Below are 142,859 nucleotides of genomic sequence, written 5' to 3'. Positions count from 1 at the left end.
GGATTCCAATGTCCCCTCAGTATGGAGGGACAACTGTATACACTAGGAAGTAGAACCTGCCACAGCCTCCCCACTCTTCCTTGATGGCAGAGGGTCCCTCTCGTGTTAGGGTACCCCCGAGAAACAGCATCAATAAGATATATATAGAGAGAAACATTGTAAGGAACGGGCTCACACAGCTGTGGAGGCTGAGAGGCCCGTGACGATCTGTCTACACACTGGAGACCCAGGAGGGCCAGAGGTGCAGTTCCAGTCCGAGTCCAGAGGCCTGAGGACAGGGTTGCTGATTCTGTGTGTCCCAGTCTGGGCACAGGAGAAACCCCTGTCCCAACTCAAAAACAGGCAGAGGGAGTAAATCCCCCTGATCCGGCCTTGGGTTCCAGGCGGGCCTCCAACCGGCGGGACGGCGTCCGCCCGGGCTGGGGAGGCCAGTGCGCTTTGCTCTGTCTACTGATTCAGGTGTAACCTCGTCCAGAAACACCTTCACAGACACACCCAGAATAAGATTTGACCAAATATCTGAGCACCCCTGTGGCCCAGGCAAGTTGACACATATAATTAACCATCACACCTCCCGTTCTAGGGACCAAAATTCCAGACACTGGCTTTCCTGGTCTCTATTGCAATGCATCAAAACGCCAGCCACTGGGACCTGAGGGAGCATCTACTAGGGGACTTGTGGTAGTTTCCCTCTGTAATGAAAGGTGCAGGGGAACTTATAACCTTTCTCCTCCTTCTCCTTTCCCTTCTCCTTCATGGCTGTGATCATGTCTGCAGGTGATGCCCAGAGCTGCTGCAAACACCTGTGGCCCTGGGGAAAGAACACTGACTAACGGCGGATGGCAGAGCAGAGGAATGGAACCCACCTGGGTCCCTGATTGCATTACCAGGCTGCCAGTGTGTCCTGTAGAGCTCTTGTTATATGAGACAACTTAAGTTCTTACTAGTTAAGCCACATTAAAGTAAGGATATGAAAAGCGTCCTTAATTATCCATGAATTGACCCACTCATCTGAACTCCCCTTAAACAGGCCCAAGCAGAAGACAACAGTGCGGTGAAGCCCATGGTGACATCGGTCTGTGGGACTGAGTACCCGGAGGCCACCGAGGTGTCTGCCACTTAGAGATGGATGAGCAAGATGCCTGCCGTAACATGTTTTGCAACAACCAGAAGTCATGAGCTATCCCCAAGTAATAAATTTGAATCAACCCCAAAAACAGAGTGAAGAAATAAAAGTGGAAACTGGGATAAGATATTTAACACAATGCCATTTATACACATATCAAACAATTATACATTTTCCTATAACTCGCATATATTCAAGGGAAAATGCTGAAAGCACCACCACGCATGCCTAAGAGCAGGTGATCGACTTTCGAGCTCACGCACGTGGGGACGAGCGAGGTCAGGTCCTTGTGGGATGTTGGACTGAAGGTCTCGGTTCTTCACTGGCTGTTGGCCACAAACACCCCTCTCAGCTCCTTACCATCTTGGTCTCTCTCTAGGAGGCTCACAGCCTGGCACCTGCATTCCCTCAGAGTGAGTGGGAGAGAGGGTCTCCACGTGAGGAGCCACTGTCCCGTTTCTGCCGTATTTTGTTTACTAGGAACTAGTCACCAGGTCCAGCCCACATTCCTGGGGGAGGCATTACCCAAGGGGGTGAGGACCCAGGGGTGGGGATCATGGGCCCATGTTAGACGCTCCCTGCCACAGGGCCCTCCATACCATGACCAGAGGTGCTCACACACCAGCAGGTGAAGAGTGTGATCAATCCAGCCTTGAATCCCTGAGGTCCAAAAAGAAAAACAAAACCAAAAAGCAAGAAGTGTCCAAGTGACTTCGACTTTCACACATCTGTAGGTCAAGGGGTGGCTGCTTGACAGGAAATAATGCTGACAGGCTGAGAAGTTGTTTAGGCCAACTTTTTGTCTTTAAATATGTAAATATTAAGAAACAGAAAAAAAAAATCATGGCTTTCTTACGTAAGATCAAGAGACAGAAAGAAAAAACTGAATATTAATAAACTTTCTATAAAAACAGCAGCTCCAATCCAGATTTAGAGTAAAAAATGCTCTTCTGTGTGCTAAACTTCTCTGACGTAGGTTCAGGTTATTTAAAACAGGAGAAAACCTTTAGCATTTCCTCATTTAATGGGATCATGGGAGGTCCAGATGGCCAGTGACTACCTGGGGCCATGGCGGGCACCTCTGCCTTTGGTCAGGCGACTCTGTGAGGCCGACTCTACTGCCAGGGTAGAAATGTGGCCATTACAACCTCCAGGTACCTTCCTGTCTGGCTCTAAATGGGCTAGACGTGGCCCATCCTGCCTGCCTTCCCCCGGAAATTCACACCAAAGAGTTAATTGCATTAAAATGCTCCAGATTTAACTTCTGCCTCTGCTATCGAGCCAGCGTTCAACAGTCTCCATGTTCTTTCTTGGACCACAGGAAAGCTTCTTTTATTCTGTTTCAGTGCTCTTTTTCGAAAGCTCTCTCATCCTTTTCAAGCTCTTCATCACAGTGTAAGTCCATGAAAAATTAACACCCCTGTTCAGCAGGGAGGCTGCCTCCTTTTAAAAGAATGTTCTAGCAAACCCAACACCAGGACATGCATCTCCAAGCAGACCTGCCTTAGGAAGTTATACCATGTTCCGGAAGCTTCTCCCCAGAGTGCGGGTCCCCAGGGCTGTGGCGATGCTGTCAGATTTCCCTGTGTTTCCTCTCCTGTCTTTCAGTTCTTTCATTTGACAGCACAGCTTGGATCTACCAAGGTGCACAATCAAGGTAAACCACTCTAACAGTGGAGACACCGTTACACATTTTTGAACTCCATGGCCAGCAAAGGAACACTGAGGTCTCAAAGTCCAGATTCTACAAACAAAATGGCATTTGCAGTTGCTAAAGAACAACTGAGTTTTACGGCAAAGACACTGTGTCCATACCAAAAAGTTTAAAATATTAGTTAGTGTCCACTAGAAACCATGCAGTGGAACAAGCGGACCCAGAGCTCACGCTGTGAGAGTTCGAGCCAAAGAATGTGGTTGGGGGAGCATTCAGCGAAAATTAATATTGTGTTTCTTAAAAGCTAAAATTATTTTTTAAAATTTTAGTTCAATGAACCGGGGTATTTTTATTCACAGTTACAAATAACCATTTGGGTTAGGATTTTTTGCTGAGGAACTGATTGGAGCTTTCAACACATAAAGTCATAATTATATCTTGTTATGAAAATAATTTCTGTGCATAGAATATGTAAGAGCAAGCCCACGAGACTCCACTTGGTGAGTCTGGGTCTATGACTAAACTAGACCGTAATTCTCCGTTACGAAGCCCAGCCCTCTTCCCTCCCCACCCTAGACTTTCGACCTAGCTCAGTCCAGGTTTGCACTGTCAGACATCAGTCATCTCATGGAATCACAAAGCCACCAGGTGGCTCGACAGCTGAAGACAGAAGAGGGAGTGGTCATGGGAGAGGGACAGTGGTTGACCACCAGGGGAAAACCTCATTCAAGTGAATTTGTTTTTTGATGCCTTCATGTGTCTCTTTCATCCCACACTCCTAGAGCCCCCTGGCCTCAGCAAGCTACCTGTCTTCTTCATTTGTGCTCCGTCTCCAATTGCACAGTCTTGGCAGCCCTTAAAAAGCTTCATTTGCAGAATCAAGTCAGGTACCCAACTCAGCAAACAGCCTTCACTCCACATGCAGTTCCTACCTTCCCACCACCACCCCTGGCCTGAGAGTCTGTGCGTCTCATCCCCAGCTCCAACAAGAACATCCAGATGTAACAGTCGTTCCTCGGTTCTGAAGGATTCGTTCACTCTCTAAAGCTTCCTCAAAGGTCGAACTCACCCCCAGACCTTAGAACGAATGGAATAAAACACACGGAGTTTGTAAATCACCTTCACACATAAACCTGCCATGTTACCTTCTCTCAGAATATTTCGGCAGGCCCACCAACGTCCTCCTGCAGTCTTGCAGGTAATGAAATGAATGGGCATAGGACGCCAGCTTCCACGGGGTGTATGCATTTTGAAAGACAGAATGGTACGATACACCAGATGTAATGGCTTTTCTTTGATAAGCCAGAAGAGCATTCAGAGAAACTCCAGAAAGTCCTCTCTCCCCCTTCCCAAGGCTGTTCACTGGCAGCTGAACTAAATCTCTCGGAATCAGATCCAGCTACTACCTCTCCTCCTCTTTTAAGAGCCTCCATCCTTCCACATAGAGAGAATCCATTAACTATCAGCTCTCTGGGATGCAAACTATAAGACGGTAGCGAATCCAGAGCCCCAGAGGTAACAGTTCCTCTATGTGGTCTCAGAGCAGCATGACACAGGCAGGAGAGAAAAAGTCATTTAAAACACAGTTTAAAAAAAAAATCCTTTAGCCAAAAACTACTCTGGTCTAAATTCACTCAGAGTCACGGCAAGATTTAGTAGACACTCAAAGGGAACTGCACGCTAATGGGTTCTCAAAAGAAAAACACGTTATGATTGAACCCTCTTATTCCTTGGCCACTGAACAGCTGGTCTGACCACACGTGGAGTCTTCCGTTTGACTCTGCTGCCATATTTTAAGAGGGGCGATGACAAACTGGACTACGTTCAGAACAGGGCAACCTGTTCTGGAAACTATTTCATGTGATAAATGGTTGGAAAAACTGGCGATCTGTATCCACCAGTGAGATGCCTGAAATAAGAGGGGTGGCTGAGCACGTGGGACCAGAATTACAGACGAGGGGGTTAGAACATTCGTCAAGGCAAGAGCCCGAATCAAATGAATGCAAACAAAAACAACAGTGAAATACTATTTCGGCATTCCCTCAGCAAACCTCAGCAAACTGTGATACACACACATTTATTTTCCAATGGACATGCCTCATGCTTCACTGGCAGGACAGGTGGGGAAAGCGCTTCTGGGAGTCGGCTTGGAAATAAGACTCAAAAGCCTTAAAGTGGCATATACCTTCTCACCAAACGTTTTCACATCTAAGAACGTATCTTGAAGAAATGACCAGAAATGTTCCCAAAGACTTTTGTAAATAAATGTTCATCAGAGCATTAATTATGCTTATAGGAAAAAATCTACCCAATAAAACTCTTTGGATTTTCCACACTAATAATTATGGTATTACAATGTGTCAGTCACGGCGCAATATTTTTTCATAACTTCTGTAATCCCCTCAACAACCCTAGGAAGGGGCTATTATTATCCACATTTTGTAGATGAGGAAGTTGAAGTGCAAAGATGTTGCATTACTGAAGGGCTGGCAGGTGACACGTGGCAGAGCTGAAATTTCCAAACAATCACCCTGGCCCCAGACTCTCCACTCAGGGCCACCATATAACGTTGGTTAAGAAGTCATGGCATGTGAGAATATGGAATCTGTTTTTTAAAATGAAATAAAAAGGGAACATGATGGGGTCACTGGGACGGGTTAGCAAAAATCTACCTCAACCCTCTTTTGGAGAACTGAGGGCCCCTTGCTCAGTCTTTCAGCCCCCTCTTCACTCCGATGCCCTCCCAGCTCCTGGAGACGGGACCCTCCCAGGCCGGAGGCTCGGCCACCAGAGCAGCTAAAAGCCTGCTGACACCCTGGCCACCTCCCCTTCTCCTCCTTCAACTGCTCTTGCTCTGCAGCTCAGTGGACAGAAGGTGTTCTTGTTTTCACATCCCTCACAAAAAGTTTTCAGGCAAATTCAAAAGTAAACAGTTAATCATGAGATTTTTTTTTTTTTTGCCTTTTCATTTTAGAGTAATGAGGGGAAAACTGGATGGCGGATGTAACTGCTAAGAGGAAATTTTCAGATAACTTAGGTCCATCTCAAGCCCTTTCGAAGGAGATCAGAGTTTTGCATTTTCCCGTTTCTGCTGAATAGCACCTTGTTATGCTGCCAAGGCAAACAGTGAGCACCATGGACGACAAACACCACTAACGCAACTGCTGCTCATTCTGCAGGGAAAGGATCTGGTTTTAACCTTTGACTCACTTGTAATTACAAACACGTGTCTGAAACTCAGGCGGTTTCCCTCCACAAACACCCATAAAGAACCAGGTAAAAACATATGTGACCAAATGAAGGGTCTGATACATCTCTGTACTGATACCAACTAGAAGTCGAGAAAAATGCACGTGCGGAATTGCTCCAAATAACGCCAAGCGGCTTGTCACAGCAAAATAAATACTATATAAACAACTGTTCCAAGTTCTCAGTAGCCCGCTAAGTCTACGGCTCTGATGGACAGAGAGGCTGTGAGGGTTGGCGAGAGCTGGAGGCCACCCTGATCTTTTCATTCCTTTGGCCTGAACAGTCTCATGATTTGTGGACGGCGATGTCCTGCCAAAGGTTTACGTGACCTCCCGCGGGGGCCTTATATCCCCGTGCCTCCCCTTGGCCGTGAGCCCCTTGTTCCTACTGAATGAGCTGTATGCGTGAGTCACATCCAAGCCCCCGCACGCTGTCTCTGCTCTGTACCAAACCAATCCACACATGGAAATGGTGTTTTCCCTCATTTTCACACAAAACAAAACTCCACGAGCAAGTGGTCAAGTACGACGTCTGCTCACACCAGTGTCCACATGGCGGGCTTTCCCAGAGGCTGGGGGAGATCAAAGTCACTGGTACCACAGCCACGCAGACTCCAGAAGCCGGGCAGGAACTGGACAGAGCAGCAACGCTGCTCCCACCCCACTGGTGGCCGCCTGGTTATGGGCTGTTTGCTGGTTACACCAACACCAATGAAGCTCCGTCCCTCGGCGTCCCGCCAGCGTCCCTCCCTCTTCCTCCCACCCCCACCCCCCTCTGCCCGCAACACCAGCATTATACCAAGGTCAGTTTCTTCCCAGCACACAGCAGTTAGCTCTCTTTCCCTTTCTCCTTCTAACTGCGTGTGATTTATTACATTATTGTTTAAAACAAAGGCACTTCCCCCTCACAGGAATGCTGTCGCTGTTACTGAATGCTTCCATGCAACTTCCACTGTAACCACTGAATCTCAGGGATCAGTTGGGCTGAGACCCTTGTTGTGAGAAACCCCTCAAAATAAAGACTAAATGACTTTACTCCCAAAGCCTTACATCTTAGCAGCTGTCAGAAAACCCCGTTCTTTCGATTCTGTCTGGCGCTTTCCATTACTAAAGGCAGACACTGACACATCTCAACATCCGCTGGTATTAACCAGTGGGGAAGACACAAAATTCTGTTTACTTATTTAACACGTTATCAGGAGGCAGACCGTCAGCTGGCTGGCAGGGGAGGGCAGGGGAGCAGCTGGGCAGCCAGTGTCTCTTACCCTCCAGATTCCTCGGCTGGCTGAATGCAAAATACCCTGTGGCACTGCACAGGTTATCTTCCTCCAGAAGGCTTCAATTTGCTCGCGGCGGAAGAGAGAACACACGAAGGCAGTCGGCCTGCACCCCAGCAGGAACTGAGGCCTTGTGAGCTCGTGCTGGACGTCATGTGAGGGCTGCCCTCTTGCTTTTTGCCCTGATTCCCGTGGCTGTCTTCAGAGCCTCAACTGACGTGTGAGTTGTGTACAGGACTCTTTCTCCTCCTCCTCCTTGACAGTCTGAACTGAGAGTTGTGTCCGCCCAGCACCGTGAGCCAAGAGCTCCTCACGGCATTTCCTGCGCCAGGGACTGGATGTCTCATGAGCAACTCCTGGACCAGGAACCCGGATGTCTCACGAGCATCACCTGCACTGAGGCACGGACATCTCGCGAGCATCCCCTGAACCAGGAACCCGGATGTCTCACAAGCATCGCCTGCACTGGGGCACGGACATCTCGCGAGCATCCCCTGGACCAGGAACCCGGATGTCTCACGAGCATCACCTGCACTGGGGCACAGGCATCTCCTGAGCATCCTAGCAGCAGGAGTGTGCCAGCATCTTTACTCAGCTTTCAAGTCTCTGAGCAGGTGCTTTTGTTTAGCTTCTTGGCCTTTCCCCCTTCACAGGCACAGCTGAGGGATCAGGGAATGTCTTGAAGGGAAATTGCCCACAGAACCAATTCTCTCTGGTTCTGTTTTCTCTAGGTGAGCGTCCCATCATGCCCTAGCAACCTTGCACCCTCACTCCAATCGTTTTGACTGTGGCAAGCTTTGAGCCGTCACTTTCCATCTGGGGTCCACACCCCGTGACAGAGGCTGAACCAGCAAATGCTCCAGAGGGGAGAGGGGCAGCTGGAAATGAAGGCCTCACTTCAGCGCATCTCGCTCCTGTCTAACACCTTGGCCCTCCGAATCCTGGCTACCTTCACTGTCTCTGATGCTCTCAGACTACTTTTCATTTTCTTTTGTTCCGCTTCCCAGTTCCTCAGCACGAAGGTGATTCTGATACAAACTGCTCCTTCACAGCCAGAAATGGAAATCCTCTTCCAGTCTTTTTTCCCCCAAGCAATGTACCAGGTGGCATATTTTCTTACTTAATGGAAAATGTCTTTCTGTTGGCTTGAAATAGGAAAGATAATTTGATGCAGAACAAAATTCTTGGTTCACAAACACCTTTTCCTAAAAATTCTGTAGATGCTGCTCCACCTCCTTTTTGCATTTAATGTGTTGGAGGAAAACTCTTAGGTGAGCCTGATTCGTGTTCCTTTGTCACGGATGTCCCAATGAATTACATTTCTATTGTGAGCAAGATACCAAAAAGAATGAGGTCAGCTCCAAAGCAGTGTCCGCATGGATTTCCTGAGCTGGTGATTGACAGGAGATTTCAGAACTCGAGCCCTCCCACAGACAGACGGCAAGCAGCAGGAAAATGGGATTCTCTGTGAAGGGGACTTCCACGGATGCTTTTGGAGTGTTGTGAGTCCCACCCGCGGGCTTTCGCATCTCAGGTGTTTTGGGGAAGTGGGTTGGGGCAGCTCAAAGGAGCACTCAGAACTCCTGAGATGCTGTCCGCCTGGAGATCAGGCAACCCTTTTCACACAGCCTTCTGTTGTCTGCACGCTGACCGCGTCCGAAAGTTGGTATCACATGGTCCCCACTAAACTAAACAGGCACAGAAAAAAACATTTGAAGGAAACACACCAAAAGGGTTATAATGTGCTTGGAATCTGGGGGAATATTTATTTTTGTCTTCATTTATTCCCTTATTTTCCAAACATGTACAAAGATGTATACTTTTTATCATTAGAAATCATGTTTTTAAATACTTACATGTAAAAATTTTGCCATACACCATGCAGTTATGTATGTATTTTTAACAATTATGTGAAAAAAAGTTCACATGGCAAAAAACACCAGAACCACCCCCAACCCTGAAAAAAAAAAGAATTTTTCTCTGGATAGTGATTTCCCCCTGTATGTCTATATTTTTATATAACGGGAGGCAGGGGAGGACTTTAAGAAAATCCGGGTTCCAGACATCTGGTGGGTCTACCGGTGGCTGGGTGGTCTGAGGAGCACCTGCCGTGTTCCCTCCCATCCCCACTCCAGGTGAGGCCCTCCCCATCCCGCCTCTGTATGTCTGCCTTGCCCTTCCCCTCGCTGCTTCCTCCACGCAGCCCACCTCCCCTCCCCTGGACCTAAGAGCTGCTCACAGTCCCGCTTAGCAGGCCCTCCACACAGAGCCTCGCACATTTTCGTTCAACTGTTGGGCCCTTACTTTGTGAGTCGGTTTCGCAGGTGGCCGGCAGCTCCTGCAGGGCTGGGATGTGACTCCGGAGGGGGCTTCCCGCAAACGCCCCGCCCCTCCCCCGGCCCGGCTCCACGGAAGCCCCGGCCTGCAGCTTTCCTCGGAAGATCAAAACGGGAAAGGGACCAGAAGGTGCACTGGTGTGAGAGACGGCCCCGCTCCCGGGTCAGCAATAGCGCGGTCGGGGGAAGGGCGGTCCCACAGGACCCCTGCGCCGGAGGCCGCCTTCTGATCCACAGCCAAGTGAACTGCGATGAAAAATTCAACAGCCTGCCCTGGCCCACGGCCCGGGATCCTCGGATCCTCGCGGAGCACAGGCCCCGGCAGGAGCAGGAGGGCGTTAAAGCGGCCGCGCGACCCCGGATGCGCGGTGGGCTCGGCCCGCCTGAGAACCCTGGTTATTCTCCAAACTGCCAGTGGGAAGCTCGCCCTGGGCCCCCAGGACCCTCGAGTGTGTAGACGGGTTGGCCCTGGCTACTGCCCCGCTCCCCACCACCGACCAGGACCTATTCCCCGGCCACCAGATCCCCGACCAGCCAGAGCGCACCGCCCCTCCGGGCGCGGGGGTGACCAGAGCCCGCAGACGCTGCAGCCCCCGAGCCTGGGGGCGACGGAGGGCGGGGGCCAGAGTCGGTGAAATGCGGCAGAGCCGCAGGTTTCTGGAGGCCTCTGCAGCCCCGGCCATCTGGGCCCCGCGCGCACAGACGCTGCGTGGGCCCCCGGAGCGCGCCACCCCCGCGCGCGCCGCCAGCCGCGGCGGCGGGAAGGCTCCACGTCGGGGCTGCGGGGAGGAGCGCCCGCCCGCGCTCGCCTGCTGCCCGGGCTCTGCATTTCGAAGTCATTTTCCTAAAATCAGGCTTTGAATAGCCACTGCTGCTCGGCTGTGGGCCTCGCAGTACCGTGAGATGCTATGCTCTGACCTCCCTGGGACGCGCAGCGTTTTCCTGCTGTTTTGCTTTTGAATTAAATGCGGTGAAGTTTTAGATTCAGGTCAGGTTTTCCCGGGACCTCCCGGCGCGAAGGCGCCGGCTCCTGGGCCGACAGCGCCATCTGGCGGTTGTGGTCGGCACGTGCGGGCCTGTGCGGGAGAACCGCGGAGTGATGTAATGGTCCACGTCCGCTCCCCGAGCCGGCTCTGCAGCCGGCCCCGCGTTGCCCCGAGTTTCATACTGCAATTTTCCGTGTAAACGTCTCGTCGTGCAAGGGGCTTCTCCATAGGGCCCTGTTCTATATTGCAACTGAAAAGCCCCTCTTTGCAGTCTGTTCTAGGGCTGCTGGATTTGAAGGTGAAAGAGACAAGATCAAAAGCCAGCCTCCTTGATTCACAGCTATGCAGCCGACTGGGTACGTGACCTTTCCCAAGTCCAGCCACGCGGGGACAGGAATGGTGCCTCCTGATTCCCAGCTGCAGCATTGTTTTACATCCCTGTGATCTCTTGACCCCAACCAGCTCTTTCATTCCCTCACGACTGCACAACAGACGCTGGCTGCCTGAAAAGCTGGGAGCAGGGTCTCCCTCAGTGCCCCATCTCTCCAGGGCTCCCTCTGGCACACTCTCACCCCGCTGCCGCCCCTCTCCTCTTTGCCCGTTACCTCAGTCCAGGCTGACATCCTCGGTGACTTTCTCGTGTGGCGCCTTACCCGGCCCAGACTCACGGAGGTCACCGCACTGGGGGCTGACTGGACCAGCGGCAAACTTTAATGTTTGGACTTTGGATGAGCCCTCCCTGCAACTTAATGCTTTCAACATGTGTTGCCTCCTGCATTGCAGATACTGCAAATGTCTCCTTCTGATCTTCAGCTCCTGCCCTTACAATACCTCACAGTCTGGAAAACAAATTCTCCTACTTCCCAGAGATGAAGTTCGCCTCCTGGGAGCTTCCTCCGTGCTGCCTCTTTTGCCCTTAAAAATATTTATATTATCTCCCATCTTCTCTTTGTCTCTTACCTCAAAGGGAAAAACTCTTTGGTCTTTTCCAAACCAAATGCAGCTCCTCTTACCTCTAACATAAAAATATTTAGCCTAAACAAAACAGGAAGAAAGAAAAAGAACTCAGAACAGAAAATATGAGGCACTACAGGAAACTTTAAGAAACTATCAATAATTCTCAGATGCCAGGAAAAAAAGATATTGCATACCTGAAAAAAAGATGCCACAAGGAAAGGACTATTCGGAGGATAGACCAAAAAAAACCCTTGGAGGCTAAAACAGTATGACAGCTACGGTGCAAGGTCAAAGGAAGGGTTCAGATAAAATTTTAGGGAAGCCCCCAGGAAGTCGAACAAAAAAGCAAAAAGACAGACAATTAGCAATAAAACAAGATTCGTCACAGGCAGAATCAGCTACATAATTTGAAAGGCTCAGTACAAAATGATAATGTGAGGTCCTCTGTTTAAAAATCACTAAGATTTTCAAGAGCATTAAATCAAGCATGGGGCTGGTGCAATGGGCACAGCTTTCTGGTCCCTCCCTCATTCCCCCTAGTTCAGGGATCTCAGCATCCCACGGCATGAGGAATCCTCCTGACCAGAGCTTTGGACCCCAAGAGCACTGCCTTGTAGACTATTTTGGGGTTGGGGAGGCTCATATCAACCCTGTGGGCTGAAAGCTGAGCTGGCAGCACAGCAGCCTAAAAGACTGTGAGACCACCACTCAGAGACGTGGGTGATGAGACTCAGATGTGGCCAGTCTGACGGAGACGGGTTGTAAGTGTGAAACACACCCCAGGTATTAAGGATATAGTATGAAAAATAGAATGTCAACTATCTCATTAATGATTGTCTCACAGTGATTACATGTTGAAGTGACACTGGGATATAGTGAGTTAAATATATTATCAAAATTAATTTTACCTGTTTTTACTTTTTTAAAATGTGGCTGCTAGAAAAAATTTTTAATGTGGCTTATTGTATTTTTATTGGGCGACACTGATCTAAAGAGACTTATCACTGAGCCATAGTCACTGACCTAGTTACTTTTGTGTTTTATTTCTTGCTTTCTTACCACAAGGTTGCAGGGTAGCAGGCCTGGCCAGGTTGTATCCATCAATTTCCAAAGAAGAAAACAGAAACTACTCTAGGTATTTCAAAAGGATGGAGATTTCATATGGGGAATGAGGTTACTGCTGTAGACTAGAAGAGCAGGAAAACAGTATGGAGGTTCCTCAGAAAACTAAAAATAGACTTACCATATGAACCAGCAATCCCACTTCTGGGCACATATCCAGAGGGAACTCTAATTCGAAAAGACACGTGCACCCCAATGTTCATAGCAGCACTATGTACAACAGCCAAGACATTGGAGCAAGCTAAACGTCCATTGACAGATGACTGGATAAAGAAGCTGTGGTATATTTGTACACTGGAATACTACTCAGCCAAAAAAAGAATAAAATAATGCCATTTGCAATAATATGGATGGACCTAGAGATCGTCATTCTAAGTGAAGTAACTCAGAGAGAGAAAGAAAAATACCATATTATATCACTCATATGTGGAATCTAAAGAGAAAAAGAGGACACTAATGAACTCATCTCCAAAACAGAAACAGACTCACAGACATAGTAAACAATCTTATGGTTACTGGGGGGAAAGGGGATGGGAAGGGATACATTTGGGAGTTTGAGATTTGCAAATGTTAGCCACTATATATAAAAATGGATTTTAAGAAAACAAATTTCTTTTGTATACAGGAACTATATTCAATATCTTGTAATAACCTTCAATGAAAAAGAATATGAAAATGAATATATTTGTGTATATGCATGACTGGGACATTGTGCTGTACACCAGCAGTTGACACATTGTAACTGAATATACCTCAGTTTAAAAAAAAAAAAAGGACTGGACAAGCCAAACAGGAAGGTGTGCTGTTTCCCGACATCCAGAGCTGCAGAAAGCTGCTGCCACGCTCTGCAGGAGCCAGTGCACACGTCAGCCCACTCCACTCAGCCTGCACTGTTGTCCAGCTGCTCGGAGAGCTCATGGTCAACTGTGGGCTACCCCAGGCAGGAGCCTGCTCACCTGTAGCTGCTGGTGGTGTTGGAGCTGTTGGCACGATTGTGGGAGCCGACAATCACCCTCTGCTACCACTGAGCTGGAGTGCATGGCATTGGCGCTGATAAAGGGCCTGCCAGAAACAGAACAGCTTCTGTCTTTTCACTCTTGCTGGTTTCTGTGAATGCCTCCAGTTGGCAGACTTAAGTGGAATTCAGCTGGCAGCGAAGGCTGAAAATGCAGTTTGCAAGCTTGCAGTCCTGGAGGTGAGAAGGAAGGGCAGGATGAGGCACAGAGGCCTTCTATGGACTCGCTTCTAGAAGATGAAACTGGCAAATGGAATTGAATGTACTTGTAGGAAAGTCCTTGGCTGACTGGGAATGAAATATTGCTAGTGACAGAGAAGACTAAGAGAGCAATAAAAATTAAAAAATAAGTCAATTATAAACTCCAGGAAAAACAAAAAGTTGTACAATACAGGAAATATAATCACAGTGTAACACTGGGTTCAGCTGTGAACAATGTTTCTGTGGTCATGATAATATAAATTCTGAATATTAATTTACCAAAAATGATATGTAACTTTATTGGGATGATGGGGCATGTGAAAAAAGTAGGTGAATTTGAGCTCTAAATCTTTATCCCCCAAGGTCATCACTCAACATATGAGTTCATACCTGGGGGGGAAAAATCAAGAAACAGCAGTAACAGGTGGTCATTTATATGTTCAAAGGGGGATCCTCAAAGAAACTATTGAATAGTTAAAACAAGGAGTGGGAATCTGAATGAGGAGTGGCGCAATGACACTGCTGTTGGGGGTGATAAGCCCCCGGGAATTTATATAATTTGTTTTAATGATGTACAGATATCCCTTTGAAAAATATAAAATTTAATAAGAAATTTTAAATTTCAGAAATAAGGAACCCCCCCTCCGTAAAAAAGCCTTCACTTCTCATAGAGCATTCACTGTACACACAAATTCATGGTCATGGTGAAAAGAAAGTGCAATTACTGTCAATAAAGCAATGCCTGACGGCACGGAGTGGCATGATTTATTTGCAGAAGGAAAAGTTGGCTAAGCAAGAACTAATTGTCGTCTTTAGCCAGGATTCTTTACCATAAAATCCGTATAAGTCTAGTTACACGTTGGATGAGCAACTGAGCGTACAAGTGCCACTTTGGAAGTGTGTGTGCAGCACGTTGTTTCAGACGGCCAGCCATAACAAGATGGTTTGTCAGGTGACTTTGAAATCTATGTTAATTCTTTGAAGCTAAATTGCATCTGGACAAAGATATTCACTGCTCACTAAACATCCACCCGCTTGGAGTTAGGTAGGGCCATGTGACACTCTAGACAGTAGGCTGTAAGCGGAAGTGATTTGCGTCCCTCCCAAGCCAGCTCTTGGGAGCCCCCCTCCCCAGCCTTGGCAATTGTTGAGAAGAGCATTACAGGATGGCAGAAGCATCCTGGGTTGCCAAGTCACCGCATGGAGGGCAGTTACCCTCAGAGTCGCCCATCATTCACTGGACCTTAAGTGGTTGAGAAATAAACTTTTATTGTTTTAACCCCTTGAGATTTCGGCATGTTTATGGAAATCACTTTCTAATCCATCATCATAAATCCATCATCAAGTGTATTCAAGCCATGATTCTAAGGAGAGCAGTGGGCTGGGGCTGAGTTCCACATACTCCCTCCCGCAAGGCTCCCAGGGTGACTCGTTAAGCTGGTGGTTGGGAGGGAGGAGGGCAGCAGGTGATCACGTGACAGGTCTTTTCTCTCTGTGACCTTAACCCACCACTGAGGGAACTAGACCCACAACCGAACAGCCATCTTGTTCTCGCTAACTGACAGCTCACCAGGGAAACAGAATGAGGGGGGCTAGGCTGTTAAGGCTGAGTCAGACACCTCAATCAGTCAGTCGTCAGTAACATGAATTCAAAACCTACTGAGCTCAGTGTGTTGAGCCAAGCACGACGTGAGATGGAAGATGAACGGGAGCTCCATCTGTTTCCCCAACGCAGGAGAGAAGGACCTCCAAGGGGAAGGGGTGTCGAATGTGTCTGTGAAGCAGCATCTCAACAAATACACAACCATATACTTCCAATTTCACGCTATCCTGAGACCAAGGAGCAAAGGAGACTGGAGAAGTCACTCAGCGGAGGATTCGCAGGGACCGTGTCTCAAGCTGGGCTTTGTAGGAGGCAAAGACAAGTGTTGGCAGAAAGGCGAAAGGAATACAGACCGGATGACAGTGCTGCGCACGGGAAGCGCAGGGACGGGCAGGTCACGTGCAGGAGACCAGAAGGCCAGCGCGGGCGGAGTGGACGCCCATGGACACTGGGGCGGGGGCAGCTAGTGAGGGACCTTGAAGGTCGGCGACGTAAGCTGCTGACAGGAGAACTGCTGGACGAATCTGACGTAAAATGATCTGGAGAAGAGGGAGATGGTGGAGGGGGAGAGCGGAGAGAAGGCCAAGAAGGACACAGTGTGATGATTTCACTATGACATTACGAACTGGAGTCACAGCTTGGGGTGCAGAAGGGAAGGCGGAAGTCCACGAGAATAACTCAGGAGGGCGTGAACGTGCATCTCACGTGAGGGTCAGGAGAAGACCGAGAGGTGTCCTGAGTGAGCCCGTGTTCAAGCCTGAGGAAGTGGAAGGATGCCTTTTTTGGAGTAAATGAGGAACGCTAGTAGTTTCCTTTCATCCTGGGGGAAGAACAAATCAGACCTAAAGAAGAAATAGAGCAGAGCGGGTGGGGGCGGGGGAGGGACAATGATCCCAATCTGACAGCTTTTTGAGGCCACTCATCACAGGTTTACTTATTTCAGCCGCCTCTCCACGCATCTAATACAAGGACCGGCACCTGGATCCAGCTGAAGACGAGCCGTGAAGTGAGAGAACAGATGGATTCAAACGGATTCGGCTTCTGCTCCCAGAGACCAGAGATGTCAGCGTGATCGGCACCATTCACTACCCAGCGCGAAGGTGGAGCCAGGTCTACGAAGACTGAGCTCCTAGCAAAACCCGAGGCAGCAGAGGGAGGCTGTGACTCGGGGTAGACGGTTAAGTTGTCTCCCGTACAGTTACCTGGCACAGGTCCGCGTCCTGGGCACGGGGCCACGAGCCGGAAAGGGCTGCCCCCGCCACCAGAGAGGGGGCGGTGACGGCCTGTAACGGCCTCACAGTCCTGGGTCAGCCATCGCGGCAGCGAGAGAGGCGACATTACTCAGAAGGGCGAAGACGGGGGACGACGGGCTGGCTGCTCGGAACAGCAGCGTGGGCTGCAGCCCTGCCGCGGGGGCGCGGAGACCACCAGGATACAGCTCGTTCTGAGTTCATCTAAGGCTTTTCACCTCGTTGAAGAGGTGGGAGGGACTCCACGGAGCTGAGGTCTGAGCATCGATAAACCGAGGTCGCGTCTGACTCATCAGACAGGATCGAGTCAGAGCCTTCGCCCCGAGGTCCTGACACTGCGCAGCGCAGCACGCGGGCTGGTGTCCATTGCAAACATCTGAAGGTTCCTTCGAGACAAGAGGGGCCACTGCTGACCTAGGCAACGGGTCGGTAGGACGTAGCCCGTCAGTCGTGGGCCAATTTCTTGCCAACGTGAAAAGAAATGTGCGAGGAACTGGTTAACGGCGCCGCACAGAGACCTGGGCAGACGCGGGGCCCGCTCCGACCTTGCCCTCCCTCCCCGCCGGGCCCTCCCCGCCGGGCCGCCGGCCGCGCGGCCCCTGCATCCCGCTTCCCGCGCGGCCCTGCGCGCAGCCGGGCTTCCCGTCCCGTGGGCGGCGCCGAAGGCCACGTCACCCAGCTCTGGGGGCACAGACGCCTCCGGGTGATGCTTCCTAAAAGGGGGCAGACCGCACCGGCAGGAGTCGGCCTGCCCCTCCCTGCGCGGAATGCAGGCCCCCGGCTGAGCCGGGGTGACCCGCGGTCTTGGGAACACGAGGCTGAAACCATGAAGACCAGAGCCGTGTGCCCACGAGCTCTGAGCAGAGAGAGATGGAGGGCAGGGACCAATGGCATCAGGGAGCCACCAAACCAACCCTGTGTAGTCTACCTCGACTGCCGGGTTCCCTCACAACCCCCTGCGAACCCACCGCTCCCCGCACCGCCTTCCTGCAGGAACCACCCCGTCCCCTCGCTCTGCGCTGCTGGCTGATGCATCACGTGGGAACATTTCCGCGCCTGTTTCCAGCTGACGTTTCTTCTGTGCTGGAGGCTCCTAGCCACACTCGAACACTCTGACAGCAAAGTCCACGGCTTCCTCGTTATTTATTTTGGACTTTTTTTTTTAACTTCCCGCATGGAGTGCCGGGTGCGAAAGGCGATTTCACCCTTGCGTCGGCGGCGTGGACGGCGAGGGCAAAAGCAGGAAGCTTGTTGTCTAAATGTTTTAAGAAATGTAATTTCAGGAGATGGGATGTGGGTGAAATGAGTGAAGGGGGCCCAAGGGTACAAATTTCCAAGTTATAAAATAAACAGATCATGGGGATGTAATGTACGGCAGGGAGACTGAGGACTTCTGCATGAAAGTTAATGGACTATTTGCTCTGGACATCAGATTTATAGTACACCAACTACGATTCACTCAGCATCGCAACGGCAGGCTCTGGCCCACACTCATAGCACCAGACATGGCCAGTGACGCCCAAAGCTGTCAGAAAAACTCCAGTCCGGGGTGCGGGGGGCGTCCCTTGATGGGAGCACTCCCCACTGTTCCTGAAGAAACGCTGAGTGACTCGTCACCCCCCTCCAACACCTCCACTTCTCCATCTGGCTTCTTCCGGCCAAAATAGCCTTCTGGGATGCCTGTCCCCGAAGGCGCCGGACGGACAGACAGAATGGCGAAGCCCCTTTAGAGGCACTGGGGTGACCTTCTGGAGCAGAAAACGCCAGCAGTTCTTTTCCGAACTGGAGCCCTTTGGCCCTGTGCACCAAAGTTCCCCCACTCCCCTCGTCTCCCCGGCCAGGTCCTTGCCAGTAAGTTGTTCTTCGGGAACACTGAACTCTCCGTCTGTCCGGCAGGTGGAGTACTGATGAGGAGCTCCAGCCCGTCTCTGCAGGCGCCTCTCTCCAAGGCTGAATGGGTTGCCGCAGCGCAGCCTGGAGCAGAGGTACCTGCCCTCATCCCTGCAGGGGCACAGCTAACTGAGGAAAATTATACCGGGGCCCCAGGGGGTGTACGTGCCCAGCCAGCCCAGCCAGGAGCTGCAGCGGCTCACACAGACCAGGTGCAGAGCAGAGCAGGCTCCTGCCTCGCCTCCCGATGTCTGATGTCCGCTGTGTGCAGACTGAGCCCAGGAAACCTGCCTCTTGACTTACATTCCAGGAGTATGGTGAGAAGGTGCAGAGCAGCCAGACAGCCACTAGAGGGCTCCCTACCAGCATGTGCCCGAGCCAGAGAGGGCTCAGTCCCCGAAGATTTCTGGTATATTCCACAGGATTCCTAAAACTGTTTTATTTCCTCCTTCCGTAAAGATTCAGAAAGCAATAATAATGTGACAGTGCCGGGTGAGGAGGACTATTCATTGTTTTGCTTTCATTTGCTTTTGGAAAGAAACTGGAACAACTTTTCTTCTGAAATTTTTTTTGAAATATTTGCAGAGTCACGTGCAGCTGTGAAAAATACTACTAAGAGATTTTATGTTTGCTTTACTCAGTTTCCCCACCGGTAACATTTTTCTACACTCCGGTATAACAACCAGGATACTGACGTTGACATGACTCACTGATCCTATTTAGATGTCCCCAGTTTTACTGGTACTAGTGTGTGGGGGGGGCCTTCTGGGCAATTTTATCGTCTGTAGATTCAGACGCCCACCACCACAGTCAAGACACTGAACAGTTCCACCACCACCGGGAACCTTCATGTTGTCCTTTACAACCACACCCAGCTCTCCTCCAAGCTTCTGGCAATCACTGATCTGTCCTCCATTTCTAAAACGTTGTCATTTCAAAAATTTACATGAATGTGGAATAATACAGTTTATTACTTTTCAGGATTGGACATACTTGTTACTCAGCATAATTCCCTGCAGACTTGTCCAAGTCACAGTTTGCACGCACTCACTGGCTTCACCATTCACCTGGCAAAGAACATCTGAGCTTATTCAAGACTGGGCTGTTAAATTAAACTTCTTTGAACCTTAGTGTGGTGTTTTCAGTATCAGGCTCCTGATGGGGAACATCTCACATGCTCGCTGTCTAACTGTAATTCCTCTTCGGTGAACTAACACTTCACGTCCTACTCCCATTTTCTAATTGGACTGTTCCTTTTCTGACTGTTGGGTTTTAAGAGTTCTTTCTATGTTCCTTTTATACATTGTTGAATTTGGTTTGCTAATTTTTTGTTGAGGATATTTGCATCTCATTCATTGTGAGATATTGGGCTGTGGTTCTTTTTTTGGACTGTCTCTCTGATTTTGGTATCACGATAATACTGGCCTCCAAAAATGAATTAGGACACGTTCCCTTCTCGTGTCTTCTAGAAGAGACCGTGCAAGCCTGGCTGTAATTCCTCTTTGGCTAGTGTTACAGAATTCTCCAGTGTGCAGGAAAGAGTTAACACTGCAGACCCGACACTGTGATTCTAGCAAAGACCTGCTTGCGAGATTGCCCCTTAGCTGGTGTCTGGGAACTCGGGTGGTAAACAGAGCCTCCGGCGATAGACCACCTTCCCTAAATGCGCGGAGTGGCTGCAGTGGCCACGCCGGCAGGGTAGCGTGGTGATGTTGACACTGCTTTCCTTCTGGGCGGCTGGGACTTCATGCCTGTGGTCAGTCACACAGGCCCGGAGTTCCTGTGTGAGTAACCCTGATTAGAAAAGAAACAGTGAGATTCTGAGGCTCGGGCGAGAGTCCCAGGTGGAGCCCACATCACATGGGTTGTCGCAGCTCTTCACTGGAAGATTTAAGACCTGTGTGACTCCACGGGGAAAGGACTCTCAGAAGCTTGCACCTGGTATCCTCCGGGCTTTGTCCCAGGTGCCTGTCCCTTTGCGGAGTTCACTCTCTTTTTCCCTGGATTTTGCTGATTTTGCTGTAATCAGTCTTTGCCATGAGAACAGCAATACGCTGAGTCCTGTGGGGCCCTCTAGTGACCGTCCTGGGAACCCCCAGCACACACAGGGCAACCATCTGGGCCTAAAGATTTGTTTTTCATGGTAGTTTTTATGGCAAATTCAATTTCTTTAATCGTTATAAGTATGTTCAGGTTACCTGTTCTTGTTTGAGTGTTGGTGGCTTGCTTTCAAGGAAATTGTGCATTTCTTCCTAGTTTTCAAATTTATGAAATAAATTTCAAATATATTCATTTTCATATTCTTTTTCATTATAGGTTACTTTAAGATATTGAACAAAGTTCCTTGATCCATATAGTAGAAATTTGTTGTTTATCTGTTTTAGTAGTTAGTATCTGCAAATCTCGAACTCCTAATTTATCCCTCCCCCACCAGTATCTACAAGTTCGTTTTCCATGTCTTTGACTTTGCCTCTGGTTTGTAAATAAGTTCATTTGTCTTTTTTTTTTTTTTTTTTTGAGATTCCACATGTAAGTGATATCATATGGCATTTTTATTTTTCTGTCTGGCTTACTTCACTTAGCATGACAATCTCCAGGTCCATCCATGTTGCTGCAAATGGCATCATTTTACTCTTTTTTATGGCTGAGCACTATTCCATTGTGTATATATACCACAGCTTCTTTACCCAGTCATCTGTCGATGGACATTTAGGTTGCGTCCATGTGTTGGCTACCGTAAGCAGTGCTGCTAAAAACATTGGGGTGCATGTGTCTTTCCAAATTAGAGTTCCCTCCAAATATATATGCCCGGGAGTGGGATTGCTGGATAAGTCTATTTTCAGTTTTTTAAGGAACCTCCATACTGTTTTCCAGAACGGCTGCACCAAACCGCATTTCCACCAGCAGCGCCCTTTCGGTCAGGAGGACGTACTCCCTAGTAACGGAGCTGAACTGGCCTTGGTTCTCACTGTAAGGATTCTCCCCCTTGTTCAGGCTTGGCAGCCATGACGTATCTGGGGTACAGCCAGGGGAGGTGTTGACCAAAAGCTCCAAGTATGAGAAGACTCCAAATAGTCTTTCAAAGAACAGGGATGAGGCTGCCTACCTGCGCAGAATTGGCCAGGGGCCCGACATAGACGCGTCCCTTTGGAGTCACACCTGGGACCCAGTCTGGGCACAGCCTGGGCTTCTCCTCTCTCCTTCCCCTCCCTTAAGGAGGAATCCTCACCTTTGGTGCGGATAAATACAAGTAAGTGAATGCGGTTGGGGTTGGGAGCAAGCTGGCTGGTGTGGGTGAAGATGGCACTAGAGAGACGTGCCACAGCCCGGTGGGGGGAAGGAGGCGGCGGATCCCACACGATCCTTTGTTTCGTTCCTTACAGTTAAACACTGAAAAAGGCTGAAATGCCCGGAGACAAATTCTCCGTTCTCATCTCCACTAAGCCCAAATTGAGACATTTATTGAGGCTGAATTTAAATTTTTTTTAAATCTCTTTCATCCTAGAGGGAAAAAGCCCTGTGTAGCTGGTGTGCCCTGTAATAATGGCTATAATTAATCTGCTGAAGTTCTGTGCAGCCAGAAACGCAGCAGACGGGGCCAGTGGCTGGGCCTCAAAGCTGCAGCCTGTGGCTTCAGAACAAAGGCTGCCGGGTGGAGAGGCCATGACACTACGTGAGACCCAAGGGCCACCTTTTGTCAGCTCCTCTGTTACATCCTCATCTGCAATGCCCCATGGGAGACAACTTTGGGGGGAAATGTTACATTTTAAAAATCAACTCTCCCATATTTGGCTATAAATCTCGTATGGAAATTAAAGATGAAAATCACATTTCTTTTCCATTGGTCTCATTTGTCTAATAAATGCCTCAGGGACTCACAGCTCAATCAAGGCTTCCAATCTCCTGAAATTAAATTAACTTCCTTTCATGAGCTAGATAAAAATGATTTAAGGAGGTGGAATAATTTGGCTCTTATCTTAGTGTTGTTGATTGAACGGCACTGCCATCAGGGTTTCTCCTCTCCTGTGTTACTTATTTCAAAAGCAACCTGAGGGCACTGAATACATATACGTACACATGTGTATACACACGCATACATATACATGTACATGTATATTATTTCATTAAAGAGCATGTTTCCAAAATAATCATACTCAGCAAATAGAGGGCACCCCATTTACCCTTTGGAGTGAAAGTGTAAACTTGAGGCCAGTGACCTTCCTTAAGTGAATGTGGATTTGGTCTCCCCCACATCAGGGCACTCGTGATAAGTATAGAGCGTTCTTATGAAAGGGAAGAGGAAGACACAATCAGAATTACAGAAGAAACACAGGAAAACCCTCCGTCCTTTTATAAGAATAGTTTGTCTTGGTGTATTTTAGTTCTTTGTTTATTATACCGACATACCATATGCTACCATATTGGATAACATGATTCTAAAGCCATCCTTCTCAGCCTTCAGTCTGCATCAGAACACCCAGACCCTCTCAGTTCTGATCCAGGTGGTCTGGGTGAGGCCCCAGGGACTGATGCTACTGAGAAGCAGTACTCAGCACTGAGCACTGAGAAGAGGGACTCAGGTCCTAGGAGGTCAGCATGGGGCTGGCACTGTCATATCTGTCTGCTGCACCACCCACAGCGCCACACGAGCCAAGGCAGTTGAGTCAAGAACAGCTTCCAAGTTTACCCCGTGGAAGCCAAGAGCCTCTCTGGGCACAGGAAGGAGGGGTGGGCCGGTTAGAGGGGAACCTTCTGGAGACGTGATTTCTACTTGAACAGCTGGAGGCCAGCATCTCTGTCCCTGGTCTCCCCGCCTGACAAGCACGTGGGGCCCTGGGACTTGTAGAGAACCACTCCGCAGCTGTCCCTGACATTATAAAATCTGTTCCCAGTCTGAACGAGGTGGGTCACTAGTCTCGGATTTGAAAGCTGTTGCCAAAAAAGGTTGTAGAAAGCAGTTTATTACAGCTTGTGCTCCTGGTTGCAACTGACCTTCTCAGTAAAAATGGGCGAGACCAACAGGCTTCCCTGTCACTGCTGAGATCAGACCCCAAGCCCTCCCAGGGCTGGTGGCCTGCTGTCTGCCTCCCAGAGGGGGGCTCTGCCTCTCTCCCCAGGCTGGGCCCGGTCATACTGAGGTCTGTTCGAGTTTTTGTTTGTTTGTTTTAGGGGAGAGGTAATTAGGTCCATTGAGTTATTTGTTATATTAATGGAGGTGCTGGGGAGCGAGCCAGGACCCCGTGCATGCCAAGCACGTGCTCTACTGAGCTGTGCCCTCCCTGACCGCATCCTGGAGGTTAAGCTGATGAAATGTGAGTGCTTCTTCCCCGTGTGTGCTTTCCATTTTCTCCAACTGTCTGAAGCTCCGTCCTCGGGGAAAATTCAAACGCTGGGGTGTGCTCCGAGAGCTGTTCTTCTCCCACTCAATAAAGGAGGAACTATTTATGTGTTTCCACGATTTCCATTTTCACAAAGACATGTCAATTTATTTAAATATTTCCTGACAGGCCTTCAACATCTTATATTAATCTTCCCAAGACAGCTCATTACAGCTGGAAAAAAAAAATCCCCCTCTTGCAAAAATCAAAAATGCTGATCACTTTAAAACTTCCTCCTGCTCTGGAAAGTGTGACAATTAGAGAAACGCAAAGATGGTGGCCCTCTAACGGGAAGCGGGCTGGGGCCCCTGTGTAGACATCCTTCACGGTCTGAGGAAGTGATACTAGAAATGAAAGTAACCATCTCTGCTTGCAGCAACCAGTTGAACACTAGCTTTAAATTTGGTTTTAAGTTGCCCAAGTGCCAGGTGTCATTGTAAAGGAAAGGTACGGCAGAGTAATCCAGCGCCTCCGGCGGGAGCGGCTACAGCGGCTACAGCAGGGAGGCTCAAGGGACGCAAACGGCGCTCTGTAATCCCAGACTCACCGATAACAACCTTTGTGAAGTTAGGCGAGAGCTGGAACCCTTCTGCCCCTGCCTTCACTCCTTGATAACACAGTTCCTCTGTTTATTGGAGCAACAGAGTGCTGTGGTTCGGGAAATGGATTTGAGTATCAGCCCCAGATTGGAGTCTTGGCTCTGCCCTTACGTGACCTTGGACAAATCGCTTAATTGCTCCAAACTTCAGTTTCTTCATCTGTAGAGTCAGAAGTATACAACACCTGCCTTCAATCCTGTCAAACACACACCTGTCCTCTTGGAAGCCCTCAAGAATATTAGTTGTATTACTATTATTATATTATTATTATTATTGTCAACTAACACTAAGGACCATGAATAGTGGGTTAGACACCATTCAAGGCAGCAACGATGCTCAAGGATAAATGGCCAAGTCCCTTCTTCAGTGGAGAAGCCGGGCACTGATCTGACTGCCCATTTAAACGAGTGTCACGAAGCTCAAGTAAGAAACCAGAGAAATCCCAGGGCAGAAGTGTGTGCTGCCATGTCAGTGTCCATATTGCGTACAATCTTTTTTGTTGGCAAAACACAGTAACCAAGGAGCCTGGAAAAACCATGAATGGAGTTCTGGTCCAGTCATTCCCTCCTGAAATCGGCAGGCTTCACTCTGAGGTGAGTGGGAGTAACTCACTCTCCTTTAACTGAAGAGTGGTTTCTGCCAGTTTCCCAAGAAGCTCAAATCTTCCGAATCCCACTGTTAGGAGCCAGGGCTGTGCTGATGTTTTTCTTCATTGCATCCTTTGGGCAGAATTACTGCGCTCATTCACACAGAGAACCTGGCCCCCAGTGTGTAGTGGGAGTTATTCCACAAAGGGGTTTACCAGGTTTTCGGGGCCAAATATATAAAAAGCACTTTCCATACCTACTCGATCCAGTTTCGTTTTCAAACCTGAAACGAGGGTTTGGCAAGCTTCCTTTTATAGATGAGAATCTGTGACTTGCCAAGGTCACACCGTGGTCAGTGGTGGGGCCAGACTGAGGACGAAGGTCAGTGTGACTCCACCCACCGCCTTACAAAGCTTCCTCTCCTGGTGGGGGCTTAGGCAAGAGCATTTGCTGAGCAATAGTGCTTCCTGTTTGTTCAGGGTACACGGAACTGGTCACACATCTTTAGTTGCTCTTCCCAAATATCCAGGGGGTCTCCAAGGAGACCATCCACTCGAAGTTGCACCAGCAACTGTCTGGAATCGTGTTCACTGTCAAGAGCAATCTGCAAGCAGTCTCACGGAAAGCCAATGGTGACGGACAGACTATTTTTAAGCGACTTCATCTTTGACTCCCTGATGGGGAGTCTCCAGTCTTCAGGTTCAAAAGCTCGAACAAAGGAAAGACCAGCTTTTTGAGCAAAAAAGTGACAACTCAGGGCCGTGAGTCTAACACAATTAAATGCCAAGTGAGCAGAGGTCACAGCCACAGAAAGCACTGTTTTGCCTGAAAAGTACAAAGTACTTTTTCCCACTTTTTTCATCAATAACCTTACGATTGGAGCTGACACATCCAAGCTTCAAAGCAAAAGCAAAGCACTCGGTTTGTGAATATTAAGCGTCTTGCCGTGAAGAGGTCTGACCCTTTGTTTCAGCGGCGTCCAGGGGAGACAGGAAAGGTACCATTGACTAGCCCCCTTCAGGGCTGGTCACCGCTGGCCACCTTCCATGGCCTCTCACTTCTGAGATTTCAACATCCTGTTTTTCATCGTCACTTCATATTTCTAGTGGGAAGATACTGCTTCTTTTCTCATTGTTGCTTTTGTTTTTTGTTTCTTTGGCGGGGGGGGCGGTAATTAGGGTTATTTATTTATTTTTAGAGGTGGCGCTGGGGACTGACCCCAGGACCTCATGCATGCTAAGCACACGCTCTGCCACTGAGCTTGACCCTCGCCCCTCCCGGAAGATATTTCTTCTAATGAGAAGATGTTTATGACCCACCTAGCTCCACCCATTTAATCATTGCCTTGGGGTGTAGGGCCAGGCTTTGGCTGAACAGAAAAGTCTGCAGGCGAGATACCTGAGAAACTCTTGAATCTGGCGCTGAGGGCATCCCCCAGTGTCTGGTTTCCTCGAAAAATAAAAATACTCGTGGAAAAGTCTACCATTTATTGTTATCGACGGTTTCAAAGGTGAAGAAACTTACATTCAGAGAGGTTATGCAACTTGCCGAAAACACACAGGAGAGGCTAGATTTCAGCCCAGGCCCCCCTGACCACAAACTCGTTCCCTTTGCACGACTCTAACTGGCCCTCCTCCCCTCCTGCTGCAGTTCTGCTCGGACAGAGGGAAGCCAGGGTCCAGCCACTCCTTGCAGCTGCACGGGCCGAGCCCATCAGCCTCCACGTGGTGGGGATAATTCGCTTCGGTATCACTTAGAGGGGAAGGTAAGCAAGCAGAAAGGCACGGTGCGAAAGAGACCATGTCCCCAGGGTCCCAGACCTTGAGTTCCAGGCTCTAACTGTCTGACTTGCAACTTGTGTTGATCAACGTGTGTGATCTTGGACTTGCTACTAACGACGTCTCAGTTTCCTCACCTGGAGAACAAGGATTGTCATAAAACAAGTCTAGAATCCCTTGCCTGAAATCTCTGGGTATAGACATATTTTAAGGTTCAGAATTTCTTGATTTTAGAAAAGTAATAGGGTTTATAGTTCGTAACAGCCCCAGTGGGGTCGGGGGCAGGACCCATCACCCACTAGTCAGTCACATGAATACTTCTGCCGTGAGACAAATTAGTATTCGCCTAGGTGAGATGAGTTAAGATGATAAATTAAGACTATTAGACGCATGAGACCTTAAAGTCTTATCAATGTAGATCAGAGTTTCTACCAAAAGAGTTTCAAAAAAAATTTTTCTTTTTTCGAGACTTTGGGATTTCAAAGTTGTACATGGAAGAATCATGGGGCCTCACCTACTTTGTATATGTGTGTGTGTGTGTGTGTGTGTGTGTGTGTGTATATGTTGAAGTGCTTAGAAGAGGCTCCAGTGCACAACGGGGGTCCAGCCCACTTGGCTTTCCTTATCGATTCCAGAGGAGAAAAAACACAGGCTACTTCAAAGATTATTATTTATATGTCAAAATTACTACTGAGATGGCTTTGCTATTTCAGAGAAGAGCTAGCTCTCCAAGATGTCTCTTCAGAAAAATTCTAGGTCGATCCAGCAGCCACTGCCAACAGAGAGGAATCAAGAAAACCTCCAGGGGTCGGAGGCAGAGAACGGGGAAGTTATTTTATTCCAACTACCACCTGCCAGCCCAGCGAAATGTGCTCTCAACTTGGCTTCCACGTGGCAAGAACAAACGCTGTAATGACCAGCTGGAAGCGATGGAACCAACTGGAGCTGGAGGCAGCTGAAGCCTGGTCCGCGGACGCCAGCGGCAACAGCAAACGGCGAATCCTCTCTACACCAGGGAAAGAGAGCTCTCCGCCCTTTACCACACTTCCGGTTTCCTCCCTAATGCTTTTCCTCCCGTTTATTAAAATCATTTCAGTCTCATTAGAATGAAATCTTGAGAGCATTCTCAACCTGAGCAGGGATTTAGCTACAAGTTGCTAATTTGTCCCATTCTGTAGAGAATTTCTAGGCAACATGCAACAGTCCTTTCAGACGAGACCAGCCCTCCCCAAGTCTCAGAGCAGTTTCTTCTGCCTTAATCAAACACCACAATTTCTTCTTTTCCTCATTGGGGGATGGATCAGATTGAGCTACAGAGCCCACCTCGTCCTTGGCCCAGGAACACGGTCCTTAATCAAGCCAACATCACTTCTATTTGTGGTTTCTCATAGAACTTACAGGTTCATTTAGCAACCAAGTGCTTTGCATATTGTGGCCCCAGAATAATTAAACATTAATAAACTTTAATTCAACATTAAATAGTAAATGCGGCAATAATGAAGAAACTGGGGAAACTGCTACAGTGTATCTGTTGGAGTGAACAGTTATTGGAAAACCCTGATGAGCTACCAGGCTGGGGCAAATTAAAAAAAAAAAAAGGTTAAGTGCGTATGTGCAATAAGCTGAAAATATTTCAGAAAGTTCGATCCAATTGTCTGTGTGAAACCCAAGCAATTTTTCTAGGAAGCAAAGTCTTTTACTAAAAATAGTACTAGATAAATTTGTTGATTGCTGTCTCCTCCCACTCGAAAGTAGGGGACTCGATGGTGAAAAGGACCTTGTATTCCTGGTTGTTGGAATTGTGTGTTTCTGGCTCACTGACGTGCTTAATGAATACTTGCTGAATAAATGAGTGAGTGAATCTGAAGCAAGAAGGCAAATCAATGATTTTGCCCTGCCTTCCATAGAAAGCAGGTTGTTTCTACATGTTTCTATCTGATACGTGCATGGACTCCGTGATACCAAGGCTCCAAGGGGTTTTAATGAGATCTCACGCTTTCCTGGGGAGGAGGCTTCCAGAAGTCTGGGAGACCCTGGAAAGACTCTGCTGTAAAGCTCAGCCGGCTGGCACCAGCTCTACAAGATACCCGTGCAGCCCTCGGAGCAGTAGGTGTGAACACAGCCAAAGAGTAAGACACCAGCCATCAGCCCAGGGGGCGGCTCCGTGGCGGTCCCAGCAAGGAGCCGGGTGCCTGCCGTCTGCACGCTGGGGAGCCGCGTGTAGGCCGCACTCAGTCCAGCCCGGAAGACAATAGCGAGAAGCGATCACACCTGTCTCGCCCCACCGCATGGGGCAGAAACATAGGGACAGGCCACAGAGCAAAGGGACCACGTGCGAGGGCCGGAAGGAGGGCAGAAGTCACCTCACAGCGTGAACGCTGGAGGAGCACAAGAGGAGAGCGGCCGCAGCTGAATGCAAACGACGACGAAGACACGTTTGCCCTTGGAGACAAGGGGGCTCTACCAGCCGTGCTGGGCGGTCAGGGCTGCCTGCCCGCCGCTGGCACGCGGGACGTCAGTCAAACCGCCCCGAAGCCCCTTCCATGCACTGGAAATGCGGTGCCCGCCGCAAGCTGGAACCTGTAGTCCCCTGGGAAACACAAGCTGATGCAAATGTGAAACCCCGCCCTTTTCTCAGTCCGCGCGCGCACACACACACGTTCCTGGGGCGTATGTCGCCACAGACCTGTGCGGGTCACAGAGGGCAGAGAGCTGGCGCAGAGCACGCCCCACAGCAAACCACCCAGAATCCATCCTTAGAAGACCCTGGGCTCGTCCCACTGCAGGCAGCTGCTTCCTCCCCCAGCGGCAGCCTTTCCCCAGCTCCTTCCCTCTCCTTCCCTCCCGCCTTTCTCTCTTTCCGAGCTGTGCTCTCTGCGGCAAAATCCAGGCATCAGATGTCATCTTATTTCCTCCTGTGTTTCAGCGTCACCCTGACTTACTTAAGTCACTGCACTCTTGCCCTCCGTCTCCCTTTTGTTAAGTCTCTCCTGAAACAGAAGAGCTTTCTTAAGAGCACTTTCAGTGACAGCCATCGTGATGAGCACATCTCCACCTGGCGAGAAAAATAAGGCACCACCCCCAGCAGACCTCTACGGAAAGAAAGCTTGAGACACAGACAACGAGGATTATTTAAAAGAGTAGAGGAGGAGGGAAGGCACAGTTCAGTGGTAGAGCTCATGCTTAGCATGCATGAGGTCCTGGCCTCAATCCCCCAAAAATAAAATACAAGAGGAGAGGAGAGACCTGAACAGGGCAGAACAGCACAGCTTCTGTAACGCGATGTGCTAAGGCGCAGGAAGTCAGCGTCAGAGCCTGCTGGGGTGTTTGATTACCACCTACGTACAGGTAGCCATATTTTAAAAAACGATCATCAACTGATTCTAATTGTATCTTGGAGCTAGAGAACAGGACATTCTCAACAAACTCTTTTGCTGCCTTTATAAAGCTCCAGGCACCAGGCACCGACTGGACCAGGTGAGCCCCCACTGATGGCTTCCGGCAAATCCCGGCTCTCAGTAGCAGGGCTCCTGAGAGAGAAAGGCTCACTCCTCACTCCCATGTGGGTGTGCTACGTGTTACACGGGATGTTGCCTGTCATTTAGTACAAGAACATTTTATTAGGAGCTTAGATGATTTTTTAAAAATTGTGCACTCTGCAACAGACCAAACCCCACCATCTAGAGTGGAGGGTCTCAGACTGTGGCCCCCAGACCAGCAGCAACGGGAATGCGTTAGAAATGCAGGTTCTCGGGCCCCACCCCAGGCTGGTGTGGGGCCGGGGATCTGTGTGAAGGAGCCCTCCAGCTAATGCTGCCGCCCTTTCAAGTTCTAGCACCACCGTGCCTCCAGAGCCCCCGGGGAGCCCATTTCGAGTACTTCCAGACGCCAGTGCAGGCCCTGAGTTACGATTACTTTCATCCCTTAGGTTCTTTGACTCACAGCAATCTGCAGCCCGGGCCTCAGACGACACGGCTTCCGCGTCGGGGCAGCTCGTGGTCTCTGCCCCGGCTCTGCCCTGCAGGGTCCTCGACTGGTGGGCGGGTCCCGCTGTTCCGCAGGGGCCGCGGGGCGTGGCCTCAGCGCTCCTCACTCGTGGCTGGCGCTGTCCCAGCAGCTCCTGGGGCCCCACGATCCTGCGCTGGAATCGCCTGGTCCCGGGCTGCCTCCAGGGCCCGCCGCTCTCCCGGGAAGCTCGCCCCGCCTGAGCGCTGCCCTTCCGCCCTCACAGACCAGGTGGGGCTACTTTGTCTCTTCTAGAGCAACTTACCCACCTCTCCTCTGGGCCTGACTTCCCCAAGGGTCTCACAAAAGCCGGGTGTCCGAGCGAGTGTCAGACCCGCCCGGTGGGCTTATGACCGCAGAGGGCTGGGCGCAGCCCGGAGCTGCTGGTTCGGCTGCTTTGCACGCAGCCCGGAGCTGGCATCTCTAACCGGCTCTCGGCTGAAGCTGATGCCGTCGGCCGGGAACCGCACTGGGAGGATCACTGCTGAAAGCCAGCATCACTGAACCTGTTTGCAGAAGAGTGCCTGAAACACACGTCCCAAATGACCACACCCTGCTGTCTCCCCAGAAATCCAAAGTATCCATCAATTAAGTCGACGTATTTGTCTTTCCTGGTAATTAAATTCCACTTACTTCGAAAAAAGCACTGAAGTGACTTTAATTATGATTTAAGTCATGGACAGAAATAGTCAATTGACCCAGCGCACCCAGAGAAATGGTCTTCCTCCCAGGGAAAGTGTTCTCTGCTGCGTGTCAAACCTGCAGGCCTTGGCCCTGACCCCGGCTCTCTCACGCTAAGCCGGACTTGGGAGTGGGGTGGGACTCGGGGCTGGGACACTTGGCTGTCACGGGGCAGGACCCCAGAGGCAGCAGAACAGGGAGAGAGAGTCTTGGCTTTGAAAAGAAAGTGGGACTTGTCATTAATAACCCCCCCAATGACCCAGGCAGTTACACCCCCATCTTCAAGGGGAGGTGCTCACTTCCCCATCCTTCCCCGCCCTTCCCTGCCCTGCCCTTCAAGCTGAGCCCAGAAATAGAACCCAGCTCACTTCTGGGGACCGTCCCCTCCCCCGGTCTCCAGAGACCACAGCGGCCGCCCCGGAACCTGACCCTGTTCTCACAGCTGCACACACTTTGCTGCTGAAATTCCAATCCTGAGGGCGGAGCTGAAGCCAGAGGCGGGAAAAGTGCTAACCAGGCAAAAGCTTCCTTCCAGACCCCACAGGTCCCTCGGCAGCGCCCCCAAATGCCAGACACTGCCCACCGTCCCCGGGCCAGGACTTGGGTCCACAACCCACATCAGAGGCCTGCGGAGACGGGCGCCAGGTGGTGGGAAGCACGTGGAGGCCGGTGGGCTGGCTTTCCTGAGCTCACTGCCCCACTGAGCCCTCCAAGGAGGGCTGTCTGGGGGCCCAGCTGGAAGGTCACACGGCACTTGCTGTCTCCTCCTTTGACAAAGTCAAACATCCACCACCCCGGACCCAGACTGGCCTCACCCCGCAGATTTAAGCGCCGGAGGTTCTGGGAGCTGCACTCAGAGGCCTCTCTGCTAACTGCCTTTTGCATCTCAGCCCCCAGGAGCGTGAAATATGAGAAGTGAAAGTGAACAAGTCACCCCTCTCTGAGGGGAGAGGAAGCACCCTAGGGCCCTTTCTGTTGGGCCGGTTTTCCTTCCCTTGGTCACACACGGGCCCTCGCCATGAAGGGCTTCGCGGCCGCCTTCCTCGTCTGGGCCCTGGTTTCTCCCCAGGGCGGCGGGGAGGCCTGGCCCGCACACACGGCCTGCAGGGACGGGAACTTGGAAGTGCTCTACCAGAGCTGCGGTAAGGGCTGTCTCAACATCCTTTTCCGTGGATGGGAAATTAAGGCTCCAGATGTGCGTGAGTGGCTTGAGCGCTTTGTGGGGCTGGGGGAGCGGGGAGGGGACGGCAGCGACACCCGGTCTCCACTTGCAGCCTGTCTGCAACAGCACAGTGAGGCGTGTGACAGGGACGGAAGGCCCACAGAGTCGAAAATATTAACTATTTGGCCCTTTATCGAAAAAGTTTGCTGCTCCCTAGTAAAGATCAGGAAGAATCCCCCAGGCGCTTCACCAGGCTCTGGTCTGGGCAATTCCAGCCAGAGAGACCACATTGCCAAGGGAACCTGACGCAAAACCCCCCAAGACTGCAAAGCATCTGTAGGCTACTTTGGACAGAATCACCATCGTCATAACAACCTCCTGCTTTTGCAGAACGCTGTAGTGTATAAAATCCTTCCGCTTAGAAGGTCTCATTCAGTTCAAACAGCCCTACGAGGGGTGTAGGATGTGAATCTCCACTTCCCAGATACAGAAACTGAAGCACATGCATTTTAAGTATCTTAACAAAGTAACACATCTGAAGTCATCATGTGCCCGTGACTTAAAGCCGATCGCAGAATTCTGGTCCCGAGCAAGCCATGCCAGCTGATCCCAGAATCAAAGGTGGGGACGTGGAGAAGGCACAACTCAAACACTGACCCTTTGGGTGAAGAGGTGAAAACCTTAAGTACTAGCAAAAAAAAAGAGGAGGAGAAAGAGGGGAAGCAGGGAGAAGGCAGGAAGGAGCAGGAAGAAAGGAGGAGAGGGAGAAGAGAGGCTTGTCTCCTGGTTCAAGGGTTGTTTCCTCATCTCCCTCCCTCCCCTGCAGCCTCCCCTCTCTGCACACATCAGGCCAGTCTGGCTCTTCCCAGGCCTCCTCCAGGGACCTCCAGCAGCCACAGAGGAGGAGGAGCACACGTGCCGACATTTCTCAGCCTCGGGTACCAGGTTCTCTTTTGTGCCAAGGTGTCTGGAAATGACATCTCTCAAATTAAAAGAAGCAAATGAAAGGCCATTCTCCTGCGAGTAAGGACAGCATATTTTATAGCAAAGCCCTCCTGGGCAGACATCATGATTCCTCCAGAGAGAAATCCTATTTCCCCCACACCTGAAAGCATCTTCCTCCAGGGGGAAGTTGATGAGTGGAGTGGGGTGGAGGGGATGGGCAGCCCTATCTCCAGCAGTAATTTGAGGGTTGTAAGTGGTCCCCATGGAACCAGGATGGGCCACCCGGGAGGTTCTAGGATCAGGGGACCATGGCATCTGATCGCCGTGCTTCAAAATCAACACCTGCTCTCTCTCTCCTTGAAGGGATCAGCCTTGTTCACTTCCCCCCCAGATAGGTTCCACTTTATCTGACCTCCAAGGAGTCCTCAATGACAAAGTCAAAGTCAGGTCAGGCGCACCTGAATAATCCATCAAGATAGTCACACAGGACATTGAATGGCTCTAAGGATGCAAAGCGATGCTGGCAGCATCTTCCAAACAGGGTGAACTGCAAAGGCCCGGCGGCAGAGCAGAAGGTACAGCACATTGATAAAATGTCACACAAAAAAAGAAAATTTCAAACAGCCTGGAAGGAAAGGTCGGGGGTGGGGGAAACCCGCTTTTCTCAAAAACTAATAATTCCGAAGTAAACAGAGCATAAGATGCCCAAAAGAAGCAATGACATCAAAAAATAACAATACAAATGGAAAACATCACAGGCCAGTTATTTGGTCATTTAACAATATTTTAAAAACGACCCACAGAAAGCAATTGCTCTGTTTATTTTCCTAGACGCGGAGGGATGTAACTGCTGGGCGAGGGAAGGAAAGTAAACAAACAGCCAGAGAAACAAAGATGCAGTTTCAGAGGGACGACCTGGGGCAGCAGGATTAAACAGCCAGCAGCCTTGAGCAGAAAGTGCAGCCTTTCTGCCCACACTTAAAGACAGGAAGTTGATTTAAAGAAAAGAAAAGAAAAGAAAAGAAAAAGAAGAATGTCAACACTGAGATGCAGATTTTTCAAAAAAGGGAAACAGGAAAACAGGAGTTTTTGGAAACACAGCCCCGCCCTCAGGTGTGTGTCTGCAAGCCCTCCAGGGTTCCGCCCTGCTTCCCGATGGCTGTCATCACCTACGGCCGAGCCTCCAAGGCAACGTTACTTCTCCTAAGTGCTTTGCTTTGTTTTGTTTTGTTTCTGATTTTTTAATTGAAGTATAGTCGATTTACAATGTTGTGTTAGTTTCTGGTGTACGGCATCGTGATTCAGTTTCATGTATATGTTCCTTTTCATATCCTTTTCCAATATAGGTTATTACAAGATATTGAATATAGTTCCCTGTGCTGTACAGTAGGACCTTGTTGTTTATTTCATATGTAGTAGTTTGCATTTGCAAATCCCAAACTCCCAATTTATCCCTCCCCATCCCTCCTTTCCTCCTGGTAACCATAAGTTTGTTTTCCATATCTGCGAATCTGTTTCTGTTTTATAAATATGTTCATTTGTGTCTTCTTTTTTAGATTCCACTTAAGCGATATCAGATGGTATTTTTCTTTCTCTTTCTGGCTTACTTCACTTAGTATGATCATTTCTAGGTCCAACCATGTTGCTGCAAATGGCATTATTTCATTCTCTTTGTGGCTGAGTGCTTTCTAAGAGATGCTAACTTAACTGAACAGGGACTTCTGGACAGAAAAAAGTCGAATCTGTGAGTGGAAGAGGCTCTTTCCATCCTCAGGCAAAATCAGAGGGGCATCTTAGCTCACGTTTGGGGAGAAGCCTCTTTGGGAAGGTAGAGATGGGGGAGGGTTGTTCCCCGCTGCAGCTGTTTCTACAGAGAGGACAGCACAGAGGATATATTCCCAAAGCAGCCGCCAGCGTGAGGTCCTGGATGGACCAGGGTGCAGACTCAGGCCTGCAGAAGGGGGAGTGCGGGACCAAAGGCAAGGAGCCCCGCTCACATGGCTGGAGCACCTGGCAAAGCCCGGCGGGCACCAGGCTCCCGAGACCCAGGCAACTCCAGCTGGCAGCGCCCTCTTTGGTCAGAGCACTTGGAAGGCACAGAGGGGCGTGCCCACCAAGCACGAGGTTAGAGGGGTGGGAGGCCGGGAAGTCACTCCCCTCCAAACCCCAACCCCAAACAACAGGCTGGGGGAGAATGTTAATTAAAAGGAAAAGGCGACCCACCCAGAAACTGCGTGTTCTCTGGGCTGGCGTTCCTTCCTTGTCTGGGATGCCTTGTGAAGTGACAGCCCAGGCTCCTGACCCAGCATTTTGTTCTGGGGTCCCAGAGCAGACAAGTGAGCCCCCCCGGAAGTACGCCGGGGTCTCCCAGTGAAACCAGCATCCCAGTATCCCCGCCCCCACCTGGACCGCGCTGCAGTGATTGCTGCGCGGCGGCAGGCAACTTGCACACCAGCATCTGCCAGTCTCCTTGTGAGGGGTCCAAGGAGGCCTCACTGTGCCTCCGTGCCTTCTTGGAATTCTGCGCCAGTTCCCCCTGCAGTGCCTCTCCGCCTTCAGAACAGAAGTGAGCGGTAACCAAGCCAATGGCTGGGAGGAAAAAGAAAAGGATGCTCAGCCCAGAAAGAGCCACTTCCAAGCACAGACTACGGTGAGATTCACACAGGCTGCCGGCCGAGCCAAAGTGACGTCCACGGGCTCCCTCAGCTGAGGCCTGACATCTCCGCCCTGGCCAGGAGGAGCTGCGCCAGCCCCAGTGAGAACCCCAGACTAGAACGACCCGGTTCCCTCTGCCCATCGGCTGTCAGACGCCCTCCCCACAGCTGAGCTCTTTCTTCCTGGGAGGGAGGGCTTCTCTGTCTGTTTCAGTGCTCAGTTCAGTGCTTCCCGTAAGTATTACAAATATCCCTTTAAACAATTAAACTTCTACTTGCATAATTAATAAATCAAAATTTTGTAAATTTAGCAAGTTAATTGTATCGCAGGCATATATATACATGGGTCACAAATGTATTCACAGAATTGTCTTTAGCATCTAAACAAATTCCTTAAAAGCTTTAAAAATCGTTAAAAGCAGGCAAAGCCAGCGCAAGTCATCACAGTAGTTGGTCCACCTACTAGTAACCTTTTCCTAAACTGGTGTCAAAATATTGGTACTGTGGGTTTAACTTTATTAATCATCTTTACATTGATATTTATTCTTCCCTGGATTCTTGTATTTTCCTGGGGGTATGGCAACGTACTCAGTGTTTTCGGTGTTTGTTCAGTACGTTCAGTAGATACTCAGTACACTCAGTATTTTCCTAGGTGTCGAGTATGTTCCAGACCAAAGGTGAAGTCTACCACTCAGACCAGCCAAGGCCTTGAGTTACCAGCCAGTTGACCCTGGGCCTGGTGGCTGGTCAGAAAGTCAAGCTCTCGGCCCTCAAACTTGACCTATTACGTCCTGAGGGCCCTTTAAGCCCCTTCCTTGCACAGAACTCCCTGTACCCTGCTGCGCTCTCATGCTCAGTCGGTGTGGGTTCCCCTGGGTCACTGCGATGTCGCTCATTGTCCTAGCGCTGCTCTGCGTTAAGCGGGCCTGTCAGCGTTGCCGGAAAGGCCTACCTGCCAGCTCAGTGCCAAAGATGTGATCAGAGGGGTCATTCCGAGGAGGTGGTGCGTTCCGTCTGCACAGAGGAGGCTTGTCTTTACAACATTTTGCCAGTCATCCTCTTACAACGTGGCTGTGGACTGTCTCGCGACCTGCACGTTCTCTGTGGCTGCTGGTGCTGGTGTGACTCTGGTCCAGCTTTCAGCCCAATTTTTATATGAGACCACTTGAGCGGGTTGGCCCTTTTGTTCTAATTTCTTCTGAGTCCTTTTGTTATATATATATTTGTTATATATAACATATATATTTCTTTTTCCCCTAGCTTATTCACAATTCTTCGTCCTTACTCCTACCTACTTACAAAGATAGAAAAAATGGTGTTGCTCTCTCTGGTCTATCCAATCGGGTGAAAACACTCTGAGTCTCCAAATAACTAAGAACGAGGCTTCGTGCTCATCCAGTGCTTAGGATGCGACTCAGCTTCCTCCTCATCTTTGTTCAGGCTGCGTCACCCGGACAGGTCTGCTAAGCGGTTCTTAGACAGGATGAGGAGAGATGAGGTCTTCAAAGCCACAGGCACTGCCTTTCTTCCTGGCCCCAGAAGCTGGCGCTGGCCCTCCCCGCTGCAGTCTGCAGTTGCTGTCTGGCTGCAAACAGCGGGGAGGGACGCACGTTCCAGCCCCGGGCCAGGTTCCTACAGCAGCTCCCAGGTGCAGCCTTATGCTGGGAGGCTGAAGGCTCCGTTTCTGACAGTGCACTTTGTGGCCACCTGTTGTGGTCCTGGATGTGAACTGACTTTGAAAGGAGCCAGGGAGGCCAGGGGCTGTCACATGACCCCTTATTTCTCCACAAGCCTGGTGTTCGCAGGCACGTGGGGAGAGGTCGGCATCCTTCCAGCCCCCGCCCACAGGCTCAGAGTACACTGGGGACCTCTTACAGAGCTGGGAAGTGTTCTGGCTGGACAGAACCTCAGGGCTTCAGTCCAAGCACCTCCGTGTTCAAAGGAGGAAACTCAGAGCCCGGGAAGCAACGTGTCCCGACCACAGCCGCAAAGCAGGACCCTCCCAGGCCAGCCCCCCGTCCTCTCTCCGGCCTAAGAGCCGTGATGTGAGCTCACTCAATTTCAGGTCACAGAGACCACCTGCTCCAAGACCAGACCCTCCCCTTCATACCCTCTGCCCCGAAGTGCAAAGGATCCCCTTTCTAGGCAGCCCTTCTCTTAAGGCGGTTTACCCACATCCCTTGTAGCCAGGCCCCTATGAAACAAGACCTTTCTACATACGAGAGACCTACGGGGGCTCATTTATAATACTGAGAGGACCATTTTGTTCCATAAATGCGTATCATTGCAGACTCCATAGAAATGACATCATTTCATGGAGCAGACAAGGCAAGAACTTATTTGGAATAAAAGCTGCCTTCTTCGGTGGTACAAGCCTCACTAAGGATTCCAACACCACTGAGAAAACAAGTAACCATAACAGAGGACCCCTGATGAAAAGACAGCAGGCGACTCAGGCCCCTGAAACCCCAAAGCTTGATGCCAGCAGCCTGCTTCCTTTGCTCCTTCCTCCACATGTAGAAAATCTTGCCAAGTACAACCAGCTCCAGCCACCAAGGCAGATGCCCCAGTCCTCACACCCCACCTCCACTGGGGTTGGCAGGCTCAGCTCTGGGTCTTGGATGATGGCTATTCCAGAAGGGAAATCCTAGGAGCCTCAGTTCTCAGAGGCTAAATTCTAGCCTGACCTACACGGGGCTGCTCGGAACCCAAGCAGGATGGAGAGTGGGCAGAGAGATTGTTTTCCAGGGTGAATGGCTCCTCTGCCTCACATTTGGCTTTGGCTTTAACTAAATGAAAGAGCAATTTTCGTGTGAGTGAGGGTGTACATTTCTCCCCTCTCCCAAAAAATGCATGAGGAGAACATTGTCCATGGCTCTTGGTTGATTTGAACCAGAGGTTGAAAGGAGCGCAGGTTGGCTAGCAAGTATCATGTCCTAGTGCAACTGACGAGCAGGAGGTGACTGCAAAGACTGCCTGCTCTCGGGGTCTCAGCAGAGCTGCCTTCCTTGGGGAACAGACCTTCAGGATTCCAGAAAAGAGGGGCAGGAGAGCAGCAAAAGAGAGCAGGCCACGTGGTTCCTGCAAAACTCCCCGTCTCCTTCCATCCCACCCAACCCAGATGTAGAGCCTGGGTCAAATGCTCAAGTACCCTCATGGAAAAGGCAAACTGTGAGCGAGTGACGTGCGTCAGTTGTAACAAACAACAGAAAGTGGCACTGATAGGAGCCCTTGTTTCGTCTCCACGAGGAAACGACTGTCCGATCCCCACGTCGGACTGTAGGGCCTGGGGTGTCCAGTCTGCCTCGTCTCATGTTTCAAAAGGAAAGTTCCTGATCTAGAAGCACAATCTTCTGTTTTATGAATTTGGCAACTAGTCTGAGTGTCTTTAAACGTGGTGCAGGCCAACAGAGCACCTCTCAAAGCTAAGAGCAGGTCAGGACCTAGCCATGTGCAGCCTCTGCTGTAGGGAGGGGAGAGTTCAGTCTGGCCACGTTACTGAACCAAACTTGGGCCCACTCGCCCATGCACAGAAAGCCAGCCTACTGGCGTGGGGCTGTGCTGAAGGAAAGGGCAGCATTTATTACAGGCACCAAACAAGGAGCCCCTGATGGCCCGTGCTCCAAACACCCAGACTCCCCGATGGCCTTCAGGGAAAGGGTTTTAAAGGCAGAAGGGGCTCAGGCAGAGCCTTAGGTGACCGCCAGAAGGCTTTGGAGGGAATGAGCACCCTGCTGCAGCGCCCGTGTGCGCTGGAATCGCTCACGTACACAGAAGCTCTCACGACGAGGAGACTGGCAGAAGAGAGACCAAGACAACCCACAAAAAATGACCCACGCTTCTGGTCTCCACATCATGGAAAACAGCCTTGCTGCAAAATACCTGGGTAAAATGGGACACAAATATTTTTAAATGCATAGCTGAGCTTGCAAGAAAAAAAAATAAGTGGGAGGTCTCCAGAAGCCAAAACTAAGAGAAAGCACAAAAGCAGAGTGAAAGCCAGCACCTAAGCCATGTCCGCCCCCAGAACAGTTGTCTGTCTCCAGGAGCCAGACGTGGCTTCCACGGCTGTGTGGGAGCCTGGCAACCATGCCTTGTGCTGCACAAGATGGAAATCGGTCCCACCATGAAGCCAGGACCTTCAAAGAGTTACAGACACAATAAAAAAGTGGGTAAGAAAAAAATACACTCTTCAGCAAAATGGAAGACAAGGAAACGTATCTGACTCTGCCTGGCCTCTGGAGGAAATAGGCCTTCCCTGAGAATCGGTCGCCCCAGACCTGATATCACCACAGGTTTGGGGCTTAAGTGAATGTTATCTTCATGATCCAGGAAGTCCCAAGCCGAGAAACTTAATTAAAGTAGGTCTTGATTGGGAACACCTGGGGCCAACTGGCAAGATAAAATGTAGATTATCTCTGGAGGGACACACTTTCAGTTCAGATTTCACATGATTTCTCAAGATTGAGTTCACAATCCAAAATTTTAAAACACTAAGAAATAAACGACCATGAGGGAAAGTCATCAGAAAAACAAATAGCAGAACCATATCCCTAACTACATAAGATTTAGAGAATATAAGCTACAGAATATAAAATAAGAACATGTCATTTGTTAAAAGTTAAAAGAAAAGAGGGAACCTAAAATGTGAGCAAGGGAAAATACAATGTCCAAAAAAAAAAAAAAAGAGCCAAAAGATTTGAAAAAGAATCAAACAGAAGCCCTTAAAATAAAATATATAATTGTTGAACTAAAAAAAATAAGGGTTAGGTTAAAACAGATTTAAAAATAGCTTAGTGAGAACTAATGAACTGGATGAACGATCTGGAGATACTACTCCAAATGCATCCCAGAGAAACAAAGAGACATGAGCTCCAGCTACGAAACAAAATAGAGAGAACAGGGACACAGCAACTTCTAAAGAAAGAAATGCTGGGATTCTCTGGAATTAATAAAAGATATGAATCTTCAAATTCAGTAAACACAACAATTCCCACGTGGGGTTCATGAGAATTCCTCAGCTAGACCATCGGAGTAAAACCACGAGCTAACAAAGGCAAGAGACAACTGGTGCAGGTTTTATCGCAACAGCAGGACACTGAGGAAAAAGAAAACCCCCGTTAACCTCGAATTCCGTATTTAGCGAAATACCACTCAAAAATAAGATGGAACTGAAGGCTTTTTTTGACAACCAAATCTAAAGCCACCAAGAGACTCTCAGGGGGGATGGAATTTTATAAAGGGTACTTCAAAAATGAAATAAAATGATCCCAGAAATAAGTTCTGAAACACAAGATGGAATGGGAGGGAAAGACTGAGAAATTTAAATAAGCAGTAAATGTGAGGATGATAATGGTACCTAATTTGAAACAAGAATGTATTTTTCCTATTGTGTTGAATTAACCTAAAAGTTAGCAGCTTAAAACATTATTATCTCACAGTTTTTAATGTCTGATTATTTCATTTTATATATATATAAAATACATATATATCATATATATATGTATCACAACTTGTTTACCCAGTCATCCATCAATGAACATTTAGGTTGTTTCTATGACTTGACCCTTGTAAATTATGCTGCTATGAATATGGAGGTAAAGATACCTCTTTGAGTTAATGTTTGTGTTTCCTTTGGACATGCTCCCAGAAGTGGAATTTCTAGATCATATGGTAGTTTATTTTTAATTTTTTGAGGGTCTACCAGATTGAATTTTAAAAACCATCTCTCCACTCTTTAGAGAAATGTACCTAAAAGACAGATCGCCAGTCAACATCACATTTAATGGTGAGACACTGGAAGTGTTCTCTTTAAAACCAAGAACTGAGCAAGAGTGCCCACCCTCATCACTTCTATTCAACATTGCACTGAAGGCCCTAGCCAGCACAGTAAGACAAGAAAAATAAAATGCTTAAGGATTTGAAAAGAGGATACGAAATATTATTACATGCATACAGTATGACTGCTGACATAGAAAAACCTAATCTAAAATTTTTTTGGAATTAATGAGAGAGTTGAATTAACAGTTTATTTTGGGACTAACATATTACATGATTCCAAGACATAGCTAGCATGCATAGCGTTGGCTAACCCGTCTTCACAGCTGTAGAGTGTATCATTATTTGCAAAGACTACAATTGTATACATTCTCCTTTTGATAAATATTTAGGTTCTTCCAATTTTTCACAATGATCAACTGTCATGGGCGTCTATGTCTTCTTATGTCAGGAAAAGCTTCCCAGCCCAAGACTCTCCTTTCCATTTCTCTGCAGCTTAAGTCTGGGCAAAGGTATGTAGAAGAATTTCTCTAGCTTCACCAGTTTTGTCTAGTAATGTTTCCATACAGTAATAGTTTTTAAATGCCATGTTCTGAAAACACACGAACAGATGGCAAGAAAAGGCTGTAAGATATCCAAATGGTTCCAGCGGTGGTGTGAAGGCGACGGGTGAGGTGTTGAGTGAAACTTCGCTGGGATCAGCTCTCAGGCTGCACTGAACTCGCGTGCTGGTCCGTGGGGGCAGGAAGGCTGCGCTTGCTCTGCAGGTGCACAATTCGCATTTATTCATCTGAAGCCAGGTCTCCCATCTTATTTTTCAGGCCTGTTTGCTATCTTCCAACAGAACTCTCTTTATATTTTTAGCAAGAGTATTTTTAATCCTCTAATCAAGAGGGAAATAATAGGATTGTGTTGATTCAGAAAGCAGAGAAATGAGTCCTTTTCTTAATTAGGAATCTCACTTGCTGGCAGAGGGTCCAAGCCAAAGGCAGCTGGTTCTCCCCTCCTCCAGCATCGACCAGTGAGTGCTTGCGGCCCTGCCACTCACGCCGTGGGAGACTATTTCTGGGTGGTCTGTGTCACACAGATGAGAAGCGTCTCCCACGTTCCCGTCAGGGACAGATTTATTGCCAGGTCGGAATATCCAGCAGACCCATCCTGCTCCATCTCACGATGTGAGAAATGCAGGGAGACACTGAACTGGTTGTGGGATGAGGAATCTGGCTTCCCTGATTTCAGTACAGGACACAGGAACTCCCAATGGGTACCCACTCCACCTTCTCGGGAAATCTCCATGGTATCTTTAGGAAGAGTCGATTGCATGTCCTAGAGATACTGCCTCTTATTCTCCGGTGAAGAATGAGTCTGTGATCCCCCCTGAACACTTTGTCTTCCTTCCAGTGTCTTCTGTGAGGCACCTGTGCTCATCCTAAATCAGAGTGGTCACATTCAGAAACAGTGTCCCCTTTGCCGACTGCTAACAGTGAAGAGGAGGGTCTTTCCACCTGTTATAGACTAGACGTGTCTCCCCCAAAGTTCCGTGCTGAAGCTCTAAACCCCAGTGTGATGGTATTTGGAGGTGGGGTCTTGGGAGGTGACTAGGGTTAGCTGAGGTCAATAGGGCGGGGCTCTGTAATAGGATTAGTGCCTTTATACTAATATATATATTAGTATATGTATTATACGCTCGCTCTCTCTGCCACATGAGCACACATCCAGAAGCCTACAAACCTGGAAGAGGGTTCCCACCAGGCCCCGAATCAGCCAGCATCCTGATCTTGGACTCTCCAGCCTCCAGATCTGTGAGAAATGAATGAACACCCAGTCCGTGGCATTTTGTGATGACAGCCCAACAGACTAGGATAGCGCATCGGCTCCGTCAGTAGGCTTGCTTCCTAGGAAGGGTGTAAATTGATGTTTCTTCATGTGGGTCTGATGGGGGAGCAGAGGCAGCAGTGGACGATTCATTACCAAGCATGGGGAGAGAAACGCTCGAGGGGGAGACATATAGAGTAAATTGACCTCGTACTAGAATGAACTTGGGGGAACAACTCTCAAGAATTATCACTTGTTCTGCAGGACTCCAGGTGACCAAGTGTGACCAAAACTGCCTCGGGGGCCCTGAACGCAGCACTGGGAAAGAAGGGGGGATGGTACAGAAGGAAACCCCGTCACGGTTGGTCCTCCAGGCTGCCCTGCCCCATCCAGGCATTAACAGTTAGCCATGGCTGTGTGCACACAGCACGGCTCCTAGTGTTCCATCATTCGTGGGAGCGTCAGTCTCCTATCATGGAGGGAGTTTTGCCAGAACCTTGAAGGCTGAGTGGGCATTGACGCTGTTGACCCCACGTTGACTGCAAGCCCCTCTCCTGATTCCTCACAGGGGACAAGATTCTTTGGTAAGAGTTTCTCTTCAGAGGACCTGCCTACAACGCTGGAGGGAGTGTAAAATGTACAGCCACTCTGGAAAACGGACTGTTTCTTATAAAACCAAACGTGCACTTACCTTTGCATGTTCTTCGCCCAGCAATCTCAGTCCGGGTATTTATCCCAGAGAAATGAAGACTATGTTCACACAAAAGCCTGTAGGTGAAAGATCATAACAGCTTTATTTGTAATAGCCCCAAACTGGCCAGAGGTCCTTCAACAGGGGAGTAAACGAGTTACATCCACTCTGCAGAAAACAACTCAGCAACAAAAATGAACGAGCTACTGACACACACAACCCCTTGGATGGGGCTCCAGGGCACTAGGCAGAATGAAAAGACCCAGTCTCAAAAGGCTGCATATGTGGTGGTCATTTTGTAATGTATGAAACTATTGAATCACTATGCTATACACCTGAAACTATATAATACTGTAAGTCAATTTTACTTCAATTACATATATATACATATATTTATAAGATGTGTATATATATGTGTGTGTGTGTATATATATATATGGCAAGTTAAGAAGAAAGCTTACCTACTCTATGGTTCTATTAATATAACCTTCTCAAGATGACAAAATTGCATTGATGGAGCCGAGACTAGTGGTTTCAGGGTAGGGAAGGGAGAGGTAGGGTAGGGAGTGGCTGTCAAAGGGCAGCATGAGGAAGGTTGTGTCTGTATCTTGATTATGTTGGTCGTTACATGGGATAGAATTGCACAGAACTGCACATGCCCCCGTGTGCACGCACACACACGAACACATGTGAAAAGTGGTGAAATCTGAGAGTGATCTGTGGCTTGCATCAGTGTCCATGTCCTGGTTTTGAGATCCAGTTATGTAAGACGTTAGCGTGACGGGAGGTTCCTAAAGGACACACAGAACCTCTCTGTACTCTTTTGCAACTTTCTATAAGTCTATCAGTATTTCAGAATAAATAGTTTTTAAAAAAAGACCTGACCCCTAGCTTTGAGCCAGCGTCTCATTTTCAGGAATACTGTCAGCAGGGCTGGTCCCCACCCCGCACACAGTGCAGACTCCCCAGCCCTGGCCTCTAGCGCATCTGAGGAGCTGGCACCAGAAGAAAGTGTGGAGCTTAAAATGGTGCCAAGTTCCTCCTTTTTCAGGTGAGGCAGCGCAGGGAGGCGGGGTGATGGCTGGCTGTCATCCCGACAGAATTCTAAGTAGGAGCAGTTGTTCCTAGAACTTCGCTGAGAAAGAATTCCCTAAAGCAGCCTGGACGGCTGGAGTGAGACGGGACTGGGGTGTTGTTTCTGTGGGTGGGTGTTTATGTGTGTGGTGTGTGTGTGTGTGTGTGTATGTGTGTGTGGGTGTGTGTGTGTGTGAGTGGTGGGTGTGTATGTGTGTGGGCGTGTATGTGTGTGGTGGGTGTGTGTGTGGGGGGGGCGTGTATGTGTGTGGGTGGGTGTGTATGTGGGTGGGTGTGTATGTGTGTGGGCGTGTATGTGTGCGGTGGGTGTGTATGTGTGTGGGCGTGTATGTGGGTGGGTGGGTGTGTACGTGTGTGTGTACGTGTGTGGTGGGTGTGGGGGGGCGTGTATGTGTGTGGGTGGGTGTGTATGTGTGTGGGTGTGTATGTGTGTAGGTGGGTGTGTGTGTGGGTGTGGGCGTATATGTGTGTGGTGGATGTGTATGTGTGTGGTGGATGTGTATGTGTGTGGTGGGCGTGTATGTGTGTGGTGGGTGTGTATGTGTGTGGTGGGCGTGTATGTATGTGGGTGGGTGTGTGTGTGTGGGTGTGGGCGTATATGTGTGTGGTGGGTGTGTATGTGTGTGTGGGGGCGTGTATGTGTGTGGGTGGGTGTGTATGTGGGTGGGTGGGTATGTGCGTGGTGGCTGTGTATGTGTGCGGTGGGTGTGTATGTGTGTGGGCGTGTATGTGTGTGGGTGGGTGTGTATGTGTGTAGGTGGGTGTGGGCGTATATGTGTGTGGTGGATGTGTATGTGTGTGGTGGGCGTGTATGTGTGGGGGGGGCGTGTATGTGTGTGGGTGGGTGTGTATGTATGTGGGTGGGTGTGTGTGTGTGGGTGTGGGCGTATATGTGTGTGGTGGGTGTGTATGTGTGTGGTGGGCGTGTATGTGGGTGGGTGGGTATGTGCGTGGTGGCTGTGTATGTGTGCGGTGGGTGTGTATGTGTGTGAGTGTGTACGTGTGTGGTGCGTGTGTTTAAGGGCTGCAAAGGCAAACCATTTTGCTGTCAAGCAGGAATCAGGGGTGCAGGAATTCAGGCCCACGCGACGGGTACCCAGTTCCTTGTCAGAGATGTTGAAGTAGCCCCTCCCGCTCTTACTTTCTCGGCATCTACCCAAAATCGGAAGAATTAAATTGCGGGCACGCTGTGAATGCTGCTCTGGTTTCAGGTGTGTGTCCCAAACACAGTGGAACTGGAGGACTGTTTACCGCCCCCTCCCCGGACTGAGTTCAGAGAGCTAGGACAGGAAGAGTAATCTTTATGTCTGTGTGTAAGGAGAGGGCAAACTGAGGTTCAGACTTATTAAAAAGGAAACACGTTAGCAAAACTTTTGAGGAGCTAAAGGACCAGGTGACCTATTTCCAACATCAGTTCAGTTACAGCTAAGGTGACATGGTCCTTACTTTCCCACCCTAACCCCCCATGTGATTGTTTATCAATGTTCCTTCATTCACTCAACAAACATTTACCCAGCCCCCTTCTCGTAGTGCAATGAGCCAGACAAGGAATTGTCGGAGGGGGGAATTCAGAAACAGTAAAGGAGCTGTGAGTTGGGCGTTTCCTTTCATCCTGAAATTCGTAGGGAGATATACTCTGGATTGTCTGTTTATAGCTTCAACCCTCTCTCCTGAAAGAGGAAAAGTTGTTCTTGGGGGTACAGCCTGTATTTGTGCCTGTGTCCAGGGACAGAAACAGCTGCTCAGTAAGGAAAATCATGCTCAGGGAAAGAGTTGATGGATGAGTTGACATTCTGTCCGCAGAGGTCACGGACGCCTGCAGACAGAAGTCAGACATGCACGACATAATACAACATGCTCCGCCGAGAGTGGTACCCAACCCAGCACCTGGGCTGCTTTCCTAAGCACAGAGGGTGTTGGAAAGCAAAGCTGATCAGGCTACAAAAGACGGGGCTGGCGTTTTAAGCATTTCCTTCATTAAGGCTGACGTCTATTATTTACAAACACAAGTTGTTTTTTTGTTTTGGTTGCATTTCGAGGGTTGCTTGGATCCCCACCCACAAATGATCGCTGTCCCCTTCAGCTCGGGGCTCAGCGGAGCCCCCGCAGGTCCTGGCTCCCCACCACGGCTGCCCCTCCCTCTGTGCCCTGCCCTGTGCGCCACCCCCACCCCACAGCTGACTGTCCATCTTCTGCTCTGCTCTACCCAGCCCTGGTCGCCCCATCTCATACCTTTCCCTGCGTGAGTTAGTGTTTGGCATTAAGTCGAAGCTCCTGAAGTTAAATAGGAAAAAAAAAAATCCCTTAGGGGCTGTTACAAGGGTTCTAACTAAGCAGATCCCTGCCTTTCTTGCAAGAATTCCTTCGCAAGTCACTCCGGGAGTTGCTGAGGCCCCAGGGACCTGGTAGCTTCCAAGTGCTCAGCACACAGATGAGGAGAAACATTTTGTTATTTCTCTAGAGAGGGAGGTTAGAGAGATGAAAACGGAGGGAAGGAGACAGGAGCAGGATGACAGGTAGCCTGGGGGTGGGGGTTGCTTCCCTGAACCCCCTAAGTCTTCACAAATTCTGTGAAACTTGGGAAAAGGTTTGTAAGGAGATTCCTTAGGAAATCCGTGAAGGGGGTAAACTTTCAGCCTGAAGTGATGCAAAGCAGGTCTAGGAGCCCCGCCGGCAGCTCCCCCACCGGGGAGTGCGCGCAGAACTGCTGTGGCCCCCAACAAGACTGGGTGAATTCCTCGGCGCCCAGGCAGCACCGGGACCCTGGGGGGGACCCAGGCGGCAGTAACTGTACAGAACTGCCCAGAAGACTCCACTGCGCAGCCAGGTCGGGGAACCGGTGGAGAAAGCCATCCCCTACACAAATGGCGATCGGCGCGATCCTGCTTCCACCTCGAGGGCTGCAAGGGCCTCGCTGACATCTGGGTTTTGTTTCAGAAACATCTCTTGAGCTTACAGAAATTATTTTGAAACTAGAGTGGTCTTGCATTAAGAAGAAAAATTTGAGAAGAGGTTGGCTTCATTTTCTGCAACTGCAGAAATGTGAGAATATTGCGTTTCCGATAGGATCTACCTTTTTTCCTCAACTATCCGGGGTCCACTATGCACCCAGCACTGGCCTGGATGCTTCCCATGCATTATGTTTCTCAATTCCTACAAATACCTTCTAATGCCTCTGCGTTGTTCTCTGGCTATGCCAGCGTCCTTTGGGCTGAGAAACAGCTGTCCCTTTGCAGATGACAGTGGCCTGTGCAATCCTAGCCAACAAGCCCGGAAAACTGCGGCTCTGGGTTTGCCCTGTCCCTCCCCATGATCAGCCTGAGGTGTGACAGAAGCAGGGACTCAGCACGTGTGTTTGGACTCTTGCCTCTGCCCCACGTTCTGCTTCTTTCTTCAGTTAGTCAGCCTCCCTTGCCTTTGGTCTCTCATGCACAGCAGTGTGAGGACAGAGGCTGAGTCTGGAGACTTGAGACGGTCACTCGGCTGCCCTGGATCTCAGCCCCCGCATCACAAAACGGGACATTAATACCTGACGCCCTGGCCACTCATGAGGCTGAGAGAGAATCAGTGATTCAAATACATGTTATTTCTCCTAGGGCAGTCTACCCAGGCAACAGAAATGCAAGCCAAAATAAACAAATGGGACCTAATTAACCTCATAAGCTTTTGCACAGCAAAGGAAACCATAAAAAAAAAACAAAAGGACAACCCAGGAATGGGAGAAGCTATTTGCAAATGATGCGACTGACAAGGGCTTCATTTCCAGAATACACAAACAGCTCAGACAACTTAGTAACAAAAAAAAAGCAACTCAATCCAAAAATGGGCAGAAGACCTAAACAAGCAATTCTCCAATGAAGACATACAAGTAGCCAATAGGCATGTGAAAAAATGCTCAATATCACTAATTATCAGAGAAATGTAAATCAAAACTACAATGAGGTGTCACCTCACACCAGTCAGAATGGCCGTCATTCAAAAGTCCACAAGCGAGAAATGCTGGAGGGGCTGTGGAGAAAAGGGAACCCTCCTACGCTGCTGGTGGGAATGCAGTTTGGTGCAGCCCCATGGAAAACAGTATGCAGATTCCTCAAAAGACTAAAAATAGACGTACCCTGTGATCCAGCAGTCCCGCTCCTGGGCATGTCTCTGGAGGGAACTCTAATTGCTGGGGGAAAAGGGGAGGGGGGAGGGATAAATGGGGAATTTGAGATTTGCAGATACTAACTACTATATATAAAATAGATAAACAAGTTTATACCATTAAAAAAAATGTTAGAACCTCCTGGTACTTTGGGTTCAAATCCTGTTCTCTAAATAAGCAACGACAGGCTGATGTCACTCGTCATCTCCCAGCCAGGTTGCCAAGCCCTGTCGCCCATGCGTCATGCTGGGGACAAACATCTTAGCTGTCTCTCTGGAGCCGTGCCCCGTCCGTGACTTTCAGAGGCAGGAGGGGACTCCTTTGCAGCACCTCCCACATTTGAGGAAAGCCCCAGAGCGCATCTTCACAACGTCACCCACCGTCAAGTCAACCGCCCTGTCCATCGTGGCCCGGGGCTTGTCCCTGTCAGAGCAGGGACAGATTGGCAGGACCTGCGGATATAAGATATGACACTGGCTGTGTCTTGGTGCCACCAAACGCTGCCATGGTTCCCACAGTTCCTAGGCCCAGGAATCCAGGAGCCCACAGACGGCCTTCCGTGGAGGGTTCTGCCTGCTAGCGCAGTCCGAATCCTCACCCTGGACGTGCAGTGGAGACGCACACTCTGAAATCTAATCTTCCAGAAAAAGACAGAGCAGCCTAGTTTTCCTCAGTCTTCCTGCCTCCCACGGGCTGACCTCAGATTAGTAACAGGGCGTTAAACAGTTATCAACATCAAGCCGAACAGGCAAATCCCCGGTGCTTCTAGACTTGGGGGAAGTTGGTCATTTGGGCTCTGGGCTCTGGGGAAACTGGCCTGGTCGGGAGCTGGCCCCGCCGTGGTCCCACAGCAGTGAGCACTGTCCAGCCCGCATCAGATAGTTAATTAATACTGTTGAAAGAATAAAGAGGAACCCTGTCACTAAGACTGAGTTTAAACTGCAAAGGGGCCAGGCCAGGTCGGGCGCAGCGAGCCCGTGGGAGACATGCCCGGCCCACGGCAGACCGGGTGACTCGACACTGATACAAAATGAGAGATTCGAGTATCCGTGCATCTTTTATTGAGCCTATTTTTTGGTCAAAAAGCATCATCTGATTTGCCTTTGTGTCCCCGAGGCCTAGCGTTCTTCTGCCTTGTGCGAGGAACTTGGTAAAAGGAATGAGAAGCTACATCACAGTTTCCATCCTGGAGCCACTAAGGGGCTCCGTCACCTGTAAGAGAAGGTCAAGTTTGCTCTGACCCTCACGTTGAGATTCCACGTGGCAACGTGTTACCCCCTTGGTAACCCAAGGTTCAACTGTGCACTCAGTGTTCATTGTCCGTCTACGCCCAAGGAGCAAAAATCAGCCGTAACAGCCCCAAATGGGGCGTTACCTTCCTGGAGACTTCGGGTGGGGGTCGTGGGTGAGAGCGTGTCTTCACTGCCGTTTATCTCTTTGTCTCTAATGTCTCTGTGATGATACAGAAACCATCTCCTCCTCAGCTCATGGAAGCCAGCCTCGGGGTTATTCCGAGGAAGCGGGCTTCAGAGGCCAAGGGGCACAGGCAGGTCCGTGCCCCTCCCATTTCTTTTGCATACAGAGGCAGACAAGGTGAGGGAGCCAGAATTTTGAACGTGGCGGCCCAAACCTACCTTCCCACTCGGAGACGAACCCCCCCCCCAGTCTAGCAGGCAGCCCGCGGGGCGCAGGGCCTCCTGCCCGCTCTGTAACGAGCACACAGTAGATGTTCCACTGTGACTGTGTTCATTGTACTTTGGGTGTGTTTGAGATCAGGAACTGTGTTTAAACACTTTGCACACCCACTCCACATAGCAGAGCTGAAGACGCAGGGAGCTAGGTCGTGTATCCGCCCCTGGCTGTGTGAGCCGATTCCCAGTGGAATGCTGATGGGGAGACTTCGGCGGCGGGGGGGGGGGCAGGGTATGATTATTTGAAATAATGGCCCATCAGGGGGCTTTGCTGCACTGTCTTCTAGTAATAAGATTTGACAGGTGGACAGAAGGAAAGATCTGGAAACAACAGAACAACGAGCTAGAATACCTTCACCACCTTGTAAGTCTTCTTCTTCAAAGGCGGGGAAGGAAGGTGAGGGAAGGGGGAAAGGAACTCACCCCAGTTCAGCAAGGACAGAAAAGAGGAAATTAATTTTGTGTTGCCATGGTAATGGATTTCCAGCAATGGCAGTTTGCCAAAGCCTTCCTCACAGTCTTTTTTGAGAGATCCACAGTGACCCTTGAATGCTATCCTAGGAATCACACGAGACATTGAAAACACCCCAATCAAAACACAGCCGTGCGGGAAGGCAAACTTTCAGAACCAGGCCCAGCCAGGCCTGGACTGTAAACAGAGAACAATCCTGCAGGACTGGCAAACACCCCTCCTAAGGGAAGAAGTCAGAAGCAAGATCTGTTTGTTATTTTGTTTTATTTGGAAAAGAATTCTGCAAGATGGCAGAGGTACATCTGCTGACATCTGGCCTGGGACTCGATTTCCAGCCACACTCAGGAACTCCATCCTAAGGGCCAAAGCGAACATTCCCTGTTATTACGGTAATAACGGTGATGTACCGACCCCTTCCCAAAGAGCCTTCCAAGGGAGGGGAAATCACCATCACTGGCTTCGAAACTCAGGCTTCCCAAGGAATCACCGGCACCCATCAAAGCTGGAGGTAAAAGCCCAACTTCCCTTCTGCCTTCATCAGACTGTCCGACCTTCTCTCGTCTCCTTCTGCTTATCCAACCAGCTGACGAACCTCTACGATCAGTAGACTCTGAATAAAGCAGGTGATCCTCCACCGTGTGTGGGCCTCGTCCAATCAGGTGAAGGCCTTAAGACTGAGATGTCCTGAAAGAACGGCAATTCAGTCTCAAGTCGGCAATATAGAAACACAGCCTGAGTTTCTGGTCTGCTGGGCTGCCCGGTAGATTTCAGGTTGTCAGCTGCACCCAGTTCCTATCCTAGGAGCCGATTCCTTAAACTAAATCTCTCCACAGATGATCGACAGGTATCACATATGCTGTGTACATGACGTATGTTCTCCATGCCCTGTGTCTATGTCAGCACCTATTTATGTATCTATTCCAGTGCTTCTGTTTCTCTGAAGAACTGTAACATACTGGGTTTTATTACATAACAAGAAATAACCGGTGCTACTTTATGAACCGACCAGAAGCAGGCCAGTTGTGCTCGCAATCTGTTGGCCCAAGTTTCCCTTCCCTCCAAAACTGTTAAGAGTCGAGTTCACGGTGCCTCTGAGTGACGGGCTGAGGGCAAGCCCCTCCCTCGCCTCTGCTGTGCGCTCGACCCTCACCGAGCCTCGCTCGCCTCCACTGGAAACACGCCATGTCGTGTGTAACAGCCCTGGGGCAGCCTGGTTCCTGCCAACAGCACCCTCAGGAAGCAACTCCAGCTTCTAAAGTCATGTGGGTCCCAGGGAAGGAGCCACGAACGTTACGGTATTTTAGAAGCAAGTCAGTGTTCTGGATCTCAAGATGTGGTCCATCAAAGTGCTGGCGGGAGCCCAGAGAAAGAAGGAGGGGAGGAAGGAGGGAAGAGGAAGTGGGAAGGAGAGGAGAGCAGACTACCTTCGGGCAGCAGGAAGGACACGGACAACCTTGGGTGGACTTGGACCGGAACGTGGGAAAGGCTGGCAGAGGAGAGGCTGAAGGGGTGTCAGCTCTTTTCCAGGGTGCCACTGAGGAAGGACTTCCGTCCTCCCACGGGAGCAAGAGAGCCAACGCTCCGCCCACTTTGCAATGGCTCTTAAAACCCAAGCAACAGAACGGCAAGCACAGGCGCGCACGCACACGCTGTGCAAGTGCCTGTAGGACCAGCGGGATTTGAAGACGCTCTGTGAATTGTGCCAGCGTCGACCTCCTGGTTGGATGTCGTGCTCTGCGGGAGGTGTCACCGTGGGAAGATGCTGGGTGAAGGATGTCTGGAACTTCTCTGTATCTTTTTGCAACTTCCTTTGAAAATACCATAACTTCAAAGTACAAAGTTCAAAGAAAGCTCAAGCAGAGCTATGAAATATGGAAGATGGGATGGGCTGCATGAGAGCTGGCCCCTCCTCTGTCCCTCACACCACCCAGTCAGCGACACAGCAGCCGCCCCGGGTCCAGCCCCGCCCGGGAGACCACAGGCCACCAACAGAGCTCAGAAGACTGGCTCTGGAGCAGAGACGGGTGAAGACTCCGCACACGCTAAGCCCATGTGTTTATCTCAGTCTGCTCTGCTCCACGGGGGAGCGTGGAACAGGCCCAGGACACGTTTGACTGTCGCCGCTGGCGGCTTCCCCACCCGCTTCCTCCCGCCCCCAGGATTTATATCTGCTCTTTGGAGGAGCCTGCCTTCCAGGCACACGTGTCCCGGGGGCGTGGGGGCAGCGGGGCAGTTTGGGGCACGTCGGGCTCACTCAGTGTAAGTACCACCCTCCCCCGGGCGGACGCCGCACACGTGGACAGAACAGACAGAAAGAGCCTGCAGCCTGGAGTCTAAGGAGAAAAGATGTGAATGAACAGATCACGTATTTCCCCACGGAGCTTGGCCTCTCTCCTCAGCTCACGTGCGACCACACAATGAAGGGTCTGGAAGAAACATCCATCTCTGCTCTCAAAGCCCAGGACATCGGCTCTCGTGAACTGTCCAGTTGTGTTCTTTCAGGAGATCCAGATGCACATAATCCAGTTTATATGCGATAAAAATTACCCGAGGCAAGTGTCCAAGGGAAAGCCTTCTCCCCGTCAACTTTATTTTTTATCATCTTTACCTTGATGTTTATTCTCACCTGTATTCTTATATTTCCCTGGGGTTATATTTAGTTCAGGATGTTCCTAGGTGTCATATAGTAGGTTCCAGATCAAAGAGGAAGGCTATCACTCAGGCCAGACAAGGATGCCTCAATTCTTATACGGTGTAAGAAAAACTACTTTAAAAAATGCAACCTGCTGTCTTTTATTTTGCTAGGTGTTCCGGAGGCATTTGCCTGGCAATTGAGAAAATAATTCTTTAAAGCAGTGGTTCTCCACCCAGGAATACGTGGCAGACGTTTTCGGTTGTCACGCTGGAGTAGAGGGCGGTCCTCCTGGTATCTGGTGCGTGAAGGTGTGCTAACATCCTACAGTGCACAGGTCAGCCCCCACCAAAAAACAAGGATTTCCACCCCAAAATGGCAATAGTAACAAAGCTGAGAAACCCGGTTTTAAAGCTCTCAGCAAGCTGACCACCTCTAAGCCCTGTTATTCATTCAACAAACCACTACCTGGAACCTGGTACAATCTTATGCCCCTATGCTGGGCCCCGAGGCGGGGAGCCTGCCTGGCAGGACCTCGCAGAGGAATGACCGGTTTACAAGAAAGTCTAACGTAGCGCAGAGCGCGCTAAGCGCCCGAGTGAAAACGCAAGTCAGCGGGCGGAAGCTGCAAGCGCGTGGGGGACGGAAGGCGCGGATGGCACTTTCCCCGAGACGTCTGCAAGCTGCACATTCGCTCTCAAACGTAAAATTCACTCTCAAACATAAAGCTGAAATAACAGCACGGAAAGAGCACCAAGCCCCAAAGCGCGTTTTAAGCGATCTTTCTGTTTTTATACTCACGTCTCCAGAGACGAGCAGCCTACTGCTTTCTTTGAGACTTTGTTCCTTTAATGAGGATGATTTTCCTAACAGGAATATTCTCCCTGTGCCAGGGACATGCTTTGCTTCCTTCTCCCGCCCCAGGCTGCTCTCTCCAGCTATACCTTTAAAATATTGATAAGCAGACAGCATGATTCTGTAATTGCTAATCAGCTGAGCGACACATGCTTAGCCTCTCTCACCCTTCCTCAGAAAACAACTTAAATTTATTCACAATTTTGAGGATGCATTTTCCTAAATGGCTATGAGTTGGCCTCTTTTTCAATGCTGAGCGCCAAACGTAGCAGGAACGAGTGTCTGTGTGCCCCCTGCCCCCATTCTCTGAGCTGAAATAAACCCTGGGAGGCACGAGATGTTCATGGGAAAGTAGCAGGAGCCTAAGAGAAAACGGCTTTTCCCCCCAATAAAACCAGTGCCCGGGCCAGAGAGGGTTCGCTCGCGCGGGGGCGCGCCTGGGTCAGACGTGCAAGGCTGAACCCCGGTGATCGTCCCCACGGCAGACGCCGCTGACAGCCGTGCATCCGCCAGCTCTACCACGCGGGCGAGTAAATTGTCTGGGACCCTCACGTTGACAGACGCGAGCGCGTAGCTGAGCATAAATGGAGGCCAGTTATGAAACAGAACGACCAGATGCCACATGCCTGCATGCAGAATATTCCAGGCACTCTCACAAATCAAATAATCAACAAAAAACGTCTTCAAGTCTCTACTTTGGGAACGCCTCTGCACAATACTGGACGGCAAATTTTTATTTACTTGTTTTTAAGTCTGGGTTTGAATCTTGGCTCTGCCACTTTCTAGTTCTTGAACCTGGGTAAGTTATCCCCAACTCTCTTGAGCTGAGAAATGAGGAAAGTCATCCTGTCTCTGATGACTGGCATTCGCGCCAACATTCTGGGTCCAGTCCGGAACTCAGAGACCGTGTCAGTTAATTTAACAGAGAACATTTAACACAGGGAATTGTGGTGGTAAGAGGACCAGAAAGGCAAAAACAAAAAGGGTGCTGAGTATAATGAAAAAGAATATGAAAAGGAATATATATATATATGTATATGTATATGTATAACTGAATCACTATGCTGTACACTGGAAATTAACACAACATTGTAAACTGACATTTAAACTTCACTCTAAAAGGTGGGGGGTGGGTGAGGAAGCAGCTACCACCCGAGAGCCATGAGCAGACGACAGAGATTGGGGTTCTTAGAACCTGGAAGTTTGAAAGACAAGCCTGTGGAGCTGAGATGCAGGCTGCCAGGTGGCAGCCCCTGAGGTCTTGTCGTCAGAGAAGCTTAGGGGCCAGTACAGCTGAGCTCAGCTGATTTCAGGAAGGTGCAAAAGAGGGCTGGACACTGGAACCAACTGCCACTGGCAGGGTGATAGGTCATCACCAGGGACACACTTAAGGATGAGTGACTATGTAAGAAGGAGCAAGTCCGTCCCCCCGCTCAGCCTCGGTCTCCCTCCGGCATGTCTCTGGCTGATGGCAGAGGAGAAAGGTCATTGCAGAGAGCCCCCAGCTGCACAGAGCAGAAGCCAGGAGGCTGGATCTGTAGCTGAGAGACCACAGCTTAACACATGGAGCACCCATCCATTCATTCTGTGCATTTGGGGAGAGGTGACTACGCGTCCAAGCGCGAGGCTCTGTGCTGGGCACTGCAGAGCCTGGGGAATTAAGTATGCAGCTCAGTGACTAGCAACATAGACCCTCAGTTCAAGTCAGCTGTCCTCTCTTGGAAACATAAAGGGAAAGGAAAACAAAACAATGGAAACAGAACAAAACCCTGGCTCCTGCCTTTTAGGAGTCCTGTGTTCAGATGAATTATTACGGGACAAGTCAAAGAGCAAAGTACACCGCCGTACATGCTTGTACACGTCAAAAACTATTTCAGGCATGACTGTTTAAAGAATTCAAAGAAGCAAAAGAATACTTGGGGGACTGTCAGGGGAGCCGTCACAAAAAAATAGGAATGAGCAAGACCTTAGTGTTTAGACAATGGCCAGAAGCGCTAAGACCAAGAGAAATGGGAGAAGGCACCTGTGACTTGCCGGAGAACGTGCTGGCTGGAGAGCTTTCGTCGCCACCCAGATCTCCAGGATGGACTCGGCATGTACGGTACGGAAGGTGGGGCCAGCAGAACGTTTCTTGACTCTTCTTCCAAGGCGTCAACGAGCCACTGGAGCTTTCTGAATGAGCAGAAATTACGTGTGAAAAATATTGCCCTGATACCTAACACAGTGCCTTGCAGAAAGTGGAATATTTGGAAAAAATTCCTACGTTGAATGGCATGGGATGGGATGGGATGGGATGGGATCATAAAAGCAGGTCTTCACATTGAAAATCTGTACATATTTTCGTCTGTTTTAATTATACTAATAAATGCTTTGTGAAATGTTTTATGCAATCAGGTTTAAGGCCAACAGTTCAGGAAATAAAAGAACTCAAACAGTCATAAAAGTTTTAACGAGGAAGGATGGAATCCGCCCATCAGGACACTGTGCTTATTTCACAGACCGAGACCTGTCATCAGAAAGGACATGACATGGACTTGGCAGAGCCTGGGGGGTCCGCTGAAAGCCTTAGGGACTACTGCAGGAAAAGAACTGGGCAATGCGTTGTTGAATTCATCTTGGTAATTCATACGGGAAAAAATAACATAATTGGTGTGGATTTTGAATATGAGTTTGCAGAGTATACAGTGTCCTCACACTTGATCTTTTGTTTTCTTCTTGGCAGACCCGTTACAAGATTTTGGCTTTTCTGCTGACCAGTGTTCCAAACAATTAAAACCAAATCTCAACATTAGATTTGGAATCGTTCTGAGTAAGTAAAAATTATTGACATCATATAAAGCATTGCACAACCTCCTCCTGGCCCACACACCCTGTCACTTACATTCACTGCGGTGGCCACTAAACCACTGTTCCCATCACCCTCCAGAATGAGCTATTTCCACGTTCGCTTTCTTCCCTCTCTCTGGGTAATATCCAGATAGAGCAGAATTTTCATTTATTGCTGTGCTTTTGTACTGAAGAGACCCTAGACACTCATTTGAAGACATAAGCACCTGAAATCAGTACATCCAGCAAAAAAAAAGAGCATATTTTGAGCCTAAGTATTGATGTCTGCTCAAGAGAGACCTTTTTGCTTAGTTAGCTCAGCAACAAACAAGTCTACTTCCTACCAGCAGCTTTGCATGATTTGATCCCCCTAATCGCTCACATAAGTTCCTAAACCTCGACAGCGGCCCGGACGTGGAAGAGCGCCTCCCTCCTCCCGCATTGATGCGCTAGTGTGCTTTCTGACCGTGTGCTTCCGTGCGGTCATGCCGTTACAGTCAGTGTGTTGCTGTGGCTCGTAGACGATCCCCTTTCTAACACCGTGGCATCAGAGCCAGAGCAGAAGGACTTAAAAGCCTGAACACGTGGAGTCATTCTAGAGAAACGGAGGGCCCACTCCCGGAGGCCAACACCTCTCATGCATCATTCCAGACCCGGCACAGTATCTGGGTTCCATAGCAGCAGCTCAGTGAATGCTCTGGGAAGAGAAAGAGAGAGAGGAAGGAGAAGTGGAAGGAGGAGTGGGTGGAAAATTAAAGGGAGAGATGGAGACAAAGGCAGAGAGAGTGGGGAGTCAGCCCTGCAGAGCAGCCGGAAGCTTCCTGGCATGACCTCCCGGCATCAGCGGTGGGGGTGGGCAGGCTGGACCACAGCCCCGCCGTCCTCAGGGGAGGCACTCAGACTACGTAGCTGAGGGGCTTCAGAAGCCAGAGGCCAGGGCGTCAGGGCAGGAGTGACAGCAGAGCAACTCCCTGCTCCAAGCCCACGAATTCCATGGAAGGGCCGAGCCTCACACCCAGGCCTGTCCCGGTAACATCACAGTCCCCAGTCGCCTTGCCCAAATGCTTTTACCAAGAAGAGGAGAAAACTGTTCTCCACAGAGCACAGACTGATGGAAATAGAAGTCCCTGGGCTCATGCTTTTATGAACCTGGATGTCTCTGGTGCCCAGCGAAACTCACACTGACAGGAAAGCTGGTCTTCCCTTTCCCTCCAGGAGAGGACATCGAGGAGCTGTTTCTGGACGTCGCTCTCTTCGCCAAAGGCTCATCCATCCTGAAATTCTCCTACCCCGTCTGTGAAGTGGATCTTCCCAAGTTTTCTTTCTGCGGAAGAAAGAAAGGAGGTAAGGTGTCTGTCTGGGGGCTGCGGGCCAAGGCCCAGAGAGACGTGGACCAGAGCTCGCGGCTCAGGTCAGGACACCCAGGAGTCCAGGTTCCGCCCTCACAGGCGGGCAAGCTGAACCTCACTGGTCAGCACAGGGGACATAACAGTGACACACGGCCGGTCCCACGGGGCTGCCTTCCCGGGCGAGTGTGACCATCAAGTGAAAGGTGCATATCGGGTTTACGAACAGAAATTGGTGGTGGTGGGGTCTCGTGAAAAATCACCTGGTGACAGGAAGAACCAGTAGCCTCTCCAAATCCACCGAGATGCGAGGCGTTTCCAGGTTTCTCCTCAGCAGTCTCTTCAGTGGCAGGGTCTCCTTGATGGATTCTGGGGGAAAAATGAAGCTTTCTATCCGTCATTGGTGGTTCCCTTTGAGTCAGTGGCTGAGGGGGACGTTAAGTGTCTAGACTCAAAGTTCAGAAGCATAAAACCCACCAAATTATCTCCTCTTTGTCCAATTCAGTAACCCCCAACCCTCTGCTGTGGGTCCCCTCAAAGAGCACAGGAACCCCTCCTCTGGCCTGTCCCCCTCCACTCCCTCTTGTCCTCACCCGCCATCTTCACCGAGGCCCCGAGTGTCTGTTTATTTAACTAAAACTTGGATCTGATCTGTGCCTGTCCTTCGCCAGGAGCTCTCCTCTTCCCCGTTCCCAGGGTCTCCTCCTGATTGCCATTGGCCAAGGGAGAGCAGACCCTTCACCCCACACCCCAGAGACACCCGCTTCTCTATTTCCACAATCAAGGAAACCATAGCAAAACCACTCAATTGTGCCTTCTGAACGGAGGGCCTAGAAGATTGGGGTCCCCTTCCCACACTAAGGGACACAGACAAAGGAAGTTTGCGCAAGAGAGCGAGGAATGTGAGGGAGTGCAGGCGGGACGAAGCCAGGTGGCCTTGGCTGTGACGTGTGGAGGACAAGCCTCAGCTCAGCCCGCCCTGCCCGCCCTCCTGCCCGCTCCCCGAAGGGTGGCACTCGTAGCGCTGTCACGGACCCGCCATGCTGGCCTATAATCAATCGTTCACTCCCACTTGCCATCCCCAGTAGACTAGGAGCCTCCTGAGGATGGGGCAGGATCATCTCCGTCTTTCCATTTCCAGGATTTTAAATGTGTTGATATGGGGAGTGCTGAGTACAGGACGCCATACAGAGTGAAACAGCTAATGTTATTAAGCCCTCGGACCAGGCGCTGTTCTAAGAGCTTTACGTCCAGTAAGTCATTTACTTCCTGCCCCGAACTTAAGAGTTAGTACTATTCATACTCTAACTTCACGGATGCAGAACCCGAGACACAGAGAGCTTTAGGACCTGTGCCATCCCAGAGCTGGTGACAAACCCACAGCTCACACCCAGGCAGGCCAACCCCAGAGCCCAGGGTCTGAGCTTCTAAGGAATGAATGAGCAAAAGGACAAACGACGAAATGAATGAACGTGCCTTCTGACCAGGAGTTTATTTAAAATTATCCTTTAAGAACTCTTTCTGGCCAGTGATCTGACTTGGTTTCAATTCAGGACATTTAAAAATTCCTAGCTAACCTACCACAGAATGATTAGTCAGGTTTCCTCTCTCGCCTTACTGGAAATACTTCTGATTAATTGACTGCATTCGCGTCTCTCCCCCCACGGGGAACTCTTGATGAGTTGGTCACTATTTGACCTTCTCTACCTGCCGTTAGCCGTGCCTGTCCCAACCTCCTCGCCCACTGTCAGTCTCCTTCCCTTCTCCCCTCGCCTTCCTTCCTCCAACACTAAGTCCCTCCTCTGTGCCAGCACCTGGGGGAGCCTGAAGATGATCCAAGAACAGTTTCTGCCTTCAAGGACATTCGTGATGGGCAAGAAGAGATTAGAGACTCAAAAACAACTCCCCCAGGTTGCATTAAAGAGGCATAAAATGCCAAGGAGACTGGAAGAGCACAGCTCATTCCCAGTGGATTCAACCTGTTGGAGCATGGGCAATCTGGACGATGTAATAGAGAACTGCTTTCCTGATTGCCTTCTGGTTATTTAAAAGCCTGTTAGAGGCTGTATATAAAATAACATCATAACGCTGATGGTCTGTGAGCATTCCTGACTTTACAGAACGTTTAGGAGGAACTCAAAGCATCTTAAGCTGCTAATTAAACCACAAACCCAACAAGAAAGATAGACAACTTGGTAGGCTGCCACCTCTAGTTGGCATCTACTGTCCTATCTCCTGTCTTTGGCTTATCTTTCAAATTTTCCCCCCAAATAAGTATTCTTGAACCCAAACGTGGAAACAGGTGGGCTCTGAAGTACCACCTTGTTGGTAAGAAAGGACACACACTGGGCTGCCCTTCACTCCTTCCTGCTGCTCCCGGGACCGAGTCTCCCTCCCGACCCGCTGGGTGAGGGAAACGGCTTCTCACTGGTCCCCTGCCTCCCCACTGCTGCCAGGGTGGTCTTCTCACATACGGATCTGATCATGTCACCCACCTTCCCCAGAGTCCCAAGCGCCCCCATCCCTACGGAACAAAGTCTAAGTCCTTTAGGGACCAAAGACTGTCACAAATTTGACTCTACCCTGCATCTAGACACATCCTGCCCCACGTGCGTCATTTGCCACTGTCTGACCACACCCTGTGTTTTCACACATGACGTGCCAGTGGTCCCTTAGCCTCGACAGCCTGCTCCCCTTTGTCTTCCACCCAGACCTAACTCCAGCATCACCTCTTCTCAGAAGCCCTCCTCCAGTCCCCCGCCACATGAATTGCTCCTTCTGGACCCTCTTGGAATATTCCATTCCCACTTACCTCGGCCGGAATTGTATGCCATAGTGTGTGTGTGTGTGTGTCCCTTGAGGGCAGACGCTTCAACTGTGATCCCCTCGAAGGCAGGAATATTTCTGGCTGTCCCTGCAGACTTGACTAAGACAGCCTGGCACAGACGAAAGATGCAGTAAATACTCGTGGTGTTGTATTTGCATACGACGGATTGAATGCAGGTGCACCAGTCCACCTCCAAAGTGACCATCTGATGACACCTGTGCAGACCACAGACGAGGCACATCACATCCTAGCAAACAGTAAAGTATCTTGGTCCTCCAAGTTTAAGAAAACCAAACTTTTTTTTCCCTCTGTGAATGGTTTTGACAGGATTAATAAAAGAGAAGAGCTGTTCCCAGAACTGAAGTGTCCAATTCAGTTCAGCAGCTTGAAAGGCTCGTGTTTATCGTATCCGAATGCTGGGCAGTTCTGAAGCCATTTATTGGCTTCATTGCTGTCGGGTTGATAACAGCACAGGCAGGCTGAGAAGCCGAACTTAGGGAATTGCTAGGAAATTTTAAATAGTATAAAAACGATCTGAAAAGTGATACACAAAGGCCGCATAAACAAATGATTATGGAAATTACATAAGCCGGGAAAAGTAAAATCTTAAATTCGGAGGCTTCTTCTGGGGTTATGTAAGTTTTTTCAGCCCACCCACAAACCTACTGCAGGAATGATTCTATTGAAAAGAAGTGATTCTTTCTAAGACCAGAGGGGAAAACGTGGCGCTGAGGGGAACTGAAGTCAATGCAAACCGAGCACAAGCATGTCACAAGCATGTGACAATGTAAGCAGGAAGCGGGGTCCCTCTGGGGTCGCAGGCCCTTCCTAGAAGAGAAGTGAGGCGACTTGGTGCCCACTGACCGCCCGTCACGGTCTCAGCCGCAGCCGAGCCGTCTGATGTTTGCACAGCATCATTGTGCATTTCTCTGCACCCTACTGGCTGTTCTCCGAGCCAGGTAAAACTGCAGAACAGGCCAGGCTTAGTGAGACAGTGTGAATACGAAATGTCGTTTCCTCTTCTTCTGCATCTTCCTCCGTCTCCTCTAAGGCAACAGCACGCTGGATTGGAAGGCCCAGTGATGCTCGTGTGGCGTTATCATTTACGATGCGATGGGTAACTCTGGGGAAACGGCCTATACGTCCGATTGTAGGGAAGTGGCCGGGCAGACCACTGTTCAGCCAAATAAAGGTACAATATGCTGTGCTTTGAAGTGAGGTTGAAGGAGACTATTAAAGTACAGGAAAATACACTCATAATAATATTGTTAAGTGACAAAGAAGCTGCTATAAACGAAGGCTCACTATTGGATCCTGTTTTTACTGAAATGTGTGTAAGTGTGCACGCCCAGGAAAACGCCGAGATCGAACGCTCTTAGGAGCTTAATCGCGAGGACCTGTAAATGGTGGCGCTGCAGAGCTTTATTTCCGTCCCCTTGGAAATCTCTTTTGCTTTTATAATCAATGTACAAGGTTACTCTTTCCAATCTTAGTTGATCTTTGTAGGAAAGACGAAGGAGGATGAATTCTTTTCCCTCTGTAAATAAGTTTTCACAAAAGGAATCATAACCTACTTATTACTCAATGACTTTTGGAATTAAGCAAAATCTGAACCCAAGTGTTGCATGGAATGTCAAGGGATCGTGTGATGTCCACTCTGAGCTCTGTCCGTGGGTGCCCGTGGCCCCCTTTACCAGCTGTGGGTTCACTGAGCAGGGACTAAACAGGCCCCCGTCTTGCTTCCTACTCTGTCACTGCTCCCTCGTTCCTTTCTCTACTCTCGGCATCAAGTCATATAGATGCATTTGCTTTCTTTGATCTTGATGCTTTCAAACTTGCTCTGCCAATTTTTAAGACTGAACTGGCATTCAGCTGAATGTCCTTAATGACCACAACCAGTTACTAACCCTGAGGAGGGAAGCTTCAGCAAACCGCCTTAATACTCAACTTCTAACAGTGATGCCAGTAGAATCTGCATGTGGTTAGACAGCTTTGGTCGGGTCCACAGTCATGGACCGCCCTTACCCCACTGCATCTCAATCTTGGTTGCACATTCATTAGATTCATGCTGTTTTATGTGGAGGCCACAGGCCACATGTGGCTACTTGGCCACGGAAACATAGCCAGTCCAAATGGAGATGTGCTGTAAAGGTAGAATACACACTGGACTTCAAAGGTTTGATCTGAAAAAAGAAAGCAGCACATTTCAATCGCTGTTGTCTTGGGTACATGTTGAAATGATAATGTTTGGGATATACTGAGTGAAATAAAACATATCATTAATATATCACTTATTAATTATCAACAATAAAACGATATTTAACATTGTTAAAATTAACTTCACCTTCTTCAACGTGGCTACTGAAAGATGTAAAATTACACGTGGGATTCTCACTGTATTTCGTTAGGACAGTGCTACATTATAACATCCCCTTCAAATTTTTGAAGATCCTAAAACTCCATACCCCAGACCAATGAAATCAGAATCTCTGGGATTAGCATCCAAGCCAGGTGGTTTCAGCCAAGACTGAGGTTAAAGGACAGCCTTTGCTGAAACCTTGGCCCCAGGCAGGGACTGGACTGCACAACAGCAACCAGCGTCCTTCTAGCATGTGAGGTGCGCTAGGGGCTTTCCAGGCACCTTATGAGTATTAACTAACTAATTTGCATCAACATTTTGAAGTATAGAAACTACCTTCATTAACCTCACGTTAACGGATGAGGAAATTGAGTCCCAGAGAGGTGAAGTAAGTTACCCTAGGTCACACAGCCAGCAGGCTAGGGAGTTGGGACCTGGTCTAAACCCATCTGCTACATACCTTCTTTGAACACAAAGAAACTCTGCCGGAGTAGACAGATGTATAACTCATTTCAGCCCCCTACCAGGACTAGAGAAAAGATTTTAAATGCATGACCAAATTACAGGAATCAAACAATCATCTTTGGGTGTAACCAGCCACTACATAAGGCCGTGTTTCTCAAAGTGTGGTCCCCAGACCGGCAACGTCGGCATCATCTTGGGAAAATGTTAGAGTCGCACGTTTTTGGTCCTCACCCAGAGCCAGTGAACTAGAAACTCTGGGCTGGGGCTTAGCGCCCTATGTTAACAAGCCCTTAGGTCACCGGTCAGCAACCTTTTCTGCAAAGGGCAAGACAGCAGACATTCAGGCTTTGCAGACCATGTGTCTCTCCCACAACCACTCACCAACGCTGTTGGAGCGTGAAATGACCACAGACAACGTGGAAATGAATGGGCGTGGATGTGTCCCAGTAAAACTTTATTTATGGACACTATTACCTGAAATGAAATATTCCACATAAGTTTTCCACAACGTGAAATATTATTCTTCTTTTGAGTTTTTTCCTACCCTTTAAAAATGTAAAATCCATGCTTAGCTCACAGCTGCTCAAAGCAGGCACTGGGTGGGATTTGGCCCATGTGCTGGAACTCACCAGCCCTGCCCCAGGTGCCTCTGTAGCAGACTTACCTTTGGGAAAGACGGCTGTGAAGCCAGTCAGAATTCAGGGCTCTTCATCAGATCTGTGAACACACGTACCCTCTGGCTTTCATTACAGTGAACACCAACCTAAGGTTCGGGATAAAATTCAGATCCAGGCTTCTCAGGAAAATATAACAACTTGACTTTGACTCTGCTTTGGCACATGCCAACAAATTAGATTTGGGACAAAGAGAGGGGACTTAGCACAGAGATGGATGGTGGGAAGAAAGAGCACCTGATGGAACGTGTACCCCACTGTTCACAGTAATGCTATTTACAACAGCCAAGGCATGGAAACAACCTAAATGTCCATCGACAGATGCCTGGATAAAGAAGCCATGGTATATTACAATGGAACACTACTCAGCCATAAAAAAGAATAAAATAATGCCATTTGCAGCAAGTGAAGTCAGCCAGAAAGAAAAAGAAAAATACCATATGATATCACTCACATGTGGAATCTTAAAAAAAAAAAGACACAAATGAACTTATTTACAAAACAGAAACAGACTCACAGGCATAGAAAACAAACTTATGGTTACCGGGGGAAAAGGGGATAGGAAGGGATAAACGGGGTTGAAGATTTGCAGATACTAACTACTACACATAAAATAGACAAACAAGTTTCCTCTGTGCTGCACAGGGAACTATACTCAATATCTTGTAGTAACCTATAATGAGGAAAAATATGAAAAGGCATATATATATATGTATGTATGTGTAAGACTGAGACATTATGCTATGCACCAGAAATTGACACAACATTGTAAACTGACTATAGTTCAATTTTTTAAAACATGGGGAAAAACATAGATCTGAGAGAGAAAGGAAGGAAGGAAGGAAGAAAAGAAAGAGAAAATTGAAGATCACCTGATGAATAAGCCAGGGAGCAGGGCTCCTCCCCTCCCCACGGCTGCCACCTGCAGGCTGGGGCAGAGCCCTTTCCTTCTGGAAGACTTTTTAATCCCTGCTTCTCACTTACTTCATCCACGAAACGGGAGTAACCAGAATACTTTATTGGAAGACTAAATAAGAAATAACAACAGTAATAGTGAGATACATTTAAAATTTAGTCCACCACTGTTTTTCTGTAGCATCTGGAAAGCTTGTAATGAAAATAAATATGACAATGACACCACTGGAAGCTGAGAAGTCCTTAAGTCAAAGACATAACGCTCCCTGGTTTATCTTTTGCATAAATCGGAACTTACCTACTTTGTTTGTCCAGAGTGGGGAATACTTCATGATTAGGTGAATTTCAGCGTACGGCAAAGAGGATCTGCTGAGAGCTGGTTTTCAAGCCTGCCATGGCAGTGCCCGCCGGGCAGGTGGTACCCCTGACAGCGCCTAAGGGATTCTGCTCTGAATCTCACTGATCTCACACCTACAAATGAGACAAGGTGGAAGTGCAGTGGGTACTCATTGTGGCCGCCTGTCCTCCACCCCTTCATTCACTTGGGCGTTTCCCATCTGCCCTGGTTCACACTGAGCACGTGCGCCTGGCCATCCTCCGCGATCAGTCATTGTCAAGGATTCCCCGAGCATCAGTCTTTGCAGACGCTTCTCAGCCTCACTGTCTGCAACTATTTAAACTTCGGTCTGAACAGTGCTATCTGGATCAGCAATTCACTTTTTGGCAGCTCGAGTTCCTTAGACTTCACTATCTCTGTTTCTAAATGCTCCTTTTCACAGGTCTAAGAAATGGAGGAAATTTGGAAATTGCCTAGATTTGGAAATTTTTCCATAAACAATGCTTTCCACAAAATGCCTTCTACCTTGCAGCGCTGTAGTAGAAGACAGGGCAAAAAAGCACCTTCCAGGCAAGTGATGCCTAGAAGTTCCACCATTAATCTCTGCCCACGACCCGACAGCCTCCGACAAGCACGCTGTTTTGCATTCACCGCACACGTGGTAACAAATGCAGGTCCGGGAACGCGCTCACTGATTTCTGCTGTAAAAGAAGGGGAGGAAGCGGCTTTATCTGAGGCCTCCAGTTTAAAACGCATCTTCTCTGGGGTAGCAGCCCTGCCTGTTCTCTTCCGTTCGATTTCCTTGCCGTTGCAGACCTCCTGTGTCTCCAAGTTGCTTGGCTTCAGGCTTTCTGCTCGGCTGGCCCTGTGCTCCTTCTCAGTCTCTCCCCAGTCCCGGCTTCTGGGCCTGTCCTTCACCCACCACAGCTAACAGCCCAGGGACAAGGCGGCGCAGGTGGGGACTAGTGCATCTTGCTTCCACTTCCTATGCTGAGTCAATAGCTCCAAGGAGGGAGTGGTTCTCCATGGTTCTCCGCCACCTGGGAAACTGCAGTTTGTCTGCCATCCTCACCCCCGCTGTCACTTTATAACTGCAGGCGGCTGCTGCCCAAACCGCTATCTCTCTATGAATTTCCTGCTCCCTGCTTCGCCGCGCCGCCGGGCTGCCTTGGAGAGCACGGACCAGTATCACCCGGAGGATTTGTCCAACCGCAGATTGCAGGATCAACCCGCAGCTTCCCAGCCAGCATGCTTGGGGGTGGGGAGGAGCCTGAGAATGTGCATCCCCAGGTGAGGCCAAAGATGCTGGTCCGGGGACCACAGCTTGGCAACCACAAGCCTAGTTATGAGTAAGCACAGGGTTGGAAGCCAGACTTACAGAGAGCTGGACCTTTACTGTCACTTCAGTTATGTGACTTCCGGCAAACTACTCAATCTCTCTGAGCCTCAGTTTCCACATCTGTATGACAAGGAAGATACTTCATGGCATTGCTATAAGGATAAAGCCGGCGGGGTGGGGGGTAAAGTTCAAAGTGGCTAGAGCTCATGCTCAGCATGCACGAGGTCCTGGGTTCAATCCCCAGTCCCTCAAATAAACCTAGTTACCTCCCTCCCCCCACCCAAAAAAGAAACAACTAAATTGGGCTGCTCTCTGCAAAGCCCTTGGAACAGAGCCCAGCACACAGTAAGCACTGCAGAAGTGATCAATGGTTACTACTTCACGCAGCTGATTAGGGGGTTCTCAAGGAAGGGCTCTGAGCCCCTGAAGTCATCAATCTCAGAGTGGAACCTGCATTTCAACCAGGCCTGGAGGCGTGGTGGAGCCTCGGAGCCTTAGACGTTTAAGAGCTGCTCCTCAGGGGTAGCAGGAACCTGACTTCGGTGCGAGCTGTGTACCCTCTGGCGGCTGACCAGGCCAAGCCGAGACTCCGTGGCCCCCTCGCGCCTCTGGGGAGAGAGTCTCATCTGCGTTTCTCATGAAACTGGAAATCTGAAGCACCAGCCACTCAGCCACCTGCCTTTTCTCTCTTCATGTTTTAGTCTTTGTCTGCACACTTCAAGCAGCTGTGGGTTTCCCGCTTGTGATGGCCGGGCAGGTGCCGCTGCTGCAAATTCATGGAGCATCAACAGCAACAGTGATTTCTTCTCATATGAGCAGAAAATGCCACCCTTGAACTGCAAAAAAAGACAAAGAGGAAGAGGAAGAAGGAGGAGGAGAAATAATTATCCCTCTAGAGTGAGTACCAGCAATGACCAAGAGAAAGAGGACTTTTTTTAAGAAAGGAAAGGAAGGAAGTGAGAGAGAAGAAAGGAAGGATGGAAGGAAGGAAGGAAGGAAGGAAGGAAGGAAGGAAGGAAGGAGCGAGCCTGTTAAGGAATCCTTTGCCCTGGGAGCTTTCCCTCCACCTTCAAACTGAAGTCTTTTTGTAAATGAGCCAAGAATGTGTTGAACCCCTCCTTTGACACTCGTCAGTTCTTTATTTTTGTTGAGCCCCGCTATTGAGACCAACAATGGCCTAAGACCAAAGCATTTTTAATTTTCTAAAACAATACAGGATCCTTTACAAATTTACAATACAGGATCCAGTTGTGGAATTTCATAAATCTGGCTGAAGGACTCACACTTCTGTACAATAATCGTTTAGGAAGTTAATTGAGCAGGCCGATCCCCACCCCCGGGTACCACTTCAAACCTCTGGCCAGGCTTGCCGGTGTTTGCATTTTAGTAAACATCCCGAGAGCCCTGCCGGTTGGGCCTGGGCCTCCAGTCTGAGAAAGGTCACCCTTCGTGCTGTCTATTTCATTATTTCCAATCACAGAGCACTTCCCTGTGGCTACCGCGGGTTTCTAAAGATCAGCTCAGTTTCTTCTTTCTTTCCTCCTATCACCATCTTCTTCATTTCCATCTCTGGGAACCCAATCAGCCCACCAATTCACAACTTGTATTTTGAGAATCGTATTAAGTGTTTATCTACAGAAATCCAGAAATAGGTTGGTAGGGGGAAAAAAAAAACTTAAATCCTCCTTCCTCTCTCATTGCCAGAAGTTATATATTTCACAGAGGAGACTTGGGCAGCAAAGACAGAAAGCTCTTGTAGGAAAAATAAAGTTGAAGGAAATTATTTCACCTTCTGGGCTGCAATTTCTCATCCACGACTTAATAATTGGCCCTGTCCAGTGTAGCAGCCACTAGTCACATGTGGTTATTGAACACCAGAAACGTGAACAGTCCAAAGAGAGATGTGCTCTAAGTGTAGAGCAGGCACCAAGTTTTGAAGACTTTGTATAAAAAATAGCATGAAAAAATTTTAAATATCTCATTAATACAGTTTGTATTGGGTCTACATTGAAATTATATTCTTAATATTTGGGTTAATATACATGGATTTTTAAATTAATTTCACTTGTTTCTTTTTCCTTTTTTTTTCAACTGTGCTCCTAGAAAACACAAATTAGAAATGTGGTTCACATTGTATTTCTATTAGATAGTGCGGACCAAAAAGTACACTGTCCAATATGGTAGCCACTCGTCATCAGTGGCAACTTAAATCATTTACATTTAAATTAAATTAAAAATTCAGCCACACTTGCCACATTTCAAATTCTGAGTGGCCACATGTGGACTGCAGCTGCCATGTTTAATGATGCAGACACAGAACATTCTCATCTTTGCAGAATGCTCTCCTGCACATCCACATCGCTGACCTAGTAGTTTCTATATTGCTTTAAATATTTTTAACTCTCTGTCTTGAGTTTAGTTGTATGAATTTATATTGGAAATTTCACCCTCTAGCCCGGTGGGGCCCCACGGGACTGGAGAAATTAGAGAAAGCAGAGTCGGTGAGAGCCGGTCAGAGCCTGGGAGGTGAGGGGCAGTGCCCGAGCCTCCCCAGTGGCCACATTTGGTGCCTTTAAGGAAACATCCAAAGGCAGAGATGAGGCTTTTAGTCGGCCTGAAATGGTCTCTCCCTTATCTCTTTCTCCTGGGACAACTGCCCACAGCAGCCCCTGTACAGGGGTATCCCAGACCCTCACTCCCTCCTACTCACTGGAGGACAGGATGCGGGCTGTGTCCTAGTTCAGCACTGCGCCCCAGCCTCCAGGGCTCCAATGTGAGTAAAAAAATGATGATTTAAAAAATCTTTGTTCTGGGTGGGGAGGTACAGCTTAGTGGTAGAGAGTATGCCTAGCATGCATGAGGTCTTGGGTTCAACCCCCAGTACCTCCATTATAAATAAATAAATAAATAAATAAATAAATAAATAAATAAATAAATAAATAAAAACAAGCAAACAAGCCTAATACCCACCCTCCCAAAAAAGCACCCTTTGTTCTGAACATGCTAATCAGCCTATTTATGATCAACTGTAACTCAGTATTCTTACACTGTCAAAGACCCTACTGACGCTTAAACACTGATAGCGTTTTTGTAATAAACTTGAAAGAATGGAGGGGATTCCTGTAAAATACTAGCAAGGTCTAGGAAGTGGCGCAATTCCGCGTAATGGAATCCACACACTCAGCGAGCACTTCCTTCCGGGCCAGCATCTGAGCTGGTGACTGAGCACAAGATGCTGGAGGGCAGGATGCAGCCCCCGGCCTCACGCTGGTCTAAACCTAAACCCTTAGGGATCTTTTATTACCACAATTTAAAAGTGCATTTCTTCTCTCAGAAGACACTAGGCACCAAGCACACAAAGATCTGGGTCTAAAAAATAAAGACGATTGGCAGAAAAGACTTCATGTGTTCAGAAGCAGGAAGGTGAATTTTTTTTAATCTACTGCACATGAAAAACTGATCAAGATTCCAAGCGAAGGAAAGGAGGAAGCGGGTACAGATACACTGGGGCTCTTTTTATAGTACTGGAGTGTGAGGATGTTAATTAAAGGAATCTCAGAATCGGAGATGATCTGAAAAAGGAAGGAGTGAGAATTTAATTTTAGGTGTTGTTTCATCAGGTTAAAAAAAAAAAAAAGACAGTTTCATGAGTTACTTGTGGAAATTCTCAGGAACTTCATGGGCCCCCAGAAAAGCTCCAGTTGAAACTGTAAAGTGAAGGAGTTCATGACAGTTTCTCGTCCCAGTAAAGGACCTTAACAGTGAGGCACAAGTGAGCAAAGCTCAGGACGTTAAAAGAACGTAACAAAATGTTGGGGATCATCTGACTGGTATTCTTTTTGAAGAATGAGCAGCACTCATCCACTTTTTAAAACAGAAGCTAAAAATAAAAACCAAGACACCAGCAGAACTTGGCCGTTGTGCACACTGGCTCAGGAAAAAGGTCTCCAAACCCAGCCTCGGTGTGGTTCCCAGTATCCCACGTGAGCCTTCATCACATCACTGGCCTTCACGTCTGCTGAATAACTGTACAACAAGCAACTGGGGACCCCATTCTTCTCTGCGGGCTTACCTGCAACCTCTCTAGTCCCCTTCATGCCCTGCAGGGGAGGCATTCCTGTTTCTGTCTGGCAGATGCAGAAGCTGAATCACAGGACGGTTAAGCAAATCGTCCACCAGCACTTAGTAGGAGAGCTGGGTCCTGAACCCATCGGTCTGCCTCCAGGTCAAGCCGTTTGCACTGTACCCCTTAGGACAGCAAGTAGAAGCATGAAGTGGGCATAAGATGCATCCGAGGGAATCCAGCCAGACCTGTGGACGGGCACACTCACTCTGCTTCAAAGCTAGACGCACCCCGTGCCCTGAGAGCCAGCTGGAGTGACTTTGACTGGTCCATACCCATGGCAACCACAGTCCTTGAGCTGCAGGTGGCAGAAACCTACTCCAGCCAACAAAAGCAACGGGATTTTCTTGAAAGTCTACCTCGGAGTCACAGAAGGCTGCAAGGCAGAGAGTGGACAGGTCTAGACTGGACAGCTGAAATGAAGAATATCTGGGTCTTGGGTCTCTTTGTCCTTCTGCTCAGACTGTCCTAGCGTGGGTCAGAGCATCCACTAGGGAAGAGAGAACAGATTATTTTGTTGCTGGTGGTTAGGTCCTTGTCTCACTGCAGAAAGAATTCAGAGACAAGACACGGAGGTTAAGAAAGTAAAGTGAGGACTTATTAAAGGATGGATAGTACACTCTCACGGCGGGAGCGACAGGCTTAGGCGAGCAGCCACGCTGAGTTTCTTTGGCAAGCTGGTTACATAGGGTGTAAAAATGAATGCGTGTAATATTCATTGGGGAGGGAAGGGACTGGGGTCTTATTCCCAGATTTCCATCCCAGCTCCACCTTCCAGTGGGGAGGAGGGATTTTTGTCCTTATTGAGTCTGGATCGGAAGTGTTACAGCCTTGGTGCATGATGGGTACTTCAAATCTGCAAGGCTAATTTTATTATAATGAGGCCATGAGCAAATTTACACTCGGACACTAGAGATTTCTGCCTTTCCCCACGTTTCTTTGTCTGACTCCAGGACACCTGTCACCCCAAAATGTGTGATTTCTTATCAGCCCCGAGGTTCCTGCTTTTCTGTCTGCCCAAAGATCCCTGTTGTTCACATGATGTATGGCCTTCTGCCATTTGGCCTGGGCCCCCCTTTCTCTGCTCATATCTAGCTCTCTCTCTGCTCTGACAACTTCCTTAAAAGAAACCATGTGCTGGTAGCTGGGCCTCCGTGTCCCACAACCCCAGGGGGTCCATTCATACGGACTGTAACATGAACAGTCGGCCCTGGGTCGTAGGACACACCAGGACCACAGGCAGCACCCCCGCACGGCTGATCTTTTAGGCACACCGCCCACACGCTCCGCTTACTCCTCACACAGTCAGCTCTCTAGCCGGATGCTGTGTCTTCCCCAGCTGCCCTGGGAGAACCCTAAGTATACATCCAGGACTATAAGACTTCTGCTTCTGATACCACATCACACAGAGCAACAGTTTCCAGTGAACCTCTTGCTTATACCCACAACCAAACATATGTTTCTTTTTAACAATGAATGGATCAGTATATTGAGAGCAATGAACTTCCATCTGGCACCCACCATGTTTTTGTGTTATCCCCGCAAGGTACTAGGGAGTGACCACCGGCAGGAAGGGTAGCTACGTTAAGGATATGGGCATTTAACAGACGCCAAAGGCTACACTGAGAGCAGGTCTCCTGGTAGAAGTTCAGGTCTCAGCTGGCTCCAGGGAGGCCTTTTTAAAGGAGATTATCCTTGTGCCCCTGGTATCGTTCCACGTGAGCGGCTGCTTGGGCACCAGCCACAGAGCCCCCGGCCCCGCCCCTTTAACTGGGGAGAGTTTGGTCTGTCTCCAAATATTAACTGAGCATCTGTTAAGTGTCAGGTGCTGTGTGAGGCAGGAAGTCGCTGTACCAGTAAGAGAGCCCAGTACCCAGCGCCATCCGTAAACCAATGAGCATCTGTTCTCCGGCATCCTCCTCCTCTGTCCCTCCGCCCTCATCACCAGATTGGCTGCTCCGAATGGCTCCTTCCCTCATCCAGGCTCCTGTGTCAGCACACCCCAGGCCTGCATCCTTCCAGCGGGAAGTGGATTACAGTAGCAGGAGCAAAAGGAAGTTGGTTGGCAGGCCTGCATCCCGGCTCTGGACCTCTGCTCATTCGATAACTTCATTCAATAACTATACGTTGCACCCCTGCTCTGCGTTAGACTCTGGGCAGTGGGAGCCTCTATGGCACATTTCTGTCCTTACCTTACACAGACTCTCAGCTGCATCAACACAGTTGATCCAGTGCTTTCCAGACATTGTTATTAGTGCTTTATGTTGATGAACTTTCTTTATTCTTCACAGCTGTTTTTGTCATTATTATACCCATCTTAAAAATGAGGAACCTGTGGAGGGAGGGTTTAGCTCAGTGGTAGAGCGCATGCTAGCATGCATGAGGTCCTGGTTCAGGCTCCAGTACCTCCATTAAATAAATAAAGCTAATCCCCACCCCACCCCACCCCACCCCTCCGACCGCCACCAATAAAAAAAAAAAAAAAGGAAAGTGAGCACAAAGAGATAGTAACTGTCCAAGGGCAGTCAGCCACTGGAAGCGGTCTTAGGATTTAGCCTCTTCCAGCCCAGCGCCAGCCTGGCCTCTTGGCCATCACTCCACCTGCCTAACTCCCATTACCTGCGTGTCTCCTTCCAGCACTTTTTAGGACCGAGATGCATTCTCGCTGCATGGTTTCCGTACCATCAGTCTCCTCATTAGAACACCTGCAACGTGAGGACTGACACCTTCTCGTCCATCGCTGGCTCCCCAGGGCACAGTGGGCACAGATAATAGAGTGAATCACTTTTGTCTTAAATGATTGAGTGACATTATGTGTGTTTTGTCTCTTTTCCAGAGCAGATTTATTATGCCGGCCCTGTCAATAATCCTGGATTCAAAATTCCCGTGGTAAGATTTTGCTTTTCTGTTTTTTGTTCCTTAATTATTGTATTGAGCAGTTTCTTGAAGGAGGAGATGCAGAAGAGGAGGAGGGCGGGAGAGAGAGGAGAACAGAGGAGGAAGAGGAGAAGGCGGGAATTAAACTGACATCTCAGAACTTTCGTGTTGGCCAGCACTAAGGAGACCCTTTCTCAGCGAAGCTGCCCCCTCATCTTGGGCACTAATGCTTGACATGTGGGTTTTGGCGTTTCGGTATTTAACACTTTTGTCCTGCAGCATCCTCTGGGAAGACACCTCCCACTGAGGAGGATGCCAGTGGCCTGTCCTGCGGGATGTCTGGGGGACCTCCAGGTGGCTAGAGCTGTTGGGGGCGGGGCGAGGGAGGCAGCCAGCGGGAAGCTGGCTTTCCTCTAGTATTGTGAAACTTTCTGTCTTGAGCTCCAATCTGACTGGGGTTGCCAGATGAAATTCAGGACACCCTGGTAAATTTGAATTTCTGATAAACAGCAACTACATGTTTGTACAAATATGACACAGCTAATATGGTTCAGAGAAAAAAAAGAAAAACACAGCCGGGAAAGCCTAAAGGTCCCTTAGTTACTGTCCTTGCACAGTGTTCACCAACTAAATGAAATGCCCACGACTTGCACATGGACCAGGGAGGCCCACAGGTAAGGTACACTTTTCCACTAATTCCTTTTTACTCAACATACTGTGACTTTAGGAAACAGCTGAATTCCAGCAGGTCCGACATAAGCTGTCCATTTTCCACATGCTGCTTCTGAGGCCACCCTGTGGAACAACAGCAGAAGGGTCACCAAAATGTGACAATTTTAACTATTTGGTTTTCAGCTCCATTCTTTCAATCTTTCAAAACCTGTGTGTGAGTCTAGAAAAGTATTTCCTTCATAAAGAATCTGCTGAACTTTGTTTCATTCCTCTATATGCTTCCTTTCTGTCCCAGCCTCTGGGGTCTCCTGTTTAAAGCCATCAAGTCTCCAGGCGGTCTTGGGCTCTGCGCTGGCGCTGCTCTGACAGCTGGGAGGTGTCCAGCCTTCCCTTCCTTCTCTGAGTCCTCCTCCACAGACTCTTCAGGAGAATATGACAGTTTTGCAAACCCTCTTCCCGTCTAGGATGTGAGGCTGAGTGTCTTCCAGTGAGATTTTTCTTTAAATCTTTGCCATTTGAATGCTTTTTCTTTCCCCCTTTTCCTTTGGACCCCCTCCACCCCCCGGCTGGAGAGCGACTTAAAATTTGCAAATAACTGATTTTGTCTTGCACTACTGACTTGATTTTTAAAAACAGTTATCCTTAGCAACTGCTCTGAAACAGAGGGGAAAGAAGTTAGAGTCTCAGGATCCCTTTGAAAGAAAAGTAGCAGAGATGTCAAGAGCTGTACTGCAACCACCCAGGATGCTTGGGTGAGTCCACTGCCTGCCTCCGAAGACCACCAGCAGGGCTCCCTGGGATGCGGCCCAATGTGAGGCCGAGACGGTGGCCAGCTCGCCTGGCCCCGGGCCTGCTTGTTTAAACATCTGCAGACGCTCTCTGCCTGGCCCTCCTATCTCTTCCTCTTCTGAGGCCGGGGCCTGGGAGGCAGAAATCCGGCCAGCCCTGACCCTGCCCCAGGCAGGCCTGACAAGGGACAGAACTGGAGGGGACACATGTGACCTGTCACATATGCAGCAGAGACAGCTGGAGGCCTTAAGCCTAACTTGGGCTCCCACGCTGGCCCAAGACCAGCTCAGTCAGCCCAGAGGCTCCGGGCTGACAGCCAGCCTGCCAGGCTCGGAGACTTTGCTTCCTAATATGGGACAGAAATGGTGCAAAGACTTCTGGTTTTAAAAGACCTACCCGGGATCGCTCCCCACTCCTCCCACCAAATCCCCCGAGATGAGCTCTGTGCCAATTCCATCCCCGCGCAGCCACAGACTTTCCTGCGCAGCAGCCAGTCTGCAGGGCCTTGGTATTATTTTCTTTTAACAACACAGCCGGCCCCTTGGTTGAAGTCCTGCCTGCAGCAGGCATCCGCCTGTGACGGCTGCATTCTGACTTCGAATTCAGAGGCCCTTTGGGCACCCAAAGCGCACGGACAACTTGCAGGTACAGCCCGAACTCAGCCTCAGTGCCGAGGGCACAACTCCTAAGTCGCAAAGCCAGGACTCTCCTCAGCTGCAGAAAGGCCACTGCACTCTGCCCATTGTCCCTCCCCTGTCCCCCTTGTCCTTCTAGCTTGTCCCTCCTCCTGCCTGCAGACGGGCACCATTGCCTGAATCCTCTTGCCCCTTAAACCAGAGTACATATACCTTCTAATTCGTAATCCAGAACCCCTTCCTGATAAAGCAATGATGAAAACTTAAGTTGCTTTTCAGTAATTTTGCGTGGTGTGCACTTCAACACACAGGGAAGTGGTTAAAAGCAATCACAGACACAGGCAATCTATAAGGAAAAAGAATACGAAAACGAATCTATATGCACATGTATGGCTGAAACATTACGCTGTACACCAGAAATTGACACACTGTAAACTGACCATACTTCAATTTTCTTTTAAAAAGTAAATGATGGTGATAATGGGGATGGTGATGATGAAACACCGTCAGATGCAAATGGGAGCTGGTCTTTACTCAGAATTAATTCTCTAACTTTTACACTGTGGGTTGAAGTCCTAACACTGCCTCTGAAATCACAGCCGCTTGATACTTGAGCAGACTCACGGGAGCCTAGACCGTCATAGAATCTTCGGGGTGAGGGGTGCCTTAGGTCACTCTCATGAACCCCCACACCCAAGACGCCATCAGTGTTGGGGAACCCGCTTGCTCCTGGACCTCTGCTAATTGCTGGAAAGTTCTCTTCTGACAAAAACCACTTGTCGTGCAACATCTACCCAGTGGTCTGATTTAGCCCTTCCCTCCGGCTTATGCAGATTGAACCCCTTTCCTTCCCCAGGTGACAGGCTCGTCAAAGATGCTCCAGGAGTTTCTTGAGCGTCCTCTGCCCTGCTTACCGCTACCTCCACCACCCAGAGTGTTTCTCCAGAGAGTCTGCAGACACGACAGCCCCGCGTGGCCGGTGGGGCTGGACAGGGCTTCAGCGATGAGCAACACAGACGTGGCTCAGCCCTGGGTTCCTCCTGCAGATCCACATGCAGCCTGGCTGCAGCCACTCACCATGGACCAAGGGAGTCCTCTGCGGACTGTCATGGCCAGAAAGGGAAAACCTAAAAGGCAGGGATTCTTTTCCTAGGAGTGCGCTTTGGTTTCATGCAGTTGAATCTGGCTCTCTCAGCTGACTTCTCCATCTCAGCAAATGACATTTTAGCCTTCTTGCTACTCAGGCCAGAACATTTGGAGTCATCGTTAACCCATCTCTTTCCCACCCTCATGGGTTTCCCCAGTAAATCACATTGGCTCTTCCTTCAAAATCTATCCAGATTCCCACCCCTCTCCCCATCCCCACTGCCCTCTCCAAACCTTCGCCATCTCCCACCTGCCTTGTTACTGCCACCGCCTCGTCCCTGGTCCTAGTCCTTCCTGCCTCTCCCCTGCAGTCTCTTCCCAGCAAAGAGCCAGAGGGCCCCTGTGGACAGAAGAGGCCACTCCTTAGCGAGGAAGCAGCAACCCCACCACGGGGAGCGAGGGCCTCCCCGACCTCATCCCCTCTCCCCATGGGTTCCTCTCCCTGTAGACCCATCAGCCTCCTCACTGTCCCTGCAATGAGGGGCCGCCAACCCCTAGGCAGTGTGGAATGCTCCCGCATCCCCTTCAGGTTTGCTCAAAGGTCACCTTCTCAGGGGACCTGCCTTCGCCACCCTAGTTAAAACTGCAAACCAGCACCAGCCCCCCACCACCCCCTGGGCCACCCAGCATCCCCACCCGCCCCTTCCCTGTGGGACGTCCAACTGAAATGTGAGATGTTCATCTGGGCTGTCTCTCCCAGCGAGCCTGGGAGCCCCCAGGGGTGTGGATCATCCCCCGAGGCTAGAGCAGAGCCTGCGTGTGGCAGAGCTGCACACCACCTGTGGGACGTCGATGCCTCTGTGGGTCACACACCTCCCGCTTTCCCCACACCCTTCCAGGGAGAGTACCAGGTCCTGCTGGAGCTCTACAACGGAGACCACTCCACCGTGGCCTGCGCCAACGCCACCGTCACCTGCTCCTGAGCATCTGCAGGTGCCACCAGCTCTGTCTCCGGGGAACCACAGCCCCTCCCGCTGAACCTGCCGTGAGGAAGGACCAATCGACAGCAGAGGAAGGCTCCTGGAAGGCGCAGGCACCGATCTCAGGCCCAGGACCAGAGGTCCCCAGACTCCACAGATGCAGTGATGCCCCCAAGGGCCTGCTCCTTAGGAACTCCTGGGGGTCGCCAGGGTCTCAGGGTCCGTCCTCCTTCCCCAAGTGCTCCCCTGACAACCATTCCCTGCTTTTCAGCTCCTGGGGGGCCCTTCTTCAGTCGCCCAGAATAAAGAAACCAGCCCGCAATTGTGCCTTGTGTTCTGTTCAAAGTCTTAGTACAACCCTGGGAGCTATAACGTAATTTCCTCCACATCCAGTGCTGGCTGCTGCCACAGCGGAAGTGACGCTGACAGATTCAGGACCGTGATGGCCCGGCTGCGGTGACGGCACCGGGGACTCAGCTGCTCCTTCTCCCGGGGAAGCCCCGCCCTGGACATGCGGGCCAGAAGCTGATGAAGCCCCACAAACAGTGACGTCACGATCTCACCTGAACAAACTGCGTTTTAACTTCATTCCCCCAAAGCGTGGCCCTCCCAGCGCCAGCGCACTGGGGCTCTCACGACTGCATTCATTCATTCACTCGGTGAGCCACTGCCAGTCACTCCTGCACTGGGCCCTGTGAGTGGCACTTAGGATACTCTGGGGAGGAAAACAGACACACTCCCTGCCTTCATGAAGCTTGCAGTCTCCTGAGATATCAAACAGCCACATACCCACCAGGGGCCACATCCACGTACACACAGAGACACCTCCTTCGATGCCCTCTGTAGATGGTCAGATTGCTCGTCTGTTCCAGAGCCTTTTGGGGATTCCCTGTCTTCTCCTGTCCCTGGATGTGCAGAACCTCACGGTGGGCCCCACTGTCCCTCCCCTCTCCCCTCCCCGCTGTCCCTCTCTTCCCAGCATCCCTGGGCCCCACGGCTGGCCCTCTCGCTTTGGCCAAGGGGCTGGAGTCGCAAGACTGGGAGGGCTTTCTCATCAACAGGTCTTTTACAACCATTAAAACCCCACCATATTAGAGGTTAAAAGAGGAGGAAAATGCAGAGTTTAAAAACATCCATCGCTATTAATCACTGTCTGTACATGGTTGAACTACCCGGAATCGCAGGCCGTAAATGCCTGGTGAATCAAAACCTTAAGACCAGCATCTGAAGTTTTCTGGGTTGTGGAGAGACGAAATTAGAGCAGTGACCGCGGCTACGCCCAAAACGCTCGGAGAGAAGACGTGCTGTGGCCGCGCCAGGCTCGGGGGCAAACCTCTGAGCACACACGGGCCACAGCGTTACGCACTCAGACAGCAAACTCAGTGGCTGACCGGCACCACTCCCTCCAGCGAGACACGCCCTCTTTCAGCAGCATCCCCACGTCCAGCAAGGGCCCTGGGCAGGCTCTGGGAGCTCAGGACAGCTGTCGCCGCCTTCCCAAGACAGGGACAGGAAGGAGGGGACCGGCTCACTTTTTATTTTTCTGCTAGGCAGCTGTCCCTTCTCCTATTCTTCGCTCTTTTCTTAAAGTTCATTGACAGCGTGCATACGTGTGTGTGTGTGTGTGTGTGTGTGTGTGTGTGTGTGTATTTGACAGAGCTTAGATGCTACAGGTTTGGTTAAGCAGGCGTTTCCACACATGCACGAGCTGGCTCTCTCCTTCACTGAGTACACAGGCGCACACAGCAGTTACACTAAAGGTGTGATTTCAGAAAAAAAAGTGTTTCTGCCCCCAAAACATGCCTGTCTTTAGTGTCCGGTCATGAGCCTTAAATGGCACCATGAGTTCCAATCCTGCAAGTTGAGAACGTTTTTCACTGTTTATGAGCCTCCTATTAAAAAATGCGAACAGTCCTGGCAGGAGAAATGCCAGAAGCATTACTGCTGTTTAACACTCCAGCAGAACGTCGTATGTGACTAAGATGCAGTTTGGAATTGTCATCCCAGGAAGCAGGAGGTGCTAAGGGGCAGGTGGGCAACCCAAAGCACGCTCCCTCAGGCCCCTCAGGCTGGCCGTCTGTCTGTGGGCGCCTGGGGCAGGGCCAGGGCTGGGGGTGGAGAACTTAATCACATCTCAGCTTCTCATAAATGGTTTGCTACTGCTTCAAAATACACACAAAAAATTTAAATCAGTTTGATTAAAGATTATGCTGGCCCTCCAACCAAAGAATCCTCGTGGAGTAAGCCAGCTTCAGTCATCTGGGGTCCACAGGCTCTTCCTTGTATTTTAAAGGAACCTCTCTCTCCCCCCCCCCCCACACACACACGTATGTATATATCTTTTTTAAGATAGATAGCTAGATAGATAGATACACACACATGGATATAACATTATACCAAGGCCAAAAATACCTTTTTTAAGGGATTGCCAGTGCCCAAGGAAAGCTTTGCCCGCCTAGGGTCCAGGCAGACCCTGCAGACCCACTGGCTGGTGTGATCGTCCCCCAGGAGAGTGTGGCTGTACCCAGCTCGGTCTGATCACAACATACAGCTCAGCCCTGACGGCGGAGCCCCACGTGGTTCAGGAAGCAGCGTGGTTTGCTGCAAAGGTTCCCACTGCCCTCGGCGCCTCTATTTCTCAGCCGTTCCCTCACCTCTGGCCTCCCTGAATATCGGCTTTGCCCTCAGACGGCCTCTGTAACAGCAAAGAGTCTCCCACTCATCCCAAGCACGAAGGGAGAGAGACCTTTCTTCCAGAGCCCGGCAGTCCCTGCAAGTGCGATGACTTGGGTCACATGACCAACTCCTGGCCAGTCACCCTGGCCCTGTGCTGACTGGCTGCCTGTGTCACATGACCCACCCCCAGAGCTGGACTGGCATTAGTCCCACTGGAACCACACCATTCCCTCGTGGAGACGGGCGTCGGGAAGGGCAAAGGGAGGAAAAGGGGGAAGACGCTAGGGGTGGAAGGCATGACTAGAATTAGACGGGCCGGCTTTTCAGTTCTAACTCCCCCAGCTGTTAACTGGGCCAGTGACTTGGATCCTCACCCGTAAGTGTCAACGATATTAACACCTGCCTTACAGAAACAGCACGAGAGTCAGACGCACGGAGGATGCTCAGGACAGCGCCGCGTGTAACTCAGCGAGTGTGAGCTGTGATTACGTAAGGGGGTGCCTGCGTCTTCGCGGAATGCTGCAATAAGAACACCGTAAGCCGGGTGGCTTATTAGCAACAGACATTTATTTCTCACATTTTTCTCATTCACTTCTGGAGGCTGGAAAGTCTAAGACCAAGTCACTGGCAAATTCAGGGTCTGGTGAAGGCCCACGTCCCGGCTCAGAGACAGCCGTCTTTCCCTGTGTCCTCACGTGGAGGGAGGCGTGAGGAAGCCCTCTGGGGTCCCTTTTAGAAGGGCACTAATCACCTACTCACATCCCAAAGACCCCCCCCAACACCATCACCCTGGAGGTTAGGATTTCAGCACATGAACCGGGAGGAGGTGGGGGACACGTTCAGTCCGTAACAGGCGGGCACGCACCTTGGAGCTGAAGCCCTGCTCCCTCACTTCCCTGTCACGTCCGTCCCACCGCACTGGGGCACCCCTCACCTGCAAGTCCGGCTTCCCTTCCCTTCTCAGTCCTGACTCAGCTCCTCGGCACCTCGATTTCTTCTAAGTGCAACTGGTTTTATTAGACCTGGGATGGGGGCGTGTTGCCTGAGCTGCGGGCTCAGTCCATGAACTCATAAGAGAATTTAAGGGACACATTCAGGTACAAGTTTCCCCTGAAATAGAAACATTATACCAAGGCCAAAAATACCTAAGAAAGAAAATGTGTGTAATTTTTAATTAAACTTGTTTCCTGTTTTAAAAAAAAAAAAGATTCACATTCAAGATGTGAAGAACTAAATGTAACATCTGCAAATTTAACAGTTACATCTGCCTTCAGAAAAAAAAAAAAATCACCCAAAATAGCTAGTGAGAGAAGAGGCCACATCCTGATTTTAACCTGGACTCGTTGGGGAGAAAAAGCTTGTTATCCCAGCAGATCAGTTTGAATCAGCTGCAGCTTTCTCAGTCGCCCTTCTCAGACAAATTTCCCGTCTAGTTTCCTGGTCCTTCCATCTGGCAAGCAGGGGCCCCGAGGAACTGGGAAAGCACTCTTTGCCATCTAGTTTGTAAATAACTTCAGTTGTTCCATTGGAACTGAAGCCTTCAGCTGCCTTCAAATGCACCAGCCTGATTTTTTTTTTCTCCTCTAACCCGACTTTCCTTTAAAATGCGTGACAAAACCAGATTCTTTCCTCCAGGATCTTAGTCTCCTCACTCCCGAGGAAAAGAACGTGTGCATCGGCGTTATTTCAGCTTAAAAGAATAATTTCTTCCTCCAACTAATATTTTCATGGATTCTCTGAAACCCAACCGAGGATGGAAGGAAAGAAAACATCCTTGCCACGCAAGCCTGTACCATCTATTATTTATTCTGGTTTCTCCTCCTCTTCTACTACTCAGAAATGGTGGAAGAAAATTTGAAAACGGGCCAGAGGATGTTACTGATGTGATCAAAGGGACACAGCCAGGTTTCCACAGAAAGGTGGACTAAAAGGTTAAAAACACGTGATACAGAAAGACAACTGGGAAGGCAGAACAAGAAAAATAGTAATAGCAGTTGTTTAAAATGCTGAAAATTATTTCAGCATTTTCTGTGCTAGGTTTTTCACCTGCACCTCAGTGCTTCATCGCAGTACCAGCCCACGGTTCCCAGGTAAGGAAGCCAGCCCCTACCTCCCCAGGCTCACGGGTTCAGCAGCGAGGATTCGAAGCTGCCTGACTCCACCCCAGCCTCTCGCCATCTGACGCTGCCTTGGCTGGCTGGCTGGAGACTAGAGAGTGAGGAGCACCGTGTGGTGAGGGCCTGCAGACGGTGTCAAGCCAAGCAGCAAACAGGCTAAAAACACAAGGTAGAGTAAAAAAGTGTCAGATTAATTCACTGATGAGAACACTCCCGCTCTCCCTCCACCACCACCCAAAAAAGACCGTGGATGTTCACAAGAAGTAACCTGATTTGAGTTCCATGAGCTGGAGGAATGCCACTCTGCTTTTCAACCAAAAAAAAAAAAAAAAGACTTTGATCATCTGCAGTCAAACTCACGCAGATGAGTGCACCAGACTGTAGCATGTTGTGTCTCCTCCCTCCCTCCCTCCCTCTCTCTCTTCTTTCCTTCCTTCCTCCGGTAAATCTTTTTCAGCACTGACTACTTGCTGGCCACTGTATTAAACAGAACATAAAATACAGAACAGAGAATATAAAAATGAATAATATAGAATTCCTGTCCGAAATCCACTTACAGTTCAGGAAAAGGGAGGAAGGAAAGTACTGAAGGTCTCCTAGGACGGGGAGCCTGTGGTAAGTCACAGAAGAGGAGGATGAACAAACGTGGGTCTGGTGGGGGTGACACACGGGTTGGCTTCGTGGTGGACGGAGCACGTGAGCTGTCAGGATGGGTGGGACTTTAGAGGTCCCGGCGCCCACGGCTGGCGCTGTCTCAGCTTTGGTTGCCCAGCTGTCAGCCCTGGTGGTTCATTCCTAAGGACCAGGACAAGCTGCATTTCTGCCACCATTAGAACTGTTTCAGACAAAATAAAGTATAAAATGGCACAGGCTTTTGCCCAAGCACAGGCTTTTTTGTTAATACTAAGTTGTGACTCCAGGAGCTCAACAATTTAGCAGGTGTTTTTGTTTTCCCTTTTTTTTATTTTGTTTTAAATTCTTATTTTTTATTGAAGTGTAGTTGATTTACAATGCTAGTTCCAGGTGTACAGCAAAGCAATTCAGCTACATATATGTATTTTTTTCAGATTCTTTTCCATTCTAGCTCATTACAAGAAATTGATCATAGTTCCCCGTGCTGTACAGCAGGTCCTTCCTGTTCACCTGTTTTATATACAGCAATGTCAGCAGGTGTGTACTGAGGTCAGCTGTGGGCCCAGATCTCACCCAAGTCCGTGCCCCTACCAGAGCCCCAAACTTTGGAGACACAAACAAACATTCAGACCTCACACTGATCTCCATTCTTCCTTCTCTCACTTCATTTTTGGCAATGAAATGAAAGGAATGGAAAGACAGCTTAACACAAAACTCTTCTACTGAAAATTAATTATCCCAACCACTGAAAAGAAAGGTTAATTATGTAATGTGACAGAAGCACTAAACATCACTCCCACAGCAATCGGATTAGCACGTGCCAATGTATCAAATTAACACCTTGCACACCTTAAATTTGCACCATGTAGTATGTCAATATACTCAATTTTTTTAAAAAAGTAAAGAAGGAGAAAAATCCCTGTATTATTCACCTGCCCACGTCCGCAGCAAGTAGTAATGACTCTCTCTGCCAATCTGGGTGACAAATGTCATATCTGTAGTCATTTAGAAGAACAAAGGTGCTTTTCACTCCTGCCTCGTTCCCTAGTCACAATCCTTCATCATCATATTGGATTTGCCCATTGTTGCCTCCCAGGGTACCAGACTATTCGTTTGTCTGAGTCGAGGTGTTTTTTCCTTCACTTTCACAGCCTGAGGGCTGTCTGTCTGCAGTTGTTTGGTTTTTGTTCAGTTGTTTTCATTGGGTTTCAATATTTTGTTCAACATTGTACGTGTTTTGACTGCACTATTTCACAGCCACATTCAGGCTTCCAGAACCCGGGGCTCGGGAACAAGCCCCCGAGGGCATCCCTGGATGCTGGGGCTCACCTGCTCTCCCGCTCAGGGGCGCATTCCCAGAGGCTGGAGACAAACAGCCCTAAAAACTGGGAATTAAAAACCAGCACAGCTGTAGAAGGAAACCAACCCTCCTCGTAGCAAAGGACACCGTGTCAACTCCTCCGGCTGTTTCGGGCGGAGCGGTGACGTCGGCCCCGCCCTGGGGGCGAGCTCTGGGGGCGGGGGCGGGGTGAGAGGAGGGCCTGCCGTCCCGGGGCCCCACCCAGCCCCGCGCATGCGCCGCCGCGCCTCCGGGACAGAGAGGCGGCAGCCAGGAGCTGACTCGCCGGGGATTCCGGGCCCCCCGGGCGCTCTGTGGGGGCCCCCCTGGCAGTGGGATACAGGGTGTGACACAGCGGAGCAGGGCTTGCTGCACGAACCCGGGGGACCCGGCACAAAGCGGGGAGGGGGGAGCCAGGCCTGGGCCCGGGCGCCCCGCTGCCCCCATGCCGCGCCTTCCTGCAGCCTCGAGAGCTTGGAAAACGGCCCGGGGGAGGTGCCCGAGAATGAGATAGGAAAGCACTGCCCTTCTGCTGACAGAGGATCCAGAAATAATACGGAATGTTCGGAGAGTCCGCAGAGATCCCCTGATATGCAAGTGGAGGGATCCGTCCGTGACCTTTGATGCAGTGGTTGTCGTCAGAGCGTCTTTATAGGAACCCGGGGACTGACACCTAAGACGGTCCAGCTTTGCTGGTGGGCAGGGTTCCCCTCCCCCAGAGCCACTCCGGGATGGGAATCTCATTTCCTCACCAAGCGCTCCCTCCCCACCTCCTTCTGTTTCTGCAGGGACACGGGGGAGTCCTCTTGGACCTCCTGTAACCTCCGCACTGTCCTTATTTGATTGTTTTCCGTCTGCTGGACGACAGGCAGGATGTGCTGCTCCTGCTGTGAAGAGTCCCTTCCTCACCCTCCCCTCTGGGATAAGCATTAGACTCTCATCTCATGTCTGTCTTTGTTCTGGACTGAGCACCCCCTCACCCCCTACAGCGTATCAGTTCACCTCACTCCCAAAGCAAATATGCCGGGGCCGGGGGGGGGGGGTTGACTGGAGAAGAAACACCAAACTCACAGTAACTTAGTAAGTACTAGACCTCTATGTATGTGATAAGAGTGAAATATATAGGAAACATGGGCCTAGCTACAGGCAGTATTTATAACTAATAGTTATTCACTAACCGCTTGGAGATTTTTTCAGTCCCTTCCTCTCCAGGCTCCACAAAAACCAGATACCAGTTCAACCTCAGGGTCATGAGCCAAAAGCCATATAACAAAGTTTCAGACTAGCAAGTTAACTGGGAGGTAGTAATTAAGCTAATGAGAATACAATTAGAGTTTCCATTGGATCCACTCTTAACTATGACAAGGACAAGCCTTCCATGTATAGAACAGGCTTTATTTCAAAAAAACAAATGCCTTGTCCTGTAGCCAGACCAGTGCCAGGCCTGGGAGTCCCACTGGGATAGATGGCACCTTTGAGTGCCCCTTCCCAGGGGAACCAGATTCATTGCTTATCTCTTGGCAAGAAGATGACACCTTTGTGCAAAGAAAAGGGGTACCCATCCTCTGGGCAGACACATGACTTAGTAAGTGAGCACATGCTGGATTTCAGTCTCCAGTCTCCTCTTGTGCAGTCAGCAACCTACACAACCTTACCCAGTGACTCAAGCCAAGCTTTGGAATCCTCTCCCACCGCAAGGCGTATGTCCCAGAAAGAAAGCTAAATAACAGGAATATGCTGCCTCAGGAAGGCATCAGTCTCTGCCCGTTGATTGGTGGTCCCTGATCTCACCTTCACCCCACCCTACCCAGTCCCCACTCACCTACCAACCAACCAAACTTAGTAAGGGGGCACCCTAGCTAAGACTTATTCTGGAGGCAAAACTGCTAAGTGAAACAAACACGTTGACTGACATTTCTCTAACCTTGTTTGCTCCTTGACATTTTTCATATCGACTTGGAACTCAGCTTATTCTGTTATAAAACAGTCATTTACAACCTTGTTCCATGATCCAAAATGCCACTACGTCATTTTTGGAACATCATTCCCTCTGAGACGCTGTCTGTCTCTGGTGTCCAGGCTGGGTTAAAGGTCCGCCTTGGGGCTCCCCTGCATCTTCCCCTTGGCTTCACTGTGATGTGACACTGGCCGCATCCTACCATAATTACTCATTTACTTTTTAATTGAAGTCAGTTACAATGTGCCAATTTCTGGTGCACAGTATAATGCCCCAGTCATACATATATATACATATATTCATTTTCTTATTATTTTTCATTGGAGGCTATTACAAGATATTGAATGTAGTTCCCTGCGCTATACCGAAGAAATCTGTTTTTTACCTATTTTTTATATAGTAGTTAGTATTTGCAAATCTCAAACTCCCAAATTTATCCCTTCCCACCTCCTTTCCCCCAGTAACCATAAGATTGTTTACTATGTCTGCGAGTCTGTTTCTGTTTTTCAGATGTGTTCGTTAGTGTCTTCTGAAATTTTTTATTTGATTTTTTTTAAGAGGTACTAGGGGTTGAACCCAGGACCTCACGCATGCTAAGCATGCATTCTACCACTGAGCCATCCCCTCCTCCTCATTTACTTTTTGTCTCTGCCACGAGGACATAAGCAACCTGAGCGAGAAACAAGGTCTTACTCACCTCTAAGCAAATTCCAGGACTTGGCTTAAATATTTGTTGCATGAATGGTCTAGGAAAGAAAGATAATGTCAGTGGTGCTCTGCTGTGGTTGGCTGCTGTAGCAAAGACCACAAACTGAGTGGCTCTGAACAACAGAAATGTATTGTCCTACACTTCTGGAGGCCAGAAGTCCAAAATCAAGGCGTCAGCAGGTCCCTGCTCCCTCTAGAGGTGCTGGGAAGGATCACTCGGTGCCCTTCCTAGATGCTGGGGACCCCAGGTGTTCCTCTGCTTGGAGACGCACCACCCCAATCCTCTGTCTTCACATGACCTCCTTCCTGTGTCTCTTCATGTCGCCTTCCCTCTCTGCACGTCGGTCTCTGTGTCCAAATTCCCCCTTTTATGAGGCCATCAGTCATATGGGACCCAATAGGATTTGGGTCCATTCTAATGACCTCACTTTAATTTGATCACCTCTGTAAAGGCCTTATTTCCAAATAAGGTCACATTCCAAGGTACTGAGGGTTAGGACTTCAACACATCTTTTAGGGGGATTCAATTCAACTCATAACACTTACCTACCACCTCGCCAGCATGTTCAGGAGGGTAATTTTGCTTGATCTTCATAGCAATCCCATGAAGTAGGTAGTACAATTCCCATTGTTCATAATTTTACAAAACTAAGACTCAGTAAGAAAGCACAGGGTAGTAATTAGTGAAGCCAAGTTTCCCTGAGTGTATGTGACTTCAGTGCTAGACAGTCAGTGTCACGGCGAAGATGGACGTGGACGTGGGATGCAGACAGTTGGACCTTAATCATCCTTCCAGTGCCACCTCTGGACCACGTGACTTCCATCCCCTGGTCTGTAATAGAGGGATGATAACAGAACCTAAGTTTCCCTGTCATTTGGAGATAATAATGCAAGTAAAGTGGTTACCATCTCTGTGGTTAGCACAGAGATTGCCAAAAACCAGCTAATGTCATGTCATGTTATCACTCTGACTACATCTTCTTAAGGAGCAGCCCCAGGGACACAGCACAACTCAGGAACGGGGCATCATCTCTGGTTTATCTCTTGTCTTGCAAAGTCCACCCACCCTTCTTCTCATGAAGAAGCATCTGCTTCCTTCTCAGCACTTCCCTCCTCCAACTCAGATATGAGAACATGAGCAAAACAGGAATGTCCAGGAGCAGTGGCCAGCCCAGATCGCCTCCCCTCCACCGAGAAGCCCATCACCGCAGAAGTCTCTGCCTCTGTCCCTTCCTCGTCTCCATCCTTACTGCCACCATTTCACAAAGACGGGTAACAACCGGGCTATGTTAATGCAACCATGGATCACAGAAATTCTTTAGAGGTCCTTTCAATCAAAGGATGCCCAGGGTAAGAGAGGAGATGACTGCTGAGCCCTTTAAAATCTCCAGCAAAGCCAAGCCCACAATCTTCTGGGTGGACCTTTCAGGAACTAGCAAATCAGCAGTCCTAAATTTCATGTCTCACCCAGACTCCTCCTCTTTCTTCCCTTCGTGCTGGAGCTGCTCTAAGCCTGAGAGCATGTGCTATTGAAAATCAGGTTGGAGCTGGGTCTCAGCTCCATCCCTTTGCTGTGTGGCTTTGCACAAACTACTTAATTTTTCTAGGTCTCAGCTTCCTCACCTGCAAAATGAGAGAACAGTTTCTGCTTCACAGATCATTGTGTGGAATCCGTGATACATCAGGCTTCACAGGCAGGTAATAAACACCTCGTCTTCCCGCCCTTTCTCCCTTCAAGTCACTTTTAACTGCTTGCGTTCAGACAAGCACCTGAGGTTATATAGAACACTGGACCAATTCTAAATACAGTCAAGAAGAAAATCTGGGCTTTATATTTGCTGATGCAACTTGTATCTTAAACAACACAAAGGTCAGTTTGGTGAAAAAATTCTGGACATGGACAGTGGTGATGGGTACACCGCAAAGTCAATGTACTTAATGGCGCTGAGAACATAAAAATGGTTAAAACGGTATATTTCATGTTATGTAGAGTTTACCAAAATTTTTTCTAACTTAAAAAAATTAAAAGGGGTTCCTTCTGAGTCTATTTTTTTCATTTTATTTTATTTGTTTATTTTTTTGAGTCTATTTTTTTTTTTTTTTAGTGGGCAAGGAAATCAAAGTGGAACCGTGAATGTTTAATACTCGACAGGCCCTTCCCAAGAACCTCACATTTTTTACAGAATGTTCACGATTGTCTGGATCTACTCAGGTTTCTCTGATCCCAAGATTTTGGCTGACGTTGATGCTATAATAAAAATATGTTCCAAGGCATTGTTTAAATTTTTCTCAAAATGCTTTGTTCTTTGTAAGGGTAGCAGTCCTTTTATCTGAGGCTGGGAGTGAATTCAGACTCTCTTGATGGGACAGAAAAATCTCTCTTATGAGAGGAACACAGAGAGCAGAGGTCTGGACCTCTTGAGCTCTGTAACACAGAGAAGTATCATGACCCCCCGCACACCCCTCTCTCTCCCTTTCCCTTTTTCTAAAGGAAAGAAAAGAAGGAAGCAGGGGGCTCTGATGCAAGACTAGCAAACGAATTTGTTCAAAAACCTCAGAAAGGTGCTTATTATGGGCTTGCTTTTAAGGGCACCGTGCTAGATGCCTTCTCATAAATTAGGTCGTGTGAGAGCCACCATTACCCGGTACTGTAATGCTATCTCCACTTGAAAGATCTCTTTACTGAGTTCCAAGAGGTTAAATAAACGACCCATTTACCACGACTGAAACTGGTGTCTGGTCGGCAGTTTACGGAGAGCTAGCTACTCCTGGCAGGATCCCACTCTTACAAAGTATGGAGACCAGGCGTGCAAGTCGGACAGGGCGTCGGCCCCCGACGGGGGCTGCTGTCCGAGCTCCTCACGCCCCGTGAAGGCCGCGCCCCTCAGCCCGCGTGCTCCGGGCCAGCGCGGTGCCTGCCTCCCCTCCCCTGGGTGACACAGCGTCACCCGGTCAGCAGTGCGTCTTCAGTGGGTGTTCACCACCCCTCTCCCAGGAGGCGAGGAGGCCCCGCCACAGAGCGGGGCCCAGTGTGAACAAGGCGGGCACAGCACGCGTGTCCAGGGCACTCCTGGTGTGATGGGCAGTCGCAGCAGGAAAGCACAAAGTGTGAGCAGGGGACCCCGGGGTACCCACCTGTGCTGGTGTCCCGCCACCGCTGCACGGAATCTCCTTCAGCTTCTGGACTCTCACCTCATGGAGGGGCACCCAAGATTCAGTCACACTGTCGTCAAATCCCTCCACTGCCATGAACTCCAGCCTCTTTTCCACCTGCAAAGTAAAGTGCAGTCAAACTTCAGTTTGCGAAGAATGATTGAGCTTCAAGAAAATAAAAAAAGAAAACTTCCTGAATTACACATTTGAATAAAAACACAAGTGAAGCCCTCTGCTTGTTTTACAGATGTGGCTGGGTTACAACTCTACACTGCCAGTCAGAGAGGAAGAGAAAACGTGGTCTCTAGCTGTGGTCTCCGTCGGACCTGGCTTCCCTCCTGCGCTCCCGCCTGCTGGACAGCAGAGAAAGGCAATGAACGTACAGGCTGGTTTTCAACCTTAGTTAGATGCAGTGATTTAAGTAGTCCCTTTGGTGTTTGTCCTGGAGAGAATTTTATCTCAGTCGCTTTACTTCCATGCCCGTCTAGTGTGTGGGGGAGGAGGCCTCCTGTGACCCCATGGCGGTAGAATGAAGAGGGCGGGGATCCAGGAACCCTCCTCAGTCCAGTACTTGTTTTGACCAGCCCAGCCCCACCTAAGGTAGCGCTGGCCTGATCTTGCCGTTGGATCTGCCAGTTTGCTGATGCCACCTGTCCTCCTGAACTTGTGGCCCATTCGTCCCCAGTGGGTCCTGGATCACAGAGTCTGCATCCCCTGGCCAGGCTCCTAACCCTTGGCCAACTCACGGGTTTTCAGCTCCACATTTGCGCCATGTGGAAAACTTGGTAGAGTTGAGAGTGCTAACTAGACTCGCTCTCATTCCGATCGTGCCGTCCCCCGTGCTAGACCGGCCCGTGCTGGCCTGAGTCCCTGCACGGCGTCTTCCTCCAGGGCTCCACCAGGTGAGGAAGAACAGGATGCCCCACCCTCTGCCAGTCCCCCATTCTGCTTGATCCGTCTGTCACCATGGTGCTGGTAGCTGGACAACAGGCTTTCCAGGGACTTGAAGGGTTTGCCAATTATCATGGCATAAGTATTCACACCATGTCCAATTTCAGGCTGCCAACTGTGTACCAATCAGTTTGAAAATTTTCCTGAAATTTTAAGTCGGCTTTCAAGAGCATCCAAGCCAGCTCCAACACACCTCTGACACCCCAGCCCTCTCAATCCCCTTCAGCATAAAAATAGAAAGTTGCAACAACCAAAAAAACACTTTTAACCAGGTATTTCTTTTGCCTCTTTTTTCACTGCTTTTCATCTTATCGTCTCCAAGGATGTAAAGGGTTGAATTTTCCCTCTTTCTTCCACCCAGAACAGTGAGCTGAAACAGGCACCCTCTGTACACTATGGAATGACCTCCAAGATCTAAGCCGCTCAGTCTTGGTTCTTGAGATGTGAAATAGGAGCAAAAAAATATTAGAAGATGTTTTGCTTTTCCAAAGCCTATTGTCAGACTGTAAAAGTCTATTCTGAATGTCAGAAGCTGAACATTCTATTATTCATATTGGATCATTTCATTTCTTTTTCTTTTTTGTTGGGGGAGGTAATTCAGTTTATTTATTTATTTATTCTTGGAGGAGGTGCTGGGGATTGAACCCAGGACCTTGTGCATGCTAAGCACGTGCTCTACCACTTGAGCTACACCTTCCCCCTGGATCATTTTTACTGATGTATCTTCAAAGTCATCAACTCTTTCCTCTGTCATCTGCATGGAGCCCATCTAGTTTTTGAATGTTGGCTACTGCATTTTTCACTTCTCAAATTCCCATTTGGTTCTCTTTTCCAGTTATATCTTCTGTTTGTTTGCTGAGAATTTCTAACTTTTAGCTCATTTCTAAAGGGTTTGCCCTGACTTCTTAGAACATTGTTGTAACTGCTGCTTTAAAGTCTCTGTCAGATATTTCCAACATCTGAGACCTCTTTGGCTTTGGCAAGCTGGGATTTTCCTGTTCTTTGCCTTCTGAGTAGTTTTGGATTCTTTCCCGGCTGTTTTGGATGTTACAGGATTCTGGGCCTAACTTCAAGCCTGTGGGGAACATGGACGTTTTTGTTTAGGCCGCCAGACTGCTTTGTTTCGCAGACGCTGTGGAGTTCAGGCTGCAAGTTCTGAACGGCCTTCTGCTGGTGTGTTTTAAATGTCACCACTATTTTCAGTGTTTGCAAGTGCTATTCAGCTGTGTCTTACGTGTGTGCCACCCAGTGGACAGTCTGGGGCTGAGCTCTGGTCTACCCCATGGGTCACGTCTCAAGCTCTATGCCATTCTGTTTAGGGTCAGATCCATGTGAGACAGCTCAGGGGCGATCCCAGAAGTTCATAAACAACTTTGTCACCTTCCTGAGCTTCTTCCTGTCTGGGATCTCCCTAAGAATTTCTGACCCCCTGGAACTCCTCTTTCCAGTCTCCAGCCAGAAAGCTGGGGCTTCATGTGCCTCACTCTGCCACACACTTGCTGCAACTGAGTCCATGTCTGGGACCAAAGGATGGAAGAGGTTTTAAAGAAAAGCAACAAGGGTTCAACCCACCTTCTTGGGGCCACAGCTCCTCCAACTTGAGACGTGGTTTCCCCTAGAGTTTTGGGCTCCCCAGTTTTCCCACTGTCTCTGCTGCCGCCTCAGGATTGCTTAGGGGCTGAGATGCAAGAAAATGGAGAAAAGAGGGGAAAAAATGAGGATTTCTCCAGCCACTCTTAGCATAAGGCAATCCCTTCCCCACTCCTTGAGCCTGAACCTGAGAGCGTCTCCTGGGTTACAGAGTTTTTCTCTGCTGACGCTGCCTCCCTGTTTCTGGCCGTGCTGAGCCCAGGAAATAGCAGAGAGGAAGATGCACCTCCTCCCTGGTTTAGTGGCCCCTCAGACCTGCTCTTCTCCCCCAGTCCACCTGCTACTATTTACTTTTCAGAGTCCTCACATCAGTGCTCCGTGCATTCTGTCCAGGTTTTACAGCTGATTTCAGTGGAGAGATTCAGTGGAGCGTGTTTAATCTTACCCGGTTACCAGAACCCCTCTGCCCCCCGTGTAGTCAGAGAGATCTTTCTAAAGCACAGTCTAGTTACATCACTACTCTGCATAAAGTTCTTAAATCCCCCTGCCTTGTGCCCTCAAACCCCTCCGTCTGGGATGCAACCGCCTCTGTAACCCAGCCTCTCCTCCTTGCTCCAGCTTCCAGCATCCCCACCTTCCAGCATCCTCACCGTGCTGTGAAGCAGCACCGGACAGCTCGCATCTCCTGGAGTAGAATGTTCCCACCCTCCCAGCTTTGCACAGGCTGCCCCCTTACCTGGAATGTGCATCTCCCTCCTTGCCTGGCTAGTCTCCCACAGGCCTCCGTCGAGATGTGCTCTCTCTGGGGATCTGCTCCTTACCCACAAGATGGATCGCTTTCCCTGAAGTGAGCTCCAGCATGTCCTGTCTCAGCACGAACCACCCTGTGCCATGATCACCTGTGTATCGCTCTGCTTCCTGCACTCAACTGGGAGCACCTTGCAGGCAGGCACCGGGTTTCCTCCAGTTTCTAGAAGAGGGTTTGGCACTTAGTAAGTTCTGATCAATACCGGTGGACTTGAACTGTGTCGGAACCAACAAGCCCCAGAAGTGGATTTCCTACCCCCAAACTGCCACCCTCTTGGTCAAGGTCCCTGATAACTACTCGTTATTTGGTCCCCTGTCAACGGTATGTTCCACCCTGGGTCTTAGACTCCACCCTGGACGCTGGTTTGCACTTTCCAGACCTCCACTGTTCAGACTATGGGGAGCCCCCGGATTTTCAGCCTGTCTTTAGACTCACATGACCCAGTGCTCGTCCCTGAGAGGACCACCCTTTGACCCTAGTCAACACCTGTGCAGTTGAACTGTGTCAGAACCCACCGCACCCTGGGAAGTAGATTTCCTTCACCGAACCTCTGGCTTTTTTGTCTGAGCCCCTATTGAGCACCAGCTACTGACCAAATGGACCGTGATTTCCTGATGTATGTTTCCACCCCCATCCCACCTGTCTGCCTACCGCATGTCTTCTGAAAGAAATCTGACATACAAGCCATCCATATAATTTAAAATGATCTAGAAGCCATATTTTTTAAAAGGAAAAAGAAACAGGTGAAATTACTTTCCATAATATATTTTATTGAACACCCCATGTCCAAAAGTGTTAGCATTTCAAAATGTAATAAATGCTTTTTTAAATATCAGGAAAAGTTTACATTCCTGTTTTCATACTAAAACTTCATAATCTAGCCTGTATTTTATACACATCTGCAGTGAGACCTTGCTTCCCGCGGGCTGCTCCCAGCCTGAGCGTGTCAGTGATACTAGAGCAGGCTCCTTCCAGGAGTCCTATGACTTCTCTGATGGGCGACCTTGGATAGAGGGCTGTGCAAAGTATCTGTTGCTGCATAACAAATTACACCAATGTTTAGTGGCTAAAAACGACACACGTTTATTCTCTCGCAGTTTCTGCAGGTCAGGATTTAGGTGTAGTTTAGCTCAACCGTCTGCTTCAAGATCTCTCACAAAGCAGAAATCAGAGTGCCAGCCGGGGCTGTGGTCTCATCAGAGGCCACGGGCCAGCTCAGGGTCTGTGGTTTCTTTTGTTGAGGGATAAGAGAGGAAAGGGTTCTGAGAAGTCCTGCCAGCATCTTAATATGACTCTGAAGTCACCACCTGTGGATCTCAGCACATTTGATATTAAAGGTAAAATACAACCCTTGCCCCCCTGCAAAAATGTTTTAAATAATTGGGAAAAATGTATTGCTTCCTCGGTCAATGTATGTCTATTGTATGTGTTACAATAACCCTCTACCTGACTTACGAGTTTGAATTTCTAGAGTGTACGATCTTAAGAATGAAATCAATATGAAGAAACAATGAGGATTGATACCAAATCTTATACTTTTTATTGCATACTTTAAGACCTGCCTTAGGGCCGATAATTTTTTTATGTTGCACTTTTCACTTAAGCCCTTAATTTTGTACCAACTTTCCAAAAGTGTTTGGTAGGGTAATCTAAATGTGCTAAGAAGTCGGCTTTAGAGAGTGGGCAGGTCTTAAAAAACTCGGATAAGAACTAAACACTTGTTTTGGAAAAGCCAGTACTGAGTTAGAAGGTGCAATAAATTGCTCTTATGGAGCCTTTCCCTTGTGGCCTCAGGTCAGAATAGTCCCCTGTGTTTTTATTCATCATTGCTGTGTCTGCTTCATCATCGTTGCCAATATGAAGTACGCAAATAAATACTCTATCTAAAGAATATTCCTCTCATTTCCCTTGTGCACCACACAGGTTATAAAAAGGAGGAAAATGAGGTAAGTAAGCTTTCTTGGCACTGTTTCCCTAGGGAAGTCCATATAATGTAATTTACAAGCTCAGCCAGGAGGTGGCAGTCGTGACCAATGAGAAAACCCTGACCCTTTGCCCCAGCGGATGTTTCCTGGACCTAATCTGATGCTTATGAAAGCGATTTCCTTCTTACAAAAACACCAGCCCCAAACAGAAACGAACCTCATCCTGCAGATAAAGAATGTTTGTGCCTTACAAGTTGTCAGACCATCTTAGCTGTAGCCAGACCTTCAGTAAGTATTTTCCCAGCAGTGAGAGGAACTGCGGGCTAGGGGACGGGAGTGGCCACCTCATCCCCCGACACTGAAGCCTCGCACCTTATCACGTCCCAGCTCCCGAAAGGCTGAACCCGCGGGGGATTCTGCAGGAAATGACTAGAAGCTGAATAGCTGTTCTGTTGAGTTAAGAGGGCTGCTCCCAAGTCCGAGTCACTCAAACCAAGTGCTTCCACCAGCGACGCCCAAGTGTCTCCCTCACGCAGACACAGTCCAATGGCCTTTCCCGAGAGGTGTTCAATTGAATGGGCGTTATGGCCACCTTTTAAACTATGGGACTGGGGTGCCTGCTCAGACAGGGAAGGGTTCTGGGGGATTGGGGAAGCCAGTCCAGGAGCCCAGACCTGACGCCGAGCACAGTGGGCAGTCAGAGGTTTTAAGCAGGGGGATGAGAGGGCTGATGGAAGGGAATGTAGACTTGGTGATGGAGAGAAAACGGAGGGCGTTTTCCTCTGTCCTGAACCCCAGCATCCATTCATGGTACTTCCCACAACATACTGTGCAGACCGGCAGTGTGCCTCAGGCTCCTCCCTCTCTGCGTCTGTGGAGGGGACGCAGCCCCCAGCCCCACCGAGTCCTCAGCAAGACAAGTGATGGCAGAGTAGCTCGCGGGCTGTGGCATCAGTGGGACGCGGCTTCCGGACTTGGAGAAACAGCATAAGCTCTCCAATCTGTGCTTTGACCTCACAGGTGACGTGACTGCGGTGAGGGTGAAATGAGATCCTGGGAGTAAGTCCTGAGGACAGCGCTGAGCCGGATAGAGCCCCCGGGAAACTGGTTCCCATGGACGGACTTGCCCTGGGAAGAGGTCGTGAAACAGAACAAACTCACCAGGAGACGCTGAGCGAGCGCTGGGGCTCATCACACCCACGACCCCCGGCGCACACACGCGCGTGCACACACACACACACTCAGGCATGGAGGGCTCCTCCTCCACCCTACTCCCACCCCCGAAGCTGAGAGGCTCTTCTCTGCTCCAGCCAAGATGCCCTGGGGGGTTCCCTTTTCCGTCTGCATGCAAGTGCATCCGAAGGGCCCACCCGGGGTTCAGCCCCCAGGACTCTGCGCCCCTGGGATGGCCCTGACTCTGGCCCGCCACCATCCAGGGCTCACCCTGACCAGCCCTCTTTCACTGCACCAGACTGTTGATGGGTAACTGGTAATCACACCTCTTCGCCCCCGAGCGAGGGCTCGCTCCAGCCCCAGGTGTCGCTTGTAGGTGAACCAGGTGTGCTGCTCACCACGTGCTGACTCTCCCCACCTGGCCTCTTGTGAGAACTTGCCCTATTTACCGGCTGCCAGTGAGCTCAGCCTCCACCCAGATCAATTTCAAATGCCTTCCTTCGCAGGCCCCGTGGGGCAGGTGCCAAGTGGGTCAGCCTTCGGTGCCCAAGCTTCCAAATCTCTGAAAAGGGGTCTTCCAGGAGGCAGGAGGCCCCTGCTGGGCCCAGGCTCTTCTGATGTACCTGGATTCACATAACAAAACCTGTGAGGCCTCAGCTTACTGCGTCCTATGCCCCAGATGTAGTTTTGAAAGTTGGTTTGGAATGTATTTTCCCAGCAGAACAAGGAGGCTTGGACCTGGGAGTCAGGGAAAGCCTGATGGTAAGTTTAGGGGGGACTGGACCAAGGTCAGATTTGGGGGAGAACTGACAAGAAGGGCCAAGGAACGGAGTGGGCCTGGGGAAGGTGTACAGAAGCCAGAGGAGATGATGGAGGATTTGGGAAGACACTCAAGAGTTTGGACTTACTCTGAGGGCAACAGGGAACCATGAAAACATTTTACGCATGGAGGCCACCTGATCACAAAGGGGGAACCCTTCTCCCCGTGGGGAGCTGGGACGTGGCTGTAACTCAGCAGAGGGGCAGGGTACTCAGGAAGGCTTACCCCACGGTGCACAGGGAGGGACACCCTGAGAATTTCGGCTTCAGTTGAGGAGCGAGAGGGAGAGAGGGGTTGTTTGTTCAAAAGGCCAACGGGCCACCAAATCTGAGATCAGGAGCTAGTTTTAGGTGGAAGGCAGGTGGACATAAACTGGGGGTGCCTGCCTTCTGCCCTTTTAGAAATGCTATTTCCTCCCAGCCTGGAAACTTCCATCAACTCAGATACAGCAACTGCACGGCAGCGCCAGGACTACAGGAATCGTACAAAACGGAAAGAATGATCTGTTTTATGGGAGGCCTTTGTTATCTCTAAACTTAGGACGAGGCCAAAGTCCAGTGCCCTTCAAGCCAGAACAGACTGATTTCTCTTTGTGCCCAGATCTGGACGGCACGAAACTTGAGGCTGGAGGGGAGTCATTTAAAGTTGAAATATTTTTATGATATAATAGTGTTTTACTAAAAGGAAGGATAGTATAAATACATATACACCTGCAGCACTGATGATAAGGTTAAAATTTTCTATTTAAATACACTAATAAACAAATCCATGAGTACAAACCAAGGACCCACATGTCCTTAAGCACGGGTCAGTCAGTGCACGAGCAGAAACACTTTTATCAAAGCCACGCCAGATCTGCACCAATGACTGTTCTCCAAAGGGCACATTTTATAACATGAGTATTTTATAGCTCTGTGTTTATTTCATTTATATATAAATTTCATCTATTGATATATTTTGCCACCTTTTGCATATTTTACATCTATTTTTTATTTGTTTGTTTCTTTTAGACAAAAGCCAGGATTAACAAAAACTTAACCAAAAATACACCCAGAGACATAGCCATAGTATTGGAAACTCCTCTCCCAAAAGCAAGAGAGTTTCTTAGCTAAATTATAAAATTCCATTGGTTAGGCTTCCACGAGATTTTGAAAATGGTGTAATGGCAAGATGGCTCACATACTTCTCCATGAATATATTAGAAACAGACCGATAACCACTGAAGCATAAGTACTACCGTATTTCTTGGTATCTGAGGCTCCACTGGTGTGAGACACAGTGATACCTAACGAAGCACTCAGCAAGGGAAAGTGCTGACAGCTAACGGACTACATGTGTCACCGAGCTTTCTTAAACACAAGGATTTCTACTTTAAACATGTTAGAAGAGATCTTTTAGATCTACTTGAACACAGACTGTTTTAAATCGTATACCACTCTCCTGCAGGCACGAAATGGAAATGTAGGCTCCATGGCTTGGTGAAGGTGTACCTAGAGCCTTTCCACACGCAGAATCTACCTCTCTGGAATCACTCTTTGATGCAGGACCTTTGGAATCCTTGTCTTCCATCCACCACTGACCTATGAGTTTCAGGAGAGTTCGGGTAAGGCCGTATTTCTTTGAAAAGTGGTCCACAATTGTCTTTGGGATTTTCCTCCGAGCCTCTGACACCCGTTCTCTAAGCTTTGATGCCCATACAGTGGCAGCGACCCGGTGACACGCAGCTGCCTAGTGGGCAGCTAGAGGAAGACCTGGAGATTTCAGAATTGGGGAAGCATAGACAGTGTTCCTCCTAGAAATCAATGAAATGGGTACAATGGACTGAACTTTGTGTCCCCCTAGAATTCAGATGTAGAAATGCTCACCCCCCCATGTGATGGTATTAGGGGGTGGGGCCTTTGGGAGGGAGGGGACCGGATCATAAATGTGGAGCCCTCATGAACGCCCTGGTAAAGTGGACCCCAGAGAGCTCCCCACCCCTTTGTGCATGCCAGGAGAAAATGAGAAGTCTGTGGCCTGGAAGGGGGCCCTCGCCCAACCCTGTTAGCTCCCTGAGCTCCGTCCTTCAGCCCCCAGACCTGCGAGGAGTACATTTCTGATGTCTGTAAGCCACACAGTCTCTGGCACTTTGTTACACCAGCCGGAACTGCCTGAGACGTGGGATCACTCGAATTTAACACGTGCTCTTGTTGTCTCCCATCTCCACTTCCCCCACCCAGAATCAGAGGGTGTGTGTGTGTGTGTGTGTGTGTGTGTGTGTGTGTGTAAAAATAACTTGGGGAGAAGGAGGAAAATCTGACACCCGTAAAAAAAAGTAGGAAAGACCACGTTTGAAAAAAGCATGACAAACTCATGATTTGGGATGATCGTGGCTGTCAACCATCCAGAATGCACCCAGCTAGTCCACAGCGTGAATCAGCCGTGCGGGAAGCCAGCCTTGTGGGTTAGGAAGCCAGGGTGTGGGGAGAGGCAGGGAGGCTCACCAGACAGAACAGCACGGGCGTGGGACAGGCATGGGGGGCATGGATGGTGGTTTTCTCCTAAGTCGCCCTGTGACCATCCTCTCTGAGCTCCAGGCTGCTCATCAGCAAAAAGGATGATTACAGTCCAGGGTGTCATACAGAACAAATAAAGCAACCTATGAAAATGCTATTCGTAAATGCCAAACACGTTTTGGACCCCCCACGTATCCATGCCTCAATTTACAGCCCCCAAGCTCACCCCAAAGGCTGAAAATAAATCAGAAAACTCAGGAAGTTTAAAAAAGAAAACCCAGAGAAACACAGTGAGAGCAAGAGCATGATCTTGTCTATATTTCAGAGTTTCCTGAGAAGGGGACAATTTCTCCTGAAAAGATATTTTTCACCAACATATAAAAATAACATCTAAAGATTGGGGAGCAATTTTTTCTGCATCCTATTACAAAGAGTGATCTTTTTAGAATAACATGTTAATGACTCAAGTCTGCAGAGTTCCACTCTGCCCTTTGGTGTCCATGGACGGAGTCAGAGAGACTCTTTCCGGGCAGAGGCAAGCCCAGCCCTGGGTGGATAGCCAGCGATGACACAGCCGGGGCCCAGGGCGAGCAGCCCAGATGGGCTCCCCCGCACCTCGTGGGGCACACCTGCTACAGCATCCTCCCGCCCGTGAGGTGACAGGCCCCAGCACAGGACATGCAAATGCCAACCTCTGCCTTCCAGGAATCCCACAACCTCCTTCCCGAGGGTTGGTTCCAGTCAAAGGTGGGGCTTGGCGGCCGTGGGCAGGAAGCCCGAAATGTAATCCCACACCCAGAAGCGATTTTCTTTCCCAGCTCTGGGAGATCAATTAACCACTTGGCCCTGGTTTCCCATCTCTACGATGAGAACAATGGTCTCATCGGAAATGTGGCTGCTTTGTTCCCTCTAATGGGTGGACCGAAGAGGGACTGCAGCACGGCTGTGAGTGGCTCCCAGCCCAGCCACCCAGTGAATCACGTTCCCGGAAGCCTAGCTCGACCCGCACTCAAGGCCGTTTATACATGGCACGTAGTCTTCTCTTTCTTTCTCTCCTGTTCTTGGTCTGTGCAGCTCATTTCCCCTCTGCTCTCCTTGCCGCTGGCGTCTGCCCTTTCCCCACCATCACCACGGCACCGCATCCCACCCCATTCCTACTCGGGAGCCCCAGGCAAAGACCCAGGACTCAGGAGGTCTGGCTAGTTCTCAGACCCCATCTGCGTCAGCCCGGGTCTCCCTGAAGGCCAGGTGCCACCTGCAGTGGTTTGTTGGGGAAGAAGGTTCCAGAGCAGGAGCGAGGGAAGGAGGAAAAGTCGACACAGAGATGTGTCCTCACCCACCATGGTGGGTACCTGGAAAGAGATGCATATACACTGCATCTCAGAACCATCTGCCTGCAGGATGAGAGGCGGGAGTGTTTATCCCCTGGCCCCTGCCCCGGCCCCACTGGCCCTCATTTCCAGGCTGAGTGTATTTGAGTGTTGGGAGCGGGGCTGAAGGCGTCCCTCCCCAGGGTTTAGGAGAAACACGGTGGAAGCTGTCAACATCCCCAGTTGAGATAGGAGCCATGTGCAACCCAAAGCATCCTGATTGATGGCGTGTGTATGTAGCACCTAAACAGCCCAGCAGAGGAGGGGACATCATGAGAGGAGGGTCGCCTCCATTGCACAGGACCGCCCTGCAATTAACAACAAGTAATTGGAGCCCCTTGAAGACCTAGAGTCTAAGCCTCCACTGACGGAAGTAAATTTTCTGTGAGCACACGCATACAACCAGGAAATCTCAACAAAATCTCGTTTTAGTAGACATACTATCACCTGGCTCATGACAGACGTCTGTCATCTGTCTATCTATCTAATCCATCCTACAAAAGAAAATGTCAAGATGGAGCTGAGGGCGCGGAATTTTCTGACTAATCATAATCTCCCAGAGGCCTTGCCGCCTCTTACAGTCTCAGCCATCACCTGGAAGCAGATGAGGCTGGTCTCCACGTCTTTGGTCCAGACCCTTCTCCTGCGGTCCCACCCACACCTGCAGTGACAGACCAGACACTCCTTGCAGGTGCCTTGGAGGCACTGTCAGCGCTACACATCTAAACAAAACTCATCCCCCCCAGCCACGGGAAATCTCTTCTTCGTCCTGACCTCCTGCCTCCCCAAGGCCCTGCCCTCTTCCAGGCCTCCCTCGTCATGACCCGAGAGGAGCCACCTCCCACTTCCCTGACTCTGGATCCAATCAGCAGTGGCCTCTGAAGTGGCCCCGGTCGGTGGGCTCCGTGGCCCTCCTGCTGCCCCCACCGCCGTCGGGGCCTCTCTTCCTCTGCGTGAGGGGCGCCAACAGCCACCCCTGCACCTCGCACCTCCGGGCTCCGCTGCCCCAGTGCAGCCCACACGTGGCTCTCCAGGCCCACACAGCTTCCACTGCTCCTGCCACCCGCTAAATGCAGACTTCCTGTCCTGTGACTCAAGTCCTCTGTAACTGGGCAACACTGTCCTCTGCAGAGTCAAACAGCCGCCCCTGCCTGTTCCACCAAAGCACCGCTGTAGAAAATCGCTCCCAGCTCACTCCATCAGTAGCACTGAGGGAAATCGCTGGCCCGGCGGAGAGGCTGGAGCTCTTTCCGGATAGCCGTTGTCTCTCTGTCCCTGCCTCCTTCTGTCCCCCTCCCAACACACACGTAAAATGATTACCCCTTTAAATCCGAAAGGACACTTATCGGAAATAATCAGCAAAATTCTAGGATGTAAAGATATCCTACAAGGAGCAAGGGGTGGGGTGGGGATGAAGCATACGGAAAATACAGAAATCCAGCATTGTAACCAGCTCACACCCAGAGAGGCGTCCGCGACACAGCTCTCCCGCCAAAGGATAAACGGGCTAGAATGAGAGATTTCCCTGAGGCTGTCCAAAGACAAGTAGGATTCGGTTTCAAGGTCAACAGGTCTCCAGACAGAAGTCTATGTGCCTGAAAATTATGAGAATCCTCTTCCTTGACACCAAAGAGTTAAATAGAAAAATGTACACGGAGACAGTTCTGAGCGGAAAGGAGGCAGGGAAGAGAATGCGGCCCATTTTCTCTGTCGGTCAAAAAGAAAAAAAATAATGTTTAAATCAAGCAATGGGAAGACGTTGTGATCAGATACCGTGCTGTGTGTCAGCTGGTGAGCTATTAATACACAGCCCAGCCTGGAGCTTGACTGACCACGGAGATCCTTCCAGCCTCCTTGCAATGACTCTTGTAGGAACAATGCTGAAAACAGTGTATGTGTATATATGTGTGTGTGTGCATGTGAGTGTATGCATGTGTATTTGCACATGTGTGTGCATGTGTTTTTGTGCATGTGTGATTGTGTGTGCATGTCGGGGGGGTGCATGTGCATGCACGTGAGTCTATACCTCAGGAGGTGCCAGCACAGGCTGCTTGGAGGAGAAGCCACTCCTGCTCCACCCAGAGCTGCCCAAGGCAAGTCTGAGTCAGTGGGAGAGTCAAAGAGGAAAGAGCAGACAGAAGAAAAATTTTTTCCTCTCCTTTCATCCTCATTTTACTCCTAAGTGCAGGAGCCTTTAAAGTTGAATCCCAGAACACAGTATTCCTTAACTTGTATTCAGTTGACACTGAATCCTGTGGGCCCCCCAGAGATGTGGAATTCTCTCCTCTCCACTCCCCTCCCCCACAGAGAATTCACAGTGCACCCCACATCCCCACCCACTCTCCTCCTGCACATCGACATCCAACTGTCCCTCCTCTCTTCACCATGGTTACCGCAGCCTCCACCCTCAACTTCCCTAAATCAAAAATTGGCAAAGAACCCAAGGAAATGAGTGCCCTGCCAATGAACTGAAGTTTTACTCAGCGCTGTTTGGATAATAGCATCCTAACAGAATACCTGGAAATTACAGAATATATTCACTAAATGTAGCTACCAGTTCATGTGGACTTGAAATGTCTTGGGAGTCCCAACAAAGATTTTTCTGGGGACAGAGAGCCAAGCAGTGCCTAGATTCTGTGCAGGAATTAGATTTCATTTCAGAGATCACTTGCTACACTGTAGTAAGACTGTTTTAGGGCCTGAATCAGAATCACAAACTCAAGGGCAACTGCTCCAGAGTTAGGATTTAACATCCTGGCAAAGACCTCAGGGAATGGACAAATTCTCTGCTGGAGAAACTGATGGGCAATGCTGGGTGAAGCAGAAAAGCCCAGGCTGCCCCGGCAGGTGGCCGAGGAAGGGACAGAGAGGCAGCAGGTGTGCTGGGATGGACACAGTAGATGGGGCAGAAGACCCACCAGAAGAGGACGCTCACAGGAGGCCCAAGGCTGCGGGGGGTGTGCTGGGGAGGGGGCACCAGCCTCCCAAGATGCTCAGGATGGCTCTGCTCTGCTGATCATAGGCCAGGTGGTCACAGAGCAGGGTTCATGAATATCCGTGGTCAGAATGAGGAGGAAGCCCAGAGCACTAGCAGCCAGGAGGCTGCATTTAACCACCAGAAGCCACGGGGCTGCTATGACCCTACTGACTGGTGAGGTCACAGAGGCAGCCACAGAGGCCTGACCACCAGGGAACTGCAGACACAGCTAACAGAGCATGGTGTTCCCAAGGGAGACGAAATCAACCGGCAGCTAAGAAGTGAGCCGCTTAACGCCTACAACAGCAGCAAGGGCAACCATGGAGGACCAGGAGGCTGCGGGGCCGCCCCCAATGAAATGCCATGGCTTCATGTTTGGTTTCTAGATTCCTGTCAGTTTTCAGATTTGGAACCAATTGGCTAAAGAGGCAGAACCTGCAACATCATGGCAAGTTGTACTGGGACAGTGGGTGAGTTTGTTTCCTTAAGTCCCAGAAGTAGGTGGCCAACAACAGAAGATGGATTCTCCCACAATCTGGGAGGCCAGAAGTCTGAAATCAAGGTGTTGGCAGGGCCAGGCTCCCTCCCAAACCTGGAGGCGACCCTTCCTTGCCTCTTGCGAGCCTCTGGTGGTTTTCCAGCCACCTTTGTCATTCCTTGGCTTGGAAACGCATCACTCCAATCCTCCGTCTCCATGCGGACTTCTCCTTGTGTCTTCACATCATCTTTCTTCTGAGCATGTCTGTCCCTGTGTTCAAACTGCCCCATTTTATAATGACTCCAGTTACATTAGATTAGGGTCCACCCTAAGGAACTGAATCCATCCAAATGTAGTTAAGTTTGCAAGGATTCTATTTCCAAACAATGTCACATTCACAGGTATGGGGGTTAGGACTTCAACATATCTTGTTTTGGCGGGAGTACACAACTCAAATCATAATAATAGAACCCCCATGGTCCTCGGTGGCTAATCACTGAGGAAAGGGAAAGACTCAGACAATTCAAGGACTACTGGGTTCAGGCTGACATTGATACCTGAAGACCCTAAGTGTCATCATGGCCCCCTTGTTGGAGCAAGGGCCTGCAGAGCCAGGCAGTAAGTGGAGTCCTGGTTAATGTCCAGCTCACAGTGGTCCTGCTGGTTCCACTGATACGCGTGTGGCCATCCCCTTGCTCTCTGATTGCATAATTGTAATGGATAAACTTGGTGGTTCCACTAGCTTCAACACTGGGTCCCTGGCCTTGGGGATAAATGCCATCATAGCGGAGAACCCCAAATAGAAACCTCTGGAAATACCCACTAGCCATCAGGGCAGTAAATCAAAACCAATACTGCATTCTGAGGGGGATGGCAGAAATTTGTACCCCACCAAAGACCTCAGGGGTGCAAACTGCTGGTACCCATCCTATGTAGATTTAATTTACTGGTTTGGTCCCTGCAGAAACTGAGTAGATGTGAAGGAATGAATATAATGTACAACAAATTAAACATTAAACAAATTGGCGCCCTGATCGCAGGTGCTGTGTTGGATCTGGTCCATGGCATACAATCATCGAGCTGGCAGATGAATTATTTTCAATTCCAATCAACAAAAAGGATTAGAAACAGTTTGCATTCATGTGGGATGGAAAACAGTATTCAATTAGCGCTTTGCCTCACGGCTTTATGAACTGTCCTGCCTTTGTAACATATGATGATATGTGGACCATGTGAACAACCTACAGAACATCATGGTGATTGGACAGAAGAAGTAACAGGTGGCCAGTTCACTGAGACCTTGGTAAAATGCATGCACTAAGGCAGGGGGTCGATAAACCCTATGAAGATTCAGGAACTTACATTTCAATAAAGTTTTTAGGAGTCCAGTGGCTAGGGAATCCCTGAATGCTGTCTCCAAAGTAAAATACACATTTCTACATCTTGCATCCCCTCTCACAGAAGAGGAAGCACAGAGCCAGGTGTACCTCATTTGATTCTGAAGGCAAAACACTCTACACCTAGACATACTGCTCCAGCCCATAGCCTGGGTGGCACAGAAGGATGTTAACTCTCAGTGGAGCCTGCAGGAGGTCCAAACTGCCATGCAAGCACACCCACCACGGGAGCCATGTGATCTGGTGGACCCACGAGGTTGGAGGTGTCAGTGATGGGACAAGATGCATCCTAAGATGGAAATGGTACATCTGAGATCAAACCTGGGCAGCACCACAGAGCACAAGTGAGTTGCATGAGCTGCTAGCCCAGGCCCTGCTGGGTGAACTCATTTACAAGGCCAGTGGGGCTCCTGCTGCCTCTGCATGTCCAGCCAGCACAGAGACCTCCTCAGGAGGGGTCGGAGCTACATCCCACTCTTTCCCAGCCCCCATTGGCTTCCTCCCCATATTAACCTCCTGTGGCTGCTGTAACAGATCACTGCAAACTCAGTATCTAGACCAACACAAACTAGCATCTTATAGTCTGGAGGTCAGAGGTCTGAAATAGACCATCAGGGCTGCATTCCTTCTGAAGGCTCGGAGGGAGAAGCCATCCCCCGCCTCTTCCAGCTTCTGGAGGCCACCCACACTCTTTCCTCACGTCACTTGCATCCCTGTTCCCATCATCACAGCTCCTTCTCCCACTCTGCCCCTCTATTTCCCTCTTACACCATAAGATCCTGTGATCACAGTGAGCCCCCCAGACGAGCTAGGAAACTCTCCCCGTCTCAAGATCCTTAACGTAATCACCTCTCCCATGTCTTCTGGGTCATGTATAGCAACATCTTCACGAGTTCTGGGAATCAGGACGTGGACATCTGTGTGGCATTATTCAGCCTTCCCACGCCCCATTTCCCCTAGAGGTATGCTCCCTGAAGACATTTCTTGCACATCTAATCTTGTCTCAGTGTCTGCCTCTTGGAGAATCTGAGCTGACACCTGGGTCGCCCACAAGTTCCCCTTAGATCCAGGCAAGCAGGGTCCTGGGCCAGCTCCCACGTCTCAGGGGCCCATGCACGGGCACCTTCTCCAACTTTCTAAATTCCCCTCTGGTGCGTGGAGTTGGTCAGGCTGACGGCGCCACCCAGGCGGGGTTCCTGGGCCTGTCTGAGACCTGGTGGGCACCAGTCCCCATCTCCCCTTTGGAACACTCTCCACCCCTCCACCCCATGCGCGAGTTTGAACAGATGCTCTGAAGGGCTCTTAGACTTGTGCCTAGGGGTTGTCCTGGGCACCCCCATCAGGCCCCACTTCCAGGAGGGAGCCCCCGCCTGAGGAGAATCCTCCAGCTGGCTTCTGTGTTATTGCTTCCAGATAGCATGAGATGGGGCCTGCGGGGTACCGCCCAGGTGCATGGTAGACAACACTCACATCACACTTAGGATGAGTCCTATGCTCTGGGCAGACAACGACCTTTCACAGACCCTTGGCTTAAGCAACACTGGTGGCCCACGCAACAGCTCTCCCCACCCCTGCTCATGTCAGGCAGTTTCCTGGGGGCTCTGGAAAGGCCCTTGGAGGGCTTTCCAGCCATCACTCTGCCTTGCCAATGGGCCGCTCCAATCCAGGCCCATTCTTGACTTCATCGATGTGAAGATGGCACACTCTGCAGGGGCTCAGGTTGTGCCGGGGGAGGGCTGGGTGTTCCCTGCTGAATGGGACTCTCTGGTTGCTGCACCCAGGGCCCCTGGTCTATCCTTTGCATTGGTGGTGACATGTGGAAGGTGGGGTGGGATCAACATAGAAAGAGAACACACTCAACACAGGATTATAGTCTGAAGAGTTGAGAGAAGATGTCATTGAAAGATGTGCTCTTCTGCCCTTATTCTATAACATTCACTGCTTTTTGAGCAGTAACAAATATTTCATTTTTCGCCATACATAGTTACAAGTTTTTTTCTTGTGATAGGACCTTTCAAGATCCACTCTCCTGACTACTTTCAAGTATGCAATACAGTATTACTAACTAGAGCCACATGCTGTGTGTTACATCCTCAGGACTTATTCATCTTATAACTGGAAATCTGTGGCTTTTGAACCCCTCCACTATAAAATTCAGAATGATGCATTTCATAACCAGAGGAAGAATCATTGGTCACATTTTTTGCATGCTCTCAGTAGGACCTGGGATGTGATCTTCATCAACAAAGCACAGTAACAACTTTGAGAGTCAGCAGAAGCCAGTACACACCAGACGAGGCAGCCTTGTGAGTGGTCCTGTAACCGCCATTAAACACATGGTATTGGGAGTTTGGAATTAACATATATGCACTACTATATATAAAAGAGATAAACAACAAGGACCCACTGTACAGCACAGGGAGCTGTACCCTGTATCCTGTAATAACCTATAATGGAAAAGAATCTGAAAAAGAGTATGTATGTATATGTATAAGTGAATCACTTGGTTGTACACCTGAAACTAACACAGCATTGTGAACCAACTATACCTCAATTTAAAAAGACACATAGCATTAAAGCCTGCAGAGGCAAGAGGATCTATGTCATTTCAATAAAGCAAGTCTGGAAGAGCCTCGGTACCGTGAGGAGTAATTATGTTGCATGAAGGATGCACAGTTAGCCAAGATTTTTAACAAAAATGAACCTGAAGACATAGTTCCTGGACCTGAACAGAAAGAAGTGGTACCTGGACACTAAGAAGAAACTTCGTAAAGAAAGGACAATAAATAAATATGTGAGCGCATCTTCTGTACCCAGAACACTAAGTCTATCAATCAGTCCATCATGATGCCTCCCAGGGGCCCATACATTTTGTAATCCACTTTTTAATGAAATTGTTTATGGTTAACAGGGGCGCCACAAAAGTAAGTGCCCCAGGCTTATCCACAACATTTACCGGGTTCTGACTTGAACAAGCGTGGCACTGGATGTTGCAGACACAGGAAAGAAGGCAGCACAACCCCAGACTGTCTTCCCGGCCTAAACTTGTGGCCGTGGGCGGGGGCGGGGGTCCCGTGGTGGGGACACAGGCAGGGGAGCTGGACAGGGCACACCAGTTGGCCTCGTCCGAAGAGCCACTAGCAGATGGACAAGTCTGTTTCAGGGCCACCCTGTGACTGCAAGTCCTTCCTCCTCTGATGAACTTTCTCTCTGCTCTGGGCCCCGGCCATCACAGCTTCTCGTCAGAGGTCAGTGGAAAGGTGGGAGAGCCCCGGGTGTGTCTGGGAAACAGCCTGCTCTGCAGCCACTGAAAAGCAGCAAGAGGAAAGAGCTGGTCTTCAGCCAAGCTCCCTCCCCCAGACCTGTTCTCCTTCCAGAAGCGGGTGCAGTAATAAGGGCCTAATAACAGAACGCTCTCCAACCACACATCACGGCTACAGAACTGCCTAGAAACAGAGGTCTTTCAGGAGAGGATCTGAAGGCACTGGGTTCTCCGGGATTTTTCGTTGGTTCCCAGTCGGAATCGGCTTACGTCTCCCTGACGTGGGATTTCCAGCCCACGTGTCATCCTTGGCTGCACAAGCCCCATGGAATTCTCATCACCGGGAGACGTGCAGGAAGCCCTGAGCGAGCGGCAGGGCTATATGAGGACATAGAGGCCTGATGAGAGCCTATTTTTACTTGAAGAATTGCCTCTCATTCCATTTCTCTGAGACACTTAGAGGAGAAAACTCATGCAGACCGTGCAGGGTGGTGGTTGCCAGGGGCAGGGGGAGGGGTGGGGAGTTGGTGTTAGGTTCCGACAGAGTCTCAGCCTCTCAGTCTCAGCGCAGGAAGAGGAAAAGCTTTCTGGAGATGGAGGGGGCGCTGGTGGCAAACAGTGAATTTATTTAATGCCACTGGACGGTCCACTTAAAGGGTTTCCGTGGCAAACGCTATGCTATACGTATTTGACCACAATGAAATACTCTGAAAGAAACAACAGGAATGAGCCTGTGTTGCTACACGTTACACCATGGATGAACCTCAAACACATTATGCTAAAAAACAGGAGCCAGTCACAAAGGCCACTTAACTGTATGAGTCCAATCACAGGAAGCCTCCAGAACAGATAAATCCGCAGGGACAGAAGGCAGATGGGTGGTTGCCGGGGCTGGGGGAGGGGAATGGGGGGAGCCGCTTCTAGGGTGATGAAACCGCTTTGGAACTAGGCAGGGTGGTGTCTGCACGACACGGAATGTGCTAGATACCGCTGAACGGTTACCGTAAAACGGTTTAGTTTATGTTATGTGAGTTTCATCCTCCATAGATCAGTATAATAGAGTCCAACAAAAATTATCTGTCAGGCTGCTGGGTGCTGGCAGGAACGCACACACTCAGTGCCGGGTACCAGCCCCGAGTACCGGCGGCGCTTGGCCCAGATGCTCCCTGACCCCCCACCCCTGGGCCCCAGCAGCTTTCCGGCCTCAGAGCCACTGGGCAGTGCTTCTTCCCCTTCTCCATGGGCTGTCTGTGGCTATTAGATTCCGCGTCAGAGCAAGCCAGGCGGGGAACCAACGTGGGCACTGCTCGGCCCACAGTGGGCGGGTGGCCTCCGCTTCCCACCGGCTCACCCAGGGACTTGTCAAGGTCTTGCCAGCAGGGTGCAGGCACGCTGTGTGACCAGACAGGGACTTGGGGACAGGAGAGAGTGCTGGGGCGGGGAGAATGGGCCCTCTGGGGAGAGAGGGAGGCGGGCTCTGTGCTGGGGCCGGAGGAAGAAGCCAAGTTACTGAAGATGTTCTGTTGTTTGGGGAGTGCAGTCAAAAAGTGCAATCAAAACAAACAAACAAACAAAAACAATCTTTAGGTGCAGGAGACACTGAATGCTCAGAAAAGGAGGTGATGAAGGACCAGGTGCCAGAAGAGGTGGGCAGGAGGGCGCCCGGGTCCGGGGAGAGAAGGGGAGAGAGTGGGGCGGGTGGAGGATGTCAAGGGTGGAGGGTGGGAACCTCAGGGAGCACAGAGCAGATGGCCTTAATCTTCCAAGTGGGAAAGGAGGCCACGTGGAATTTGGCCCGGGTGGGGCTGGGGGAGGACTGAACGGGAGAGGGGACAAGTCCCAGCCGCGGGAGGGGTCCGGGGGAGGGCATCCTGGGTAAGCTGCAGCGTGTTTCCCAAGCTTGCCTCCTGAGAAGAATCCCCAGAAGGGACGTCAAGATGCAGATGCCCCGACTCCTCCCCAGAACTGGGACAAGACCAGAACTCTGCACTGTTAGGACAGCCTGAGTGTACACTTCACAGCAGGCAAGTTTGGAGAAACGCCGGGTTGAGCATGGAGAGCCCAGGAGGGGCCGCAGAACATGAAATTTAGGGGAATCCTCAGTGTTCTTTTCACCTCAAAATACTAACCCCCAGAAGCCCTTTGGGAGAAAACTGATGGTGGGAGCAAGCCTTGTGAGTGGGCTCCATCCAGGACGGTGGGCTTACCCGGGGGGTGTGGAGTCTACCCAGGGGTGGGCGCTACCCGGTGGGTGGGATCCATCCAGAAGGGTGGGGGTCTTTCTAGGAAGGCGGGGTCCTTCCAGGTGGGTGGGGTCTACCCAAGGGGTGTGCTCTACATAGGAGGGTGGGGTCACCCAGGAGGGCGCGGTGGGAGGTCCTGGGCGTGGGAGATGACTGCCAGCACAGTTGAAACACTTGACCTTGGACCCACACTTGGCAGAGACAGAGAGTGAAGAGAGGGATGATAGGCTGGGAGAGGAAACTTGGAGGGAACAGAGGTCAGTGAGGGTGAGGAGACGGGAGGGTCTGAGTAGGAGGTGGGAGTTCAGGGTGAGCCATCTCCGAGCTGGAGTGGGGGCCACACTGCTCAGCTGGGAGAGGCTGTTCCCAGGTCGCCCAGCCACACAAGGTGGTTCTCCTGAGGCAGCGGCTCTGCCCAGATATTTGGGGAGGAAATTATTTTTATATTATACTAAACACATTCCATTAATTCACATGAAATTGTAAGATTTTTTTATTTATTAAAAGAAAAAAGACTTCAAAAGCCTTTCTGCTGCCTGCTTCAGGCTCCATGCCCGGGGTTCACGTCCCTCTGAGGCCTGGGGATGTGAGTGGGAGAGTCCGGGAAGCCCTGCTGGGGGATCTGTACCAGAAAAGCAGGCGTTCCAAGTCTAGTACTGAAAGGGGGCTCTCGGGGGACGGGTGGCCAGATTTAATAACTGCAAGTTAATGAAACTGCCAATAATTGACCACTTCACTTATGTAAATGGCTTCTTCGTGTAACTCAGCCCAAGTCTCAGAGTTCCTTCCGAGGCCTCTCCCTCATCACCGCCTCCATCATGTGGCCACAGGGAGGCACTGCTCCTCTTTCTAAACTCTGTCCAAAGGGCAAAAGCCACTTCCTGGGTTTCCAGAAGCCCCACTAAGTCAGGGTTGGAACAAAGAAGATGATTTGAAAAGGCAGTCATCCCAGAGAGACACAGAGATCTGGACAGCACAGCTCCCTGGACCCTTGGACCATTGGACGTGCCCTCAGACCAGCAGCATCAGTCACCTGGGAGCCTGCAGAATCACTGGCCAGCCAGACCTACTGGATCAGAATCAGTGTTTTAACGAGGTTTCTGGACAATCCGAATGCACCTGACATCTGAGAAGCACGGGTCCAGCTGGCAGATTCTGCTTCCTAGGCATCTGCCTTCCTCCCCTCGGCAACCTGAGCCCTGTCCAGTAAGCACCCACCCCCAGGAATGCCCTCTTGGACCCCCCACCATGTCTCACAATCGACGGAAAGCCTGGGTCTCCCAGGCTGAAAGGCCAGCGTTCAGAGGGATGGCAGCCACCATGTGTCCCAGGAGAGTCGGCAGACTTTCCTGGGCTTCCCCTCCCGTTCCTCTCTCCCCATCATCCCTCCCCTCGTGGCACCCACATCAGTTCCACTTATTCGAAATGACTCCTGGTCTCTGCGAAGAGTATTTAGATGACCAGAGGCTGGACAAGGTCTAGGAGGGAGAAGCCTCAAATGGGGCAAAGGGCTGAACTATCTCCAGCAGCTGCTGGCGCTCTATTGAGACACACCGTCTTTCAAAAGACAATGGGAAACTTCCTGCACCACCAAAAACTGGCCTCAGTCGCAGGCACGTCTCCCCCCAGGGCGCACAACTGTGATCTCCCCATCACCGTTCACAGGCCCCCGCTGGCCTCGCCCAGGTCCTGGGGAGGACGGCTGCTCTAGACCCGCCTGGAGCTGAACGCAAGATGAACAGTGTTTTCTGCAGGGAGCTGGCGGGGCTGGGCTGCATATGGTGAGTCACAGAAGCCTGGATGGAGAGGGAGAAAGGAGATCAGGACTGCGAGGGCACCTCGTTATCAAAGGCTGTGTCCCCCAGAGAGCTGGCATGGAGGAGAGGCTGCCACTTTCCAAATAGATCAGGGAAAACTCAAGTTATGATTTTGGCGTTTGTTTGTTTGATTTTTAAACTGATTTTCATGTCTCTGGAAGGCTCAAATGCAACTGGCAGCCTTAGGAAAGGAAAAAAAAGATGAAAAGTGTCTTAAGATGTGGTGCGGCCCAGCCTGACAGGTTGGGGTCCGAGAGATGCGGGCCCGGATGTGGCTCTGCCCCTGTCTGGCCTGCAGGCTGCCCTGTGAGTCACGGCCCCTCTCTGAGCCTGCGCCCTGGAGACACGTCACAGCTTCCCTGCTGCCTGTCATGAGGCTCCCAGGGAAGTCAGACAGCGGGGTGTCTGTTCCAAGGGGCGGCTCCAGGAGAGGGGCTGGGTGAGTCTGCTCTGAGCCAGGGCATGTGTATATTTTTTCAGTGTACCCAGGAGTCACTCAGTGCATCCTGAGTTTGTCCTTTTCTCCACCAAGCCAAACACACCGCTTGTTAGAGAGACCGGGTCATCTCTGCAAGGTCACAGGGTGGAGTCTACAGACCAGTTTTTCAGCCCTGCTCTGTCCCTGACAAGTTGTGCAGCCCTGCACAGAGAGATTACAGTCCTCCTTCCCTCCTTCTGAGCCTTCATTTCCCCTCGGTCACAATGAGAACTCTGGACTAGATCCATCATTATAAACTATTTTGTAGCACTGAAACCTTTCTTCATGAGAAATCCTCCCCAGAGCCCCAGATGAATAAAATGACTCCGGGGAGGGAATGACAGTCTACTCGGCTCCCCACCCACCTGCTCTTACAGGTCAAACAGAAGGCACCCCCCACAAGGGTTCCTTGGACACAGAGAAATGCAGGACTACATCCGACATCTCTGTGTCTGACGTTCTGAGTGTTTACAGAGTTGCTTGGGCACATTTTCAAGCCGAACAAAATGAGCTCAGGGCCGATGTGTAACACATATCAGAAAGAATAGAGCCAAGACGCCCCTCCACACCCAGCTCTGCACGCTGGCTGCCGCTGCCCGGACAGAAGTCACTTGGCAGGAAGTCCCTTTGAACTATCTCAGCTGGAGACTCTGCAGCTTTGGGGGAGGCGGGGGAAGAGGGGGAAGTGATATGAAAAAAAGTGTAATCTTATCCCAAAGAGAGTGTCCTGTGAGTGTAAACCAATTAGAGGAGACCGTGGACCCAGGACCTGTAATAAATCAGCGTGAACAATAAGGGAGCGGTGGCATGGGGGAGAAAGAGCACTGGGCAGGGATCAAAACACTTAATCCCAGGGCGCAGTCACCGCTGACCCTACGCAGGTCGCACCTGTGTCACAGCCACCTCCAGGGCAGAGCTAGACCAGGTGGGGCTTTCGCCCCGAGGGGACGTTTCCAGCCACAAACTTCTGGGATTCCAAGCATTGCAGGCGCTGAAGAATGTTGATAACAAGGTTGCCAAACTGTCCTTGTTAGCAATTTCTGGCTACTTGTGTTCATTCCCCCTAAATACTCTTCAGCTCTGACATGAGTAACACATTTAGGCCACTGGCAGAGCTTGGGGTCTGCTTGTAAAGACGGGGGGATGGCTTTGAGTCCATAAGGCCAGTCTGTACAACAATTCCCAGAGGCAATTTCAGCATGTGCGGGCACTTCCCTAGTCTAGGAATGAGGAATAAACGCTTGCGGGCTGGCAGAACTGTCCAGGTATCTGCAAGGGTTTGCTGTTGCTCTGTGGCTTAGCTAATGTTTTCTGAGGTCACATTCTGAGGGTCTCAGATTTACTAATTTTTTTTACCATTATTATTTTTTTTAATGGAGGTACCGGGTATCAAACCCAGGACCTCATGCATGCTAAGCACGTGCTCTACCACTGAGCTATATACCCTGCCCCCTTACCATTATATTTTAACCTACTAAACTCGGTGACCTTGAAGTTGGAAGCCCGAGGAATGAAGACAGAGAAGTTGATTTAACCCTGGATGTGACCAGGCTAGGCTTCTTCAGGTCACAGATAACTCTTACGAGGTCATCCACCTGCCTACATAGGGCAGCACACGTAAACGCAGCATGGTTAAGGAGGGCAGAAGTCTTGGCCGGGGCATTCCGCCTGACACCTGAATGCAAGGCCTGTAGCCAGCTCCACCCCTTCAGTCGCCTAAGTTCCAAAGTCTTATCTGGACAGACTCGGTGGCCCCTAGGGTTATGCACCCTTTGTCAACATCAAGGAACAGAGCCGTGCGGCCAGTAGGAAAAGGGAGGAGAAGCAGGGGAGCAGTCACTCGTGAACGACAGAATGTCCCACTCTGTGCGTTAGGATGCTTCCATCTGCAAGAAACAGAACACTCAGCTCCAATCAATTAAAAACAAGCAAAGACTTTTTCCCCCTTGTTTTTAATGGAGGTACTGCAGATTGAACCCAGGACCTCGTGCATGCTAAGCGTGCGCTCTACCGCTGAGCTACACCCTCCCCCACAAGCAAGGACTTTTTTATCTCAGGTGATAAGAAGTCCAGTTGAGACAGGAGGGAAGGGGGCAGGGCACAGCCATGAAAAGAATGACGCAGCAATGAGCACCGAGATGGTGGAAGAGTCGGCTCCCAGGAGAACCTGAGCTTCAATACACGCTCAATAAAACACGGTGGCCGCTGCCCGGCCCTCCCAGGGCGCCAGGACAGCCCCCAGGCTGAGCAGCTCCTGGGAATCCCAGCCCTTTCCCCGAAGTGGCTGGAATAATCCTCCCATTTGTTCGTTAGCATATGAGGTTACCGAGCCCATAAAAGCCACCAGCCCCCACCCCCGTGGCCGCCTTCATTCTCCCTGGCCGCCCCTGTGCTCTGAGGCTGCCATGCCCCCTTCTGAGGAAGACGGCCCGCACTCTGCCTGTGGCGTGTGTATCTCCCAGGCCTTTCTTCCCTTCTGAGACGGCCCGCACTCTGTCCTCAGAGTGCACATCTCTCTGAATAAATCTACTCTCGCTCAACCATGGCTTGCTCTTGAATTCTTTCCTGCACGAAGCCAAGGACTCCCACTTGGTGGGGCGCGTCCCAGGGACTCACCTGAGACCCAGGACATGGCCATCCTCTCACGCCCCTTATTTTTTCCTGTATCACAGTGAGCTCCCAGGGGATTAAAACCAGTGGGTCAATGATGTCATCAGGAACACAAGTTCCTTCCAGCTCTCGGCTTTACCATCCTCAGGGTGCTGGTGTTGGCCTCAAGCATCTTGTCTCATGATTTCCAGAGCCCTCAGCAGCCCTGGTTTCACATCCAGACCAGCAGAGCTGCTTCCTGGGTCAGTCTGAATAGTGTCCCAGGGCCCTGTGCTCACAAGGGTCTCACACTTGGTTTAATGCTTTGCTGTCGCCATCTTGAAATTCCTAATAAATGTACCTTTGAGCATGCACGTACACAGAGGACACAGATACCTGTCCACCCTTCCCTGCTGCCCCATTCATACATTCCTGATGCCATGGGCACAGAGCCCCAGGGGACCCACATGCCCGGGAGTCCAGTGAGACTCCAGCACGCTACATCTACTCTGAGTCAGGGGCACTGACATCTTCGAGAAACCATGGTTTCCATCTAAACCAGAACTTGCTTTAAAGACAGGAAGAAGACGATAGAGTTCTAAGAAAACACAGAAGACCAAGAAACCCTATCCTATTCTTCCTACCTTGTGTTACTTCCCTGTATGTGCCAAGCACTTAACTCTGAGAATGGTGACATAGAAGGAAAAAGGGACGTGGTTGTCAAACATACCTGCGTGGTCTATTCTGGAAGAAAATCAGTAAAACTCCAGCCTGAAAGCCTCAAATTCTTACCTTGTTCCTGTCCCTTGATTTCTTTTCCCCTTTCTTCTATCAACACAGCAGCAGGGCAACCACCTAAGTTGCGTGCAACGGTCACCGTGCCGTGGGTGTCTGTCCAGGACACAGCGCCATCCTCCTGGACTCTGGCCCCGCCACCTTCCATTCCTAAGCTCTCATGAGAAAAAGCCCCCTCGGTTTGGTGTTCACTTCCCTAAAGCAGCAACTCCCCAACTTCTTCAGTTCTCCCAAGGCCGTTTTGAGAAGAAACCAAGGGGCACCCAGCGAGGAGCCGGGAGGAAGGCTGATCTTCCACTGCACCCTCTCCCACATGTAAACGTCTTGCCCTGGGTGTTGACGGTCTATAAAAAATGCCTAACATGCAGATTTTTTTTAAATCACCTGTTCTTACTTGTTTCAGGGAAGAAAAAAAAAACTCAAACCTCTTTAACAAATACTAAAGAAAAAAATTCAGCCTCTGGAGTTATGCTAACAAGAAATATGTAAGTGAGCTGTAATTCATCCCAGAGAAAGGTACAGACCTTCTCAAAGAGTGACACGGAAGCGTCACGACTAGTCGTCATTTCTGTCTTGAGAATAACTGGGGAGGCAAGGCCCACGGAGGACGCCTGCCCGGCGCCCCAGCAGCTGCCCGTCAAGCACGGGCGGGGCCCGGAGGCCGGCCGCAGGGAGCAGCGCCTGGAGTGACAGGGCTGCTCCCGGGGCTGCTTCTTCCCTATTTCGTTCTTCCTGTCGTGTTTCAGCAAGTCTCCACCCTGACTCGTGCCTGGACTTGTCGGAGAATAAAACCTGTAATAGCCAGAAGAGAGCTTGAAGGGTCCCACCCCGAGGAGGGCCGAGCTCCCAAAGACACGCGGCAGGCGCCTGAGGCAGCCGGAGTTAGACCCCAGGGCGCCGAGCTCCCAGCCGAGTTGTCTTCCGACCACAGCACCTCACTTCCCAGACTCGCCCTCCACGCGTCAGCCCAAGACCAACTTTTGTCCAGAAACAGGAAGAAAACTCTTCTGTTTCTACTTCCACACTGCAGCTTGTAACATTTAAAGACAGAAGACGTCTGTGAGAATCAGCCTCCGTCACTAAAGCCAGGTGGATGGGTTTTTTTTCTCTCTTAAATAAGACCGGAGAGTGTCGTGGAAGCAGTGTTGTCCGCATCAGGGTCTCCCACTCGGCACAGGCAACGCTTGGGCCAGGACAGTCCTCAGTCAAGGGGCTGTCCTGTGCTTGGTGGGGAGAGCGCATCCCTGGTCTCTGCCCGCCAGCTGCTGGTGGCACCTCCTCCCCTCAGACCGTGACAGCCAGCAGTGTCTCCAGACATTGCCAGGTGTCCCCTGAGGAGCAAAACTGCCCCTAGTTAAGAACCACTGATCAAGAGGAAACCAGATTATTTGGTTGCCACTAGAAAACACTTACTAACAACAACAACAGAATGTCCACAATCATTTTAGCTTGGTAGCCAAATAATACGGGGAGGTGGGAGAGTCTGGGGCACTCCTCCACACTGGTGTATGCTCCCACGTGACCTATGGAGCCACCAGAGTGGCCGGACCCCGGAAGAACACGTGCGGAGCGTCCCCACCCCTTTGCCTGGCTCCTGGAGCCGCCGGGGAGGCCACTGTGGTCCTTCGCCACAAAGCCCCGCACCCTGAGGCCCTCAGCTTCCAGCTCTGGAGTCAGAACTGGGCTCAGATTCGTGCGATTCAGGACAAGTGCCTCTGTGTATGTGTTTGGTTTTTAACCTTTTTTAAAAAACGGTATGCAACCAAAATAATACATACAGATAATAAAAACCAAACAACACAGAATGAACACACACTCACTGCTAGGTGAAAGGTCCCCCTCCGTCCCGCTCCTTTCCCCTTGGGTGACATCCAGTCATCATTTTGCTGTCATTTCTCTGGAACCTTCACTCTGCATTTACATGAGGAGATGATTGAATTTTTATTATTTTTGCCGGAGAGGGTGTAGAGAAAAGAGACCCCCCCACGTGGTTAATGGGTATGTAGTTTGGTGCAGCCGTTACGGAAAACAGTCTGGAGATTCCTTAAAGACTGAAAACAGAGTTACCATGTGACCCGGCAATCCCACTCCTGCGCACACACCTGGAAGAAACTCTAATTCAAAAAGATGCATGCACCCAAATGTTCACAGCAGCGCTATTTACAAAAGCTAAGACATGGAAACAACCTAAATGTTCATTGACAGATGACTGGATAAAGAAGTTGTGGCGTGCGTATATATATATATACACACACACACACATATATATGGATATTACTCAGCCATAAAAAATAAAATAATGCCATTTGCCACAACACGGAAGGATCTAGAGACTGTCATACAAAGTGAAGTAAGTCAGAAGGAGGAAGAAAAATGATATGATATCACTTATATGTGGAATCTAAAAAAAAGACACCAATGAACTTATTTACAAAATAGAAAGAGACTCACATACATAGAAAACAAACTTACGGTCACCAAAGGGGAAAGGGTGGGGGGAGGGATAAATTAGGAGTTTGGGATTAGCAGATACAAACTGCTATATATAAAACAGCTAAACAGCAAGGACCTCCTGTAGAGCACAGGGAACTATGTTCAGTGTCTTGAAATAACCTATAATGAAAAGAATATGAAAAATAACACACATGTGTAACTGAGTCACTCTGCTGTACACCAGAAACTAACACAACATCGTAAATCAACTGCACTTCAACTTAAAAGGAGGAAAGCAAGCATCTGTGGGACCAGAGGGGGCCGGGGAGGGGGAGGGGGCGGGGGCGGTGCGAGGCTGGCAAAGGGGAGAGAAGAACGAGATGGCCGAGCAGCAGGACACCGGCCAATTATGTGAGGAGAGAGTCCACTGCCTCAGGAGGCCTGGACCTGGAGAGGTGGGTGGGTCAGTGGATGCCTTTGCCCGAGATTCTCAGTGTGTTGGTCCCTGTGGTACCCAATCCCTCCCTGCTTCACAGCCTCCTGAATAGTTTAGCAAACATATTCATGACTCTTCAAGACCACTGGAGTCTGACCTGTGCCCACCCTGGGCTGAGAAAGGCCCGGAAGCAGAGGGAGCAGGAAAGCTTGTCCCCGGGGCAGGGGGCTCTCTCACCGGCCAGCTCCCCGGTTGCACGTCTCATCTCTTTCCCAAACTGGAAGCTCTCTGAACGCAGGCACCCTGTCTGCTTCATCCTTCCGCCCCCTGCTACACAGCACAGGCTTACCTACAAGAAATGCCTGGATCCCTTTGAAAATCCCACAAACTGGCCACATCTGAATCAATCTACACCTTCTTTATTTTTAACCTAATTACATGTTCGGCTTCTACCACCTCCTGGGGGCACTGAAGTCCCAAGTCCCCCATCCCCGCGCGTCCTGACCAGGCCGGAGCTGCGTGACCATCTGAATGCTTCTGGGTTTGTGATAAACGTGGTCAGCGTGTCGAAAGAGGAAGACCAACAGGCCCTCTGCTTTTCCAGCGCACGCAGCTCAGGGGTTGGTGGAGGTGGTCTGGGAAGGGGGCCTGAGGAGAGCCAGGCCAGGGGCCACCTGGAGAGCCCCAGAGGGTGAGTCTTCTGGTCAGGGGCCCCAGCCCAATTAGCATGTGCCTCCCCACAAGCCATGCTCTTCCATGATCTGAATCTAGTTCTGTGTTTGGAAATCGGGTGGGAACTGAGCTCAGTGCCAAGAAGAGAGATCCGGGGGCTGCAGGCAGCAGGCATGACAGAGAGGGAACACCGGCCGGTCCTTCCCACACCGGCTCCTTGGGAAGCACCCTGGTGAGTGGGCATCCAGGGCCGCCCCAACCCAGGCTGCTCTGCTCAGCAAGGGAAGGGGTGGGAGCAAGAGAGCAGCAAAGCAGAGACCTGGAGGCGACACAGAAGGAGAGAGAGGCCAGACCCAGCGTCTGAGCGTGTCTTCTTTCCAGGAGGTGCTTCGAGGCGTGCAAAAGCGAGCGGTAATGACTTGCGGTGACCCATGCAAGAGCCCAGACTGGACGAACGCCCTTCCAAAGCGGGGTGCGGGCTGCAGCATCAGGCGGCGTTGTGGCCCCGCGCAGAACAGCTTCATAGCGCCGTTTGGCCTCCAACCCAGGTCAGCTGGGGGGCGGATGGTTTTAGGATCCATTTGTGTACCATGAAAACAAGCTTCCATCCTTCCTAAGGTCTGAACTTCCAACTTTTTGAGCCACCAGAGAAAAAAGCCCAGAAAAACAAACGCAGTGAGAACAGAAGGTTTTCCTTTTGCCAATATCCCCACACCCTTCCCCTGACAATGACTCTCCCAGATTTTCACCCTCTGGCAAAACATCGTGTTGTCTCTTCAAATAAAAATAAAGCCAGCAGAGCAAGGAGATGGGGCAGGAAGCGTGAAGGGTGACCTTCTTTGGCGTTAACTTCCTGGCGGCCACTTCGAGGAATAAATGGCTGCTCAGTACCACTAGAGGAAGTCCAGTGTCCCAGTGAGGACCAGGGCCGATGGCACACTGACATCAGTTGAGTGAGAGCACCCGTGACGCTCAGCCCCGTCCAAAAATGTTTTCATTAAGATGCAGCTCACGTGATGTGCTGGGTCAGGAAATGTGCCTGCAAAACCAGGACCTGGTGCAAAGCAAATGCTTTTTCCTGTTACTTTCACTGTTTGCACTAAGGAGTTAGCGCCGGTCCTACCCTCGGTCTGCAGCACAGGCAGAGCTGCATAATTGCATGCCACCAGTCCAGCTGCAGGAGCTGCCTGCCTGGGGAGGCTGTTTGCTAACAGCTGCACAGCAGCAGGGAAGCATCCTCTGCCTGCAGCTTCCTGGCCCTGCCCGGATGCCCCAGAGATGCCGAGGCAAACCAGCCCTCACCCGCAGGCCTTGGTTCAGCTGAGGAGGGCAGAAGGCTGCTGGGATGAAGCAGAGCCATCTGGGGAAACCTGCGTTTCCTGAAACAGACCCCTGGATTCTGGGCTTCGTCTCCTTTAAGAAAAGCATTGTGTACCGTGTTTCAGATAAATAAAACAGCGAGGAGGCAAGGAAAAAGAAAGGAAAACCATCTTCAAAGCCGTCCTTTAGTTCCCCAAGGAGAACAGCTCTGCCGTCCAGAAAGGGCTTCACCTCCACTTGATCAGCGGACGGAGCGGCCCCTGGTCGGGCCAGCATCCCTCTCCACAGACGAACCGCGCACCTGCGCAGAGTGGCAGCTGCACAGAGCCCAGAGCTGCTGCGCCGGTCACGCCCCTGAAGCTGGTCTCTGTGTCCAGGAGTTTGTCTCCACAGCTGGCGGTCGCTCAGGGGGCTGATCCATCTCCAAGTACTGTGCTCTTCCTCTTTCCCGAGATGCGCCTCCAGTTCTCTGCTTAAGGCACCATATTTTCACATCCCAGGGCGGGGACTGTTGTCCTGGAGCCTCACGACCTGACATTCGATACACCCAGTGGAGCTGGAGACCCCTCAACGTCCTACTGATAGCCTGAAGAAAATAGGGACCACTGAGGAGAAGGGCCAGGATGCAGCCACGGGGCAGAGGCTGGGAATTCCCAGGAACCTTCAGCCTCTTGACGCCTCTGCGTCTTTGGAGCCAGAGCATCAGCGGTCAGCCACTCGTTAAACAGGCAGGGCTGGGGAAGGAGCCATGGGTGAGAGCTGCACGGCTTCTCCATCAGTCTCATTTTTAAACTACGGGCCTCTCTAACACTGTCCTTAACACGAGGTAACGGCACACTGGCCAGAGCCGGTTTGAGCCCTGCTACTCACCCTCCCCTGAGCTGATGGGCTGCAAAACGTGCAAAGGCGGCACAAACAAGCAACAGTCCTAAAATACCCGACAGACGAAGTGGACAAAAGGCTGCCTAGGGTTTGTCACGCAGCGAGTATACGGTAGGTGGAAAGTGTACCTGGCTTGGGCTGCAGGGCTCTGGTCAGCAGGACCACACAGAAAGGGCGCCTTCTCTGGTGGATGCGGGTCGGGCACCAGGAGCACCTGGAGGTCACCAATGCAGGAGGTGAGGTCTGATCGTCTCCAGGGGCAGAGGATCTTGAGCAAGGTCGTTTTCTATAGGAGCCTCCAACCCCAACCAGGGCTGTGAAAGAGGGCGCCCAGGGAGCTCTCCCAGCTTCACTTCCGATGGGGCCACCCAAACTAATGCAGGGACGCAGGTGGGGCTGGATGCTACCACTCCAGGTACGACGGCAAGCAGCAGCAACGCCAGCAAAGGAGGCCCAGGGTCAGGAAAGAATAACTGTCACAGAACCAGGTTACTTAACATTGAAACAAACAGAGCGGGAGGCTAGCTTCTCTCTGAAGCTGCTCCATGCGGCTTATTCACTCACTTGCTCATTCACTCTCCTACCAACTTCTACAAACATTTCTAGAAACTCCGTCTCTGCAAACCCAGACCGATGCTAGGGGAAAAACCTCTCCTGAGACCAAGGGAGGGGAAGCACACGTGGGCATCGTACCTTTAAGCTGTGGCTTCCAGCCACTGAAAAGCACTTTTCACTGTCCGACGAGAGTAAACATTTAAACGGACGTGCAGAAAACGGTTCCCGGTCCTCAGCAGTTGAGGAAGAAGCCCATGCTTATTGGAAGATGCTCGCACCCACCCCCACCAACACCCCGAGCTTCGCAGCGCACGTCCAGAGCCGGTACCGCGCCAGCTGCAGACTCCTTGCTGGTTTCAGCATCCCCCGTGACTCTCAGGCTAGTCTTCAGGTTCTGACAAGTGCACGGATTTTCCCTAAATTTTCATGAAACACAGAAGAAACTTTTGTGCTGTGCAGCTCTGTTGGGGGTTTGGTTTCTCACCCGTGGCTTGTGCCCTGTCACTTATATTCATCCACTAAGCTGTGCTGGGGAAAGGGTGGGGAACACCCACTTCCATCACTGCCCAAAGGAGGCCACGGGTGATGTAAGGAAATGCTCTGGGACTAAACTCAGGAGGCCTGTGTGTCTACACCTGTCCTGCCACCAACTGACTCTTGATGCCTCATTCTTACTGCTGTGGTAAAAAGGGGGAGAGAGGGAACCGGTCCAGGGTAGGGTTTCTCAACCTGAGTGTTACCGACATCTTGGGACAGATGATTCTTTGCTGAGGGGTTGGCTGCTGTCCTGTGCACTGTAGGATGTTTGGCAGCATCTCTGGTCTCTACCCAACAGACGCTAGTGGCATCCCCTCCAGTTGTGACAACCCAAAACCCTGGTGGGAGGGAGGATTTCCCCCAGGGGACCCCTGCTGTAAACCAGCACCTTCTGGCCCAGAAGCCAGATGGGGTCGCTGAGCATGTAAAGTGTGGCTGGCTCAAACCAGGGTGTGCTGTGAGTGTAAATATACACTGGATTTCAAATATTTAAATGAAAAAATGCAAATATCTCATGAATATTTTATCTCACTACATTTTCATACTTTTTATTGATTAGAGTGATAGTATTTTTAATACACTGGGTTACATAAAACAAATTATAAAAATTGGTGTCAAATCTTTTTTTTATTATTATAGTGTGGCTACTTAAAAAAACTGAAATAATATACAAGGCTCACCCTGTGGGGCATTAGATTTCCATCGGTCAGCACAGGTCTAGACGCTGCCCGCCAAGGTCCTCCCGGCTCAGGGGGTCCAGATTCCCTGGGGGTGACTCACTGCCATGCAAGCAAAGCAAGCATCTGTCAGATTGTCCGCAGGCCAGACAGCTGAAGCGTGACGGAGCAGACACAGAGTCCCGGCAGAAAATCGCCAACACTCGCCCCCAGGTGCGTCAGATTCTCTCTCACCTCGGTGACAAACAGCAAAATCTGCAACGTCAGCGTTCAGAGCCAATGCCCTGCTCCATCCCAAACGGTAGCAGCCCGAGCCACTGACATCCAGACCCTGGACAACCCCCCCGCCCCGTGAAGCCAGGACAGCCTGCCTCCCCAAGATAACTTTCCGCTCCCACCGACCTGCAGGAGAGCCCAAGGCCACGCCTTCCTCTGCAGCCAGGAGAGCCAGGTCCTCACAGGGACTGGAGGAGAGCATCACAATTTTCCACGTGCTTCCTACAACCATCACGTCTCTTAATTCCCGCAGTCATGTTAGCTGAACCCCAGGCTGTCTCCATTTTATCTCTATGTGGCCAATAGCAATTTTGCTCCAGAAACTCAGGTCATAAGAACTGTCAACGTCTTCATTTTTATCATATCAATTTAATTCCATCTTGGCCCTTTTTGTTTTTCACTACCACTTTTCACCCCAATTTCTTTGGTTGTTCAAAAGGCAAAGGTTTCAGAGTCATAAGCAAAGCCCCCCGGTCACCCCTGATGTGCCACTGCTTCAGCCCCCTTGATGCCTTGGAGGGGTCTGCATGTTGCTAACAGGGACCGAGGTTCAGCCACCTTCCCCAGAGCCGGCACCGTGACAGCACAGGACTGATTCTTGGGGCTGCTCCTGGAATCCCCAGCCCACCCAGTCTTCCCGAGTTTCAGGACAGCACTCTCTCTGCAGTTTTTCCTCTTACCGAAAATCAAAACCCAAACAAAATGAAAAGCATGAGTCTCAATCACCACCCCCCATGCCTCCTCCCTCCAGAGCACACACCCCATCCTCTGGGCACCAGCCAGGATCATCTCCTAAATGCCTCACGCTTTCAAAATAAAATCCAAGATGGTGGGTTTGGAGTCAGGCAAACTCTGCCTTCTGTCCTGCACTGCAAACCTCTGGCGAGATAAGGAGCTGGAAAACCTGACCTTCTGGGAATGGAGACCAAAAAAAGACCACGGACAACATGCAGTTTAAAATCCAGATGATAAATTATGCTGTTTCCACAAGTGGAGAAAGCCAGACCCTGTGGGGTCAAGAGACTTGCTGAGTATCACGTTTCTGGGGTCAGAGGAGACGCCAGAACCAGGACCCCTGACTCCACCCCTCCTCCACGCCCTGCCCCGAATCAGCAGCGAGCATGCAGGGACAATTGTCAGCTCCCATCGCCCGATGCTGACGGGCCCAGAATGGGTAGCCAGACCTCCGGGCCCTCATCGACTCCTGGAAGTGACTTCCTCTGAGGAAATTCTTACTGTTAGGCAGTTGCCACGCTCCAGCTGACCAAGTTAGGACACACTTCCCGCATTCCCTTCCAGTAGCTGGAACTTGCTGGAACATTTAAATAGGACCTTGTTAGAAGTTGAGGTTAACACATCTGACTTACAAAATACTCTTCTTCTCAGTTCTCTACATAAATGACTTAAGAAAAGGAACGTATTCGGTGAAACCCAAAGGTGCTTTAAGGGTTTGGCAAATAACGTGATTCCGACTGCAGGTTTGTTTTGTTTTTTAAATTGGATGGAAGGGTTTGTTAGTTAAGCTTTTTTTTCTCCAATTTTATTTGTAATTTTATTTTCAGGGAGAGGGTAGGCAATTAGGTTTACTTACTTATTTTGTAAGTGGAGATGCTGGGGATTGAGCCCAGGATCCTGTGCATGCTAAGCACGCACTCTACCACTAAGCTACACCCTACCCCTAGGAAAGACGGTTTTGAGTAGGTATGGAAATATAGAGAGATTTTATCACAAGCAGTCGGTTATCACCAAGGTCACTGAGCCACTGGTCAAAACACTTCATCATAAAATTATAGAATCCATCTTCAAATTAGAAAGGACGTTTGCCGTCTTTGAGTAGGCCTGGCACCCGGACATGCAGGAATCTGGCTTGTCTGCTCTTCGGGCTGTGAGATCTGCAAGATCAGCAGAAATTGCTCATGTCCCCACTGGGGACCGGAAGCCCAGAACCTAACAGAACTCCTACAGATGTGGCCGGCAAAGGCTTCTACTGAGAGTCAAGGAGGAAATGTGCTTCTCAACACTCTCGCAAAATGCTGCCCAATTAATAATGGAACTGGAAGGATCTACTACAAAAACCCTGCTGAATATGATATGGGAGAATGGGAAACACACAAAGAAAAATCAAGCACACAGTAACTTCTTACAGCCCTGGATGGCTGTTAAAAATTTATCAACAAAGAGGGGGAATATAGCTCAGCAGTAGAATGTGTGCTTAGCATGCACAAGGTCCTGGGTTCAATCCCCAGTCCCTCCACTGAAAGAAAGAAATAAACAAACACATAAATCTAATTACCCCCCAAAAATATTTATCAACAAAACCTGAGTTTCACAAAGACAGAAAAAAATAAAAAGCAAGCCAGACAAAACTATGCATCCTGAATAGTTCCATGTATGTAAAGTTAAAAACAGGCAAATCTAGCTGTGGAAAACAGCCTGGAGGTTCCTCAAAAAATCACAAATAGAATTACCACGTGACCAAACAATTCCACTTCTGGGTAGACCCTGAAAAGAACTGAGAGTGGGGCCTCTAAGAGATATTTGCACACCCATATTCATAGCAGCATTAGTCACAATAGCCGAGAGGTGGAAGCCAGCCAAGTGCCCATCAGTGGATGACTGGAGAAACAAAGCTGGTATAAATGCAGTGGAATACTATTCAGCCTTTAAAAGGGAGGAAATTCTGACACAGGCTACAACGTGGATGAACCTTGAGGACATGATGCTCACCTCAGTGAAATGAACCAGTCACAAAAGGGCAAACACGAGGTCCCCAGAGAAAGGAAAATTTGTAGACACAGAAAATAGAAAGGTGGGTGCCCAAGGCTGGGGAGTGGGAATGAGGAGTCTGTGATTAGTGGAGATGGAGCTCTCTTTTGGAAGATGAAAAAAGGACGGATGGTGGTGACGGTTCTACAACAACATGAACGTACTTAATGCCACCGAACTCTGCACTTAGAAACGGTTCACGTTTTGTGCTTTTCACCACAATTAAAAACTATTTTTTAAAGGGGAAAAAAAACTGCGGCACTAGATGAGAGCTGATGCTGGAAAGGTGGGGAGGCGCCTAGGAGCTGGTCAAGTTTTGTTCCTTAGTTTAAGTGCCGTTTGTAGCTGTGTTCAATTTGTGAACCTTTAGCAAATTATACATTTAGACTTCTGGCACTTTTCTGAATGCACTTTTTAAGAAATGTTTTAACTATTGTAAAACGACTGCCTTCATCCAATTCTTCCCCCTACTCGCTGTGATACTTAAAAAGATTAAAATAAATTATGCTAACAAAGACAAAAACCCGACAATACAGGAAAGGCCACAAGGATGAAAGAGAATCTAAAATCTGTAATGACAGTCTACAGACTATTAACTTTTGTTCATGTTTTGTCCCCAACAGCTGCTGGAGCTCCCAAGTTTATGAAGCAACTGGTTTTGTTTTCATTGCCACTTCTCTTAACGCTCAAGAACAGCCAACCACCAAAAGCCAGATTTAAAAAAAAAAACTTTGTCCCAGAGGTCCCTCCCACCAAGGGCTGATCAGCACAACTCGGGCTTAGCCAAGCAGTCAGAGTGAAAAACGCCTGGGTGTGCGGGAAGCCCACGGGACGAGCTTTGGGGGATTAGGAAAATCACAGGTGCACCCTTACCTGAACAGCCCGCAGCTTACTCATTAATCAGGCGCTTAACAGGCTGGTGCTCCAAGGCCCCTCTCGGCCTGGCAGACTAGTGGCTTTGGACTGGTTCCCAGTTTGGCTCCCCCCACCGCCCCCCTTTTCTACTCCCAGCCACAATCTCTCTCCGCAGGCATCCAGACCCTAAGCCGGGGTTCTGCCAGATTCTATCCTCTGCCGGATCCCCACGCAGAGCTGGCTCCGCGGCTTTGTCCTCTGTCTTCCTCTTCTTTCCCACATGTCTGCTCCCCAGCCCGTCACGGGCTCACGCTGTGATCTGAACAAGCTTCTCTAGAAGAAAAAGAGGTCTTGGCGCTGCTCTCTCCGTCTCATCTTTCTCCCAAAGTATTACTTCTGCTTTGATTTCAGTTCCTCCCCTCATCTGACCACAAGTCCAGGCGAGGCACAGGGCTCGAAGAAGCCCATTCTGCATCTGAGGCGGGGTTCCCTGCTGCACCGGATGGAAAACATCTCCCAGAGCCACACGGAGCCGTCTTAATGCTGGAGGGGCAGGGGAGACTATAAAACAAACCAAATCTTGGGGTGGACAACATACGTGCTATTTCAGACCCAGATCTGTTCCCTGAAGGAGACAGCACTCAGAGCTAGCTTGACCCTCTGCCTGCCAGGCCCTTAGAATCCGGAGCAGGACCCGCTGTCTCTGTCCAGCCTGGTTAGGATGTATACAAGTACCTTTAGAAAGTGACTACACACGGGGGGTGGGTGTAGCTCAGGGGGAGAGCATATGCTCAGCATGCACGAGGTCGTGGGTCCAATCCCCAGTCCCTCCACTAAAAAAAAATACACAAATAAGTAAACCTCATTACCCCCCAAAAATTTAAAAAACAAACAAACAACCCAGAAAGCTACTGCACACATCCGAGGCTGAGTAAGTGCCAACAGGCATCCAAAAACAAACAGGCCCCAATTTCAAGTCAGTTCTGTCAAAAGAGGAACTTCTTCAATTTTAATTTTTTCAGGATTTGCTGAAGGGTTTCAGAAGTGAGAAGCAACCCCCCCCTTTTTTTTTGGTTTGTTTGGTGGGAGGTTATTTAGGTTTGTTTATTTTTTTTTTAAATGGAGGTACCGGGGACTGGACCCAGGGCCTCATGCATGCTAAGCATGTGCTCTACCACTGAGCTATGTCCTCCCCATAAAAGAAAAAAATCATTTTTAGAAGTTGAGTGGGGAAAGATACGCTTCCTAATGATAAGATTCTGCAGCGTGGAGACCCAAATAAAAATTTAAAATAAATAAATAAAATACAAAATTAAAAACTGCTTCTTTTCCATGCCTACAAAAAGTGATCATATCACAAGTGGTTAGTGACTTAAACCTCACATGAAAACCAGACTTACAATTTGAATTTCCACCCAAACTACCCACTTTCTGCTCGTCCATCCCCACTCCCTGGGTCAGTGGAGAACAATGATTTGCTCTGACCAAACAGTGGTTCCGATTCCTGGGGAATTCGCACTCTAACCTCATGACCACCACCCCCGATTTAAGAAAAACCGAAGAAGGCCAGCTCTGAGCTCTGATCCACACTGAGTCTTTTCTCCCCGAGGAGCTTCGCTCTGTAAAACGCTGTACACTCGCGAACGCTCGCTCCTGTCTTTTCCTGCCGAGCCACAGGACTTGTAGCACGAGGCTTTACTTTTGCCGGATTTGGGCTCATTGGAGGAAAAAACACGAGTTCCTCTTTTAGCATTTTTCCATCACTTCTGGAGACAAGCTTTCCAGCTACCAAAACAAAATGTTTCCCAGTCTCTCCTCCCACACCGACGAACTTTGTTCCTTGATTAGGTCCCAGATGCCCCTCAAAACAGAACTGGGCAATGTCCAACCAATTTCTTCAGGTTCTTCAAACATTAACTCAACAGATGTTATTTCAAGGGTTTGCGTGTCCTCCCTCCCTCGCCCTTTTAGTGTTTGAGCTGCTTTGCCAGGCTCCATGGGGGGAGACGAGGGTGCAACATACACCGATCCTCGCCTCATCCTGCGCCCCTCTCCCAGAAGGGTGGGAGAAAGAGGCGCTTTGTGGGCACAGCTGGTGGGCACTGCGCCCCACTCCCCAGCCCCAGCACGGAGGAGCTGCAAGGAGCTGCCGGAAGCATGGGCCAAAGGATAGGCTGGTCCAAGGATGGCTTCTGGTTAGAGAGTCCATTTTTTTACTTCTGGCGGTGAAACACCGGACCACTTCCCCCACAGCCAGACACGCCAAAGCTGCCTGACTTTTGACATCGCCCCAACCCCTTCCAAGAGCAAGGACTGGCCCTTTGAGCTGCCTGGAGGGAAAAAGCCAGCTTACTTGGAAGGAATCTTGCTGCAGACCCTCCAGGAAGGCCTGGGGTGGCTGTTGCCAAGGGAACCTGGAAACGGCGCAGGCGGGAGCCGTTAGAGGGCAGCGTGGGATAAGTCATAGCTCGAGCCGGTGCCTTTTTCCAATTACAGGGTGTCTCCGAGAGCACAGCACTAGGGCTCCAGTGTCAGCAGAAAAACAAGTGAGGAAGGCACGAGGGAGGGGCGGGGTGGGAGACAGAGGAACATCCCTCCAAGTTGGCACTGTGCCAGGGAGACGCTGCTCTTGGAAGAGCCAGGCTGCGTGTCCCAGCATATGCTAGGAATATAAAACCAACCGGGGAGACACAGGTTTCTGAGCGAGGCTGGCACCTCCTGCCTCATTAGACAACATTTGATGGGCTCCGTGGCCTTGGACAAGAAGCGGGTGTGAGTGCCCAGACTTCAAACGGCGGGGCAGGAGACTTGGGGACCACTCCCTTTGTGTCCTTCACTCTTCCGCCTTCAGGAAGGAGAGGACAAAGGAGCGCCTTGATGCTGGCGGACGCTGGGGGCACAGCTGGGCTTTCCAAGGAAGGACAAGATTCACCTCACCAACTGGGAGAGATCGTCTTTGCCAGGCTACGAGGTGACCCAGTTCTGAGAGCAGCGCCTGGCTCTGAACAGATGCATATCATCCTCCCAGCCCGCCGCCCGGGGCCTTGCCAGAGACGCAAGAACCTGGCATCCTTCCACCGGACAGACAGACTCGAGCTGGTGCTTAGGTCCCCCCTGCAAGAACAACTCTGCATCTCAAAGGGCTCCTGGCAATGAGGACCAGCCTTTGTTCCTCCAGGCCAGCACCCCTCTTTCTGACTCACAGGGCACCCCACCTGAGGGGAGAGCTCGCCGGTGTGCTGAAAAGAACATGAACTGTGGACGGTCCTCGTCCCTTCCAGGTCAGCAGAGGCAGAAGCAAGGGCACTGGTGCCACCTGTTTATTCATTTCTTCCCACAAGCCCTTGGGGGCAGCCCCGTCCACGATGCCACAGGCCTGAGGGACTTCTGAGTGACTGGCTCTGTCCTAAAAGGCCTGGGCAGGTTTGAGGGTCAAACTGAAGGTGACGCAGTCCCCACACTGAGGTCTCGGCACGCGCACAGGCCCCAGGTTCTCACTCCCATCCCCCTGACTCACTCTTTTCTTCTCCTGGAGATGCTACCTGGCCTCAAACCCACAGCCGAGTCCTTAGCTAGTCCCCGCACTGCGAGGTGCTATGTAACATAGTTCATAGTTCAGTGCTACACTTGACATTTCTTCTACGAAGCGATTCGGTTTTTTGAGCACCATTCACGTATGTTTGGTTTTCAACTCCTGCCCACTGAAAGCCAGTCGTGGTCCCTAGCAGACAGTGCGGCCAGACGGACTGTGCCCAGACCCCCGAGCATCCCCAGCTTTGTACACGTGGCCGTCGGGATCAGCCTCTGGGCGCTCCTCCCTCCTCCTTCAATCCAAAGTTTCAAGTGAAAGGGATTGTGGAGCCTCTAAACTGGGGACCGGCTAATTATAGAAGTAACACTCACACTCTAGAATAGAATGCGCCTGGAACTGAATGGGAGCTTCACGCTGTCGGGAGGGCTTCCAACTTCCAACAGCGCTGGGCGAGGCATTCAGTCTAGATTTCCCCTGACAACAGCTGAAAAGCTGGTTGATCTATAAAAGAATACCAGGTCTTTCTGTTTTAATTTTTAACCATTGAGAAGGAAAGGATATTGGCTGTTGAGACGGGGAATGAGGAAGGACGGGGACTCATTGCTCTCCAATCACCTAGGCGTCAGAAACAAGGTTATATATTAAATATTCACCCTTAAAAAAGAAGATGCCACCATTTGTAGCTTGATTGTGGTGATCTTTTCACAATACGTACATATATCAAATCATCAGGTGATACACCTTCAAGAGATACAATTTTTCTATGTCAAACATATTTCTTTAAAAAAATTTTTTAATGGAAAGCAGAAAACAGTGTAGCAAGATGGACGGGGGACACACGACGAAGGGCAGCGTAAGAGGCAGAGCAGCACCACGAGAAGGCCAAGGCAGAGGCGGGGCCACCAGGCGGAGGAGGCGGGGCCACCAGGTGGAGGAGGCGGGGCCACCAGGCGGAGGAGGCGGGGCCACCAGGAGGAGGAGGCGGGGCCACCGGGCGGAGGAGGCCTCCCGGCAGGCCCTGAGGCCCCAGGATGGAAACAAGGTACCAGGTGGCCATGCTGACGGTGACCTCGCCCAGACAAGAGGATGTTTTCACTTCCTGAGAATCTTCAGGGGAGGAAATACACCCATCAGTCTTTGCTGAAGACAACTGCCTGGAAAGGGCAAGACTGAGTGAAAATCGGCCTTGAAAAGCAACCTTGATCCCAGAACGCTATGTAACTTAGCAGAAGCTTAGCATCCCCTCTGGTCAGAGGCTCTCCAAACATTCGGGGAATGCCAACTTTTGATAGATGTCTGCTGAGGTCACCCTGGACACTCAGCGCCTGCCGTGACCCAGCCCTGACCGTGGGGGAGGAGGGGGGGAGGAGAGGGGGGCAGCTCTTAGCCAAGCTCCAAGTTCAGGGTCCAGAAATGTGCCTCTCAGTCCCACCTGCCAGCTGCCCTGCTCGGGCTTTAAGCAGTCCCTTCCTCGGGAAAAAAGAAATGAACAGGATGATAACAATGCTTCTGCGGGATTTTGAGTTAGTCGGTGAGAGTGAGCTGTTTCCTTACACGTACACCACATACTAGTTCCTTACACCACACCACTAGAGTCGGCTGGGCTCGCTATGTTCTCTTAGCCTCACATACCTATAAAACAAACCCAAGTTAAGATGGTCTTGCACAGCACAAAATGCTCAGAAGAGATTTCTTTAAAGCAATGCTTTCCCAATATTTTTTGTGTGCAACTTATAGCAAGAAATACATTTTACATCTGTTTCCAGTACACACAACACAGGCATCCTCAACCTAAACGCTTCATGAAACAATATTTAACCTTCCCGTGCAGTATTGACAATCTGGCATTTTCGACTCTGCTTCATTTGTTAAAATACTGGATGTAGATTACTAACAGGTTGCAACTCACCATTTGAGAGACACTGGCTGGGAGCGTCCAAACAGGGAGACAGGTGAACACACATTTTTCAGCTCTCCCTTCAGAGATCCTAATAAAATGGTAATAAAGGAACAAAATAGCAGAAACCCACAAGGACAAAGAGCACAGGAGGGGATATTAACAGACAGGAGACTTCAACAAGTTTTCAGAAGACGTATCACCAGGTCCCCATCACAACAGAAGAACCCACATCTGCTGTAGCAGACAATCCCGGTCACCCACCAGTAACCCTTGCCTTATTCTTCCTTGTAATAGGATTCAGATTTTATTTAACATCCTCAGGTTCCACTGCCAAGTTATGGTGTCAGGAAAGACCCACCCCATCTTCAGTTCCAGGGAGTAACTCTTCTCTTTTTTTTTTTAAATTTTTTTGTTTGTTTGTTTGGGGGAAGGTAATTGGGTTTATGTATTTATTTTGATGGAGGTACTTGGGATTGATCCCAGGACCTTGTACATACTAGGCACATACGATACCACTCGGCTATACTCCCCACCAAGGAGTAAATCTCGATAAGTCTAAGACAATCATATTAATTTTATTTCCCTTGTCTCATGATTCACTTAGTTAGGGCCGTGACATCTAATTTTGGACATGGGGCCTTGATAGAAAGTCGGCCAATGATGGGATTAATTCTGGAAAATGTTCTACAGTTGTTGTTGGTTTTTTTTATGATTTTTAAGCCATAATCTTTATTTGTTTGTTTTGAGTGGGGAGGTAATTAAGTTTGTTTATTTGTTTAATGAAGGCACTGGGCATTGAACCCAGGACTTCATGCATGCTAAGCACACACTCTACCACTGAGCTATACCCTCCTCCCAATATTGTACAGGTTTAAAGAGTCAGAGGAAGACACAGTCCCAATTTAAGCCACTCCCATACTTGCCCATGACGGGAGCTACCTACAGCATTCTGGCAGAACAGATTCTTAAAACCTGGGTCCCGATGATGTAATTCAGCCACTAAATCGATCAACCCTAGAGCCACCTTATCGCAGTACTTCTTATGCAAGTGAACAAATCCACTTGTCATTTGGCTCCAGAGGAGCCATTCTAGCTGGGCTCTAGTGAAGACACTTGCAGCAAAGCATCCTAATTGAAACAACAAGGCAGGCCCAACATCACAAAACTGCACAACACCAGGGACAGACTGAGGAGCCTAGAATTCCCAAGAAGGGAAAAGCTCAGAAAGACACAGAGGAACAAGGACGAAAATGGTACTGGACACAGCATCGGGCGCTGGAAGAGCAATCAGTGACATCACCATCCTAGAGAAGACGATATTCTACCTTGAACTCGGGGATCAACCAAACGATTGATCGACAATGAAAGCAGGTAAAAGCATTTTTAGACAAACAAGGATGAAGGAAATATATCTCCCACACACCTTTTCCTAAGAGCTAGTGATTGACGGGTTTCAGGGAAAGAAGAGAATAATAATGAAGAAAAGGAAGGCTAAGAGATCCAAGAGCCAGTGAGCTCAGCCCGCAGGGTGGGGAGGATGACAACTAGGTGGCAGGTCTCGAGAAAAACCAGCCCAGTGGGAGCAGAAATGTGGAGAGAGGCAGGAAGAAAATACTTAGACTTGACAGAGTAGGTCATGTGGCAAGTCTGGTGGCAAAGCGATAATCAGAAAGAAATTAAAGGGGGAAGGTATAGCTCAGGGGTAGAGTGCATGCCTAGCATGCATGAGGCCCTGGGTTCAATGCCCAGTGCTGCCATTAAAAAATAATTGTTAGAAAAAGAAAGAAATTAAAGCCATATTAATTATCTATTGCTGCATAACAAATTATCCCAAGACTTAGAGACTTCAAACAATAAGCATTTATTGTCTCACAGGGTCTAAGGGTCAGGTGGAAGCAGTGTGGCAGGGTGACTCTGGCTCAGAGCCTCTCCGGAGGCTGTGGTCAAGGGGTCAGCAGGGGCTCCAGCCACTGAAAGCGCCACTACCAGCTTGGCTTCCAGTGTGGCTCACACACGGAGCCTCAGCTCCCTCCCACGTGGATCTGGCCACGGGGCCGATTAAGTAGCCTCACAACACGGCAGCTCTCTTCCTAAGGAAGCAACCCACAAGGAGGGTCAGGAAGGAGCCTGCATTGCCTTCCAGGACCTGGTATGAGGAGCCACACGCCTTCGCTGCCGCCATTTTCTCTGTGTTAGAAGAGGTTCACTGTGGAGTGCCCCCGCACAAGGCAAGCGACGTAGGGCTTCACATTTTGAAGGGAAGAGCATCAAAGAAATTGTGGATTTCTGCCACAATCTGTATATAAACTGCCACAAATGTGTATATAAAAATAGCATGTGAGCAATAAATGAGGCAAATAGGTAACTTAAGGGAAAACAAATGGCTGTAAAATAGAATCATAATACGCCACTCAGACTTGCTCTAGACAATATCAACATAGTTTGGGTTTTATAAACAGAAGAGAGATTTAATTAAAAGCAGAGATAAGAGGAGAATGGGGAGAGATGAATTAGAGAGTGTAAGAGCGCTACTTTCTCATTAATCCAAGCAGTTAAGTCAACAGGCATTGCCTAGAATTGATAAATCACAAATAGCCCTAAAATCAAGACACTGTGATACTGGCAAAAGAATAAACACCTAGATCCATGGAACAGACCAGAGAACCTAGAAATACACTCACATAAATGTAGTCAATTAATTTCTGACAAAAAAGAAAGAATAACCTTCTCAGCAAATGGTGCTGGAACAACTGGACATCCACAGGCAAAGAAATTAATCAGGACGCAGATCTTACGTCCTTCACGGAAATTAATTCGAAATGGATCATAGATCTAAATGTCAAATATGAAACTATAAAGGTCTTAGAAGGTAACATAGAAAAGAATCTAGGTGGCCCTGGGTTTGAGAGTGACTTTTTAGACACAGCACCAAAGGCACTGGCCATGGAAGAAATCATCAGTAAGCTGGACTGCATTAAAATTAAAGCCTTCTGCTCCGCAAAGGACACTGTCAAGAGAATGAGAAAACAAGCACAGGTGGGGAGAAAATATTTGCCAAAGACACATCTGATAAAGGACTGTTCTCTAAGATACACAGAAGACTTTAAAAAATTCAACAAGAGGGAAACAACCCAACCTAAAACTGGGTCAAAGGTCTGAACATGCATCTCACCAAAAAAGATAATACAAATAGAAAATAAGCATATGAAAAGATACTCAACAGCCCACATCATCAGGAAAATGCAAATTAAAACAACAGTGAGAAGCTATTACACACCTGTCAGGATGGCTAAAATCCAAAACACTGACAACAGCGGACGTGAAGCAACAGGAACGCCCATCCATTGATGGGAGGAACACAAATGGCACAGCCGCTCTGGAAGACAGCTTGGCGGTCTCTTACAAAACTAAATATACTCCTACCATATGATCCAGTAATTGCACTCCTCAGTATTTACCCAAATGAGTTAAAACCTTATGTCTACACAAAACCCTGCACACAGATATTTACAGCAGCTTCATTCATAACTGCCAAAACTTGGATGCAACCAAGATGTCCCTCCAAGGGCGAATGGACAAATGAACCATGGCACATCCAGACAATACGTATTATTCAGCACTACAAAGATAGGAGCTATCAAGCCACAGAAAGACATGTAGGAATCTTAAATGCCTGTTATTAAGTAAAAGAAACCAATCTGAAAAGACTGCTTATTATATGATCCAACTATGTAACAGACAGGAAAAGGGAAAACTGTGGCAACAGTGAAAAAGACCCGTGGTTGCCAGGGGTTGAGGGGAGGGACGGATGAACAGGCAGAACACAGGATTTTCAGGACAGTGAAAACATTCTGTATGAAACTGTAATGGTGGAGAGATTTGTCCAAACCCATGGAATGTACACCAAGTGTGAACCTTAAGGTAAACTGTGGACTTAGGGCAATTATTATGTGCCAGTGTAGGTTTACCCATTGTAACAAACGTACCACATGGAAGGGGACTTTGATGGTGAGGGCAGTGTGTGGGAGGTCATCTGGGGTACAGGAAATCTTTCTATTTTCTGCTCAATTACGCCATGAACCTAAAACTGCTCTAAAAAATAAAGCCTATTAAGAAAATCAGCACTATTGCGGTCTGGTCTGTGAGTGCAGCTCTGCTCATTCCACGCCCAGCCCCCAGCCCGCCTGCCCACCTCCCTTCCTGGCTCTTCCCCACAGGAGGACCTTGTTCCCGTGGGCCCCCTGCCCCCGTGCGCACAGCCTCCCCACCAGCAACACCCTGCTCCAGATGGCACACTTGTCACCGCTGATGAACCTACACTGACACGTTGCCATCAGCCCAAGTCCACTGTTTCAGGGTGTGAATTACTAGGAGCAGTAAAAGTGACCCCGAAGGCCTCTCTCTGGATAAAAGCACAGGGAGTGAAATGAGTTTTTCAGTGAAGAGACTGGGGGCAGGTAGGAAAGTGACAGGGCAAGGAACCACGTGGCTCCGTGGGAACCCTTTGCCCCCTTTGCCCCGGCCCTTGATCTCACCTGCCCTCCCATCCTGAGCCCCTCCTCTGATCCCCACACACCCCCATCCTTCCCTCATCCTGACGGCACCGATGGGGAACTCCGGACCACTGGTGCCAGGGTCAGCTTGCACACAACATTGACCTCGGCCAGCAAGCAGCGATGAAGAAACCCCTCCTGGCCCCACAACATCTGAAACTCAGATTTTTTTCACCTAGTTTATCCACGTCTTGTCTTCCCCTCAGTCAGTGATCCTGCCACCTGCCTGTGGAGCAGGGAAAATCAGGAATTGTTTCCCTGAACTTCCTGCCCAGGCTCACCCCTGACCACGGCTCAGCTAACCCCCGTCCAGACACACCTCTAGAGAAACAGAACAACTTTGAGAGGGCAAACCAGAGGTCTCCATCACGATAAGGGACAGAAAAATCCACACAGCAAGAGTAGACAGTCCTGGCCGTCACCGATAGCACTTGTCTTTTCTTCTTTGTAACAGGAGATGAAAGCGAAGTGACTCCCACCCCAACCATCTGCAAAGCCAGGCAAACAGAAACGCGCAGAAAAACTCCTCCATCCCTCCCGTGCGCTCCTCTGCTTCTGACCTTCTCTCTTCTTCTCCAGATTCCCTGAGAGTTACTTCACTCGCTGTCTCCTTGCTTCACTTTCCCACCTCCCGTAGGCTGGGTCTGGCCCCCTCACTTCCCCCTAACCAGCCCTGATTAAGTCACCCATTGGTGCTGAATTTCCAAATCCAAGGGACACTTAACTGCTCGTCTTAGTAATCATCTGCAGTATGTTGACTCATCACTGTCCCTTCTCGAAATTTGCTTCTCCCGGGCTTCCATGACCCCCTCCCCTGGTTTTCACTGCCTGTGCACCGCCCCCCCCCCACAGAAGCCTTGTCTGCCCGTCTCCTCTGTGAGCTCCCTGCCTACCCACTGGTCCTCCCCAGGGCTCCGTGTTGGTTCCCTCCGCGTCTCCCTCTGCACACTTTCCATGAGCAATCTGACCTCCTACACGCTTTCATCCACATGCTCTCAAGACACCCCAAATATGCATTTTAGCCCAGTTATTTGCCACAAGGCTCCTCAAAGGGGAGGATATCTGCAGCTCCAGCCCCAGGAGTCACCCAGGTACCAGCAAAGGCCGAGCACTGAAGGAGAGGACGAAGGGCTGGGGGTGGGGTGGGGGGAGAGGGAGAGAGAACCCGCGAGGTGCTAGTTCCCGCCCCCGCTGGTGCAGCAGATCGCCCGGCCCACGGGCTCCACACTGGCCCATGACAAAGCCCCTCAGCTGTTCCCACACATATGTTCCGGCTTTGGCCACACAAGTGCAGGTTTTAACTGCGGTACAAGCAGCATCTGTTTTCAGCCTTATTCGGGGGCAGGGGAAGGGGGGTAGTTTGAGTCATTCTATACGGAGACTCCACTGAACAGAACATTGTTCCTATGTAATTAGAACAAATAAAAGCCGCAGTTGCCATGCAAAGTAGCAACTGCACGAGGCCAATAAGCGTGAACCGCACGGTCTGCGGCCACCTGCATCCTCGTAAACGGGCATCTCCACCTCCAGGAGGCAGCCTGACCATCAGCTGCGTAGACACATCTCTAGAGGCGCTGTTGCAAGTCGGCTCTCAGAGCCTGGCCATTTAGAATGTGCTAGAAACTAATCTAACGCTTTTAGCAGCATGGATCAAATGAAAAAGTAAATCCTTTCTGTTTAGTGACTAATAGTGAAATAATAAGGTTATACCCACTGTAAAAATGTCAACAAGCTGGGAAAATGTTAAGAGAGCAGAAAATGTGAGCCAGATGATGCAAAAAGACAAAAATGGAGAACTTGGGGAGAATGCTGCCGCTCTGGGGTCCGCAGGGGAAGG

General features: G+C 49.9%; 1 protein-coding gene and 4 long non-coding RNA genes across 8 annotated transcripts; 2 read left to right on the top strand and 3 right to left on the bottom strand.

The window, feature by feature from the left end:
- Nucleotides 1-32,693: 32,693 nt before the first annotated feature.
- On the top strand, nucleotides 32,694-80,188 carry LY86 (lymphocyte antigen 86). Of its 2 annotated transcripts, none has more exons than XM_006198657.4 (5): nucleotides 32,694-32,835; nucleotides 58,350-58,436; nucleotides 59,669-59,797; nucleotides 75,675-75,727; nucleotides 79,797-80,188. In XM_006198657.4, the coding sequence occupies exons 1-5, from the start codon at nucleotides 32,712-32,714 to the stop codon at nucleotides 79,878-79,880; spliced, it is 477 nt and encodes a 158-aa protein (XP_006198719.1). In that variant the 5' UTR covers nucleotides 32,694-32,711; the 3' UTR covers nucleotides 79,881-80,188. The 2 variants fall into 2 exon arrangements, with proteins under 2 accessions (XP_006198719.1, XP_072801830.1); XM_072945729.1 differs by lacking the exon at nucleotides 79,797-80,188 and adding an exon at nucleotides 78,668-79,339.
- LOC140687829 (uncharacterized) lies at nucleotides 42,470-44,808 on the bottom strand. Its single transcript, XR_012062446.1, has 3 exons — nucleotides 44,739-44,808; nucleotides 43,964-44,032; nucleotides 42,470-43,661 (listed from the first exon to the last, which is right to left on the bottom strand). It is a non-coding gene; the product is annotated as an uncharacterized lncRNA (long non-coding RNA).
- LOC116284446 (uncharacterized) lies at nucleotides 57,566-63,459 on the bottom strand. The gene is made up of 5 exons (XR_004194206.2): nucleotides 62,612-63,459; nucleotides 60,063-60,168; nucleotides 59,634-59,777; nucleotides 58,920-59,150; nucleotides 57,566-57,799 (listed from the first exon to the last, which is right to left on the bottom strand). It is a non-coding gene; the product is annotated as an uncharacterized lncRNA (long non-coding RNA).
- Nucleotides 80,189-84,339: 4,151 nt separating the features above from the next.
- On the bottom strand, nucleotides 84,340-106,684 carry LOC116284445 (uncharacterized). 3 transcript variants are annotated; one of them, XR_012062043.1, is made up of 8 exons: nucleotides 106,511-106,684; nucleotides 95,738-95,971; nucleotides 94,984-95,089; nucleotides 92,443-92,577; nucleotides 89,854-90,139; nucleotides 89,297-89,345; nucleotides 85,228-85,505; nucleotides 84,340-84,826 (listed from the first exon to the last, which is right to left on the bottom strand). It is a non-coding gene; the product is annotated as an uncharacterized lncRNA (long non-coding RNA). The 3 variants fall into 3 exon arrangements; XR_012062044.1 differs by having other exon boundaries at nucleotides 85,228-85,465; XR_012062045.1 differs by having other exon boundaries at nucleotides 85,228-85,280.
- Nucleotides 106,685-106,824: 140 nt separating this feature from the next.
- Nucleotides 106,825-111,247, top strand: LOC140687642 (uncharacterized). The gene is made up of 3 exons (XR_012062042.1): nucleotides 106,825-107,039; nucleotides 108,088-108,788; nucleotides 110,453-111,247. It is a non-coding gene; the product is annotated as an uncharacterized lncRNA (long non-coding RNA).
- The last annotated feature ends 31,612 nt before the right edge of the window (nucleotides 111,248-142,859 follow it).

This window comes from Vicugna pacos, chromosome 20, assembly GCF_048564905.1.
Source record: "Vicugna pacos chromosome 20, VicPac4, whole genome shotgun sequence".
Taxonomy (NCBI): domain Eukaryota; kingdom Metazoa; phylum Chordata; class Mammalia; order Artiodactyla; family Camelidae; genus Vicugna; species Vicugna pacos.
This window is presented reverse-complemented; position numbering and strand designations above follow the sequence as displayed.

Excerpts from the sequence above, each read along its gene's own strand:
- LY86 (XM_072945729.1), top strand. The coding sequence starts at position 32,712 with ATGAAGGGCTTCGCGGCCGCCTTCCTCGTCTGGGCCCTGGTTTCTCCC. Across the intron at positions 58,437-59,668 it reads TAGATTTGGAATCGTTCTGA|GAGAGGACATCGAGGAGCTG; the intron begins GTAAGTAAAAAT and ends CTTTCCCTCCAG. Across the intron at positions 75,728-78,667 it reads CTGGATTCAAAATTCCCGTG|GTGACAGGCTCGTCAAAGAT; the intron begins GTAAGATTTTGC and ends TTCCTTCCCCAG.